The 144,179-nt window shown below is 38.8% G+C and overlaps 3 protein-coding genes across 5 annotated transcripts; 2 read left to right on the forward strand and 1 right to left on the reverse strand.

The window, feature by feature from the left end:
- Positions 1-15,611: 15,611 nt before the first annotated feature.
- On the forward strand, positions 15,612-32,452 carry TMEM33 (transmembrane protein 33). 2 transcript variants are annotated; one of them, XM_031048897.2, is made up of 8 exons: positions 15,612-15,761; positions 15,910-15,974; positions 17,086-17,180; positions 17,611-17,798; positions 18,736-18,803; positions 19,571-19,704; positions 21,477-21,560; positions 23,050-32,452. In XM_031048897.2, exons 2-8 carry the CDS (start codon positions 15,918-15,920, stop codon positions 23,177-23,179), a joined length of 756 nt encoding a protein of 251 aa, XP_030904757.1. In that variant the 5' UTR covers positions 15,612-15,761; positions 15,910-15,917; the 3' UTR covers positions 23,180-32,452. The 2 variants fall into 2 exon arrangements, with proteins under 2 accessions (XP_030904757.1, XP_005149164.1); XM_005149107.3 differs by having other exon boundaries at positions 15,618-15,787; positions 23,050-23,258.
- Positions 32,453-35,190: 2,738 nt separating this feature from the next.
- Positions 35,191-77,361, forward strand: SLC30A9 (solute carrier family 30 member 9). Of its 2 annotated transcripts, XM_034064550.1 has the most exons (18): positions 35,191-35,419; positions 37,269-37,445; positions 40,689-40,751; positions 44,568-44,667; positions 46,013-46,105; positions 46,487-46,569; positions 47,985-48,043; positions 48,823-48,890; positions 53,161-53,263; positions 57,496-57,551; positions 58,842-58,977; positions 59,367-59,406; positions 59,837-59,908; positions 60,384-60,491; positions 61,764-61,929; positions 67,326-67,455; positions 70,029-70,142; positions 70,957-77,361. In XM_034064550.1, the coding sequence occupies exons 1-18, from the start codon at positions 35,323-35,325 to the stop codon at positions 70,999-71,001; spliced, it is 1,710 nt and encodes a 569-aa protein (XP_033920441.1). In that variant the 5' UTR covers positions 35,191-35,322; the 3' UTR covers positions 71,002-77,361. The 2 variants fall into 2 exon arrangements, 1 of the variants encoding a protein (XP_033920441.1); XR_004549841.1 differs by lacking the exons at positions 70,029-70,142; positions 70,957-77,361 and adding an exon at positions 62,799-62,928 and having other exon boundaries at positions 67,326-67,456.
- Positions 77,362-86,247: 8,886 nt separating this feature from the next.
- On the reverse strand, positions 86,248-115,362 carry BEND4 (BEN domain containing 4). The gene is made up of 5 exons (XM_034064934.1): positions 114,996-115,362; positions 104,568-105,134; positions 93,856-93,947; positions 89,639-89,879; positions 86,248-86,465 (listed from the first exon to the last, which is right to left on the reverse strand). The coding sequence occupies exons 1-5, from the start codon at positions 115,360-115,362 to the stop codon at positions 86,248-86,250; spliced, it is 1,485 nt and encodes a 494-aa protein (XP_033920825.1).
- Between the last annotated feature and the right edge of the window lie 28,817 nt (positions 115,363-144,179).

A 144,179-nucleotide genomic window follows, 5' to 3' on the forward strand; every position in this document is an offset into this window, starting at 1 on the left:
TAAATACTCACTAGTTAAGCCTACTGAGGAGGCATGAGCGTCCATTTTTGCAGGTTGCTGTTTCTTGATGAAGACTTTACTGAGCATCATGTAACTTCTCAATGTCACCACTCAGGCTCTCCTTGACGCCTATAGTGCTCAGTTTCTCTAAGAGCACACTTTGTGCTGCTCCTACAGCCTTAGTTTTCAGCGGGGAAGACCCTCAGTTTTTCTGTTCTGAGGCTACAGACTGCACTCAATGACTCCTGCAGTAAAGTTGCATTTGGCTGAAATCTAGGTTACATAGATGGATGGTGGAATGCTGTATGGTGACACCCGAGCAAGCTGTAAATGAACATATTTTGCTTTGGCAAGTTAGTCTTCTCAGAGAGCTTTACAACATCTGATTTGAATTACCTTTTTTACAGCTGTCTTTTATGGCACTGTACTAAGTGCAGACATACTTTTGGGTGTGAGAGCAATCCTCAAGACCCTTCTCTGATCCACAAACACCACGGTTTACAGGAAGGGAGAAACACTACAGCAGCTTCCCCTCTATGTGACCCAGAACATATGTTGCACTCCACAAAATCTGCTGAAGTACCTAAAACATACAGATAACTGCATTTTCTCCAGGCATATAAATCTGTTTATCAGCATTTCACGACCTCTTCTCTGCTGGTGTGTACCTCCCAGCTGACCACAGCTAGTACTTGCAAATTAGGTATCTATCTCCCCACCTTATTTTCCCAAGAAGCAGGGTCTGGTGGTGGAGTGCAGAGCACTCCTGCTTCACACCTCCACCATATTGCATTGCAGACTTTTACCTGCAGGGTCCTTTCCCTAATTTAATCTCAGCCTGTTTTCAGGGACTCCTTCAGGAGCTGTTGAAAAACTGATAATCTAGTCACTGGTACCCTGTAGCACCCTTCTGTGCAGAGGTTGACGATACTTAATAGACTGTATATTCCCCAGTTTGCAGGCTAATACTCACTTAACCATCCAGGAAACAAAAAAAACCTGTTGTACCCAATCATTATCAATATGCCAACAATAAATGAAAATGTTGAATCATGCATACTTTTAATTGAAATACAGGCCTCTCCTACCCTCGCCTCTCACAGTATCTATCCCAGCCACATTCAGTAGTATGTTACAGACAGACATCTCAAAGGAAACTATGGAAATATTTGGAAAATAAGACTAAAATATCCCACTTTTCTTTCAACATTTCCTGTTACAGTAAGTTTCCCTTGCTAGAACAGACTACAAACATATTGAGCTTAACAACTTTCTCTAAGGACCTTAAATCTTGGTATACAATGCAGAAGATTTTTTATTGCAAACAAACAACTGAAATGGCCCATTAGGACAGTTAGCCCAGAACCCTGCCTTGCCAGGTTCATTGCTTACAGTCAGGACCAGCAGTATAATGCAATTACATGGCTGTGTACTGTGCAGCATTTTAGGAAAATATATCTGATCACATGTCTGTTTTTCTCTGGTAAAAAGAGCTTGTGGACAGCTTGATGGCAGGATATGGCTGGTCTTTGTGTGCGGCGATAGCCAGATTAATGGTAAGGATTAAAGACTGTAATTGCCTGTGATTTTATTTGGTTTTGAGTAACATTTTGAATTTTTTTTTTTTTTTCTATCTAAGTGGCCTGTATTTACCCATACCTATTCAATTGTTGTAGTGCTTGTTGGCAGGGTTTTGGCACATTCCCAGGAATGGACATCATTTTTTGGGAAAATACGTACCTGTCACTGTTACCAATAAATAGCCCTGGCAGAGTATACAGGCAGGGGTTGTATATTTTATACATACACCCAGAGAAGACCCTGGCCCATTTAATTTACTTATGTTGACAGTCGTTTTCTCATACAGTCTTTTATAAACACCAGAAAGGAGTAATTTCTTCTTATCCTGATTGTCTCATTTTGAGTCCCTTTTGAAGGGTTATTAGGTAAAAGCCTTGGACCAAAGAATTACCTACCATGCAGTCAAACATCCAGGAGAAACTAATTTCATTCTGATAGAATCAGAGTTTAGAGTATGAATAAGGTTTCATTTGGTTATAGCTTTTGTAAAAAGAAAAAATAATGTTGCAGCAGAAAAAGATTTAATTAGTACAGTAATTATTAGGATATCAAGCAATGTTGATCTTACGCAGAAAATTTCTCTTATGCTGGGAAATTTCTTTCAAAACCAACAGGAGCTGTGTAGAGTTGATAGAGTTGATTTCCCCAGTTAAAATGTCCCCTTGATAAAGCCACTCTGAGCCGAGTGCACGACATGGCCATGAAGAAAAAGGGCCAGAATACAGGGTTTATATTATCACTACAGCTTCTTAGTTTCAGTAATGGGCAAGAGCCATGTTTGCCCAGGATTAGTCAGAAGGTGCCTGTGTATTAGTCTCATTGATAACTCACAGGCTAGGTAGTCTATACTGCTAAATCAGAATGGATTAAGCAGTATGGCTAAGTCCAAATGACCAAACAACTTATGTCCATACTGCTTTCTGACTCCTTTACAGATTCACTTTGGAGAAAGTTAATGGAGCAACCTAAAGCAAAAGCAAGGAACAAAGGAGGAGTGTGGAACAACTACCACAGCTGCTTAATTAATTTTCTGAATCTGTTGTGTTAAACAGTTTAAATGCTACCTCAATTTATGATGCAATGAAAAATGATAGTATAAAATTATCACATGAATCTGTACCATTCATATTTATATTTTCTATCCTGGTTCAAGGTGCACATAATATCTTCAACATAACCTTACTTAGGGACTTCTGGATGAGTATGTGGGATAGACTGCAGAGAGTGGCCAGGAGTCTGTGACTTCCCTAAATAGGCAAGTAAAGGAATTTTGCAGATAGGTCTTTGAATTAAAACTCTCATGGCACTTTGTTAGGATGTGTTTCAGCAGCCTCATTAACAGCTGTGATACTATGGCACAGGAGTGCTGTCATATATGCTGATCTAATGACATCAGTAGCACAAAAGGAGAGAAACTGAGCTTCCTCATCCATGGGTTCTTGCTGTACTTTAGAATGTAACTCAAACCCAAACCAAGAAAAATACTTGTCTTTTGTAGTTGCTTTTACTTTTAGACTGATAAACACACTGAACTGTGTGGTGATTTTGTTACCTAGACAAATATCTACAAGGGACAAGTATGAAACCACTAAACTGATTTTCACTTATGATTTTAAAACAAGATTTCACAGTCAGTCTCTGGAGGGAAGATCTAACCAAAGATCAATCCCAAGTCACTTGACGATTTGGTATTAACCTTAGGAGGTTTATTCTTCATAAAATAAAGCTCTATTTTGATACCAGATGTTAATGCCTTTATGCAAGCTGATCTCAGCTGATAGCGTTACTGAAAAAGCTTTTAGCAGCTGGTAGAAATTGAAGCACTATCTCTATTTGTGTATAACTAATAAATACAGTAGACATTGTTTAAAGTATTTGTCAAATGAGATGGCTTGATACTCAGTACTCACATAGGAAAGAAAAACTATTCACACTGATCTCCAGAGCAGAATAAAATGAGATGACTAGTGACAGAACAAGCTAGGTTCATGAAAACAATCTTCGAATATTATGGGTTGAATATAAAGAACACACAGAACAGATAAAATCCAAAATGCGACACTGTATTTCTATTCACTGGGTATCAATGTGCCCCTTTTATTGGTCGTTCAGAATCCAAGGAAGTCGTGATTAGATGGCATGAGTGTTCCATTTGCAAAATAATAGATAAATAGCATGAAAGTCCTCTTAAGAGTTTAAGAAGAAATCCCCCCGCACTATTTATGGTTCCTAGTAAACTTCACTGTTATTTGAGAAATACCATTCCTTTAAGATATCATGCAATTCTACATTTGCAAATGCCAGAAATACTTGGATGCCAACACCACTGAAAAACTCCTTCAATATATTAAATACTTGTCCTAACTACCCTTCTTGTCAAATATTATTCACTATTCATTTCCAGTGACCTTTTTGCAGTGTTAGATCAGTTTATACTTTAAACAAGAAGAATCATAGTGCGAGGTTCTCCAATGAAATTTTATGAGATATCATACAAGAAATTATGAACAGAACTTACCACTACTGTTTTGTGATTATCATAATTCTGTACTTTACTGCTTTTGTTTATCACTACCTTGAAAGGCCTCAAATGGGGCTTTTGAGACTTTGCTGAATGCTGCATTTCCTCCGATTAAAAGAAGTCTTTTTGTCCCCCTTTTCTTCCTGGGCTTTTGCAGTCTGAGGCCCTGGCTGACATGAGCGGGGTCATATCAACCCAGTTAAGCACACTTGTAAGTGTTTACTGAAAAAAAATACAGATGTAGTGTCCTGTTTAGTTTTCAAGAACAATGAGTAGACACAATCCAGTTCCTGAGCAATTAGAAATATGTGTTAACATGAACAAACTTACTTGAAAGGCATGGTAGGAAGTTACTATTCCAGTACACATGGAATACACATTAGATTTTAATGCTCTAACTCTTCATTAAATCTAACCCCAAGAAAACTGCAGAAACACTAAATTTGCCCGACCTTCTTCACCCATTTACTATGTAAATGGTCTTACTAACTCCAGAATTCCAAGATGTGTTTCAGACAGAAGTTTACTAGTGACTTGGTCTGTTATTGAGGTTATGCTCCCCAGTTTGTTTATTCACTGGGGTTTAGTGGGAGGAAAACTTGAACTGCATCTGATATGATGTCCTTATCACAACAGAAGCAATCATGAGGTTTTCCAGCACTGACAGGGACATAATGAAAACTGATCTGTCTTCTGACCTTGCTGTCTCTTGTAGAGCAAGATATCTTCAGAAGAGATGAGAAACCACAGCTCATTCTTTTGGCATAACATATTATATTTGATCACAAACCATGCCTTTCCCTTTAGCTACTATTTGGTACTCCATTCTCATTTTTATCTTTCTGCAGCATTACATCTGTTCTCTGGGCCGCACACTGGTACACAGCATATCATCCCATTAAAAGGATATAAAATATATTTGTGTCCTCATGATGGGCATGTATTTGACCAAGTAAAAAGGACAAAAAGCTGTTAATTCTCTTATGCTATATTTTTTTTCCATGTATTAAATGCCTGTTTTAAAATATAGTTGATTTGAAGGCAAAAATACTTAAGGAATAGAAATGCAGTAATTTGACGATGTAGTCATAAATCTAATATGAATCAGAAGTTCTAATCGAATCAGAAGACAGATCTATATGAAAATATTCTTGAGGAAGCAGGTTTTACATGGGACTGTAGTTAATTGGTCAGTCAGACCTGTTACTGTTTATCATGTTGCTATAAAGTTCTGACAGTATCCTTATCTTGGCCATAGACAACACCGGGAAGTTTGTTCCATGTTAACTGGGTGAATAATTGGTGCCCTGACCACACCTTTTTGCAGATTTCAAGAGCCCAGGCTCCATGACTTGCTCTCTTCAAATTCCAGGCTTCTGGCTTAGCTATATTCCCCATGGTACTGTAGAAAGGCTGATCTTGGGATCACAGCTGATGAACAAAGTTCTGGCTTGCTTGGCTTGGGTGGTGCCCAAAGTAGATCCAAAAAGGAGAACAAAGACTGGGACATTACCTTTGAAAAGGTTCAATGGAGTTGGAGACACTGGTGTTTGGAAATTCAGATGACTGCCAAGATTTTACCTTGTGCTTGGAGACAGCACTGACAGACTTTTCTTCTGCCTGATGAGTTGTATTGTAAACACTTCCAAGAGGCTTTAGCTTCCAGCTCCAAAGTGGGGGCAAGATTTCAGGGAAATTTTACCCATTTGACTATGGCATCTCATTTTAGTTGCAGAACCTCAGAGAGACTTTTTTCCAGACATCTCACAAAATAGCTTTCCTGCAGAAATTGCAGAGTACGGTTTTGCTTTGGGATTATTAAAAAAAAAAGCACACAAGAATTTATTTTCCATCTGTTTGAATAAAAACTCATGATGGAGAAACATGTTTTTCTCTAAAAAATTGATAATTATTTGGAATTTTAATGTATCAGCACTATCACCATTTTTTTCAGATAAAAATTAAAACAGCCATGGATTCAAGGGATGCAGTAAACACTAAGTACTGAAAACTTCTTTGTTTTGTGGATAGGCTCACAGCGTCCTTGAAACAAAACAATCATGTCTGATGCTGTTTCATGCCTCCCAATAAATGGATAAACTTAATTGAAACTCTTTAATGATGATTCAAAGAGAGTTTCTCTTTAAGATCCCATGAGGAACCATCAGTGTTGTCAAGCTGCATAAACTTACTAAACTGCATTTTAAGAATATTTAGATGTTTTCATTCCACTGTTCTCACTGAAAGGCTGTTGCAGATTCTGACTGCCTGGCTGAGAGCCTGCTCCTTTTTTCTACTCTAAATACACGAATAGCATTTATCAACTTCAGCTTAACTAATTGCATGCCTGTTGTGTTGTTACCTAACAAATACAGAACATTTTTTATCTTCTCTCAAAATCAGCTATTCCCCTGAAGAATACAGCTCTTCATACTTCTGCCTCAGTTCCTTATTCTCAAACTTTTGTTGCCAGAACTGTATAGTGTGTTCTAGATGAGGTTTCATTTGTGCCACATACAATCACAATAATATTCCTCTATTTCTTCTTATAGCCCAGAGGATCACGTTTATCCCTCACATTACCTATCATTCTGACAGCCCTCCTATTCATGCTTTGGCAGTCTCGTAACTTCAGCTCCACCTAGGTTGATGCCAGATGTTGCTTCTTTGCATTAGCAGTTTTCTTGAGACCAAATGGTTCTGATTTTTCATTTAGTACTACCGAATTTGATCTTGTTTCTATTTCTCAAGCCCTTAAAGCCATTCAGATTTATACTGCATGATAAAGCAATCTATTTGTCTTGAAGATGCCTCTGATCTTTGCAACACTGCAGATAACCCTATCTCCATACTAATACCTATGCCATAATGCAGTCATGAGCGCGATGAACAAGAACAGTTTTGCAATTTATCTTTAAGGAACTATGTTAGTAAGTACCCATCAGTCTTTCCCTTTCAATCTTTGCCATCTTTGCCAGAGCCAGTATCTTACTTACCTTTATCACCCTTCTTCTCCATTTCCAATAGCAGTGCCATGTAGCACCATGCCATTTGCTTAACTGATGAGATAGCTAAAATCAACTACATTTCCTTTTTATAGAAAACCAACTCAGTTTGATACGTTTCATAAACAGGTACTGACTTATACCTGATTTAAAAATTAATAATTTTATTTTGAATTGAATGTTACATAAAGAAATATAATCTATTTATTTCTCCAGCATGTATCAGTTCAGATCTATGTGGCAGTGGTGGCAACAGTAGCAACCTCCCTGTCTTCTCCAGCAGCCTACACTTCCTAAAATTGAGATTATTTCCCTCCTGCCATTTTTAAGAGACTAGGGATGGAATTAGAGACATCCTGCTATAGCATATATTATTTTTATTTTCTTATTTCACCTTCAGTTAAATTCATCTGTGCAGATAACCTCATTAACCATTTACTTAATTTATTGATGGATATTCTTGGAAAATATGAAAAGCTTAGACAAATATCTTCTGTTTACTCTTTTTTTTTTTTTTAAACCATATCAACTTGCAATTGCTCAGTCCAGGGTTATTTTCAAGAAATGGTTATCATACAATATTTTTCTTATTTCCAAACCCAAGATTGATGTAGCAGCTCAGCTGGTTGATGCAGTATTGATGAGGAAGTGAGCTATAACACTTTGGAATAGCTGCACTGTATGGTTACAAATAACCTGAATTCTCTCATCTGTATCTTAGAAAGAAACATTTTTCACAATGATGAAATTTCTGAGAACATTTATTCAGTTATTAACTTCACTGTTACTCATCACTTTAATTTCTATGAATCTTAAAAGCCTTATCCTTCAGTACCCAATAACAACCACGCCTTCTATTCCATCATGTATTTGTTATCCTGAAAATGGTGGATGTCACACCTATCACTAGTTGTTCCAGTTTCTTCCTTTTAGCTGCTTAAGACCCTCACTTTTCACAGAATCATACAGATAACAATTGGAAGGGATCTCAGGGGCCAGGTGGTCCAGCCTCTCCCTTGAAGCATGACCACAGCTGAGACTTGAAATCCTCCAAGGATGCCAATTATACTACCTCTGAACAATATACTGCCGTATGGAAATTATTCACTCATTTCTTATTGTCCATCTTCCATTTCTCAAGCACATTTGTGCCTCTAAGCCCACTACCTGCTACACTGTTCTTCTTACACTTCAACTTTCTCCCAGTTGATGTTCTTTTATCTATTTTAATATCTCATTTTTTTCTCGTTTTTTTTTTCCTACTTGTGCTAAAATTAGTGTGCAGATTACACCCTTCCTTTTTAATTTTTCCTGTTTTAGTTTTTATCCACCCTGCCAGTCTTAAAGCTAGAATGCTGCTTAAAATCCCTAACGTGAATGACTCTCAGTGGCCAAATATCGTCGTACCTTTCCTACCTCACTCAACCCAATTATACCTGCTGAGGACATCTTCTCATAGCTTCTGCCTCCCCAGTGTGCTACTAGAGGAATTATACTGAGCACTGGCTGTGTTCCCTTTTCTGTAAGTGTCTTTCCTAGGATATCAATCACCCACAAAGTCACTGAATTTTGTTGTATTAGGTGAACTTTCAGAAGTTTTTTCTGGCTTCTGCCAGAACTACTTTAAATTTTGCACCTGCACATTGGTTTTTTATGCAGACAAATGATTCTGAAGGAATCACATGAAAGTTTGTCAGACTTTTTAATATCTGAAGGCTTTTAATAAATATCTTCTCCCTACTGTCATCCATGAAGATTAAAACAAAGGTGCCAGGCAAGAACTTTTCATACTGGTCTTGAACAAACTATAATGTAAAGTAATTTTATTTATGACAAAGATTTTTTTTAAATCTCTGTTTTATCTTTTGATTAACAAAATTAAATCAAGGACATTTGCTTACTTTTCAAAAGTGTGTAACTCATAAAAATTTCTGTCATCCAGAATAAACAATACAACTCGCCAAAAGTCACTTTAAACCTCAGTGAAGAAGTGAAGACAGTTTTCTACAGACATGCCCTGAATTCCCTATGCTTCTCTTCCCATGCCATTGACTGATACACCATTTACCATTATACTTCAGAAGCTGTCATCCATGTCAATAATCCTGCTCTCATTTAACTCTTCATTTTACTTGTGACCAACTCTAGATTGCTTACAATTTCCTTTCCATAATGTCAGATATTTCCTTTGAACCGTAACTCCCCTGTATTTTACCTTCCTAATAAAGTAATTACTAGTGGCTATATATAAGCAACCAAAGACTGTCAAAGAAGAAATGTAAGATAGCTCTTTTCTGCAAAAGTCATAACATGGAAGGCTGAATTCAATAAGAAGTTATGAGCCTCAAAGAATACACTTCCATTACCAGTCATTGTGGTCAATATATAAATCAGAAGCATTACGACTGAGTGAGAAACTTATCCTTGACTTATCAGTAGACTATCTGACTAATTGGTATCCTTGAGGATTTTTATATCTCAGTAAGAACATTTTCTAAGATATGGACAGCTTGGTTTCATTCAATTTCACGCCACTTCAGCACATGATTAGATCAGATTTAAATGGATGGACTTTACCTATGACTGTTAGGAAGGACAAATCTAATTAACCTGATTGTCTTTCCATGTATTCTTTATCTTTTCTAAGTTCTAAGCTTTTATTGATTATCAGTGGCCACAAAACCCAGTTGGATAAAATATGCATATACTTTTTTTGGCAATGATTATAAACCTAGATTAATCTAATTAAATTATTCAGAATAAAATAAAAAATAGAGGGATTAATTACCTAACTGGAACCCTTGGAATATTTCCCTCCTATTTTTGGATTTGGATATGATGTGAATGAATAAACACTAAGTAAAAATAACTCAAAAAAACCCCAATAAAGTGTCTACAGAAGACATGTCAGTATACTGTGTTTAAACAACTTAATATCAAATGTCAAAAGTTAAAAATATTTCCACATATCCCTATCATGTAGTCATCTATTCAGTTTTCTGTGACTGAACTTCTGTACGAGAACACACAAAGAATACAGAAAGTTACTGATTTCAGAGTTTATCTGTACTACAAAGCACTTTTGAAAATTCAGCACCTGAGGTATGTGGTAAAAGATCAAGAATAATACATGTAATGTAATAAATGAGACCACTGGAACCTACCATGGTTAGGAAGACCTACTGGTTTGTGTAAATACTGCCCAAAATCAAAGCTTCTCTGTGAAGCCTCCCCTAATTTTAATAAGGATTTCTATATATACCTGTAAAATATTTACTGTCTTGGTACTCTTGCAATGATCTTAAGAGTGCAGATGATACTGACAGACATGAACAAACATTTAAAGATGCTTGTGGCTGAAACTAGAGGCAGCTTCAGAGGTGCAGAGAACAAAATATGCACTGCCCACACTTTGCTGTAGTTGTGAGAAAAGTTTTGTATATGAATGAGGTGGAATTCCCCACATTGTGCCTGTTAATCTTACATCAGAGGAAGCCTTTGGCCTGTGTCACCCTCCAATAAAAGCAGAAAATTTCTTGGTGGTTCATTTTCATTCAGCCTGCAATCCTAATTTTTTATCTGCAAACAGCTGTTATGCTGAATGAGTGGCAGAAATGTAACCCTGTTCATGAATAATTCTGCTGAAAAAGACAGGACCAGAAATTGTAAAGTTACTAATCTTCAGTTATTAGCACAGTACCATGTCAAGTGTTACCCTTGCCAAACTGTGGTTTTTGCTCAGTTCATGTGTAACACAGTGTTTCAGAAAGGGAATGCTTCTTTGCACACTTCTATATGTACATACAGCTAACATTCTCTGCATCACACACTGAACTTCTCCTTGGGAAAGCTCACAGCTTTGGGATTTTGCCCCTTGTCCTCTTTTTATAACCTCACTGTAGCCTGTGATTATAAGAGAAAAGGAGTCTTTTACCAACAAGCTCAGCAGAGTGTTCGGTATTGATCCATATGCTGCCAGGTACTTCTTCAAGCTTGCAAGAGGATGCTTATCAATCTTTCTTGCTGCAGTATTTCTAATAAGGCAGTACAGGTAGTCGAACGTTCACATCTATAATTCACCAAGTTCCTCCATTTGTTGATATAGTCTCTAGCTCCAGAATTCTAAAATCTTCCTAACCTTTCTTGCATTTATTAAAAGAACACTTGTCCATATTTCTTTCCATTCTTGAGTTTCCAAAATTTTTAATGCCCTCAGTGGCTTGGACATTGCAAATAAAATACATTGGTAAAGCTGCTCTCTGATCCAAACACATGCCAAGCCTTGTGCCATACCACCAATCTTTAAAAAGATATGTATAAATTTATCATAGTTCTTTTTATCATCTTAAGCTTACACTTGTGGCTTCTGTGTCTTAATAACACAGAGATATAACAAAACGCTGAAAGTTATGAAAATGCTGACACAAAAAACAACTGGAAGGAATTTTGCACATTTTCTTAAAGGTTGGAGTTTCTTTTTTTCACTGGTTTGGCAGGCATTCAGTGATTAAAAAGGGTAATCCTTCCAGGAAGGGTGAGTAAATGGAAACTCCAGCTATGAGGGCAAAGAAAGAAGACCATGTTTGATATTGCTACACACCATCGAGCAAAAATCACACACAAAAAAATCTGGTAGAGAGAGACAGAAGACTTGTTTCTTTTCCTGAAAAATGTAATGGGCATTGACCCGATGTCCTTTATTGTTTCCTGAGATTTGGACAGCCAGCTTGAGATAACCACAAACAAGAACCAAATTGTTCATTACTACTTTGCATAAAAACTTATTTTAGCTTGCATTATACACTACTGATACAAATAATGGAGCTAGTTTGGCTCTGAGGAACTGCAATACTATCGACCTTGGAGGAATGTTCTCTTTTTTATTTGAAATAAATGAAAACTGTATAAAGATGTTAGCAACAGTATCTTCTTTTAAATCAAGAAAGACAAAATAGATAAATCATTATCTAAACCTCAAGTGCTCCATGCTGCAAGGTGGTGAACACCATCTAAACAATATTACATCAGCTTCTGTTAAAATGATTGAGAAGAGAGGCCACCGGACACTACAAAAGATTTCATGTTTCTCATGGTGATGCTATTAAAAAGACAAAAAAAAGTTCAAATTTAAAACAAACTATAATGCAAAATACTGGTTCTATAAAATATTATGGCTGTCAAGATTTGTTTATTAATAAGTGCTGTTTATAAAATATTTCCATAGTGTCTGTAATGATGTTCTCAGTAATTAGTCTGAAACACCATAAAAGCCTCCTTCTTCAGATAGTAAGTCTGGCTTCAAATTACATATGAAGTTTTGCATATTATTTAATCTGAAAACACATATTGAATAAGAAGGAAAGCAGCAATGGGGACTCTGGAGTTGTGGATTCCATTTCCAGCCCAGCTATGCTACTGCTTGTGTGCCTACAATCAAATTACTAACCTTTCTTATCCAAAACCTTCTTTGAACATCTAACTAATAGTGACGTGAGCATTAGTAAACTTGCATTGTGTCTGGAGAATCTCAGAGCTAAAAAAATTGAAAACATTGCCTATTTCATTTCATATATTTCTAAAATATGTGATTTTTTTTACAGACATACTAAAGTGTTTTATATTTGGCTTCTTCTGGGTTTTTTTTTCCTCCTAAAACTTCAAAGCTGGTTGTACTAGTACTAGTGAAAGTAGGTGTATATATTTGGGCCCAAAAGGTCAAAATATATCCCTTTGCATTCATCATTTTTTAAATTAAGAGAGAACTGATCCCAATATTGTTACTGACAATAATTCTTTGATAGGCTTATTGAATTTCCGGGGGGGGGGGGGTGAAATAAAGAGATGTGTTAGTTACAATTTCAGATATGTTTGTGCTGATCTTGTTGGACTGCCAAAAAGGAGAAATGGGACTACATTGCTAATGAGGTACATAAGTCCTCAGCAATTACACTGATATTCTTCTAAACATCTGAACTATTAGTCATCTATGAATGCAAACTGGTGCTTTGATGGTCCAGAAGAATCTCCTTACAACTGTTGGAAACCAAATCATTAATAACACAGGAATCAATTTCTGCTCCTCCTCTCTGCGCAATCAGCAATATTACAGCAGAGGAGAACTGGGAAAGGGAGAAGCTAATAGCTGACACTTGATTGCTTAAGATATGATTTAACGTCTTCTCTAAAGTTAAAGTGAACAGTAGCGTGGTCTGAACTGCTCAACAGAAGAGACTGTATCCAACAAGAACTGACAACAGATGCAGAACAAAGGTGAAGGGAAAAGTCTGGAAAGGAAAACTTGATATAAACCAAAGGGAACTTTTTGGCTGCAAAGGGCCAAGTATGATGTTCTGTATTAACTTTTCTAAAGTAAGCACCTTTTAAACCATTAACTTTTTGGGGATAAACAGTGGTTTAGCATTCTATTGAAATGAAATGAAGGGAAATATGTGAAAGACAATTTTGCTAAAAGGAAATACAAACTTAAGTGTTACGACTGACAGATAGCAAACCAGACTCTAGAAATCAATGCATTGCATGTGTATGCATTCAGTCCTTCCTTAATTACAAATGTTAAGAAATGAATAAGCATTCCTGATAAAGACATAGATTTGCCAACTTAGGTCCATTTAAAAAATACATAATCTTGAAGATTGATCAATTTTTTTTTGCCTGTGGCATTCCAGTTTGGCAGTCTCAAACATCTGGTTTTTAATGTGTATTTACACATTTCAGTTGCATCTAGATAAATCTTGTGAACATATTAATATTTTATTTTTGTAATAAAATAATCTGATAATGGTTAAACTTAATTTACAAAGAAAATCATATATATATGTATATGCAAAGCCTTCATTTTTGTTTAGCATAAATGTTTTGTCAGTTTTTTTATTGCACATTTGATAACACGCAGCAGACACAGAGTCCCAATTCTGTGGAGCTTTTTACTTGAGTCTCCTCAACCTGTAGAAAAAATGGTCCCAAAACAGCAGGTAGTTCTTACACCTACTTCACAGCCACTTCAGTGAGAGATGAGTGGCTGAGAAAAAAATTGGAAAATCAGTTTCTGCATCTTCAATTTCAAAAGCGTTAACTCGCTGAAAGGCTTAGTTTAGGTGTAATTGTTATGCTATTACAATCCCTTTCAGCTGACTCTTCTTTTGCTCCCTCCCCATCAACATACTTCATTACCCATTCACTCTCCCGATGTCTTCCCGACTTTCTTCCCACCAATCTTCACGTTTAATCACCATAAGCCATAAACCAGAAATTAGGGTGATTGTGGATGTTGATCTTTGGTCACAAAACTATGTCGTTTTTGCTGCTACAGAGTAGTTGAAGTTATCTGGGAATTATTAGGAACTGGAGCAGATGGCTTGCTATCCTGGAACCCTTGCTGCCAGAAGGGGGAACCTGCTGCACGTCCTTGAGAGAAACCCCAGCATACAAACCACATGAGGCTACAGGAGCTGAAAAGTCTAAGGTCCCAGTCTTGAGGCCACAGTCTGTTTTCTTTGACTTCGATACCACTTCAGCCAAGTTATACTAGATTTACAGACTTCCAGCTCAGAATGGAAACATGCTCACATAGCTATCTGGCACAGGTAATTAAAACAAACAAAAAAATCACTGTTAAGGATCATAAAGGGCTGTATACTAGAAGGGCTTTAAACTAGATGAAGGTAGATTTAAATTACTACTGGGAAGAAGTTCTTTGCTGTGAGGGTGGTGAGGCACTGGAATAGGTTGCCCACAGAAGTTGTGCATGCCCCATTCCTAGCAGTGTTCAAGGCCAGGCTGGACAGAGCCTTGGGCAACATGGTCTAGTGTGAGGTGTCCCTGCCCATGGCAGGGGTTGGAATTAGATGAGCTTTAAGTTCCCTTCCAACCCAAACCATTATATAATTATAAAATTGAATTATTATATTAATTAACATTTTCCCAGACCTTGTAAATAGCCTATGCTACATGTTGCAGAGTGAGCAGGAAGCTTCTGCTTCATACTATCCAGCTCGGACATCAGACAATGTTGCTGATGTATCTGTACTTGATTAAAGCTCCCTGGCTTTAGTTTTAATGATTATTTCCCAACGATTTCAGAAACTTATGTCAAAGCTGCTACATGCTAATGTAGTACTATTTGCAGTATGCATGTCTGGGTACACAGAGCTTGTTTTCCCCTTCATGTCATAGAGGACCCAGTGCCGAAGCGACCCCACGAGCAGCGATCTCAAAGCACAGCACCGCAGGAAGAGCCGGGTCAGGCCGCCGCCTCCTCCTCATTCTCCTCATTCTCCTCATTCTCCTCATTCTCCTCCTTCTCCTCCTTCTCCTCCTTCTCCTCCTCCTCCTTCTCCTCCTCCTCCTTCTCCTCCTCCTCCTTCTCCTCCTCCTCCTTCTCCTCCTTCTTCTCCTCATTCTCCTCATTCTCCTCCTTCTCCTCCTTCTCCTCCTTCTCCTCCTTCTCCTCCTCCTCCTCCGGTAGAGACCCCGCCCCGGTAGACGCACTCCCGGTCCCCTACGGGACCAATCCCGCGCCACCTCTCACCCAGGCCGCGGGCCGTCGGCAGGTGCTGTCGGGAACGTCTCGCCCCCGGGCCTACATTGCCCAGCAGGCCTCGCTGCTTGCTGGAAGTTGCGCCTTGTGGTATCCGGTGAGCGTTCGTTGGTGGCACTGGTGGTGGGTTGCGGGCTACCGGGCCGGGAGTTTGAGGGGTGGGGGTGTCTGCTGTGGTCGTCTCAGTCCCAGCTCTAGCTCTTGCTCTGGCTCTTGCTCTAGCTGAGGCGCTTCTCTCCACGCAGGTGCGGCCATGGCGGACTCCACGCAGAATGGACGCATGCCGGGCGGGGCCGGTGGCGGAGCTGTGGTAAGGAGCCCCGGACAGGGTTTTGGGGGAGAGGTGACGGAGTAGGCCGCGGTGCCGGCCCGACTCTTGCGGGGGGCGTGATGGCCCTGGGCCGGCCACGGCGCTTCTCCAGCAGCGCGGGCAACCCTTGTGGTGCCAGGAGGGTCCTGTGTCGATCGCAGTATTCCCTGGACGAGCAGTGGGACAGCTTTTCCACTTGTGGAGAGCATGATGTTGCTGCGCCGCCGTTCTTGAAAACGTCTCTATCAAAACTAATTCCGTGTAGCTGTAGTGTGCAAGCAAGGCAGGAGATAATGATATGAAGGTGGTTGCAGATTACTTAGGGTAATTTCTGGTCATTTTAATTTTAATTTTCAATTCCTGATCCTGCCTTAGGAATGTAGAGGAGAAGAGCAGTCTTCAAAAGCAGGTTCAAATTCGGAAAAAGCCCCTTGAGCTATTTATGGTGAAGGGAAGCTGATGCTTTGACTCTTGGGCTCCGAGTAGCCAAAAGCATGCTGTATTTCATTAGGGCCTTTCTGGTATGGAGACTGTATCAGGAGTGGAGAGGGTTGTCGTTAAGGAGAGCTCAACAACAGGAGGGATGCTGGGTTACTGTTAAAAACTTTCTGCTTTTTGGAGGCCAAGAATATGTAGGCCAAAATGATGTTGTATTCCTTATGACATACAACTGTGCCTGACCCATTCATTTTTTGTTTCAGTAAGATTTGTGGAGATTTAATTATAGGTGTGTGTAGTGTATTTAAAAGGAACCTTGAAGCAATAGTTGCAAAAGTTGGTGAGGTCTAAAGACCTTGCATGATAGCATTTTTTTAAGCTGTCAGTCTAGTGAGGGTGGTTTGCGTAGAAGAACTTTTTCCACGAAAGATTTTACCACTATATTTGCTTGTAGTGTATAAAGGAGCTTTGTGGTTCTGAGGAAGACTACCTATTGTTGTTCATGTTAGCAACATCGTATGAGTGAAGTATCAGAGAATACTTCAAGCTATGATTTGCTTCTATTCAAAGTTGGAGACAGACTTTCAGTTTATTGCAGATGGGAAGAACGTTCAGTGTATGCAAATATTAGGATATCAACTTATGTGTGGTTGTCTTTTTTCTTTTAACGTAGCAATTTCTGATGGCTAACAAGTTGGATACAGCAATGTGGATTTCCCGCTTGTTCACAGTTTACTGCTCAGCTTTATTTGTCCTGCCTCTTCTAGGGTATGTATTGTAATGTTATAAAATTGCATTAATAATTTATGAAGTAACTGCACCTCCTTTTCATAGAGTTATTTTTAATGTAATGGTAAATTTCTATTGTTCAGCTTACTTGGATACTTTTTGTCAGAATTTATATTGGTTTAAACCACTTTTAGATGCATTTGGAAAATGTGTTGATCAGCAGTAAAGTAGTGAGTGGCAAATGGATGTTTTCATGTCTAATGATGAAGTAATATATTGAATTGTTTTACCTGTGGCAATTACAGTAAGTCAGTGTTATAAGTTTTTGAGTTGTATTTTCGTAACAGTGCTTATATACTATAATAGAAATATTTCAGGTATTACACAATTGTGATGCAATTCTCAAGAGTGGAAGACTTCTGAGCTGGGGCTTGGTTTATATGGTAACATCTCCTCTGATGATTTGCAGGTTGCACGAAGCAGCAAGCTTTTATCAGCGTGCCTTGCTGGCAAATGCTCTCACTAGTGCCCTCCGACTACACCAAAGGCTACCCCACTTTCAGCTTAGTAGGGCGTTTCTGGCCCAGGCTTTGCTGGAGGACAGCTGCCACTACCTGTTGTACTCTCTTATCTTTGTGAATTCCTACCCTGTTACAAGTATCCTTTACTTGTGTCGTCCTGGTCATGTCTTTAAACATCTTAAACTTGATTCTCTTAATTACTTGTGCCATGATTTGAAAAACTAGTTTGAACTAGAATGTGTTTGCTATTCATAGAACATACTCTATGTAAAATAGGAGAGTCTTATGTTAATTGATCCATATTCAGGTTAATCACCTCTAACTAGTGCAATGCAGTCTTTGGTTACTTAGATTTTTTTCTTTTTTTTTTTTTTCCTGAGACTTCAGTTTGGTGGATTTTATGACCAGCCTCAAGTTGTACTTTGAGAAGTTGACAACTTTATAATTTATTACCAGTACAGGGTTTATATATGATTCCTCAGTGTAAGTAGAACATGCATTATGTAGAGAGGAATTACTCAGCAGTAGTTTTTTTTCAGATAAGTTATTAAACAGAGTCTGCAAAAAGGATTCTGTGGCTTGTCAAAGGTCATATGCAAGAACTGGTTTTTCTTTGTGCCACTCTTAAAAATGTCCTACTTTTAATGTCTCTGGCAGAGGAATGTCTTTGTTCTTGCTCTCTAAAATCTGGATGTCTGGCAACTGCATTTTCTTTGGTAAAGAAATGCATTTCTTTATAATATTATGACAACTTGTATTTGATAGATTTTAAGTAATAACCTCAGTTGTGTCTTTCATGCAGAAAGAATGCATTTCAGTAGAAATGTGCTTGTGTACATTGTACTTTTGCATACACGTGCATTTTGAAGTAATAAAGTGTAGCTAAGAGGTGTAAGAAGCAAAGGGAAGAGTTATAAATAATAGGTATTAGACACATGCATGTCTTAACACAGTATAGGTCATTCCAGCCAACCTGTTGTGAAGGGCCATCAAGCTACGGCTTGTGTGTTAGCATAGTGTGACAGAAATTAAGTACTTGTGCAGTCTATAATTTTCTTTATCGCTTGCTTCAGTGAGTATTTTTCCAGTTCTGCTGTTCTCTTTGCTTCATGCTGCTACATATACAAAGAAGGTTCTTGATGTAAGTATGTTATCATGTATGATACAATTCATACTGCTTATATTCTTGGGGTTTATAAGTGGGTTTGAGTTGCAGCTATAGTTTCCTTTAGCTACACTAGGGGAGTTAGAAACTGTAGTATGGAATCTCAGCACAGAGAATTTGAGAAATCTTTTCTGTTGCCATTTCTTCCCCCTACTTCTGTTATGACTCACTGATATGTTGACACTATTTTTTTCAAATGCTGTTCTTTGAAGAAAACAAAAGCAGTTTAACAGTAAAGTTGAAACTTTAGACATGTCTTTTTAAGCTAAAATATAGCCTGTGAAATTTAATGTTCTATTTCAGTAGTAAAATAACGAACTGCAGGGTGAGGATAGCAAGCAAAGTAATTGCCAGTTGGCTCTGCTGCTGAATGAACTGCTTTGTGCAGATAATGTAACTCCCAGCTTCTCATGTTCCTAACTAGGCTATCTTGCTACCATAGGTACTTCCTCCTGGTGGGCAGAGCAAGGCTCTTGGCCTTCTCTATGCAGTTAAATCTGAAATGGGTGGGTGAGGGAATTGCAACACCTCATGTTTTTAATTGAACTCTAAATAATTATGGGGTTCCAAGTTTACCATAGTTTTCTTTGGGATACTAATCTCAATACCTTTAAAGGATCTAGTCTTAAAAACTGCTGAAATGAGTTGTAAATTATAGTTGTTAGTATTTTGATTTCTTTGTGCTAGAGAATATAGGTGTAACTTGTGTGTTTTCTGGCATTATTGTTTTTTTTTCTTTAAAGGCACGAAGTTCAAACAGCCTGCCCTCTCTGAGAAATATTTTGGAGAAACTGAATGCTAATCAACAGAATATTCTGAAATTCATTGCTTGCAATGAAATTTTCCTGATGCCAGCTACAGTTTTTATGCTGTTCAGGTAAGAATTACCATAAATATTTTCAGGATTAGAAACTTTCTGCATGTGATTACTTTTTGAAATTGATTTTTGTGTGGGTCACAGATCTCCATTTGTATGGTTCTGGCTGACCAAAGCTTGAATTTAATTTGTTTGATTCCTAGACTTTTCAAGTTGGTGCGTCATGAAATCAGTGTTCGCTCTGATATAACTTGGCACCAAAAAAAAACATTTCCTTTCATAGCCTGGCTGACAATGTTGGGTCGAATCAAAGTTTTTCAGGCCTGTAACTTGTGTTCTTCTGCATTGTTTGATAAGTTTAATTTTGGTCAGTGTAATGGAATATTAAGATCTTCAAGTGGTCTTAATTTTTACTGTCAGATTCTAGAAATTTAAGTTGCACGGTATTTAATTCTGCTAAAAGTGTGCAAGCAGGGGTAGGTTATGTCCTTTCCTGTATTACTTCTGACCAGTGACCCTTGTTTCTGTTTTTGATTCCATTTGGTTTTACCTGCTCTGCAGCCTGTTGAATTCATTTTGGGGATCTTGAGTGTATGTGTGTTGGAATCCTTCTGAAGTCATATAGGCATAACGATGTGTCTTTTAATATTTGGAAGGGGAGTATGCTTCTTGGAAGTTGATAGGATGCATAATTTGTCTTTATCTTTTGATAAGTCTGCTGAACATTTCAATGCTTCAGCCTGGAAGTACTCCCATTTCATTTAAGGTCACTTAACTGATACACTTTGTATCCAGTATCTGAAACTTTCAAGTGCTTTAAGCTTCTCTTCAGGAGCACATTTTTTATTCCCTCCCTCCCTCCCTCTCTGGAGAATTTAGTATGTGAAGTATTGCTACTTGATAGGTCATTTAGTAGATACTGAAGCTTATAAAAGATCATATACCAAATTTTAAGATCATAAGATGGTTAAATGCAGCTATTGTGAGAATTTGTCCTTTAAACTGGTTTAACATAGTAAATTGCTTGTAGATACTCTACAGGTGCAGTATTTCCTGTTTCCTCCCTCCTGTAGCTACCTTCTGTTACTTTTATTTTTTTTCCCCCTGGGTAAAGATACTGTTCATACTTGAAGGAGCTCTAGTTACTTGAACTGTCATGTTCAACTTCAGAGCTTTTTATACTGTATTATGTAAAGAAACTTCAGTCATTAAAATTAAACTCATGGTTCTTCTGTGCTTTCCTGTGTATGATCTGTATGCTACAATTTTACAGCACTGTCACATGAAACAGCAGCTTTGTGAAATACCAAAACCTAATTTCAGTGTAGCTAAAGTAGTTGGATATCAGCTTGGCATTAATGTCTCAGTACATCTGTAATAGTCTCCTGACTGTTCTGAGATGTTCTGCAAAAGATACTACAAATATGGTTCAGATATTCAAAGTGCTATGAATAGAGCTGAAAAAAGTTGCTGTAACTGGACTATTTATGTCCACCAGTTTCTGTACTTGACCAGCAAGCTTTTCTTAATACTGAACAGGCATTCACCACACTTCTGTAATCCTTTGCCCACTGCTAGAAATGAAACATATAAAAAACTTCTTAAATGTAAAATCCATACAAGAACAGCACCTTTTTAACTGCTTAATTGAGCAGTTTTGTTCTGTGATGTTTCTGCCTTTGTAAGTATATAGTTATATGCTTTTTCTTGTCAGTTACATGTAACCTGAACCAATGTGACTCAATCTAGCTAAAGCCCTGTTTTGTTTGTTGTTGCATTTTGGGTTTTTTTGTTTGTTTTGGTCAGTATTAAGCTCTACTTCTGTATTTCAGTGGGCAAGGGAGTCTGCTTCAGCCATTCATTTACTACAGATTTCTTACATTACGCTACTCTTCTCGGCGAAATCCATACTGTCGGTAAGCACTAAACTGATTTTGGAAGTTCATGTTTAACTGCATAGTGTTTAGACATTCAAAATTTTTTAATTCTAAAATGAATGCATAATTCATAATACTAAGTCTCTATAATTACAGTGTGGAATACACTTGGATGCTGGTTCAAGGTTACATTTATTTTGTGTAACTGAACATTTCTGAAAGGTACCACCGTCCTTGAATGGGAGCTCACAGAACATGCTTGCGTAATTAAAACTATGCTTTGGAGAATAAAATCTTTCCGTTGTTCTGCAGCTATTTACCAGAAAGATATCCTTATTTTTAGATGGCAGACCTATCTAAGGGTTAATCTATACATTGACAGAAGCTTAAGAACTTGCGTTACATTGACAGGAAAAAAAACCAAAACAAACTGCGGATGATCTTAAACAGGTTCATTACCTCCTTTAGGTAATGAACATAATTCATTAGTAACCTTAATTGTAAAGTATGAGTCAGGTTAACTGTGATTGAAATAGAACCTTATTGATTTTGTTTAAAAGTTGGTCAAGCCAATACTATTGCTTTGAGCTCTGAAACCATATATATTTCTATGAGAATTTACTCAAGTTAGTGCTTTCTTGCAATCTTTCTTATTACAAGTGTTGCATAGCATAAAATTTTGTGATCATAGTTTCTGGTCTGATCACTATTCTGTTAGAAAATGGTTTGCTACAGTAACTGATAAAGTGTTTTTTGCTGCCATGGCATGCAAAGACAGGTCTGAGAATCATAAACTTCATCACCTCATATTCCCTACTGTTTTGTAAGAAATTATTTGTTCCATCTTGGTTCATGTATTCTTTTTAACAACAACAAAAAATTCTATAAAGGTGCTTTATTACTTTGGTATCTAAAAATAATTTAAGTTGTACAATAATAGAACTAGCTTTCAATAGAGCTACTTTACCGAAGATTCTGCTGGCATTTATGTAGTTTTAAGGGGAACTGGTGTTGTGGGTTGTGTATCTCATGTCTGTCTTCTAATGCTTTTAGAGAGCGGAGTTCTTGCATTCTGGCAACAAGCAACACAAACACACAATCACCTCCCAACTCTTTACACTCTTTTTGATAAAGCATTACCCTTTTTTTTAATAATATGAGGGGGGTGGTGTGCTTTGTTTGGGGGGGTGGGTTGTTTGTTTTTTGTTTGTTTGTTTGGTTTTTTGTTTCTTTTTGTTTGTTTGTTTGTTGGTTTAGGTTTTTCCTTGAAGGTAGAACTTTTCTGTTTCTTTGTATCTGTCCTCAGCTGGAAGTCAGTGAACTAAAGTTAATTAAAATGTTAATGTTTAAGGGACAGTAATTTTGAAGCTCTTGCAAGATACAGTAACACTTGAGTTGATCTGAAGAACTTGCTAACGAGAGTGCGTGTTGGGCTTGAGAAAAGAGGTGAATTAAAGAAAGATTTAGATGATACTTACTTCTGATAAATTCTGTAGGATTTTAAAACTCTTTAAATCTGATTTTTCAGGACTCTCTTCACCGAGCTGAGGATTGTTGTTGAACACTTAATAATGAAGCCCTCATGCCCTGTTTTTGTAAGAAGACTGTGCCTCAGCAGCATTTCCTTTATAAGCAGATTGGCACCAACTGTTGCATAGCCAAATTTCAGACACTTATGTCTTGTGAACATTATGAGCAGCTAGCACTTCTGCTGATGATTAAAAATTCCTGGTTTTACACTGATCTCACTCCAAGCTGTATAAAAATGTGTATATGCTTTTCTGGAGGTAATGAAATTTAGCATATCAAAAGCAAGTCGTGGAAACTTTAAATTACTGTGCTGTATTGCTAATTGGTGAAAAAAGTAGCTGCATCCTATCTAAAACATGCCCAGTCATACAGAGTTATTTTTCTTAGGACTCGACAGTTGTTTGAGGCTGATTAAATCTTTAAGGTCTGTACATAGTAGGTTTATGTTAGTTGGAATTATAGCTGCTATAGGATGTCTCCAGTAGATAGCAGTTGGTATACATAACTATGCAGTACATTTTGGACAGTATTCTTCCGCTTCCTAAATTTATCTGTAGAACCATTTCATCTAAATGATTATAGTCAGTGTAAAATTATGACCCACTTTGAATTTAACAAAAGGGATTAAAATCTATGAAGCTGACATAGTTAACACCTTTTCTGAAGGAGAGGTTATTTTTATTAATACTACTTAACAAGAACTTTTCCAAGTTTCTACCTTGTGGCATAGTCTTACATTATGTTGTTGGAAGAAGTTTCAAGACTGATCACAGAAAACTGCAGTCATCTTGTCATAACAAAATGTGTTACCAAGCCAAATTGCTGACCTGTAGGCTTTTCAGACAAAGATGCAATGCTTAAACTTTTAGCCACCTCTTAGATGTACTAATCAATGTAAACGAAGTAACTTTTGAAGAATCACTGTAGATTTGTTCTTGTGTCTACACAAATGTGAGACTGCAATAATTCAAGCATGTCAGCTTTTTAGAAAACTAATCTGTAGCTAGCTCTATATAAATGGTTATTCCAGTTTCTGAGACTCTCATTGTGATGGGAAATTTACATAAAGGATTGCACCTGTTTAGGCAGCTTCTGAAACAAATGAGTGTAGTATTTCTTGGCATAAATCCATCCAATGACTGATCTGAAGCCAGTGTCATGACTACAAATGTGAATATTAACTTGAGTGCTGATTATGCATTCACCCAGCAGCTGAAAGGTAGGTAGTGGGAGGAAAAAAAAAATAAAAAAAAAAAATCTGTCTGACCACAACTTCTTTCCATAAATTCAGGATAAAGCATTTGCCGACTCTTGTGTAGTTAATGTTAGTATTCTAATTGCATAAAATTGAATGGGTTTCATTGGCCTTTTTTAAACTTCTATAGCACTGTACTTAAATACACTTCCTTGTTCAGAGAAGTTTTATGTAGAACAGTTTTGAAAACAGACTTGAAGCGAAGTATTTTTTGTGTAACTATTGAATTATCTTGTTTTTGATGTGGTTATTATTCAGACTTTCCAGTTATATTAGTTTGTTAGATCGGAGCCATGTATTTATAGACTTCTTTGGTTTTTGCTCAACCTCTTGGTGCTGACAAACCAATTGGTAATTAATTGAATGTGATATTCTTTGACTACTTGTCTTGCTCTGAACATGATTAGCTATTTGTAGAACACTTGCACACTGCAGAAGCAACTGCATGCAGTAATGCTCTACGGCTGCTAAAGACTTGCAATGAGATTCACTATATCTATATCCTGTAATTTGAGGATTTTATAAAACCTAAAATTTCTACTGCAATAAAAGGAGTGTTAAATGTAATTTGTCAAGCTCTTCAAGCTTATTTTCTCTCTAACAGAATATACTGATGCTTGAACCTGGAAGTTGAGCAGAATACTGTCCTGTGTATATGTGTGCATGTTCTTATATTCCCACTGCTGCTTCTGTATTGGAACACAACGTCTTGTGCATTTTAAAATTATTTTATAGGGAATTTTGCCTTTGAAAGTGCAAAGATTTACGACCCTTTCCTTCAAAATTTAACCTGTGAATAAGCACAACAACAATGGTGTCTAATCAGAGCAGAAATCTAGACCTACTTAGTACTGTTTCAGTTCTTTAGCACTTTCTAGACCTTCTTTGTGTTCCATGGTAGACTTTTTTGAGTGGTGATGTCAGACTGTTCAGCTTTTTGCACCACTATGATTTAAAAATTAATCATCTAAATTGGTCCTCTCTACTGGGAGTGGAAGGCAAATAAATAACTTTTTTAATGAAAGCAAAACATGTTATTTCTGAGCAAATTTTTGTCGTCTAAGACTGGTGTTAAGGGTGCAGTCAACTGTTTCTTTAATTGTATGCTGCTATTAAATAAGAGGAGTCTAAATTGTATCTGATATATTGCAACTATAACTGAAGGATGCTAAGTCTGAGATCCAGCTCAAGGAGGATTAAAAGGAATATGTGAATGAGATTTCAGTAAGTAGAGAGTTGGAAGACAGTGCCATGAAGTGAAACTTGCATGTGGATACTGAATTTCTTTTTAACTCTATTAAGTCTTAAAAATGGGTCAAGTAGAGAAAGTGGGATTTGATTTGGCTACTAGTGTATTTTTGGCTTTGCATGGAGTAGCTTGACAAATAAGGTCTGGATTTTACTTGTGGCCTCGTAAAACTTAACTCTCTCATGTGCCACAAAAACATGGAACAAAGGGATGAGAGTAATTTCCAAGCAAAATAAATAGGGCAACTGACCTGCACTCTTCATCAACTTTGATTTTTACTGCAGCCTTTAGGCTGCCTAAGTGATAACACCAAGTTTTATCAGTGCTGGTAAAAACATTTTGTCCTTGTGCCTGCTTCCTTATCACAGTTTGACTGTTTCTGTACTAACAAATTAAACACCTGAAATTCTGTTTGTGTCCTGATAACTTGAGACTTTTCTGGGGAAAGGAACTGTATGTATGTTCAGGCTGCTGTACTCTCAACACCTAGCTGTGATGCAGAGGCTGTAACAGAAGTCTGTGGTAGTAGAGATACTTTGCAACTGATCAGAAAATGCCTCCCAACCCCAAATGTGAAGCAGAAGAGTTTTCGTTGTACTAAAAGATTACCTACCTAATGTGGCAACTGTTTCCACTGGTATAAATCATGGTGGTCATTGTTTTTCGTCTAAGCTTTCATTGGTTAAAGTGCTTTTGCAGAGATCCTGTGGGTAGACCTATTCCTTGCTGCGCACGAGCTTGCTATAGGAGTGACGCTTCAGTGTAAGATTTGTCTGTTCTCCCCTGCAGATAAATAAAGGACCTACTCAGTCTGTTGGAGCAGCTAATGCCAGTTGGGATTTCTTACAGAGCAATTTGCTAATACACCCATCCTTTATTGTCTTTTGTTTAATTTTATACTTCTGTTGTCATTTTTGTGCTGTCAGTTTTACGTTTTCCTCCCTTTGATGGGTGTTCAAAGGGGAGCACTGTCCACTAATGTTTTAATTTGCGTGTTTTAAGGATTTTTAATATAGTCATGAGCCACTATTTCTTCCAACAGTTTCTGAGCTGCTAACTATATATGTGATAGTACTGTCCAAACAAATAATGCAGCTGTTTATTTTGTACAGTCTGCATTGAACCTTTTTGTTGTTAGGCGCCTGTATTGCAACATTTGTTGTACAAACCCCTTGTTAACTAAGGAAGTACAGTTCTTGCCTGTTTTACAGGCTGGAACTGAGACATGGAAGGGAAGAGCATAGCTGGAGGTGCTGCAAGAGCTCTGGCAGAGCAGGAAATCAAAAGGAGTTGGACAAGCATATGGGGGAGCTGCGATTTGTTTTTACATCATGTAGGACTTCCTGGTTCTGTTTCCAAAAATTGCTCCTTAAATAGTTTCATAAAGTACCGTACCTTATAGTGCTAAGATTAATGGTAGCAAAGACCAAGCTAGAACAGCATGTTCTGTTAAAGCTGTGTCAAAATTTGATTTCCATGTGCAAAAGTAGGTATGGTCCCTGGTGTCGTCATCTTCCTGGTGAGAACACCATAAAGCAAGATCGCAAGCCCTTACGTGCTTGATGTTAGTAGGTTACGCTGATCTGTGGTAATTGTCTATAACTTTTAACTGCTGAGGTGCAAGTATTGGTGGTTAAACTATATATACTGAAATTGGTTAGTGTATCTTTGTACTGTAACTTCTATTGTGCTATGTTTTTTCTTAAAATCACAGGAAGAGTCAGGCCTTGCTAGTTTATATTGCCTTTTAAGGATAGAAACTTAAGCAATCCATTATTTCAAAAATTAATTATCAATATGATAATGATTATAATATGATTCTATTATTCTAATATGAGTAATATAATTGAATTTAAATGTGGATTCAAAAATATTTTTTTCATAAAATGTTAGCATTACTTATTTTCTGCAGAAGCTAGCTCTGTAATAATAGCAGATACTGTGCAGGTAAGGAAGTTTCATTGTTTGGTTCTGTGCCATCCAGATGGTACAAACTTTTAAAATAAATTGAAAAATTCATCTTTTACTCGTATTTAAGGTCTGAGGCACAAAATGCTAATGCAAGGGCTCAGAGGGGAAATATAGTTCTCCTACATATTTGAGAAAATGTGAAGCCCTTTCAGGAAAATCTAATAAACATAATAATCACAGGCTGCTGACACTAAGGAAAAAGCACCTCATTCGCTCTTTCTTTTATGTAGCAATTTAGTGGTCCCTACTGATTTTTAAATTGGATCACTGCAGTAAATTATCCATACCAGTACCTGTGAAAGAAAGCACTGGGATCCATATTTGTTTAGTGCTGTGCTTAAATCAGCAAGAATGATAAATTTGATGCTATGAAATTGGGAATATCAAGGGCTTTTCTCAGTGAATGAGCGAGTATCTCCATTTGTAATTTACTGTGACCCTTTTTCACTGTATGTGCTTTGTATGTCAAATATTTATTTTGAAACAAATTAAATTGTTTTCTGTATTGATACACCTATGGTTTTGTTGATGTTCTTGCAATCAAATTACATATTTTTTTTCTGGATTTAAAATATTACCAGTGTTGTGTTGCAAAACAGCACTTGTTTAAGTTTTAATCTTTGCGTTTGAGTTACTGACCAACAGCTTTCCATGCTAAATGTTCTAGGTGTGTGTTGTGGCTTTTGTTTTGGTTTGTTTTGTGCGTTTAAGAATAGTACAAGATGCAGTAAGCTGCTGTGTCTTGTCATTTGCTTTTTTCTTGAGGAATAGGAAGATTAAGCTGTATATCAAACAGGAAAAAAAAAGCTGTCTTTAAATTACTGGAACTGTTCTGCTTGGAAACACAAAGTCCTTTGAGAAAAGTTACCTACGTGCTCAGTTTACTGGCATATTTTCAGTGCAGGTGTTGATAGAGGAAAGTTGACTGTATACCTGTGTTTTGGCAGGAGTCCTGTCCCTTTAATTTTAAAATAGGTTACTTTGTGACTGATTACATCCCACTACCTGAGTGCCACTGCTCAACCTAAAATGAGTCATAGTGCTTGATCATTTGGAATTTCTATTAGTATAATAATGATTTGTTTTGCAAATAGTAAGCAAAATTGTGAAGCAGTGTTGTTAGCAATGTTACCCTGTGTTACCCTCTTCTTGTGGGTTAGGCTTAGCTCATTTGTGACAGAATGTTAAATGGCTGACTTCTATTCAACCCCAGTACTAACCACATGGGCTTTATTCTACACAGCTGGCTACCACCGTACAGCTGTGGCTTTGTAGAGGCAGTAGTATGGATTATATTCTGAGGAACCATGACAGACTTTGCTCTTAAGTTAACTTGAGTTCATCTCTCTTTATCCTTGTTTCCATGTGGCTGACTGTGGTACCTTGTTTATGAGGGAATTGAAGTGTTGCAGCAGTCCAGACTACTGCCTGGGGTGAGGAAACTGGTTTCCTGAGATCAAGTGCAGATCACAGTATTCTCGTTTGCTGTGTGTGTTCCTACAAATGTTCACTTGTGCACCTCTGCCAATGTGAAGAGCAAGAATTTGTTGGATGAAGATAGTGCATCAACTGGTTAAGGCATGTCACAGGAAAATTAACCTGAAAATCAGAAACTGTAAAGGTGCAGGTCTCGATTTTCTGTAAGGGTCATAGCAATGTCAACTGCAGTTTTCACAAAGTAGAAATGTAGTATAAAGAGAAGGAAGAATGAGGAGAAAGACAGAATGCAGAAGAGGGTCAGCTCAGATGCAAAGAGATCTGAAAATCCTACAGGGTGCTGTGTTGCTTTCACAAACCCCAATTTCCCATTCATGGTTTTATACCATCAGGACCCTCTGGATAGTACTTCAGTTTTCCAACTTTAAATTATTTCTAACTTAGCCTCTATTAACATTACTACTGGAATAGTGTGTTCAGATGCTACCTCATTGTACAAGAGTGAACAGACTGATCTTGGTTTACTTAAAATGGAAAACCGCTGCAGTAGAATTATGTGTTCTTATCCATTATGTTTGAAGCTCCTGTAGCAGAAAAGTAGAAAAAGAAACACTTACTATGGTCTATATTGCTAATGGGCTTCTTGGCTTCTTTTTAGTACTATTTTTTAAGCATTTATCTTTCCATATTGCTTTACTATAGTTCTGTATTGGAAATCTAGGAGAAGATGTAGTATGTGCTGCTATATGGTGGTTTGTCTTGATGTATGTTTGCTTCTGTAGGTAAAGACACATTGAATGTGATCATTTTAGCATTTTTTTGATTTAATTTTTTTTTAATTTACAAAATCTGACCGAACTGTTTTGTGATAACATATTTGCCTGTTACAATTCCTTTCAACATACTTCCTGCTATAGTAACTTCAGTTAGGTTCTGACTAAAGCACAACAAAAAACATTGTGAATCATTTCAGTTATAAAGTTTAAATTAAAGGCCTTTATTATAAAAATTTTTGTAATGGTAGATGTAAATCTGAAGTTGACTTTCTGAATTCTCATCAGCATGTGTTTGTTGAGCATCCAATGGTTCTATTCACATTTTTAATTCTCTCAAACTTTCTTATTACTCTGGGGCAGAGGTAAGCAAGACATATGCATGATATGTGCTGTGGATCAATGGTGTGTATGTATACTTACAGCAGCAGGTAAATGACTAAGAACAGATTATATTTTGAGGAGTTTTTGTCATTTGGATATGTTAATACACCTTTTTCTTTATAATTAAAAAAGCCTTTTCCTGCCTCTGCCAGCCTTTTTTCTTTGCAGAGTGTTACATATGTGGAAGGAAAATAGTTTTTAAAATAGATTCTTGTACTGCAGAGGTGCTTCTAATATCCTGCCTTTATACACTTCCAAAGTATGAGGCAAGCTTAGCTTATTTCCATTCTTAAAAATCAAGCTGCTTTTAGGCTGGTCCGTGCTTTGTTTGTGTAAAAGGTTGTAGAACAGGTGGAGTAGCTGGAGACTGGATGATGCGGGAAGCTTCCTGCAGTCCTGTGTGCTGATGCATGCCTGTATATTACTCAAGGGAGTAAGAACAGTTGTTTCAATATATTATGTATTATGTACCTAGTATTAAGAATTTTAAGCTAGATTTCTGTTTCAGGAGGAAGAAAACTGCTGCTAACCTTAAATTCTTTCTCCTTACTCAAAGGCTAAAAATTATATTTGACAATATGATTTGCCATTTGAAATGGAATTTTTGTTACATGTGTTAGTTTTATTCCAAACCACTGACCTCTAGTGGCTGGTTTGCAACTATGAAGCAAAACATTTGCAATTTAGTCTGCTCCTCCTGTGTCTATTTGCTACAGGAGAGTATTTTTCAGAAGAATAATGTGGTTCCATGGTTTATTGTAGTTTGGCTTCACAAGTACCTATCTGCCTTATGCATTAGAAAGGAGATAAAAGAAAACCAGATTTATAGTTAAGGTTTCTTTAAAGAAGTAACTACTCACAAGCCCAAATGTTTGTTGTAATTGTTGGGAAGATAAAAAATCCTATGGTCTGCGAGACCATCCCAATAATAAAGGTCTTAAAACATATATTGTCAAATCCTTGTAGTATTAGCAGAATCCTGATGCCTTTTTGCTCAGGATGTTGCAGCTTTACAATTGTAGTCTTTCTTACATGTGTGGGTGTGGGGTTATTGGTCCAGGAACAGTAATATTTTCATCTTTTGCCTGCATAACCATGAAATGCATATTTCTGGATATATGTTGTATAAATCTTTCCCTTTTCCCCAATTTGACTGTAGCTACATATGTCCCAGTATAACTCACATTGATTTTTATTGTGATACTTTATCCCATCTTTCTTCTATCCTCACAGCCTTTCCCTTCTTTATCTGTCCTCTTTCTGTTGTCTGCTCTTGTGAAACCCTTTCTTCTGGAATTACCTCTTCCCTCTGCTTTATTGTACTCCCACTTCAACTGATTCTGCAGTACTGATCTCAGCTCTGCCTCCCAGAAGATACCGTATGAGTCACCAGATTCCCAGGGAAAAGGATGTGGTTGCCAGTCTGCCACAAGAGGACTGTGAGCTGCTGCAGCAGCAGGTCATTAGCTGCTGGGCTGCTGCTAGCTGCTGGGCTGCTGCTGGGGTCAAAAGGGCTGGCCGAGCACTGCTGCACACAGTTCCAGAAACTGAAGATGACTTTGCTGGTTTTAGGGTGAACGAACTGCATGTTAATAATTGAAAACGCATATCCACGTGCTGGAAAGAAAGGTATTTGCTTCTAGTTTATGTTTATCTCTAACCCAGTGACCAGGATAGAACTTAACAGACCAACGTGACTCGGTGTTACATGGACTTCTGAAGATTCAACCTTTTGTGCTTCGGAAGAGTCATTCCCCTCATGTACCTGCTTGCCACAAAATACTTTCTCTTTTTCTGTTTAAATATTTTACCTGAAAAGTGTAAAGGCTGTTTGGGATTACTGGACACTTTATATGTATTCATACTTTTTTTTTAAACTATCAGTATGAATTTTCTTGCTGTCAACAATATATCTGTAGAATCATAAAAGATACAAAATCAGAATGGTCTTTCCCTTCTAAAAAACTTGCTATGCTGTATGAAAGATATAAGGCTGGATATTATGGGATTCTCAGAGTAACTTAAATTATATTAAGTCATTACCTCAGGTCTTGCTGCTCATCTGGGGACATTGCAAGTCTCTGCTGTATGAATTTGAAATCTTTTAATGAATTTCAGATTATAAAATATTGAAATTAGCTTCACATTGTTTTTTTGTACAAGGAACACTATAATCCTTCACTGTATATTAGCCTTTACGTATCACAGATTTCTTGCAAGGCAAAGAATTTGATCATGATGTACTGTTGTAGCTCATGTAATCCAGTCAGTTGCTTGTTTCTTTTAAAAAAACAGGAAAGAGGAATAAAGTCTCCAAAGTTCTGTGTTTCAATCCAGCCTGACTTTCTTGATCTATAAGTAGTTCTAAGCAAACTTTCCAAGTGTCTCTGTAAAGCAGGTTCTAAATCTTAAAAGGCTGTACCCACACAGTCCCTGTTTTTCCTGAAGACCTGGTAAAGCAACTGAATCTTCTAAGGTTTTACTGGCAACATAATGTGCTTTTGCATTGGTTTAAGGTTCTCGAGTTTTTGCAAAAGGCTGCCTGAGAAAATTACCCTGATATAGTAGACAGCCTCCCTTTTCTTGTGAGCAATATATCTAGATTTTCATGCTATATATATGAGCAACCTCTGTCCCCAGCCAGAGGTACAGATAGCACAGAAGTCACTGTATAAGCATAGTGTATATAAATATATTTTTAATTGGCTAAGAGCTTAGCAACTTGATCGTGAATGAGATTTTTTTTGGTATTTTTTTTCTTTAAACTGGCTTGATTTTGTGAAATATGGCCTTAAAATAGCTATTAAGTAACAATTATTCACAATAAAACCTTAGGGTGCAACTTCCAACTATATTAAATGAAAATGTTGTCATTCAGTGAGCACCATGATCTCCCCTATTCACTATGGCTACATACAGCACTCTTTACCATAGGCAAAAAGTTGTTTAATATAGTTTGGATATACTGAAATACGTAAACAGGTCTCTCATTTAGTGCATTTCTCCATTCACTGCTAGTGACTGATAACTTATGGTTGTGATGCTCCATAAGTAAGGTTTTGAGAATTTTGTCTTAAGATGCTGCAGCTACATGCCACAAGGTGTGGTAATCCACTGTCAATTACTTCACATACCTGGCTTTCCTACACTGAATAGGTTGTTACTGATGCTCTTGTGATTGTTTCTTTGTCTTTCCCAAGTTTCAGAGTTTATCAATAGAAAGGTTTATGCAGAGCCCTTGGTCATGTAGATCCTGGCTTATCACCACGATGGTAGTATTTATTAAATCTGTTTACGTTATTCCAGTTTTATTATTTTACTTCCTGTTTCAGATTTACAGCAACAAAACCAGACAAGGCAAATTCAGTACTCACCTGCATAAAAGAATATGAAATAGTTTAGTAAATGCATCTGGTTTTGGGTAGGAAATTATAAACCTACATATTTTTAGAAGTAATGCAACAGTTAGCATCTCTTCTAGCTTATAGCAGAGGTTCTTCAGGAATTACAAATGTTTCAAGAAATTATATATTCTTTCAAACCTCTCTATTTAGGGGAAAAGAAAGGAAACTCCATTAACTTCATGTTTCTTTTTACTGTTAGGCTCTTGGCAAAATAACAAGCAGTCTGCAAACCATGCATCAGCTGCACGCTAGACCCCAACTAAAATTGGTGAATTGACCTCACATTTGCCACTTTACAACTTGCAGTGAATTTAGCATTTAACTCCCTTGCTGTACATCTGGTACTAATGACACAACATCTGCTGCAATATTCCCAATTCACCTGATATGTCTGCAATTACACTAGTGGGAAGATGGGTGTTAATTATTTTATGCAAGTATTTTACTACAATCTGCCTCCACCAGGCTTCTAGGAAAACTCCTATTGTCAATGCTAATCGCTAGCTGGCTGGTAAAGAAGTTATGTGCCAGCAAGCCTTGTTCAAAATCTAATTTGGTACATTAAAGACAGTTACTGTAATAATTCTCCTCAATGATCAAATGCTTTGTGGACCATCAGGTGCATTATCCACATTCCCTGCCAAGCAAACTTCTGGTGAGCTCCCCTGTTCCTCCCAGTGTGCAGATGAAGACAAGGAAGACAGAGACATTTTGTCAGTCATGTAAACTAGTATCAAAGGTATTCTGGAAAAGGTTTTTTATAACAAAGGTCTGTAATCTGCTCCCAATGGGACTAATTATATGTATGGTCCTGAGTCAGACTGGGGGTGAGAAAGGCCAGGGTGAGTACCAGCAGAGATCACAACCCTCTGACTGCAGGATCATGCACACGGCACTTGGTCGCTGGAGAAAGAAGTTTTCTGTATTGTATCTTGTGTCATGGTTTAAGCCCAGCTGGTAACTCAGAACCATGCGGTCGCTTGCTCTCTTTCTCCTTTCCCCTCCACCCGCCTCCCGGAGAGATGGGGAGGAGAATCGAAAGAATGTAACTCCCACGTGTTGAGATAAAGAGCAGTCCAGTAACTAAGGTATAACACAAACCACTGCTGCTACCACCACTAATAATAATGATAAAGGATGTAACAACGGGAGAGAAACCCAGACATCCGGTTTTATCAGCACTGACCCGGGAAGCACGTTTTAGGGTGTGGGAGCGCATTTTCACATGAAAATCTTGCAAACAGATTTGGCATACGAGTCTTACTGTTATTACTACCTGTGCTAACAGATGTAGCACACACACATTATGTGCTCGTTACGAGCAGCAACTGAGCGGTTCCCGACCAGGAGGCGCTCTAGATATGCACCTCAGATGCAGACCCGCTGCAGGCGAGGCGGGGACGCCTCGGGCCGAGCCGATTTTAACCTCCAGCTCGATACCGCCTGGTCTGGGGCCGGACCTGGGGTCAGACGGGTACCGCCCCACACCACCGCGAGCACGACGCTGAACTAAGGTGAACTGAACCGAAGCGACGGCTCCGCACATGCGCAGCGCGAAGGGCGGGTGAGTCAGCGGCGGCTAGTGGCCGTCGTGCCCGCCTGGCGGCCCGAGGTCCCTTCGCACATCCGGGTGCTCTAGGACCGCCCACCGCCGGCCTCCCGGCTACCGTCGCTGCTCGGGGCCAGCGGGGGCTCCGCCGCAGCCGCGCCGGGCCCCTCCGATGCGAATCGCCGCCCGCTCGCCGGCCGCTGGCATACGGCGGCGGCGAGCGGTCGGGCTCCGCGCGCGGTCCCCGCCATGATGCCAGCCCTGGCCGCACAGCGGCGGGGCTGCCACGGCCTCTACCGCCTGTACCTGCGCTGCCGGGCGGCGCCGCTCCCCCGCGCCTGCCACGGTGAGTCCCTCAGGGCCCGGCCCGCTGCTCTGCGCCGGCGGGCTGCCGGGACACTCCCCGGGGCGAGCAGGGCCGGCGGACCCCCGCCTTCCCCGAAGAAGTCTCGTAGAAGGCTGTAGTCAAGTTGGGTGCTGGTGCGGGGAACAGCGAGTGCCCGGGCTTGTAGGCGGCTGGTGGCAGCCGGTTTCGGGCGCCGGCAGGGCCGCAAGGGATTTCTGCGGGCATCTCCGGCCCAGGAGCCGTCGGGAGCGAAGCCCGCGTGGTGGGTATCGATGTTTAAAAGGGCGCTGTCCAGGTCGTAGCTGCCTCGGTAGGCGAGGCGTGTCCTGACGAGCGTAACACCTTATCGCGGGTGTTTTTAAGGCCTCTGTAGGCCGCCTGCCTTATCGGTTCCCGTCTGGAGTAAAACCGATACGTCAAGTCCGAGTTGGGGCTGAAGTCTGCGGTAATTGTGTAAAATCAAGCCTAGTGTTACAGGGTTTGTGTTGGTCTGAGGAATGAGCTCAGGCTTTTTCTTTAGGCCGCAGGTCCCATGGAGTTTAGATTCCGACCTGTTTTGGCCCTCTCCGTGTAATCACCTATGGTTAAATTACAACAGTACCCGTTTTCTTTAATGATTCCTTGTGTGTCTGTGGGTTAGTAGGAAGAACGTCCTCTAAACATGCTGATTTAAGTTTCCCTTTTTCAATTGGTCTGGTATCACCAAAGCTTAGGAAACAACACTGCTCATCTCAGGCCATGTATTTGTTGTAGCGTTGCGTAAAGCGACAGTAAGTTCACTGAGCTGCATTGATTCTTTTGGGCTTTTGTCACATCAGCAGCATCTAATAATCAGAGTTTATCTGCCCTTTTTTTTTTTTTTTTAGTGACATTGTTTTTCTGTAAGGTTCACATTAGTCTATTCACACGTGCGGATGCTGCAGTACCAGAGGATTAAAATGAAATAAAAACTGTTGAGACTTTGATGGAATACAGTTTTATAAAACATTTATAAAATATTACCATTTTGTGAGAGGTGCATTGTTCATACATGATTAGTCATACTTTGCATGACTAGAGTTACTAGCACTGCTTACTTTTTTTTTTTACTCTCTTTTTTTAACGAGTGCTTTCCAGAGCAGCCAGTTTGCCTGTTGCATTTCTTGTTGGAGCAGTCATTTGCTCTCTCAGTAGAACTAATTGTGCTGCCTAAAAGAAACTTGTTGCTAATACAGGTTGGCCTGTACTACATACAGTTCTCCTTCCGGCTAGTCTTTTGAAATCAAAGATTGCCTTCCCAGGGTGATTTCTCAGTAGGGATTTTCATGTTTATCTTGTAATATGTCTGTTGCAACTGTTGGAAAACTTTAAATTCTTCTACATAAATGTTTTATACAGTGCTGTGTGCCTTTCTACATAATTTCTGTACCAAGTTGCTCTTAATGTGTAATGCACACTGTTCAGTTTTTCTTAATTGATAAACTGTGGTTACAGAGTGTCCACAGGGTGAAATGAAATGGCAACACTGGCTGATAGTTCTGAAGTGCTCTGTATCTGCTTTTTCATCAATATTTGTTTTTTAAAAAACTTGAGGCAGTAGGACTAGAATTTACCAAGCCTTACCAAATAGCTTTGTATCTTTTAAAGAGCCGCTAATGCTAGAATGAAGTTTTAAAGTGGGTGCTTGAAGGGAGGCAGTGAAAGCATGCTGTCTGCTCCTGTTTGGTAATTCCTAAACGTGGGTAAAAAAAGCACAAATTTTAAAAGCTAAATTCCTGTAACTTAGGCTATTATAGCTGTACTGCCTTCCCTTCTTTTCCCTTCCAAAATGGTTGCCTCAAATACCTTTATTTTTTCCTCCTCCTGTTAGGATGGAAAGCTCCAGTGAAAAGTGGGGGTCTGTCTTGTTTTCTACCATGCCATCGTCTGCCTGTGCAGTTGATGAGTCAAGTGAGAGTTTATACCTCCAGTGGTCAAAAAAAAGATCTTGGATCAGAAGATACAAAAGGGTCAATCCCTGAAGAAAACCTGCATAAAGCTGGAACAGGTAGTACTAAATAAAGAGTATTTCTATAAATGTAAAAAGCTTTAGGTGTTTAATGATTAATTTTTTTTCCCCGATTGTGTGATGTTAGGGTTGCAGAATTCTTGGTATTTTTTGCTCATGGGCACTGTATATAAATTTCAAATGCATAAGCAGGGAGGAATGCTGAAATTTATGTCTTTGTTAGTCTGGTATTTAAAGGATTTAAGTTTACAGTAATCGGATTTAAAAGTGGTGATGATAAAGCGTGGATATCAGAAGGGATTAGGTAATCTAAGAGATATGAAATGGGATGTATTGCTTACCTTTCAAGACTTTGTTTACTTACTTTAATTCTGTTCGTAGTATTTCAGGTTTGTTGGGTGAAATTTACTAGTGATAAAGATTGAATGAGTGAGAATACCAAGCACTATGACTTCACATCAGGCTATAGATGGCTTGTAAAGAAGACTGAGCTGTTTCATTTGCTGCAGCTTTCTAATCTGATGGTTGTCAGAACTGCAGGATTCATGTTTAAAGTGATACCATGAGCATAACCTGACCCTCCTTCCTGTTCAGTTTGATTCTCAATCTTGTACTGGTTAGGTGCTTGTGAAATTCAGATCTGTCCTGTCCTTGCTCCATCATAGCATCTTTTTTTTTTTTTTGCTTATTAAGTGGGAGACTGTGCACGCTTGGGAGACTGCTGTTTCCCATAGAGATACGAATGCTTTTTGAAAAGAAAGTTCTCTTTGTGCTTTTATCTAAAACTAGGTGATCTACTAAGGAAAATTTCCTTTCTTTATTATCAGGTTAGTAGCTATTCATTCTTTCTTTAGTAACTTGTACATTCCTGAGGCTTGCAGCAGTCTTGTAAATTCCTGAGGCTTGCAGCAGTCTTTAAAAACTAGTAACTTGACTCAGCTAAAAGTATTAATTTTCGTATGTTTGGGTAATGTAAGTGGCTCTTATATATTGTTCTAAGTGTAACAATTTGACACTATTTCTTAAGTCTGTGATTGGATTTTAGAAGAGGATAATATGTTTATGTTTCTTGGAAAGTCTTGAGCTGAAGGTGGTTGCTAGAGGGTGAGATTCTTGCAGAAGAATGCCTGCCTGAATACAGTGAAAGATTGTAGAGGTAGTTATAGTGGCTGGTATATTCTGGGTTCCTAATGTGACGTTACCAGTGTTAAAAATCAGACGTGAAAATAGACTAACACTATTGCTGTTATCAGAAGGGATGTTCCCACCATCTTCCACCCCTGTCTGATTAGTCCCTCTTTTGTACTGGCATTAATGACATTTAGGCCTGTTTTGTGAAAAATTGGTTTCTTGTTTTGCAGAGCTAGGGTATAGGTAGGATCAGTAACCCGATTCTGTTCATTGTCTCTAAAATGCCTGGGGAGGTGCAGCCCTTTAGTAGCAGCACAGCCCTCAGCTGTATAAACCTCTAGTGTAACTGTGCCACATGGGCACTGTGAGGCTTGGTTTTTGTTGAGAATGGCGGCTGACATATGCAAGTGTATATGAAACTGCAGCCTAGAGATATTGCGCACAGTCGCTCTGAAGTTTATTCTGGAATGCATATTGCTATCTGCATGCTTCATATAAGGGGTGTTTTCTGGGGTCTAGGCAATAGAACGCTTTAATGTTTTTTAATGGCATTACAGACATATAAGTACTGTTTATTTTCAAAACGCATGATATTTTGATAAAATTCTGAAAAGGTAATACACTATTTGTAAAGATTGCCATACTTTTCCAGTAATTTAAACATTTAGCAAATAATGGATCTCTTTTGCATCTCCATTCCTTTATCAGTATACTTTGGAAATGCTTTTCCTGTTAATGTGATATTTAGAATATTAATGTAGTCATCTTGAAAGTTCCATGAACCTCTGCTTGTCTGAAAAATAGTAATTGCCAATTGAAGTAAATCTTATAACCCAATCTTCTGTTAAATAGTGGCAGTGATATTTCTTTTAGTGACGTAAATGGTTGCACGCAATTTTAGAAAAGAAGCTACTACTCAGTTTTTGTTAAGCAACTTAGCTGAAGTGTTTTATCATGAATACTGATAGATCAGCTGCCTGAGGTAAGAAAGCAACAGCAAAGGGTTTTTTGCTTTTGTTTTCAAGTTAATAACTGGTGGGGTGATTGTATTAGGAATGATACTTATATATGGTCCAGCCTTATTTGTTGTGTAATAAAATCAGTTTAATGAATTTATGTTATTTTTCAAAGAAAGTATACTATCATTAGCCTTGCTAATGGGTGATAGGGCGATAAGTAATTGCCTCATGGAAAGATAGTTACGTAGTCCAAGCTTCAAGAAGATCTGACCTCTCAGTAATTTGAGTAGCATGTTAAGCTAGGATCATCTCATTAATTAACACAAACGTGCTTAAGAATTCTGGTGGTGTTTTTTTTTTTTTTTTGGGTATCACTTTCAGTTATGTAAGTTTTAATTTCATTAATAACTGTGGATGTGTAGCAAACCCGCAGTGTTAGGGCAGAGAAGAGTGGTTCGATGTGTTAGAATCATAAGGTTTTTGTTCTGAAAGCTATGTCAAGATGTATCAGACAAGGATGCAGTATTTGTATTGTCAAGTAGAACTTTGATTTCTAAGTAGAAATCTCACTGATATTAATGGAATTTATTATTTTCCAAATGTTAAGTTTCACTTTACTGTAAATTATATTTCACTGGCTTTTTATTGAGTTATATCCTCAAATTTCAAAACTAGTAGAATACTTTGTCCAGTTTGTGACGCAGGAGTTGGGGGTTTTAATTTAAAAATTGTGTATTTTAAGGAGCAAGCTTTTCTAAGGGAAAAAGTTTCAGTTGCTTAAAACTGAATTGCAGCTTGGAAGCTTTGTGAGACTCCAGTAATCGACTGCCATAAACTATATCGAATTAATTATATCTACTGGTCTAAAACTCTGCATGAAACTTGTCCCAAACTAAAAGTATACTGTTAAAATGCTTTTCATAATTTCAGGATACTTTCTGAAGTATTGGTGCAACTTGTTGCCCTTCTGCAAGCTGCTGGGAATTTATTGATCAATGCCTTGTTTTGTTATTTATTTTTTTTACTATTGCTGTGTTTTTATGTTGAGAGTTTTAAATGTTGGAAATCTAGCAAAAATGTTTTTTAGTTGTCAGGGTGGAAAGTAATATTAAGAGACATTGCTATTTTATGTCAACTAAATTCTTTACTAAAATGTAGCACTTCCATGCTTACAGTGAGCTTTATTTTACAGGACAAGATAAGACCAATGCAGGCCAGAAGCAGTCTGTCCTTAAAGAGCCAATCCAAGTAAAAGGTAAAGAAGTACTTTTTGTATTGAAACTTAGCTGCTGTCTGTGAGTAGTTAAAAGGGTGTAAGGAAACCATGGTTCCTCTTCAATTGTGTAACAAGTTTATGTGAATAACATTTTAAGACACACTTGTATGTCAACTTTGTTTTGTACCCAGTTTGAAATTGACTGCCTGAAAAATCAAATACAGCAGTATTCCTTCTAATTACTCACTGTTCTGTGCAGTTTTTAATTGTTTTATTAGAGCTGATAAGTTTGTCAGGAAAAGACTTATTTGTTTTGTTATCTGTTATCACAGTCTCTCCTCCTTTCGTGTTTTTAGGCATGTCCATTCACCATCGCAGACCTAACGTGGCTAAGCTGAATACTTGATCTTCTTCTGTTCCTTCTTATTGCTAAGTTAATCTAATCAGTGTTGCTTCTAAATATATTTTGACCACATGAACTGTCTAATCTGAGTCCTGTAATGTTCCCATTTATGTCTGTAGTAATGTAGTGAGTTGGCCTGGCTGGATGCCTGGTGCCCACCGAATCTGCTCTATCACTCCCGTTCTTCAACTACGCACAGGAGAGATAATCTAATGAAAAAGGCCTGTGGGTCAAGATCAGGACAGCAATTACTGCCACAGTCAAAACAGACTTGACTTGGGGAAAATTAGTTTTATTTATAACCAATCAAATCAGAGTAGGGTAATGAGAAACAAACAAATAAATCTTAAAACACCTTCCCTTCTTCCTGGACTTAAATTTGAACCCAGTTTTCTCTACCTCCTCCCATTGTTGGGGAACAGTAGTTGTCAGTTCTCTTGTGCTCCTTCCTCCTCAGGGGAGGACTTCTCACACTCTTCTGCTCCAGTGTTGGGAACAGGTAAAGGCATGTCTCTCATGGCAGATAGTTCTCCATGAGCTTCTCCAACGTGGGCCCTTCTCATAGGATGCCATTCTTCACAAACTTCTTCAGTGCAAGTCCCTTCCGTGGGGTGCAGTCCTTCAGCAGCAGACTGCTTCAGCATGGGTCCCATGGGGGATCACGAGTGCAGTAGCAAACCTGCTCCAGCATGGACTCCTCTCTGTACAGGGCCACAGGTCCTGCCAGGAGCCTGTTCCAGTGCAGGATTCCCATGGGGTCACAGCCTCCTGTGGGCATTTCCCTGCTCTGGCATGGGGTCCTCCATGGGCTGCAGGTGTACTTCTGCTCCACCATGGACATTCATGGGCTGCAGGGGCACCATGACTCACCATGGTCTGTACCACAGGCTGCCTGGAATACCTCCTCCCTTCTTTCTGCACTGACCTTTGGTGACTGCAGAGCTGTTCCTCTCACACATTCTCACTCCTTTCTTTGGCTGAGGTTGCTCCTGAGCAGTAACCTTTTCCCCATTTTAAATAAATACATTATCCCAGAGGTGCTGCCACTGTGGCTGATGGGCTCAGCTTTGGCCAGTGGGGGGTCTCAGAGCTGGCTGACATTGGCTCTGTTTGACATGAGGGAAGCTTCTAGCAGCATCTCACAGAAACCACCACTGTAGCCCTTCTGCTACCAAAACCTTGCCGTGTAAACCCCATACAAGTAAATACATACTTTTGTCTTTAGTTACATTATTTAAAAAAGGAAGTAGATAAAATTTAAGTGCTTAACTTGCTTTTACGATTTCATGTTCTTAATTTGTCATAAGCTGATTTCACTCTATCTTCACTCTGATAGTTTCTATGATGTTATTGTGAGTACTATGCTATTAAAAACTCCTGTGCTTTTGATCACTTCTGGCCTCCTATGTATGGAAAGAACTTTATCAAAATAGAAATTGCCATTAATCTTTAAACTCTGTCTAAAAAAAAAAAATCTCTGGAGTGAAGGTGACTCAGCAGGCCATAAACTCTATGAAAATGACTTCATGTCTTTTCCCGAGGTTTAAAGAAACATGAAGTTGTAATACTTGTTGGTAACAGGGTGAGATCAGGATCTCTGGATGTATGTTTTCTGCAAGCTTTTGTCTACATCCTTTATGTCAGATTCTTCGGGTCTGTTGTCACTTGGTGTATGACTGCAGGGGGAGCATACAAGGTAGACAGGAGAAATTAGAGAGGCTGAGAAATAATTGCAAAAAGAGATCTGTCTCTCAGTGGAAAGAGTTTTGCCTTTAGATTATAGGCAAGCAAGAATGTTAAGGATTTTGATAGTGTTTAGAAAGTGGAATTCTAGTCTTCAGATGCTACTGCAACGTAGAAAATTACTGATACAAGTGTTACTAAGACAATAACATTTTAAAAAAATCACTGATCTTAAAAATTTTTGCAATTTAAAGTGTTTTATTTACATAATTTTTTATTTGGCTTTGTCTTGGAAATATAAAATTGATTTTTTTTCCCCCTCCATATTTATTGCCTATTTTATACAGCTAATTGAACTAGGGGTAGGTTTGTTGAGATTTTCTGCAATGTACAATTGGTTATAGTATTTTCTTTTAGTGAAATATATCTGTGTGTCTGAAAGATGGATTAGTAAGTGTTTGATAAATCCATGACTCATTTTTTACCAAGATGCTTTTTACTATGCTTTGGATATATGTGGGGAAAAGATTGGAAGCATTCTTGTTTAAAAATATTTGCCTTGTTCTAACCTTAGTAAATGGTGGACTGTTTTTTGGAGAATTTTTTTTATTATTTTTTATTTGTCACCTTTGCTCAGGAGCATTGTGGGATGAATGTGAGTGCTCAAGTACTTAAAAAATTGTGTAAGATCAAACTGGATGACAGAAATCTGATTATTATGATAAATATCTGTATTGTTAGTGCATTGCTGAGTGTCAAGCAATGTATTTTGCCTTCAGGATTTCAAAACTCAGAAATAATACAGTGTAGAACTTTGGGAAGTAGTAGCTTTCTGCAAGTATCCTGTGACTTAAGGAGTAGCTCTGGACTAACTTCAGAAATCCTATCATCAATCTTGTGACGCACAGGAAATTTATGTGTGCTCATAAGTCTTTGCGCCTGCAGAATTTGAGCTTTTTGTTTTCAGTTGTATTTTTTAATGTTATATCCTTCAGCAACTGTTGACATTTTTTCCAGTAAATATAATGTTTGTAATGGAAAACAGCATATAGTGACTTACATTTGAAAGTAAGTTGAAGTTTGTATGCATACAGAAGCAGGAAATAATGGTATAAATTTAAAATTCCATTTATCCTTTTTCTGAATATTTTTCCTTGTGCATGAAAATCGGATGTGGTGAGAGTACATCTGCTAGACACAAAGCATTATAAATTAATATTTTTAATTGCTGTTAATGCCTAATATTAGGTATGCTAATTTTGAAAATAATAGTTGAGAAAAATGACTTATGCAGTCTTAGTTCTCTGTAAGCTCCACAAAAGCTCTTATTCTCTGTAAGCTCTTACCTGTAGAAGGTGGAATTGCTTAAATATTAGAAAAAATCCAACTGGATCTCTGTGTGGCTGTTTCATTTGCTAAAGCAAGTGTTTCTGAATTGCCATATTTGAATGCTGTCCTAGTAGCCAAACACCATCTCTGACATGAAAGTTGCAGAAGCAGCTGACAGTGGCAGTTCAGTGGATTTTTGAGAACCCTGAACTACGATTAAGCTGTACCATTTTTGGAGGTAGATCATTCTACTGTATGCATTTCCACAATGAAGAATGTTCCTTTCTCTTCACTGTAAGTTTTTGATCTTGCTGATAAGCATTGTTTTCAGGTCTGTACTTAGATATTGTGATATGACACTAGGTTGAACTCTGAATTTTGAAATATCTGCTGTAGTCTCCATGAGTGACTTAACTTGCTTATCTGTTTCTGTTTTTAAGTGAAAGCAGTCCTCAAAAAAAGAGAGTATGGACCAAAATACACAAAGAATAACTTCATCACTGGAGTAAGAGCAATAAATGAGTTTTGTCTTAAATCCAGGTATGATGGGGCTGAGTTGAGATTTAAATTGTAAATATTTATTTGTTCATATGTGCTTCAAATATAATTATAGTTTTAGGGTGATTTTTGTATAGCAACTTTCTAAATGCTGTTGTGGTTTATTTAGTCATAAGTGGTTGAGGTTACTTCTTGTTTACTTAGTGTAGGAACTTTTACTTAGTTTGCATGTTTACATAGCTGCTGTTTAAAGGAATTTATTTGTACTTCTATGACCATAAATCTACTTGGGGGGTGTCTTGGGGTGAGCAGCTAGTTATAAGGGGGAATGGCAAATAATTCTTCAGGATTTTGGGGTCATGATGGTTTGATGTGAACATCTGTGAAAGATGAGTGAAAGCTTCATAATGTGAGTTCTGTTCTTGGAATAAAATATAAACTGATTAATTGCAATTATAACTATTATTACTTGATTCATATTTACTGCCTTTTATTGTGTGCTGTGCCTGCCAGCAGCTCTTACTAAGTATTGCTGTAGTTGAGGTGTCTGTTGGATTTTATGCATGTTATGTGTGTGCCCCATATTAAATCTAAGGGCTTAGCAGCTTTGTTTATAACTTCTTATGCTGTCACTGTTGCTCCCTAGTTTTTCATATAGTATATGTCACCAGACTTGTCTTTGCTGAGAATCCAGTGGCAAATTATTCTTAGTCCTCAGCCTTATTTTTATCATAACTGCCTTGTTGTGCAGAGAAATACCTAGCTCAAGTTTTGCTGGATTGACTGAAAGGGGTAGAGGGGGAAATGAAAACAGGACTAGATAATTGATTGGGTTAAAAATGAAATGTTCTGTTGTATTAAAAAAAAAAATTGAAAAAAAAGTCCCGATGCTTCTCAATGTAGATGCTCTGATATGTATCTGTTTCCCCAAGTAGCTTTGTTATCTCCAACCTTTTGCAGCTTGTGCTGGGTGTGTAGGTTTTGAGGTTACATTTTTTAACTTTTCATGTCATTTCACTTCTGATTTCCATTTCAAGATGTTAAACCATGAATCCTCTTGTTTGACACTGGTACACATTATCAGTTACATGCAGATTCATTGGATGTCATAGTATCCAACGTTCTATTACTTTCTTTCATGTATAGTATTTTGTAGTTTGAGGACATGATTTGAGCTTTTGAGTGTGGAGGAAAACACAGTTGTTTTTAATAGTATCCTGGAGATCGGTTGCTTCATGTTGTGTATCTGTTCTGTTTGGCTGAAGTAAACAACTTCAGATTTTTGCTCTGCAGAGTAATAATATCAAAATTGAGGAAGATACCCAAACATAAAAGTAGAATAATATGAACTTTTTCTTGCACTGAACTGCTTGTCCACTTTCCTTAGTGATTTAGACCAGCTGAGGAAAATTAAACGGCGAAGCCCCCATGATGACACTGAGACTTTCACTGTGTACCTGAGATCGGATGTAGAGGCAAAGTAAGAACATTTGTATGAAAAAAATGTTTGCATCATTAAAAATGAATTATATGAGAGAGGACCCCTCCCCACCTTGTCTTAGAAGTCAGGTTTACAATGTGAAAGTGCAATAATGTTTTCCATTTTCTATCTGAACACTTTTTATATCCTTATTATTGTAATAATTATGTGGGTATATACAGTTGGAGTGTCTGTTTCATGTGTCTAAAGATGAAGTGCTTGTCCTCAGCCCCTTCTTGCCCCTTATTGAGTAGTCTGCATGGCTTCTTATGAGAAAGAATGATGTGATGATCTGCTTTTAGGAAAGGCATTTGTAATGTAGCCAAACCAAAAGGAAGTTGCATAATAGAACCACTGCTAAGTTACTTTTACTCTGTGCAGGTCTCTTGAAGTTTGGGGTAGTCCAGAGGCTCTTGCTAGAGAAAGAAAACGACGTAAAGAGGCAGAGATCAAATACAGAGAAAGTGAGTACAGAGTGTTCAAATAACTTAAAACAGCAAAGTATGATTTTTTTAATTCTTTTTGTTTAGAAATCATCTCACTGAGAACATGCAAATGTGGACTTAGCAATTGCTGATATGATTTTATAGCATAATGTAGAGTAACACATTAGCATCTATGCAGAAATAGTCTGTTAGTATTTTGCAATTTGCTTGTCATACACCAAGAAATGCATTCATTTGATATCTATGGTCATACTTTGTCTTTTTGGGAGGGGCTTTCAATTTTTAGCTAGTATTACCAGACACTTTGACACACTTTGTCACAGATCTGAAATCACTGAATGAGTCATCACACCGAAGTGTTTGGAGCCACATGTACTTTATGTGAACGTATGACCCCCTTATTAAAGGGGGATCCCGGGGGTTGAGTGAACAGTTATGGTAGTTTGTAACTAGTGACCACTTCTGTGATTTTTTTAGGTTAAAATATTCAAAGTTTTTTGATTTTTTTTTTTGAGAATTTTGAAAAAGGCTTAAAACCCAGGCCAAATCTTTTTACTGTACTGTTACTCATTTATGTTTCTTCTGAAAAGAATTCAGCTTACCTTTGTGCTTCAGAAGGTGAGGGAAACACCCCCACATCATTGCTTAAAATAATTGTCATCCTTGTTGGTATTATCAGTAACAGGTACAGTCAAATCAGTAGTTTGTAATGGATTTTGATTTATCTAGCCAGTTAAAATCACAGAAGAGGCAAAATTGCTTCAAGGTACTTACGTAAATTATGCACCTTAAAATTAGAGGTCTTGTAAATTATTATTATTAATTTTTTTTAAACAGTTTTGCCATTTGAACACCCTTGTAAAAAGGCTAGAGCTGCAGACACTTGTTAAGACACCTGTGTTTGTATCAAGAGTGCAGCTTGTACTCTACTGGCTGTTTTAGGCTGTTTAAATTATTCTGTATAATGTATTTTGGATAACTTTGTAGGGAAGAATCTAGCACTACAGCTTCTAGATACTGTAGTATACTAATGTTTATTTTCAAGTTACATCATTAGTGGATGCAGAAATACTGATGTTAATACACTTGGTTTGAAACATCCTTTTCCTTCTCCTTCATGGTTAAAGGGTGAGAAGGGGGCACTAGAAGATCTGGATGTGGTAGATGTGATGCAGCGTATTTGGAGTTTTCTGCCTCTGTGTATCATCCTTTCTTAGTAGAAACGGGAACAATGTATAGGATAATGGATTGTATTTGGCATTTTGCATGTGTATATAACAATAAGTTTCTGATTAACAACGCCAGGAGAGGAGTTTATCACAAAGAAAGATAGACCATGTAGCCCTTTCTAGGAGGAGATACCTGCAGCATAAACAAATTCCTGAAAATACTGGCTCCTAGTATGTATTTGTGGTGGTAATTTTGTATTGCAGAACTATTTCGAAACCAAAGGCTGTTGTGGGAATACAAGGAGTTCTTTGGCAATACTAAGGTAAGAGATGTTTTAAAGATTTTTTTTTTTTTTTTTTGTCTGGAAAAGTTCTAGGAGCTGTACTATGACACCTTTAGAAGAAAACAGTTGTGAAATGGTTGCATAAGCTTAACTAGCTGAATATTATTGGAACATTTATTTGCACTATAAGATCTGCCTCTGGTTGTAGTGCAGTGGTGAATGTTATGATGCCAGTTCAAATGAGTTCCTATTGTGGCAGTGTAATCCACTTAATTTCATTTAAATGTAATGTTATTGTGGCTGGTAAGGTGTTTTGTTTAGTCAGTCGTCTTCTTATTCACCATTACAGCTGCAATTTTATTTCATTTATAGCCTATAAACATGTATAGTAAATATATTGTTATTTTAAAGAATCAAAGTATGCTTCTTAATGAAAAAACCCCAAAACATTAGCACTTTGCTCTTTACCCTACTGACCCTTCCTCTGTTTAAGCAGACCCATTCCCTAGATCCTGGTGTTCTTCTATGGTAGAATGATGTCTTAATCTTTTTGCTGTGCAGCTGGCTCCTGTCCTTATGTTTGCAGTGGCCCCTTCTGGAGGCTTTGTTGGTGGTTCATTTTTTTTGCAGCCATCCGTTTGTAGAAATGTGTAAGGCTCAAATGCAGTTTGGGTGAGCATTCAGGCTTCAAGGCCTGTAGCTTCACTCTCGCAAAGCAGGGCAATGCAAAGTTTTTATTAAATAATCTGTATGGTAGGACCTTCATGAAGTCAAGATTTGGTTATTTTATTTTAATAATCTCTTATTTCTTTATTTAGCCACGCTCCAGTGCAGCAGCTATGTTTTTCAAGGGACCAGGGAAGGTGGTAATGGTAGCTATTTGCATGTAAGTTAAAAAAGTTTTGTTTAACCAAGGGAAAATGATTTATTTTTATTACCCTGGAAATGAGAACAGTCTGTGTATTCAAGCTAAAGATACCTGTGTCTCTGTAACTGATGTTAATAGATTTGTTTATTCGTTGTTGGTGGGACAGAGTTTAGGTAAATACATTCACTAATATATAGAGATCAGTGTTGAAATATATCTGTGATCAGAGAAGAGCAAATGTTTTGATCAGACTAAACAATTTCTTAAAGCAAAAACTAAAATTTTGAAGGATATGGAGAGGCAGGCATTTAAATTTATCATTTTTTCTTGCTTCCCCTTCATGAGAGGAGCTTCATATGTTTTAAATAATCTTGCATATAGCCAACAGAAAAGAATTAACTTCTGCTGTTATTCAGGGATATTTTAGGAGGTTTTTGCCTTTCACATGTGTTATAAGTTTGAATGAAACAAAACTAACTATACCAGTTTAAAACAAACAAACACAGCTATTACCTGGCATGAAATACACAGAAATGTCATCATTTCTGTTGGGAGAAAGCAACATTTTGAGCAGGAAACAGGTCTGAGTTTACCTACAAAACTATATGCTTTTTGCTGAGGAAAGGGGGAGAGCGTCAAACCATGTTTGACTGAAAACTGCCATCTTTAATGTTTGGCTAATAATTATTCAGGGATTTCTAAGTAAAAATGTGTAAGAACTGCTAGTATGGGTGTTTATAATGAAAAAGAAAAGTAAATGGGGAGGGGCCCAAATGGTCACTTTTACCTCCTTCACTTTCTTGCAGTCATCTAGAGAAAACAGAGCTTTCCTCCTGCTTTGTAAACAGGGCATTGCTATAAACATTGCACTTCATAAGTACCTTTTAAATGATTAGGTAATTTTATAGGTGAATGCATGGCTGCTAGGCCAGCAGAAGCTTGTAGAGCCTATTGTATTGCTCATTCATCTCGATGTGGAACTTTTTAGAAGTGGCACTCAAATACCTGATGGCTTTTCAGAGATATTAGTCAAGACTGCTATCATTGCTTCCTTGTTTGTGGCCCTGATCTTGAAACCGGCATGATTTTTAGTGGCTTCTGGTTTGGGGTCAAGAAAGGCCAATCTGTCTTAACTTCTCAGTTGTGATAATTTGGTAGGCTTCTCACAAACTTCAGGCTTCCATAGTGAGGATAAAATGTGGTTCAGTCAAAGGCAGAGTTCTGGCTAGCTTCAAAGGCAGACTAGCTGCATTGGCACCCTCTGTGTTGTTAATAGAATTGCTGTGCAAGGAAAAACTTTGAAGCTATGGTAGGGAAACACAGGAAGGTAATGCTTTTAAGAAAAAAGAAATCATACCTTTTTAGCAAAACAACCTTCGGAGTCTGGCATTGTTGCAGTGATTTCATTGTCATGCTAATGATTTACCTTTTAGACAATACAAAGTTTGCATGGCATGTAAGATTTATTAAAAATTACAAGTGGTCCAGGGTGTTAGTAATGTTACTGCTTCTCTAGAAATTGATGTGATGAAATGTGTTTAGTTCTCAAATGAAATGTTGGGCCTAAATAGACTATTTTTCCCTATAGATTCATAATGGTTCTAAATATTTATTATTTCCAGTTTGATTATTTTGACTTTTTTTTAAAGTAAATAAGACCAGGTCCTTCTAGACCATTGCTTATATGGTAAAATAGAGTATGAAAAGTGGGCAGTACCATCACAGTACAATTTCCTATATGTATTTTTCAATTCCTCATAATTCCTCATAATAAACATCTTGGGTTTTTGTTGTAGTTATCCTTGAAAACAAATTTGGAATGATAAATTTATAAGAAGTGCCCTTTAATTTTTTCAAGTTAACAATTCAGTCAGCATGGATTTGAGTTTGTTTTAACTGTAATTTAAATTAAGTTAGGAACTTTGTTTTGAGTAATAGATGCTGATCTACTTTTGCACTTGCGGTAGTGTTTTGTTTTTTTTTTCTTTTTAATTTTGTCCAGAGAAAGGCTTATTCTCTTCATGTATCAGTACATTTTAAAGTTACCAATTAAATTTAGACTTTACATTAAAATTGACAGGGCATCTGACAACAAGGAGGATGTGTGTCTGTTTCAACACTTCTTCCTCCTTTTCCCCAGTTTTCTTGGTGAATGTTTGCCTCCTCTGTGGACTTTGGAATACTGTTACAAACAGTTGTGTTGAATGAAATTGCTTATTTTCTAGGTGCAGAAGAGAGGCTTATTAGGAAATGCTGTATAGTAGTAGGTTTAGTAAGTACAATAATAGAATTGTACCTAGTGAAACATGGTGGGCATTATTATTATTTCTTGGCATGATGTCCAAAACATTTCAATAAATCTTTTTCAGACTTCACCTGTCCTTGGTTTAAGTTCTGTTAAGATTCATACTCTTTCAGGTCCCTGTGGATAAAAGTGAGATAGCTAAATCAGTCAGTCTGGTTCATTTCAGTAAAATAGAGAATATGCTTTCTGATTTGGTGGTCACTGATGTTAAAGGTAACTTCATATCTGTCTTCTCAGAATCTGCTGGTTTCTTCTGCTGTTAGTAGTTATATCTTCAATAGAATTTAGGCTTTCATAGGGATTTGTAATTTCAAATGCAGTGGTGAATTTGTTTTTTAAAGCAGAACATATTTTACTTGCAGTGCTTAGTTTTTTCTCTTCCTCCAAAATGACTTTCATCTTATTATCTTACATTGATGCAAACATCTAGTCAGAAAGGAAACACTGAATAGCCTTGATGGCTCTACGGATTCATGGCTTTTGTAATCATAGAATCATAGAATAGTTAGGGTTGGAAAGGACCTTAAGATCATCTACTTCCAACCCCCCTGCTGGGCAGGGACACCTCACACTAAACCACGTCACCCAAGGCTCTTCCCAACCTGGCTTTGAACACTGCCAGGGATGGAGCATTCACAACTTCCTTGGGCAACCCATTCCAGTACCCTCACCACCCTTACAGTAAAGAACTTCTTCCTTATATCCATTCTAAACTTTCCCTGTTTAAGTTTTAACCCATTACCCCTTGTCCTATCACTGCTAATAATTTCCTGCATAGCACTCTTTCTGTCCTTTGTCTCCCAACTTCTTGGACATCATTAGTAGATTGGGCCTGACATTTGGAAATCTTAGTATTAGTGCATTTTCTACTTTCCACCTATAAATTATGGTGATGATTAACCATCTCATGAGGCAATGAGAATAGCTTAAAAATTGTCAAGCACATTCAGGTCCTTGTATTGAAGCAGTTATAGAAAACAGTGCTAAAGTAAAATGTATTTTCACAGAAATTCTTTGAGGATGACCTTGGAAATGAATCTGATTTAATCAACTATATAATTTGGTGTATGGCAAGAGGCTGGACTTGTGCTTCCTGTAACTTAAATATATTCTTTTTGGCATCTGGTTGTTCAAGAATGCAACTGTAATATGTTGTTAATATTTATTTATAACACTTAATTTCATTCGAATACTTTAAAAAATTGCCAATAAGATAGACTGAAATATATTTAAATAAAAGAAGAATTTTAATAGTCCTCTAGTCTAATTTTCTTTGCAATATGATTGTAACAATTACCCTACTGATTCTGATAATGAATATTTGAAGTGAGAATGTAAACTTGGATTTTAGTGGTGATAGCTATCTTTCTCTGTACAGCATAACACGATGCTTACTCCAGGGAGCCTGTAACCTAAGAAGGCTTGACAGGTCACAGTGGACATCTTAATAGAAAAGTTCCATAGATAATTTTTACAGTATAATCTGATGAGAGCCTTGCCTTCCTGTCTGTTGTCTTATGTTTGTATCCTACTGGGAATTGCGCATGCTGAGATTAAAGTTGGGAACCTTGAACTCCAGTATTAGGAGGGGGTGTATAGGAGGCAAAGGACTGAAAAGAAATGAAAGAAAGAACTTTTTGAAAGAGAAAAGGAAATCATTAAGACTTTTATTTTCCCACTGGTAGGCCATTAGTTCTCAGCAGTGAATATGATAGTAGTTTTCATGAAGTGTAACTGCTTAGAAGTTACTGATTTTGGAAAAATAAAAAATCTTTGCATATGAAGTTTAGCTGAAAGGGTATTTTAACAGTAACCATACAGAAAATCTGTGTGCCTTATCTGCCTGTATAGATCTGTAATGATTAAACTGATACTTGGTTTCGCCACTTGCTGGCAGTTAGTGCATGATTGTAGAGCACTTGTGGTTTTGAGGAAAATATTTATTCTGTTGTTCTTTAGCTTATTTCTTCTCTTTGTTTTCAGAAATGGGCTGAATTTTTTCTTTAAGCTACTTGCTTGGGTTTACACGGGTTCTGCAAGTATGTTTTCAGAAGCCATACATTCTTTAGCAGACACATGCAACCAGGTGAGTATTTTTCCTATTCTGTTTAAGTTAGCACTTATAATAATTTTTCAGGAATAAAGGTAGATACTTACAGTAGTTGTATTACACTTGAAAGCAATAATTTAATCTACTAGTGCTCCTTAGTTTCCTATACTGTCTAAATAGGAAACATCAGAGAAACTGAAACACTATTTTATTTAGGAGGACTAGAATGCATAGCACAATACACTTTTCTTTATAAAGTTTGCTCATAGATTATAGAATCATAGAATCGTTAGGGTTGGAAAGGACCTTAAGATCATCTAGTTCCAACCCCCCTGCCATGGGCAGAGACACCTCACACTAAACCATATCACCCAAGGCTTCGTCCAACCTGGCCTTGAACACTGCCAGCAATGGAGCATTCACAACCTCCCTGGGCAACCCATTCCAGTACCCTCACAGTAAAGAATTTCTTCCTTATATTCAGTCTAAGCCTCCCCTGTTTAAGTTTGAACCCCTTACCCCTTGTCCTGTCACTACAGTCCCTAATGAACAGTCCCATCCCCAGCATCCTTATAGGCCCTCTTCAGATACTGGAAGGCTGCTATGAGGTCTCCACACAGCCTTCTCTTCTCCAGGCTGAACAGCCTCAACTTTCTCAGCCTGTCTTCATACGAGAGGTGCTCCAGTCCCCTGATCATCCTCGTAGCCCTCCTCTGGACTTGTTCCAACAGTTCCATGTCCTTTTTGTATTGAGGACACCAGAACTGCACACAATACTCCAAGTGAGGTCTGACGAGAGCAGAGTAGAGGGGCAGGATCACCTCCTTTGACCTGCTGGTCACGCTCCTTTTGATGCAGCCCAGGATACGGTTGGCTTTCTGGGCTGTAAGTGCACACTGAAGCTGGCTCATGTTCATTTTCTCATTGACCAACACCCCCAAGTCCTTCTCTGCAGGGCTTCTCTGAATCTCTTCTCTTCCCAACCTGTAGCTGTGCCTGGGATTGCTCCGACCCAGGTGTAGGACCTTGCACTTGTCATGGTTAAACTTCATGAGGTTGACATCAGCCCACCTCACAAGTGTGTCAAGGTCCCTCTGGATGGCATTCCTTCCCTCCAGTGTATCAACAGAACCACACAGCTTAGTGTCATCGGCAAACTTGCTGAGGGCACGCTCAATCCCACTGTCCATATTACCGACAAAGATATTAAACAAGACTGGTCCCAACACCGATCCCTGAGGGACACCACTCGTTACTGGTCTCCAGCTGGACATTGAACCATTGACCACAACTCTGCATGTGGCCATCCAGCCAGTTCTTTATCCACTGATAAAGATAACACTGACATTGTTGATAAGCCTAGAATTTCCAAGTGTATTAGTCAGAACTTTAAAAATGACTTTCAGGTTTTGCTGTGGTGTGTATTTATAGTGTTCTTGCTGTTCAATATCCATGATTATGTACTGTTTTGTATGGTTTGCATGCTTCCTAGAATTAATAGTAGTATATTCTAGGAGGGAAAAAAGCTAGTACTTTTTGTGTTTTATTATTGAGTGATTTCTGGTTTCAGTAATTGAGATTACAAAGCCTGTCCAGAATCTGAGAAGCTCTCTGTGCATGCAGTGGGAGAAAGATGCAGTTTTTTCTATATGCTTGTAGTATACACATACATTTTTGTAGCTTCCCAGAGACACAAAACAATGTTCTTGCTATAAACAGTTTGTATCAAACTGTAGGCAGATGAAGCCATATTTTGTCAGAAATTCATATTACTTTAGAAAATTTGCTAAGCTCAGAGCTCATTCTGTTGTTTCCCAATCTGAGTACAAAGCTATTGTTACTCAGTTGCAGATTTACTAGCCAAAACTGGTGGTTTCGGAAGGTTTATTTAGCTACATTTTATTCCTCTTTTTAATTTGATGCCAGTGATCCGATGGGGGGTTTATAAGCTAACAGTAAAATAACTGACCTAGTCTAGTAGCCTTAAATGCAGAAGAAAACTAGAAAGAGTCACTGGTAATGATCAAGTTTGGAATAGTATTTCTGTTAATATAATACTGTTTATAATACATCTGCATTATTTCAAACCACCTGCCCCAGTTACTTCTGTTCTTTAGTAAAATACTGGTTTTGCATTGTTCCGTACTTCAGTTGCAATTTATTTTCCCTGTAACTGTCAGGATTTGGAAGTGCACCAGAAAAGAGTAAATGGGTTATAGTATTAGTCAAATACATAAACATTAGCAAATAAGTCCCAGGACAGGCTTAATTTTGTTACAGGGGTATGTGTAATGTGACCAGTCTTATCTTTAGGACATGGTGTCAGAACAAAAATCTTGGTAATTTGGGTTGCATGCTTCTTCTGCTCTGCCTTGTTCCTCCTGGACAACAGCAATGTATCTGTCAGTTATCTTGAAGTACTGTTGAGTGCCTGTCCAGATGATAATAAAAGAAGTAAAAGGGTGTGTTTTAAGTTGTATTAATGTAAGAATGAGACATGTCAATGTAGATTCTGAAGTTTTTTCAGAAATTAGTTAAAATTTGAGAGGAGTTGTAGTAAGCAGAAATATACTGAGCTACTTCAAGTAAGTAGGTAGCTAATTTAAGTAAGTAGGACTGGAAAGTAAGATGAAGTACATAGTATGCTTCTTTCTTATTTTGATTCAATGTTAACTTGAAATACTTTTCCTTTCACTTTACGGTAATAGAATGACAGGCTTTGTTGCTTAGTCATCTTGTGGTAGAATAATGATGAGAATTTGAGCATCTCTCTTTCTGTTTGTAGGCTGCCTTAGCAGCCTCTCACAGCACAAGTAGCCATGTACTTGGCACATTTATGTTGACAGGTGATGTGGCACACTCTGAGCTGGGCACATAATTTAGTATGCAGAGACAAAATTAATGTTGTGTCTTTCACTATTTTCTTTAGTATGCTTGAGGCATTCATTATGAGATGAAGTTTTCCCTTCTTCCACTGTTGAAGGAATTCTTGTTGCTGTTTTTGATACCAGTAAGGCTTTGGAAACAAAATAAGTACCTCAAGATGAGTGGTTGAAACCCTCCTGCAGCTCAGGCAAGAGAAATCCTTTGGATAGCTTTTGACTCATATAAAATGCAACAGTGCTCCTCCACATTTCAGGAATGTATGAAATCTTAGAGCAGACTTAATATCCTAAAATGCATTTTAACATAATTTTGGCTACCTTTTTGCTTTGGTTGTACCTAGTATGTTTCTGTGTCCAGAAAGACTGAGTTGAGGTCTTGCATTTTGATTCCTATTTTTCAATAAATGTTTTCACACAACCTTTCAGCTCTTCCAGTTCTGAAGTGAAGACAGGGGCACTACTAACTTAGCTGGTAATACTTAAAAGAAAATTAATGGGGAGACAGCCTTCAGGTGTGTGATTTTCAGTTGGCCGTGCCAGTTTATAGGTGAACCAAGTTTGATAGTGGTATTATCTACCACTTTGTATGTAGACGAGCTATTCTGTTTTTTTAACTGGGAAAGTTAATACTTTGTAGTGGTTTTGGGAAAAAACACAGGAGAAAACTTGCTGCCTCAAAGCAGTTTGCTGCTGTGAATACCGAAGTGTCTAAATTTTAATACTGGTTATTATGCTTCAGTAATTCAGACTCCTAAAATAAAGCACGTGCTTTGCAAAATTGAGATCGAGATTTATAACTTACTGCATCAAGTTTAACACATGCCTAAATAAATATATCCCAAATGGGCCATTTAGATATCAAGGGGTTTTTATTTCTTCCTTCAAAATATTTTTCTTCAGTTTTGAGTATTTCTCTACTGATAGAAGCTGCAGTATAAAATTATTGCTTTAAATGTAGTGTGCCTTCACCACGGTCTCTGTATAATTTCTCTTCAAGAGGGATTTATTTAAATAGCTTTGTTCCCTGAACAACTTCCTTCCTTCACATTGAAGTAAAACAACAACACTTCTGATTTCACATAATGTTCACTTTCAGTTGCAATTCTAGAATTATAATTAATAGTAATTATATATATATATATACACTATGCATATAGTTCTATATATATTATGTATATATAGGAATAATTTTTTTGGGGGGGTGATAGATGTAGATGACAGATTTTGAGGATTGTATTTCAGTTCTTGTACAGTATCAGTAACAAAGTATGTGTGCAGATCGGCAAATTGCGTCTGCCTTTGTCATTCAAGTTCTGTTGATACAGAGTGTTTCTGAATGTTATCTTATTTTAACAAAGTTTTGCTTCCTTTCATCCTGAATAGGCATTGCTAGCTTTGGGCATCAGTCAGTCTGCAAGGACGCCTGACCCTAGTCATCCGTAAGCTTTTTGAGTAAATAATGATTTTGTAATTTTATATAGGGGTGATCTCAGTTCTTGTTTGTGCAGCAGCTTGTTCTTAATCTCTTGTTTCATATAATTTCTGAAATGCATTGTTTGTGATTTTGAAAGAGAGAAAACTGCAGTTTCTTTCAAGCTGCAGAAGTTACAGCTTCAGTGGCTTGATACAAGCTATACTTTTTTTTGTGATATGCTTTTTGATGTGTATTATTTTAATTGACATTATGTCTTTACATTATTTTGGGCTCTTCTACCTCTTCCAATGGATAGTTTTACTTTGTTTTTAAATGATGTTCCTGTGAATAAGTTTCTTTTTAAAAGTAAAAAATACTTATTTAAAACCAGGCTCTTTTCTGCAAGGCAGCTACTTGTATCATAGAGATGTCTTTGACTCAAACTGCTATTTGTTTTTATCTAAGTAATAGGGATACTATTGGTATGCTCTTACAGCTTCATGAAAGTCAGAAGCTATATGCTCTGTGATATTTTCTTGGTGTTGACCTGCTTTACACTTCACATTATTGGGCAGGTCATTCATATTGTAAGCACTAGTTGAAAATACATCTCATTTACAGAATTGTTTTTTTCTTTCTTAAACTTCATTAAGAGCATCAGGTAATTTGAAAAATCTTTTAATCTTAAATTTGGCTAAATATTTGTTTTATCTCCTTCCCCCGTTTCACTTTTGCCTTTCTTTCTAAATATAGTCTTTGTACTATTGTTTTTTAGATGTTGCTAAGGAAATACACTATTTGTAGTAGCAGTCAATAGTAAAAAAACAAAGGTACACTTTCAATGTTGCTTCAGTTGCTCTTAAAAGCTGAAAATGCTGAATGTCTGCAGTTAGTTGAACTACTAAAAGATGTCACAAATTAGCATTATAAAATAGGTAGACTGGCTGCCTATAAGGCTGAAGTTTTCATTTAGAAGTAACATTTCCATAAAATGTTAAAGTATGTTTGTTTTTTTTTTCTGTTAGTAAAATCCTCAATATCTATGTAAAAATCAATATAGTTGCTTAAATAGCTTATTTAAAAAAGAATTAGAAAAATATCTACGCTTAATGTTGTTGTGTGTACTAGCTATTTTTTCCAGATGTCATCTTTTTCCTTGGATTAAGTTGAATTTAACAGCTTTATCTTAAATAGATAACCTTAGTCATATGATGATAATTTAAGACATGTAAAACTTGATGGAGAAAACATGTAGATGTGCTTGCAGATATATAAAATCTTATTTTCCTAAATCACTTTCTTTGTTTTCATCTAGGTATGGTTTCACAAACATGCGCTATATTGCCTCCCTGATTAGCGGAGTGGGCATTTTCATGATGGGTGCAGGATTGTCTTGGTATCATGGGATCATAGGTTTACTCAACCCTCACCCTATAGAATCTCTTCTCTGGGTAAGCTAATGTTTGATATTGCATCTAATGCTGGTGACTTAATAGAAAGTAATGGCACAGTCTGAAATTCACTTCCTGAGCCTGTTTGAATCCCAATACAATTAGCTCAAACCATCCTTAATGAGAATGTGTTTTAAGAAAAAATTCATGATAAACTATAGCTGATCTTATTTAAACTTTGTGTTTTCCCTTCACACATCCCAAGAGGTCTTTCTTTCCTATTTTGCAATATATTGCATAATTCAGCTATTGGCTGCCTTGGGTTTAGGGAGAGCTACACAGCACAGTGGGTAATGAGGTTCTGAAATGCTGTGTTTGGATAGCTAGTGGTGAAGGGATCTGTACAAATACACGTATAACATAATAATTGAGACTTTTTTTTCATACAGGCATACTGCATTTTAGCAGGGTCATTGGTGTCTGAAGGAGGTATGCAATTTCAAGAATTATTTCTGTTTAATTATTCATAATCTCTAAGAATACAATGTAATTGCTGTGATAATGGGTCTTTGCTTTCATAGTAAAGTTTTGAGCTCTGCTGCAAATACTTGTGTTATAAGCAAAGAAAAGGTGGTAAAACTTTTATTATCTCTGCATAATAAGAAGCTGAATAACATAATTTGAAAAGTGTATGTGTAATGTCTTTGAGGTATTAAACTATCAGTGAATGTAACAGTTCCAATTTGTATGGGAGACATGCATGTAGAGAAGAAGGTAATTCCTTTTTTTTTAGTAATTTAAAGTATCACTAATCAGAGCTTTTTTTGATCTCTTGCTATTTATAAAGAAAAGTTAATCTTTTCAAAACGCAAGCCTTTGCCTCTGACCATTTTGAGCAACTACTTTGATGTTGTTTCAGCTACCCTTCTTGTTGCTATAAATGAAATTCGCAGGAGTGCTCGAGCCAAGGGTCTGTCATTTTATCAATATGGTATGTGTCATTATAGCAGTAAGGTATGCTGTTATTTAAAACAGAATCTATTTACCACTATTTGCATAATGATAGAAGCAATTTTCACTGTATTCCTTCTCCCTTTCCCCTTGCTTTATTGATCTCTATTCTAGTAACAAATACATTTTACAAATTGGGTGAAAACTTGTTGGTTAACACTACTTAAATACGTTTACTAAACTACTTGCATTTTTCAGGATAAATACCCCTTTTAAGTTTTTCAGACATTATGGAGAAGCTTCATTTATTGGCGCAGGGCTTTTCCTGTGCATTTATGAATGCCTTCAGAAGTGTATGCCTATGCAGAAATTCAGTTTACACCTATATACTTAAGGAAATTTTTCTTCTAAGTTGCTGATATTAGCATAGTTTAAGCACTGTGCATAATGTATTAAAGGTAAGCATTTCAAAGCAATGTGTGGTTGTTTTTTTCTTTTTTTTTTTGTATATGCAGTTGTACAGAGTCATGATCCTAGTACAAATGTGGTGTTACTGGAGGATGCTGCAGCAGTTCTGAGTGTGGCCATAGCTGCTACCTGTATGGGTCTGACTTCTTTAACAGGTAAAATTGTGCCTCAGGCTGAGGCAATCAGGATGTGAATTTACCCCTGTGGATGGTATGAACACAGAGCATTTAGTTTATATTGGTCGACTTAAATGCATCTGTACTCTCTTTTTGATGCTTGTATTGCGTAAGCTTCTGGAGATTTAGACTCTTCTCTGGTCAGATTTCTAGTAGTTTGAGTTGGAAAATATTTAAGATTAAAGTTTGGCTTTTTTTTTTTTAAATGTGTCAAAAGGGTTAAGCTTGAAAGAGTACATGTAGATGGGTCTGACTTCCTTTTGAGCCACTTTGCATACAAATGAAGGTATTTTTTTTACCAAAGGTATGTTTATTGTAATCAGTTATGTATATCACTGTGATGTGGTGGGATTACATATATGAGTTTCCTTATTCAGTGATGTGCATGTGTATGTGGGAAGGATTTAAGGAAGCAGTTCCTTCCTCCTGTTTGTTACATAGTAGTGTTGGTGTTATCTCCAGATTACAATAGCTACTCCTAAACAGCGTAGCAAACCTATGTCATGCAGGTGGGATGATCTGTGTGGCAACTGATTCAAAGTATGTCTTTGCCTGCACAGTTAAGATTTATAAAGAGGGAAGTTTGTTTATTTGTCCTAAGTATCGGCTTTTAAATTTTTTAAAAAAATATGTAATTTTCTTTGTGGCTTCTAAGGAATTAATTGCAAGTTTCACTTTTTTATATAGAAGCCAGTTTTTTTATTCCATTTCTAGTTTCTTTGATAAACTTAAAAAACCCCATTCTACATTACTGTTTCTATAAGTATGAATATGAAAACTTATGTAAGTACAGTATTCCAGAAATGGTTAATACGTGCAAGTTTTTGAGTTCCTGGTAAAAAACTACAAACTTTTATGCTACTACCTGAATTTAGGTGTATATGATTTTATATTAATGCATGGTAAATTTACACACAGAAGCCTGAGTAGTTTACAATAGTTTACTCTGTTTATTAGTCCTTCAGGAGACAGGAGTGGCTAAGGGACAGGAGGGACTTGAGACTTCATTTTAAAGTAACTTTTTTTTTTTCCAGCTTCATTTTATTCCTCAGTAGGAAGGAATTGCCAGTGCACTAGAAACAAACAAGTGAACAAAAACACACTACAAAATCTAAAACAAATCCCACCAAAACACAAAACCAACCAATCAAAAAAAATCTCAAACTATGTACTCTCTTTCATGTGAAATTTGAATTATCTGCTATGTTTTAGAAATGCTTTGTGAAATTAATTTTACATTATATTGTTTAGGAAACCCTTATTATGACAGTGTGGGGTCTCTAGGTGTTGGAACCTTGTTAGGAAGTGTGTCAGCATTTCTCATCTACACTAACACTGAAGCCCTGCTAGGACGATCCATTCAACCTGAACGACTGCAGCGACTTACTGAGTTACTGGAAAGTGATGCTGTAGTAAGGTAAGAGTCTTTACAGCTGCTTCAATATTAAGAACAACAAAAAGCAAGAGAATCACATTGGAAAAAGTATTTCAAGCACTTTAAATGAATCTGGTGATACTGATTATTTTAGATTCTTCTGTACTGAGATTTTAGATTCTTAATTATTACTAACTTATATTTCTGTGAAATTTCTGTCTAAAAATTTCATTAAGTAAATACTCATGCTCCTCAGATGTTTCACAGCTGAAATAAAGTTGCAAAAAATGTCCTAATAGGTACATAAGTACAGGAGCTGACAGTGACTTAATGAGAAAGCCATCACAAACTTGAAACTGTATTCAAATGATGAAATGCAGGCAGATAAATTATACTGTACTGTTGTTTTTATAGTTTATGAGCACTTAAATCTTTAAATTCTGTTACTGTTAATATTCAGTATCTGGTATTCTGTAGCACTTGGCAGTGGAGTACTGCAGTAGCATTACACTGTAATAGATTCTCTATGTTAGATGCTTACAGAATTAACTCAATGTTAATTTCTCTTCTTTGGAAATCCAGAGTTTGTAGTGCAATAAACTTATAGCTTATTGTAATTCTGAAATCTTGTTTAAATGCTTTCTAGGGAGCTATTTTAGCTTTAATCCTATTACCCTTGATTTAGAAGCAAATGCCTTTTTGTTTTCTTCTTAATCATTATTCAAAAATATATTTCTGTGTAAATCAGCTGGAATATTTTAGTGGTATTTTTTTTAATTCAGAGTCATTACTGAGCTCTGGAGAAAAAAATCCAAGCCCATTAGTTAACACAAGAATACTTGAACAAAACTTAAGTGCTGCATCATCTCGGTTGCAAGCAACAGGTGTGAATGACATGTCTTTCGTTCCAGAAGCTAAACAAGATTCTTATTTTGGAATAGAATTGTGTTAGAATTTTCACATGTCAGTAACTAAACTCTGTGGTGGCCCTGGATTAGTCTGAATGGTGGAGCATGTGTCAACAGTGCTGTGTTAGAGTAGGTGAGTTAACATGGTTTTTTCTGTACACGACTTCTGTAGTTCTTTTTTCCAAAGTGCACAGTTGGTTTTTGCTTGTCTCCAGCTGAAATCATGAAATTGCTTCTATCCAAGCACCAGTTTATATTATATTCCATTTTATAGATGGCTATAGCTTCTCAAGAGAGCAATCTTAGGTTATCTCCTTCTTGCTGTAGACTTTTTTTTTTAAACAAGAAGTAACTTAATTTTTAAAAGGAACACAGAATAAAAGAAGTGAAGACTTGGTAAGAAACTGTATTTCTCTGAAGGTTAGAATCTGAAATGTGTAGGCACTTACGATGCTGTTTGCAGGACCTTCTCTATGCACTTTGTCTTGAGTGATCTCTTTCTTAGTTCTATTACATTATCTGCTTTGATTCCTTTTAGCACACACTTTATCTTTGACTATGTTCTTCTTGTAACAAGACTAATACTTTGAGCTTGGTTAACTTACATCTACTAAGAAGACAACTGGTCTTGATATCGGAATTCTCTGAGATGTTAAAGTGTATTACCCTGGCTTGTAATGAGGAATAATATGGTTGAAAATTTCCTTGGGTTTTGGGTTTTTTTTTCCTCCTTATTCCAGTCTTTGGTTCAATAGTTTATTTTTGGTTTGTTTTCAGCTTTTTCTTGTAGATTGCTTGTAGTTTTTCATCTAACACAGCTTTGGGCTTGTAAGAGTTTCAGCATTTTCTTGAACATTAAAATTTTACTTAAATGGAGGTATGTACTGGTCTGTCCTATTCTTAAAATATTCCTGCCGATACCATGTGCAAAAGAAAAAGAGTACTGGCCCGCTTTTAAAGCTGTAACTAGTATTTGCTCTTTTTATTTCAGTGTTTCAGGGTTTTCAGCTATTGCACTGTATATGAGTTCTTACTGCAATGCTTTTTTGCAGTTGCTGCTTCCCAAGACAGGTCTTCCTTGTTCATGCATGGAGGGTTTGCAGTCTTTATTTTTAGGTGTGCTTTCCAAACATGAAGGGGATATATTAGGGAATCATTCTGTATTCATCAGAAGATATTTAGTTCCAAATTGATCAAAGGATACAGAGGCTCTGATTTCCACCCATTCCTGTCCCCATCAGCACCACCACCAGTTAACAGGCAATCTACTGCTGGAATACTGTCATGTTCCACTGCTAATTGCAAAGTATTTAATAGGCAATATTAACTGGTGTTGATTTAGGTAGTTGTTTGAAAATATCTACATTCCCTAAAACCATAGTGACTGGAATTAATGCTCATAATGTATAGTTTTTCCCCCACCCTTTTCACTGTTTTCCCTTGGGTTATGAGATGAAGTTGTCTTTAATTACTTGAGTTGCCTCATTTATGGTTCTTAAATTTTAGCACAGTGTTTTTAATCAACACTTTTAAAAAAAACCTCTTATAATTATCGGAGGATGAAAAATGTACTTGCCTTCACAGTTATTTTTGGTTCTTTTTACTCTTGAATAAGAGTTACAGAGCCTGCTGAATTATTAGAATTTTTTTCCTTTCAAATATGCAGTATGCTTCTGGGTCACTAATAGGGAAATGCTTTGTTGTACTAATACATTGTTTTTCCTTTTTGGTCAAGGAAACAATGATTATTGCATATTTCTGTCTATTTTATATCATCAGTAATAACTTTACCATTTCCATCTAGTAGCAGGCTTGTTTCCAGGTTAATCTTTAGTTTTGCTATACTTACAAACCAACTTTTTTTCCTTTTTTTTTTTTTTGACCACATGTCTTTTATGCTTCTCCTGTAATTTTGCTGGATTTTGTAATTTCTTCTTTAGGCTTATGGCTATGTATTTCCCGTTTCATTTTGCTTGGTAGTTTCTACTTTTAGGCCTTATTTACTTTGTCATCCAGAATGGGCTTTTAGTTAGTGTTTTCAGCTGGAAAATTACTTGATTTTGGTTTTTGTTGTACAAGCATTCCATTCTCACTGAAACCTTTGTTACCTGAATCTTTCCTCCATTCAGCCTAACTGAAGTGTAGGAGATGAGGCTTTTGAAATAAAATACATGATGTGGTACAGACTGTCCTGACTCTGTTCTTATGCAATGTAATGGTAGATGTCTAGGCGTAAACTATTCTTGGTGACAGTTTAACTTTTACTTCATTGTAACAGCTATTGGGTAACTGTGCTACTGTTGTGCTGGAAAATCTGTCATTCTGGTTTGGAGGGAAAAAAAAGAATTACAACTGATGGCTCAAACCCAGTAACTTGGTGTTCTCTGACAAATTTTTCTTTCATTTGAAACTTTCACTTTTTCCTAGTTGGAATTGATAGTGTCTGGTAGCCATCCAGAAGCTTCCACAAGCAAGCTTTGTAGCACATGCATTTGTGTTCTTGAATTATTTGTGGTTTTTTTCTCTCCTCCTGACTCACTGTCTTGTCTTTCTTGGATGGATTATAAGCAGTAAGGTAGACTTTTTTTTCACATTTACAGAATATGCATCATTCCACTGAATTCTATTAGGTTGCTGCTTAATGAGAGTCTTGTATATCTTGTTGCTTAGCTCTGATAGGCACTTGATGTATCTTCCAACATTTTTTGCATCCCATGGATTCACATTCTCTTCATATAGCCCTCATTGAAGCACATCTGCTATCTTAAATATCCTCCTGTGTGAGGAGGTAGTTTGATTCCAGTTAGGTTATTCCAGTTAATACTGTTTTGATTTGGAAGCTTTCCACAGGAATAGCCGTGTAAATTTGATTGGAGATGGAAATTCTTTATTGTTGTCAGTAAGCTGTAGCAGTTCTTTTAATCTGCTTAAATATTTGCTAAGATGTATTTTTTTTTGTGTGTGTGGCTCTATATTTAGGTCATGTTCTATATTTTTTTTTAATGTGCTTACCCCTCCTCCAGCTTCAGTATTGCCAGAAATAATCCATAAATGTTTCCTCTGACTGTTCATCTGAAATTTCTGCCTCCTGTTCTTTGTCAGCTGTTCATTCTAGCAGGCTACTTCCAAAATCTGTGCATTCTGCTTTCTTCCTGCACTGCCTGTGAACTTAGTTCTGATTTCTAAATACTAAGATGAGTCAGGAAGAGTAAATTTGTTCAAGACAAAGGACATACTAAATTCAAAAAGATGCTGTGAAATTGCACAACTTAGTAAAGTGAATGGGGGGGGGAAGCTTAGTACTTCCCATTAAGTGAACTTTATTGCTGATTCTAAATTTTTTGTTAAAATTTTAAAAATTGCAATGATTGTATTTTTCTGCTAATAAACCCAAAGTCTTTGGGATATTTTATAGTTGACCCAAGATACTTATTTTGCATTGGAAATGGCAGAAGGAAGAATTAAAAAAAGTAGAAACTTCTTTGTGATTTATATCCCATGTTTTAGTGTCCACTTTTTTACTGGCCTTGATGGAAAAAGGTGGAAACTTATTCTGCAGTGGCAATTTTAAATTCTCTGTGGCTTTAAAGATAAACTTAAGTTTGTGTTAATCTAATTAGAAAAAGAAAAAAAGTATTTTATGGTTTTTTATTTTATTTTTATTCCAGTGTTAAAATTCATCATCATAATCTGGGTCCTGAGTTTTCATCATGTTTTACTGTCACTGAAAAATAGAGCATGCTTTGTTTGTTACCTATATTCATACCTCATAGAGTTTATCTAACAAACTGGAACAAAACTGGGCTGTAGAGAAACAGAAGTTTTCAAGGGACCAAAACATAAACATGCTGCAACATCCATGTTCTATATATTAGGAACCTTTAAATAATTATACATTTTCAGCCTTTACTAACAGCTGTGTTGTAATTAGTCATGATCAATAATTCAGTATGATCAAAAGTGATTTCCAAACACAATATCCATACCTTATATCAAACGTAACTTTGCATAGAAAATTCTCAAAAAGGCCATGCCTTCACAAATTGTAGCTGTCCAGGAAAAAGTGCTTCCATAACTGCAGCGTGTGCTTTCAGTAGTTGACAGTATTGTCCCTTACCTCAAAAGTGAGGGTACTTGAGGACTGTTAAATTAGTATATGCACAAAACTTACTGTGCAGTAGTCAGTAAGTTGAATAGGAAAGGTATTGCTTTCTGTTGTGGGATTTTTTTATAACAGCATTAGTCTAGTTCTAAATCTGTGATGCTTTTTTGTGGTATATTTTTTATTGTAGTGAGCCATTTATACATGTGTTGGTATAGCAGGAATCTGTGAAAGTTGTATAACCAGTTTAAGTATAAATCAGTATTTAATATAAATGGGTGGTGGCAAAATGAGGATATGTTAGTCAAAGGCAGTGGCCTTTTAAAATTACAGAATCGTACTGTGACAGTGTTGTTAACATCAGAAGTCAAACTACCTCATTGTTTGTTTTATGTTGTTCTACATTTTCTTTACAATTTGTGTTTCAGAGCAATTCATGATGTTAAAGCCACAGACCTGGGAATGAGCAAAGTGAGATTCAAAGCAGAAGTAGACTTTGATGGACGAGTTGTTACTCGTTCTTACCTGGAAAAACAAGACATTGAACAGCTGCTACAAGTATGTTTTAAAAAATCTTTCTGTAACTTGTAGTCCTTGATACTTATTTTCTAATTTCAAGTATGTCTAAACCCTAGATTTGCAAGTAGGTGAGAGATATTCCACTACTTCTTTTTGAAGGATTGCAGGTGATTTTACTTTGTGTTAGTGTGCTAGATATCTCTGCTTGGAATCATATTATGTACTTCTGAAATAGAGCCATTTGTGGACTGAATAGGGCCTGGATTTGAAGAGGACAGATATTTTTGTCCAAAATAAGGATGTATTTATTCCAATAAGTTCTTACTTAATTACAAGATCTCTAGTTAAAACTGGAAGCCTGTCACCTGAGAATAAACATCTGTTTTGGCAGAGCCATTTGACTTGGGTGCTGAGGATTCAGTGTTAAGGCTTCCAGATCCTGCAAGCCAGACAAGACTTGAATATGGATTGCTTGCATCACATCACTTAGCATTTTGACAATGTTTAACGATTAACACTGTCTTCAGTGTCTGTCTCTGATTTTAGTGTTGTTCAGAGTAGCTTTTCTTAATTCTTCTCTTCAATATGGAAATGAAAAACTGTTCTCAGCTGGATTCTGCATGGCAAAGCTATGAAATATGAAATAAAGAATAATTTATCTAAATTACAAGATCTCTAAGTGAGTGAAATGTTTTGCTTGCTTACGCATTTTCACCAGTAACATGCTTACATACATTTGCTTGCATACCTACAAGATTTTTTTCTTTGCTACCCTTTCAAAATGAAAAGCAGATGTCTGCATTTTATGCCTGTCCATTAGATACGACTTAGAAGTTATCTGAGTTTACATTTAAATTACTGCAACTTTTTTAAACCATTAGTCAGTGTCTGAGTTCTTAAAATGTACTGTAGTTATAGGACAAGGGGTAATGGGTTCAAACTTAAGCAGCAGAGGTTTAGATTGGATATAAGGAAGAAATTCTTTACTGTTAGGGTGGTGAGGTGCTGGAATGGGTTGCCCAAGGAGGTTGTGAAGGCTCCATCCCTGGCAGTGTTCAAGGCCAGATTGGATGAAGTCTTGGGTGATACGGTTTAGTGTGAGATGTCCCTGCCCATGGCAGGGGGGTTGGAACTAGATGATCTTAAGGTCCTTTCCAACTCTAACTATTCTATGATTCTACTGCTCTTTAATGTCAAAAGAAGAATGTATATATATTATATATATAGTGCAGTAAGTGATCTGTTCATGTGTTGGATTTCAGTTTAATACATTTTGAGAGCAAGAGTGCTGTCAGCTTTGTACAGCTGAGGCACTGCAGGTTTGCTTGGTTTTATATTGCCAAACCTCAGATTCTTTGCTACTGTAGCTGGGTAGTACTACTTTTCAAAGGCTTTATTAGCTCTTGTTCTTTACCTGCTGTTCCCTTTGGCACTTACATACAATGGTTACTAGTACTGTTGGGAAAGTTCTTCCTGGTTGTTTCTAAGTTGACAACTGTTTCTTACAGAGGTCATTGTAGTTTCATGTAGTAACCTTGTGTCAGTTATAAAATCATTGTTGAAGGTAGCTGTTTTCAGCAGGATTTTGCCCCTACCTGAAGGGTAGACATAGTGCTTGCCTTTTGATCTATAGTTTTTCAAATAACTAGCTCATTCAACTAGCATTGCTGCCAACATTACTCTTTCTGAAGTTGTGAAATCATTGAAATGCTAGCATTCAAATTACTCTCATTTCTTTTTCTTGTTAGACTTGCTGTGATTTTAGTAACAGTGCATTGGAGATGGAGTATCTTTTAAGCTCACTCAGTTACATTATTCCTCTTCAGTTTTAGAGTAATAGGGAAGGTGAAAGAAACTGATGTTGTGTTGTCGTTATAGACACAAAAAGAGTTAGTTATTTAATAGTTACTTTACCCATTAGCAATAACCTATTTGTCCTAAACATACAGCAGTTTTATTGCCTAAACTGAGATGCTACAAGTCAAATGGCTTCTGGCCAGCATCGTGTGAGACCTCTGAGGAAAGCTCATGACAGTGCTGCAATACCTGCTTTAGTGCTTATGATGTCTGTGGTTTTTTGGAGGGAGGAGCATAGCATCCCGTCTTCCGTAACCTCGTTCTTTCAGTCACATATAGTATGGGTCTCCTGAGGAGGAATTTTGTAGGAATTTGCATGGATTTTCAGATGAATTGGTAATGTGATAGCCAGAGTAAGTAGTGTAATAAAATAGCAAGAATGTATGAAAACGAGGAAAGAATACACAGGGGTACCCTGGTCTGCCTTGATGTGAATAAGTCATACCTCAAACTTCTAGAAAAATAATGAAATTCTCAGACTTATTTGGAAAATAAAGGAGGAAATCTGTTAAACATAGACAATTCTATATCAAGTACAGGTGTAATGGTAAGCCAGCTATTTTCATTGAATAGATACTCCTGTGTCTTTGAGACATAAGAACAGATGATGCTTTAAAAGGAAATTGCAGAAGATGAAGTGTTTGGGGTTCTCTTTGTATGTGTCATCCTCCTTCATGCAAAAATATGTCAGAAGCCTCTGTAGTGTTATTCCTTTCTTTCCCTCATCTCAATCTTTAAATATGATTTCTTCCTAGGAAATTCAGCAAGTGAAAAATCTTGAAGAATTGGAAGCCTTCATGCTTAAGCATGGTGAAAATATCATTGACACACTGGGAGCTGAAGTAGACAGACTTGAGAAGGACCTGAAGGTGAAATTTAGCTGCTTATTAGGGAGTGATTGTTCTGTGACTATATTTTAAACAGTATCATTGCATTGACTTTTGGGATTTTGTTTGTAAGTATGTGAGGGAAGAGGTTGATAATCCTAATGCCGATTCTCTTGCTATAGTATCATTAACTAAGTTCTGACCAGCAGTAAACCCTTACTTTGCCATTGATCCATTTGTTACATATTTTGTTCAGTTTTGTACCACTGTAGAACAGTATTTTTGTGATATAAGACTTGGTTGTGTCTTTGTTACTGTATTTGCAGAATACCAGGTTATTTAAATGCTGTTAAATTTTGCTTTGGTTATAAGGAAGCAAATTTCAGTTTTATTTTTTAATTTTTTTTATCTGTTACTTAGCATTCTGTCAAGTATATCAGTGTGTGATGAGGGCTTTATTGAACAGTTTTGGCTCCTTTTGAAGCAATTTAAAATTTTCTTAAAGTGAGATCATATATATCTTTATGTGGACGGCTTTATATGAAATCTAACTGCCTTTTTTAAAGTCAGGAGAGCTGATTCATACTTTATAAAGTGTGAGCACTAATTTATCTGTGATGTTGAACAGTATTTGTCACATGAAAAGCTGGCTTAACCTTCAGAAAATTGCTTTATAGTATGGGCAACATTTGTTGAAGCTGTTCTTCATTTTAAGATAGTCCATATGACGCCAGAAAAGGGAATTCGTTAACCAGTTGCCAGCGTCATACCAAGAATACATTATTTATATCTAAATGCAAAAATGTGTTCTAATATTCTCTATTTACTTCTTTTTTAAAAATTAATTTTATTTCAGCAACGAAATCCTGATGTTCGTCACGTGGATTTGGAGATACTGTAGGCATGGCAGAAGAAATCTTCAAGTTGCTAGCTACCATTTTGGAAAGAAGTCTTGTGAAGGCCTGAAAAGCTTCTGAAATTGTGGTGACCTCAGCGCCATACCTCGCTTACTTTTGCTGTAGGCTTCCTGGACTGTTAGCACTGCTTCTGTTTCTGGAAGAGCATTAGACTCGCAGACAAAAATTTCCATGGCAAAATCAATTTAAAAAAGCGCTATTTGACTTAAATTCCACGGGAGAGTCTGTCAGAATACATTTACTGCAACTCAGAACTTACGACTTGAGGTTTAGTTAGGCAAATATAGCTGCCTGAAGATACACAATACACTTTGTTTTTCCATTTGCGTCCCTTTGCAGTCAGTTTGCACTTCTTTAGTTTCTTTCAAGATACCGCAGAAGGTTCTTGGGAGATATTAAGATTAGCTAGGAAGAGTTTGTTCCAGTGGAACCTGCCAACCTTAAACTAATTGTAATATTTCAACTGTGTGATTGTTTCACAGTTTTTCTTTTCTATGAGATAAATCCTTTCAAACAGGCACTGGCCTTTTCTCAAGTACCATGACCTGTAAACCTGCTTTTTTCCCACTCTTGTGATTAGTAACTGCACTTCACAAAAATAAGATTTTTCTTCTCAGTGGAGTCAGCTGTATGTGGTTATCCAGAGTATGTGAAGTTGAAGAAACTAGAGATTTTGGTGAACTTCCTCTGTTTAAATTTTGTTATTTTTCTCCCCCTACTTTGACACTTGTTCTCTTATTTGTAAGTATCTTCAGATGTGATCTGGGAGATATATACATGGTAGTGCTTATTAAATGTTACCTGGCGTTTTTTGCTTTCCTTAGAGGCTGTATTGCCAGATATGGTCTTTGATAGAAGGTGTGAGAGATGTAATTGGAAGTTACAGTAGTAAAACATGTATTAGAATTATTTATAATTAAACAAATGAATACATTGTATTTTTAATTTATTTACCTCCAGACTTAATCTGAATTCTAAATTGATTACTTTGTGTTGGTTTTTTTTTTTTTAGGTTTTTAAGAATTGGCCTTGCTTTTTTCGGAAAGTAAAGTAAATCTATCAGTAGTTCTCAGTAATCCTGAGATAAATGCTTAGACTTTATAACTTTGAAATGTGCAATTTTAGTATTATATATATGAGCCTCAAGGCTTTCTGCAGTAGGCACCCAAGTTGTACCAGATTCTTTGATTTGAGCCCTAGTCCTTATTAATAAGGGCATGAGTACTTAGCATGCAAATTGAAATGTAAGTGAAGTTACTACATATAAATAGCTCTGAAGAAAATCCTTTATGCACTTTAACATATTTCAGTAAAATGAGAATTACTTATGGGTAAGAGGTGTTAATAAGAACCTACCTCCTCGTGACTCAGTTGCTAAGTAATGACTGACTTGCTGAAAGCAGAAATGTTGGTATGATACACAAGTCTTCAAAAATCAGTTAAGTTTCAATTATAAGCATTGCAGCATGTAATAATTGTGAAGACCAATACATCTAGATTTGGCTAAAAGCTTTTGAAAAATGTTTTTTAGGGCTTTTTTTTTGTTTTTTTTGGGTTTTTTTTTTATACTAAGTTTCACCAGTGAACTGTGAGAATTTAAAATAGCGTACCTTTTGACAACTGCAAAACATTCCAGAGTTTAGTTACAGATGGGAGTTCACATACAGTAATTGTGGGTCTCTTTAGTACCCTTGTCCATAAATCCCTATTCACCAGTGGCTTCTGTATAGCTTATTAGCTATATTACTATGGGTAATCCAGAAGAATCGTAAAATCGTAGAATAGTTAGGGTTGGAAAGGACCATAAGATCATCTAGTTCCAACCCCAGGACACCTCACTTTATCTGGTTTTCTCTATTGTAAAACTACTTAGTATATTTCAACCTGATGATTGGAAATGCAGTTTAAAGGAAATTTGGAAGTGTGCTATACCAAGTAAATAAGACATCCTTAGCACATTATAAATCATCTACCTTTCTCCTCACCTTTCCACATAAACTTCATCTCATTATGCGCTCTGCTGATGTTAGTCTTATTCATGAAGACCACTGGAATCTCTTTCCTTGTTCCTGGAGTACTTATATAGATTTTGAATTTGAATAAACAATTTAAGATTTCTGGAATAATGGGTTTATTAAAAACTGGGAAAATGCTCTTACTGAGGCGTTAGTGGAGACAGCGAATGTGATCCAAGTGGTTTGTATGCTGGAGTTACTGATGAATGAGCATTGTTAGTGTGCACTTTGCAGGGCAGAAATTTCACTGAAAGGTTAGTAAATGTTACCCCATACTGAAGTGTTCCCATATCTTGTTTAAGAGAAGGCATGAGTTTATATTCTTACATGGCACCTGCCCCAGAAGCCCATAAAAATGTTTTCTTGTTCATCAGAGATGTAATTTATATGAATTCTAATCTTAATTTCCTTATCTGAGTCAGAAGTACACCCATCCACATACCATTTGTATTCCAAATAATATCCAGGTCCTTGTCTCTCAGTTATGTTCCTGATTATAACATAACAATATGTTAAATTTAAGAAGCCAGAGCTTGAATGTTTTTGGGTACTTAACAGTTGGATAGTTTGAGGACCCAGTTCCATATCTTAAAAATGACCTGGCTAGTGATGTACCACAAAAATCTAAGCATTCTGGTTTTGGCAGTACCTCTTAAGTTTACATGTCTTGCAGTTGGGTGAAAATATTGTTTCATTGTACCTGTCAGTTTGGAAAGGAGAAGGAATTCTAGGCTGTTAGATTTTTAATACATAGATTGTTTTTAACAGTTTTGACATTTTTACTGCTTTTTTTTATCATTTATTTTTCTTTATGGTCTAACACTTGAAGCGATATGGGTCCAGTACTTACTTCACTTTTGTTTTAGTGTTTTTGGGAAAACTGTTTAACTACTACACTTACATGATAGAATCCTCAGAATTAAAGAAAACTTACGAAGTGTGGAGGAGTGTGGAGAGATTTTTTTCTTTGTCACAAATACAAGTACATAATACTTGTTTTTTGTTTTAAGGAAGTGAGGAATTAGCTAACAGAGTTATGGTCTAGAGTTTTTTAAATTAAGTTGTGGCCTTTTAAAATAATCTGTTTTGTAGACTGTCCTTGAATGTTCTGTTTTTTTCAGATTATGTTCAAAGTACAGCTGCCCTCTGCTTTGTTGAAAGGTTGCTCACTTATTGCAGAATGTTTCTTAAGTCCATAAAACTTTCAATGTTTGAAAAAATTGTCTCAATGTTCCAGTATACTGAGTGATCTTAATGCATTTTAAGTCAGAGTTGCCCAGACACTAACAATATGCATTTTCCTGTAGAATTTGTTTTTGTAGAAAAGATAAAATTGTGATTTTTCTTCCCCAAGAATCAATTTCAAGTCTAAATTGTCTCCTTTTTATACTGTGGAAGTAAGTTTTTGAGTGATCCTCCTCTACCTCCCTTTCTAAAGCATTTATGAAGCGTACTGTAGTAGTAAGTATTTTGGTGGAATACTGTATTACAAAGACTCTTTGCTGTGTGTTCTGGTTGAGAAGTAGCAGGGACTCAGGGAACAGGAGAACATATTTTTTAAGGACAAGTTGCATTCTTTATCCTCTGTGACTCATACTCAAGCTGTAGAGTTTATAGCCTCTGCTTTTTCCTTTCATTGAATTCCAACGTAGGTTTTATTATTTTTTTATTGGAGGTGGAAGCCATTATGAGCACCTCATGTTTTTAAAAGCAAGGCTAGATGCTGCTTTGGTCTCTGTACTTCATCAATGAACAAGTACAGTTGGCAATAATGATTGCTGTTCTGTTTTGAAAGCTACAAACCATGTAAGCCAAAACTACCAAAGTTTTCTGATTCTGGCAGGTGCAGTTTTTTTCAGCTATATCTGGAGACTCGGTTTTTGTTGAGAGATTTTTACTGGCTCCTCTGTTACAGGGCAGTATGGAGAAGAGTTTTGGGTATGTTTTGTCTAGGTAATACACTGAAATTCTATGTTCTCCTTATCATTTCAGCTGATTTTTCTGTAACAAAGGAAAAATTATGCATTATGGAAGTACATCTGCTAATGAGTGCATCAAATACAGGCTTCCTGCAAAGAGTTTCTAGGCTTTTGTGTATTTTAAAGCATGACTATTTTTGAAAGTTCTTAATTAAGTAATCCTTTTTCTAAAGTTGATGTAGATGTGTTTCCTACAAAAGAATTCACAGAAGCATAATGTTTAATATTTAAAAGGAGAGTATTTTGGTTTATGTTCTTCAGGCATTTTGGCTTGGTGCAGTAGAATAATTGTCTAACTCCTGTACAAAACGTGAACTTCTGTGCATGCCTAAAGGCTTACATTGCAGAAATGAGTATAAAATGACAATGTGTTTTGTTTTTTTTTTTTCTCCAGCTTAAGCATTGTGCTGCTTCTGTTATTATTGTTAACTCTGAATAGAGAGTACAACTGACATCTCTTTTGCAGTTTACGTCCTTAATGTAAATGAGAAATCAAGGTGTACCAAAAAGTTTTTATGATTTGTAGAGGGGTTGCATAGCTTAAATAAGTAATTTTTCTGTTTCTGCTTAGTGAGACACAAATAATTAAGATCAAAGTAGACTACATCTTTATTACATATAAAAAGAAATAGGAATCCAGGCTTTAAAGCACAATAGTCAGATTTTGAAATGCAAGTCGTTTGAGAAAGATAAAATGTGCCAGAAGCTCTAAGTGGTTGTATGGACTATAGAAACTGCAGTCAATCAGTCTTTGCTGAAACAAAAGAAAAGAAACTATCACAAAGTGTATGGTAAAAAGAATACATACAAGGAAGGAACAAAACTATGGTGCTGAGCACTTGGGAACAGCAAGAGATGAATACAATCTAAAAAATGTGGCCATCAATAAGAAATGATTGGAGAACAGTAAAAAACCAGTAAGAAATTATATTTGATTAGTACACATAAAACCATGTGGTACAACACTGTCTTTTAGTGATACTCTGTTGGGTGATGCCTCCCTCCCAACCCCAGCAAAACTTTATTTATTTTTTTTTTCTTTCTTCTCTGTGTCTCTGTTTAGCTGTTTTCTCATACAGTATTTGGTCTTGCAGGTATAAGCCCATTTGTCCTCTTAAAACTTACTTATTGCTCAAGGTGATAGTGTAATCTGAGTCTGGAGCTTTGATGGGGTGTGTATTTGGTGAGTGGAGTGTGAGTAATTTAATTTATGAAGACGAGAGGAAGAGTGAATTCAAGAGAATATTAATTGATTTTTTTTCAGCCAAAAAATGATTGGAACACCATACTATGTTGCAGGTCAGAAAAAAAGGTGCAGTGATTTAAGGTCTGTGGAATTCTTGCATTGGTTAATACGTTAGTCCATATTTTTCAAGCTGCTTAAATATCTGTGGATAAGCAAGTTTTCTAGTTAAAGTATCACATTCTGAAAGGGAGTTAAAGATGACATTCAGAATGTAATGTGAATTACAGTTTACACACTTTTTAAATACCACAGACAGATACAGTAACAGATTATAGTAGGTAGGCAGAAAATTGTTGTTCTCGCCTATATTATATGAACCTTTTGAGGACAATTTCCTTTTTCTGTGTAAGTCAAAGCCACCAATTAGCATAAAAGGCTTGTTTTTTGTTGTTTTTTTTTGGTTTTGTTTTGTTTTCTTAGGTACAACACCAACACAAAGCCTGGTCAAATTTTTATATTGCCAGCATTCATAGTGCTGTTACAGGGAGAAAGTATCTGTTAAAATAGTAGAATATAGCCCCACACTCAAGGATACATTTGATTTTTGTAATGTAAATTTAGAGTGTATTTAAAATTCTCCAGGTTGTGATTGATCAGCTGCTTCAAATCTGAAGACAGAAGGAAAAAAAAAGCTATGTTGTGTAAATGTTGTAATATAAAGGGTTTTTTGTAAGTTTCTCTTAAAATTAAAGGTGCTGAAGAACTACGTGAGAAGAAGAGTTTGAAAAATGCCAAAAGCATTTGGAAAGTATTTTGGCAATTGCCAAAATTGCATAAAATCTGAAAGTCAACAGTGAAGATTATCACTGGTGGTAGAACTTTCAAAGGGCAATCTGAAATTTGAAACGTGTTTTTCCACACAGCCTTTTAATCAAATGTCACCCACCCACCCCCCAGTCCCCCATGCATTTTGGTGTATTGGCTTCTTCATTCTGTGTCTTGGTTCATATCAGTATGAGGAAGTAATTTTGATTTGTGAGGTGTAGACATTTAAATATTTCCCCCGCATATGTTCTTTATTTTGTAATTATGCTTGAATTTGGTACTTCCTGTAAAATGTCTGGAAGTTGTAATTACTCAGTAAAATGCTACATAGCTGTTAAAGGTTGTGTTCTGTTAATTTAAGCAATTTTTTATATATATATATTGTAAAGGTAAGCAATAACGCTGGCTTTAGGCAGGTGATTTGCCATTTCTGAATTCACAATGCATATAATGGTATTTTATAGATGCAAAACAAAGGTTATATCCATCTATTTGTAGCAATTACTCAATTTGCCTTTGGAATGTTGATCTTATACTGTTAAATAGCATACAGTTGGTCTATATAGCCAAGCTATATGTATTAATACTCTGAACTTCACTGGCAGCTATGCCTTGTCTTGGTCACCTCACCCCACCCCACAGAGTGCAATTCGTTCCCCAGTACAGGGTAAGCTCTTTTTGCCTAGCTCAGAAGCCCTACTGGCACTGTCACCAGTTTGGACTGCTGGTCCTGATCCAGAGTTAAGGGTGATGTGAAGAAGGGTAGTAAGACAGGTGCTTTGCATGTCTATGCATAGTCTAGTGTGTGGAGAGTTTCTTGAAGAGGTTGGGTTTGTGTATTATGCTCACATAGTAGCTGTAGTTGACAATCCCAGCAATGCTGTCCAAGCCTCTTAAGGAAAAGCTAGGCATCATTCACTTGAAATTAGTCAGCTTAGAAAGGATTTAAAATACTGCCTTTTTATCACTAATGCTGATGAAAACTGGTGAATTACCTGGCTACAAAAAGAACTAATTGGACTAAAAAAGTAAGTCTGTATGTGGTTGGAAAGAAGAGGCAAAAATGCAAGAAGCCTGGGCAATAAAGTGGAGAAACTTGAAAAATCTGATTTTTTTTTTTTTGTCTGTATAGAAACAGATTATCAGAAATAAGGTGGTCAAGCTACATATTTCAGGATAGATTTTTGGATATGCAGCATATGTCTTGATTGCTAAAGATGTTTCTTTTCACAGTTAGAAGACTCCCTTTCTCAAGGAGTTTTCTTGCAGGGACACTGGACAGTAGTGTGTGGTGCTTGGATTGCAGAAGGCTGCATGTCACAAACTCATCTTCTGTGTTCAGCAACGTTGTTCTGGGCGGTGGTATTGTTGCCAACAGCTAGTTAGTTATTTAAAATGAACCACATGGCACAAAATCTGCCTGAGCAGGGAGGTGACAGACCTCGGGGCCTTGTCTGTTTGAGGTCAAGTCCAACTAATGGACTGCCTTTGGGACTGTGAGTAACCAGGCAGATGGTCTCAGTCACTCTGAAAGAGGGTGAGAGTTCTGGTTTTTGCATAATGTAACCTGGAATCTTAAAATCCTTCCTTTACTTGCTGTTTATGGCATTTGTTGAAGGGCAATTGTTTTAAATGGTTGAAGTGGGACCTTGCAGTCAGGTGGGTGGAGGTGATCTTGACATTTCTGATCCAGACTCAGTTTTGTTTCATTCCTAATGTAATGGGAGACTTCATTAGAAGATCATGGAAAGTAAACCTTCCTTTACTCTTTGAATTAAACTTCCTGAAAACTTTGTAAAGGGACATAATTTCTGCCATCACAGAAGCTGTGCCAACTCAGCCTCTCGTAAATTAGCTGTATTGTTTTACTCAAATGCTGTAATGATGCTTTCTTTTTTTCCTGATTTAGACTCCTCCTGGTCTGTCAGCACCATTTCTGGTGCTGAACTGGTGCTTTGTAGGATCTCTGCTATGCCCTCATTCCTACAAGATGAGGTGGCTTAAATGTTATTCAGTGTAAACTGATGTTCAGTGTTTTAGGGATTTTGTTAAAAATTTACAGCTTTCCCCCACCACCTGCCCCCAGAAATACTGATTGAATAGCAGTTTACCATTGATAAACCAGGCCTCTCTGGATGCACAGAGCATTAAGTCTGGGGTTGAAATGTGTTTTTTCCATAACAAGCTTCAGTAATGAAGAAAATCCATCTTGCATTTGATGTCCATACAAATACATTCATTTGTGAACTTGTGTCTGCGTATTCCAGTGGTATGAAGGTATCTTTGGTTGTAGATTTGTAGCTCACTGATTGTGTTTCTCATGAAAGAGAACAGATATGCTGGCAAAAATAAAAATTAAATACTGTGGATGAAGGTTGTAGTAAATTTGGACGATTTGGAAACTGATGGAAGGAAGATTATTTAAGTGAGGCTGCGGCTTTGAAAAGACCAAACTTGTGGTGGTCTGTGCTTTGCCCTGTTTTCATTTGGCTGCCATCAGGGACAGCATGGAGAGATTTGACGGACCCATGATTGTGCCGTGTGTGGCTGCTCTCATGACCTCAGCCACTCACGCTGCCTGACAGTAGAAGGTAGGGAAGATGGAGCAATGAAACAGTTGATTTCACAAGTATAATAAGGCACCTTATAAGGGGATGCCTGAGCTACATCATCCTGTGTTACAGTGCAAGCTAAAGTAGTTAACAGAAATGGAAGGGATATTTGCTCTTCACAGTAGGGGGCAGTGCCAAGTTTTATGACAAAGTTTATTGCTTTGATATCCTCAGTCTTTGAAGTACATAAACAATTTTCAATTGACTTCAATATAAATATATAATTACACCCACTCTGCTCCCCCTCCTCCCCAGTATTCTCTGCCTTCGCTTGCTAGGGATGCATAATTTTGACCTTTTGCTGTGCTAAATTAAAGGTATGTCAGTGCTGATCCTTTCCAAAGGCTGGTAAGGATCCTTCCTAAGCAAGAAGGGCTGAACTCAGATTAATTCCTCAGTGGGAGAATACTTTTGGTAGCTCTCAGTTTCTCCTGACAGTCCATTTTCTAGCCCTGCTCTACCTGGAAAAATGATGAAAATGGTGTATTCCCAGAAGAATTAAAGTGAGCAGAGAACAGTGAAAATAGTATATCTCCCTCTTACATGGTCTTCTTTCACCTCTAGCATTAGACTTAGGTTGAGGAACTGGCAAGACACCCCAAGTCTCGTCTTGGAGATGAGTTTCTCATGGGAGAAGTGGTTTTGCAGCCTTTAATTTCCTTCAGAAGGTATTGGTCTATTAAATACAAGAGAGAAAAACAGGAGAGGGATGAGAGAGGAGGGGGCACATTTATGGTGATGTTTTGTTTCTTTATGTTAAATTAAGATTTGGTCCCATGGTGATAGACTATGAAGGCAGAAACATGGTGTTTGCTTTGGTAATTGTTGAATTTGAATGAAGTAATGTTCCTCTTGCAAGGTATAGTCGTGCAGAATTTCCATGATATGCCTACTTATGTCCCCAAACACGTATGCCTGTTGCTGAAGTGAAGCTCCTGAGGCTGTTCACCTTTCCTAATTCTCTGAAACATATGAGAGCATTCTTTCTTTCTTTTGCCATTACAAGAAAGCCAAACTTTCTTAGAACCTAATTGTCCCCAGCTTCTCTATAAACAACTCAGATCTGTTGCTTCCACTGAAAGTTTACGTTTTGATAAAAGTAAATACTCATCATAGGGAACCTGACAAAGGACATGACTGCTTTTAGCTAGGCCTATGCGAAGCTTGTGGACACTGACCCATTCTGCTCCTTCCACTTTATGCCTTGTGCTAATTAGCTTGGTTCTGACCTTCAATATATAGCTTTGGTCTCCAGGTAGTTCAAAACCCAAGGCTCTTGTATGTTCACGTCCTTTTGTAAGAAGGCTTTTTAGTTTTTCACTCATGTTACTACAAGGCATTTTTGAAAGTTGTAATTAGTCTTTTTCTGCTGTACTACTGACCCTGTTCCTAAATGGGAACTAAATTTAATATTAACTTTTATAATGGGAAACTACTTTGAGTCATTAGCAAATCTGTTTCTTTCCATTTTCCTACGAAGACTGCCTTAGTTGTGGCAATTATATCTGCCAGATGAGAGTTTAAAGTAGTTTTAAGGCAAAAAGGTTTTTTAGCTTTTTCCGAACACTGTTATGTAGTTCATGTCAGAACTTTTGGTACAGATAATTAATCTGCTGGTGTGCTTTTTTGTTTTTACTCAATGCCATACATCTGTGCTACAAGCTGCTTTTATATGTCAGATGTCAAAGACCTTTTGGAGGAGGGGTTTTGTATTCACAGGGCAAGACCAAATATAGAGAGCTGCCAGAGATTCCAAGGGACTCCATGCTGCAGTAGGAAGGATTTATCCCTGGAGAGCTGTTCATGTATGAACTTGCTAGGAAATAAGGCAGAGCCTTTGATTTAACTAGTCTCCACTCAAATCACATCAGTGGTATTGGTTTGCTGTGTGAGTAACTAAGATTAATATGACTGTCACCTGGAGGTGTATTCATGCATTCCTCCTGCTGGAGCAACTGGGGACCATTTGTAGTCACCCATGGTACAAATAACCATGAGTATCAGGTAAGGAAATACGGGTTCTCTTTTCCTGTTGTTTTTGAGATATTATCTATGTGCACATTTACAAACCAAAGCTAAACTTTGCAAGTCAGGACTCATGTTCTTGGCCATGCTCATACCTGCCTCTTTTCCCTGCTGGTTTCCTGCATGTACTGCCTCATCACCCTGTCCATTTCCCCATAACCCATCCCTATCCACTTCTGCCTCTGGATCTACCCTCTGACATTTCAAGTCTTTGCCCAAGAGTCTGGGTATTCAGAGCTTTTTAAAGATAATTACATTTATTTTCAGAGAGATTAACATGGTATTTTTTTTCCCACATTTCTCGAAATCACCTGAAGTTATTTTGGTGAGGTTTTCACTAATAAGGATGTTCATAAATAAAGGTTTTTATAAAATAAAGATTTTCACTAATGAGGATTTTGACAAAAAATACAGTAGGCTAAGGCTCTGGATCTAGACAATACCAGCCCAACCGCAGGTAGTTTTGCAATGTGACAGGCATCTGAAAGCATTATTATATAATGGGAATATTTGGCAACTGTTCCTCATGGGTGACACAAGTCTGCAGTCGGGTCTGTCTTGTTTCACAGCCCAGCAGAAGGGGTTTGTGTGGTGAACGTTTGTCACCATATTTCCTCTAGAAATTGTTTGGAATTGGGATTTTCTAAAGCATTTAAGAGAACATGAGCCATTCGGCTATCACTGAATTTTGAATTAAAATGGGATTTAAACTTCACTGCTTGAAAATCCAGGTTTTAAGACTGCAGATGGGTACTGCCTTTGAGCAGTTTTTCTATCTAACCAGCACACAAACACATATGGTTATATTTTGAGGTGAAAATGATTTCTATTATATTCATACTTGAATCCTCCATAATCTTTAACTGTGCTTCATACCAAACATTTCATGCAAAAGAAAACCCTCTAGCCTTTTTACATAAACCTAAAACTTTTAATATGTATTTATAGTGAGAACCAGTTGTGACAGCTGTCATGCTGACACAGTGATGCCTACAAAGAGAGAGAGAGAGAGAGAGACTGGTTAACCAGAGACTAACTTTTATTGTGCATTTTTATGCAACAGAACAAATGGAACTGGAGGTATGTAGTAATAAAACCAATATTCAAATTAGAATTAACACCTGAAATAGTAAATTTTAGGTAACAAATGTCTTCATAATTAAAAAATATTGACTGTTTAAAAAATCTCTAAGATTTTATATTCTTTAAAAGAAATGTGTATTGCCACATAGAAAACAATTCACACATTCTATAGAAATTGTCACAAAAACCTTACTAATCTATATTACACTATGCACTTTTTTTTTTTGTACAATATCTGGTAAAGGTCTATCCCTAACCAGTACTTACTCTACACAGTACAATCATCATTAGAAAGTATTCATAGAATTAACTACACCATAACAATAAAAATATCAGGATTAATGGTTTTTTAATCACAGTTTCTCCACAAATATTTGTCATAGAAAATATAGCAAAGGCATGTTGGCACAGATGGGCGTGCAGTACTGCTACACAAAGTTAGAGAGAAGGCAGATACATAAATGACAGTAAGATTAAAGAGTATGGAAGAATAAGACAAGAATCTATTCTCCTGGGACTTTCTGGAGTGACATGACAGATAGCAGTTTCCTTCTGTCACAAGCCTGCTGCCTACATCCAGAGCTGGGAAGGGATATGCTGACTTTCAAAGCACACTGCTTAAATATGGGCATCTTGCTGTGCAAGGGCTTATCTGCTATCTATTATTTCAGGTCCCATACTATTATACCTAACCTCTTGCAGATATTTAGACACTTCAATGTCTATGAATTTATAATGCTTCATGAACAAGTTAATTGGAATAAGCTGTTGTGAAAGGTTTGTGTTTCATTTTTGTTTAAATGAAATGGATGGGTTGAGAGTCAAGTGGCCATGATGGCAATTAAAACCAAAGACAAACAACTAAGGAAAGTTGTTGTACTCTGTTATTTTAAGCTCAGACGTTAACAAAAAGATGAGCTGGTGTCTGTTAATGCCTGTCTGTGACTACAATTCATGTCACTGGCCAGTGCACACGAGCAACTAAGGGCAAAATTTTGTCTGAAAAGAAAGGTCCAAATCTGCAAAGCCATCCCTAGTGCCAAAGTGGCTTTCAAGATGAAACTATACATTTGGTTATTTTGCACAGCATGAAAGTAGAGGATTGTGAGAGGTTCCAGGATGGTTCCAGCTACACGTTTTACACTAAAAATAAAGGTAGGCTTACTAGTTATGTCAGCATATCTTTAGGTTATTGAGAGAGGTCTGTCCAGCCCAGTAATTCTGTGACTGTTAAAAATGAAGCATCTGTATTTTTAATCCCATATGATTAAACATTTAAAAGGAAACCATCACAATGTTTACAAAAATACAGCATGATACATATCGCTGTGGACAAATTTACAGTAGAATGTTGACTCACACGTTCTGACATGTTTTACCAAGTAGTTCTGGCAAGTGTCACCACATTAAACATAGACCAGCAAGACTTACACCATCGGAGCAATGTAACATCTTCTATTATAGTTCTTTTAAAAAAAGTGTAAGTTCAACACTGAAAAGCTACTATAGGATATCTGTACTGTGACATTTCTGTACACTGAGTTTCTCCTCCAGGGGCCACCATGTACTGTTGACTGCTCAAAGAAAGTCACCTCCTGCCTGTAGTGAGGGATGCTGTCTCAAACCCCTTGGCCTGCTGAAGTCCAGTATGACTAAACTGCTCATCCACTTCTAGAAAATAAATGAGTTATTCTGGGGCAGGCACGTGCCTTTCGACGCCCTTATCAAAAAACGCCTAAAATAAAATGAATTGAGAGGTATTGGACATTTAAGGGCCTAAAGCATATCCTGGTTTATGGTGGAGCCTGTGTCCCAAGATGCTCTGTGGGCAATCTGTGAGAGACCTGGCACAACTGCAGGCAAAGAGGAGGCAGGGGTCAGGAAGAAACTACTATGTGGGTGAGCTGACCTTTAAGAGACTACCTGTGTCCTCCATCCACGGTCAGGTTGGAACTAGAGGAGACCTGCACCCCAAAGGGCCCTTCCTGGTCTTTGAGGAAGGGACTAGCACCCCTGCACTGCCCAGCACATGGGGAGAAAAGCAGGAAGGAGGGGATAAGGGTAAAAGCAGCAATCAGTAGCTTCTCTCATGGCTTGCACAAGGCAGCTTGGAAAGCTGGGGAGCATGAGATATGTGTTCAGGAGAGTCACTGCTGATGAGGTAGCACTAAGGACGGTCAAAAGCAAAGTGAACTTTCTTTCCAAAAAGAAGTTCCCTGTACCTGCCACTGGAGAAATGTTGCCTTAGGGAGGGCTGGTTCAGGCCAGGAAGCATGCCAGTGCTGGCCTGAGACCGGACAAGGGTAAGGAGATGGAAAACATGAAAAGGAAAGGGTTTTATTTCTTTGGCATTGCATATTTCTCGAGTGCGTCAATTTAGAGGAGCAGAGGACTCCTAAGCCTTTAAAATTTAAATTTTTCAGTGGACTGATTTCTGCTTTGTTTTAAAGTCAGTATCTGCTTCCAACATTGTGCACCACTGTGAATTCTGCTCTAGCATGGCTCTTTTTGTAACAGCTTGCTTAATCTGGACCCTGTGTTTTCTTACAACAGGAGTTTAAGCTAGGCTGAACTTACCCAACCCTTCCCTGAATGCACTGTTGAGCATCCGACTCTTAAGACCAGCATATTGCCTCATCTATTCCAAGGAAAGGATATAAAACACAAATGAAAGCAAAACCAAGAAAAGGCAATTTAAAGTCTCTGAAGCTACATAATATGTCTGCAGAATAGGAACAGACAAAGCAAAACCTGTCTTCTGAAATGGCAATTTGGTTTTAGCAATCTTATTTTAATGAAAACTGTCATGATCAACCCTAATCCCCTGGAAATCTAGATATACATAGTGTCTACCCGATATGCAAAGCAATTTTTATCTATTAGAAGTGCCTGTTATTGTTCTGGGTCTTTGAAAGATTCTGCTGTTGAAGAACACTGCTGTTTTACCTGGGAAGCTTAATTTCCTGGCAGAGTTGGCTAAAAGAAGTCCCTGAATTTTCCATCTTGTGCAGTATTTTAAGGTAACATTTATAATTATGTTATTTTCTGTTAGGAAATGGGAGACCATTTTTTTTTATTACAAGAGTGCAGACTTATTCTTACATCTCCTACTCAGGGAAAGCAAACTGTATCCAGCTGTTCTGGCTCCAGACCTGGGCCTGTTATCAGTAGGCAGATGACAGAGTAACAGCTGTTTCTTTTGACATCTTTATAGTTTTTAAATGACCTTTCCTCTAGGACTAGATGAAATGAACTGTAATTTCCTTTTGAGGGTGCTATAAAGGATTTGGAAAGAACAGGCACTGAGAAGTCCCATAGAGCTGGTCTTGGAACTTGATTTCTTTCTACTAACTGGGACACGTTAGGATGGAGAAGCTGAAATGTATGTGGTATGTGTTCAAACATGCTTTGGACTCTTAAATGACAGCAGGATAAGTATGTTTAACAAATAGTCTCTCCTAAATCAAGTGGTTGCTGCTGTTGTAGGAGATTCTTCTCACTGCCATCAATCACCAGATCCATCTTGCATACCTCTATTGAAGACTTCGTCCTGTGATGCTGGATGGTCAGTCCCTTCATAATATGAGTTTCCATTGTGAAGGAAAGTCCCCACCGCACGCCCCTGACGAGCATGTCCCACTGCATCACTGAATACCTTGTTTATTTGCTCTTCGGATGGCATCCACCAGTCCGGGTTGGAAGTACAGTGCATCCTAATGAACTCTGCAGGAAAACATGCAAGGATAAAAACCAACTTGTCTTTGCAGCACCCATTATTGGCCAGGTGTTGAAAGCTCATGGGAGATAAGAAAGGGGACATTACTGCTCTACTTAAGTAGAAGCAAAGCCTTATGGGGGATGCCATGATAATGCCACTTGGATCTATGTTATTTGTGTACAAGTGTGTTTCTCCACATGCAGTATGTGCTGTTATATCTGAGCTAATTATGAGACCCATGGGACCTGGAGATTAAATCCCTTCTTGCAGGAATAAAAAGAACTAATTTGAAGTGACAGCTATGATTCAGTGTATGCAATACATGTGAAAGCTAATATGAACTGGAATGTGTTCCCTTTGAAACTTGTGTATTTGTACCTGAAGGTGATTACTCTGGTGGATCTGTATGAGCTCCCTCTGCTGGCTGCTTCAACACCTGCAGGCTGCAGTAGCCCACAGCCTGCTTCAAAATTTCAATACTGTTATTTCATTTGGTATTTCTGTTTGGAATGTCTTTCATTTCAAGTCCTCCTCTTTCCATCTTCCTGAATCTGACACCTATTTTTCAGAGAATAAATTGGCCTTAGAAATAGCTAAATGAGATGAAAGGGCTAATTTGGGGAGCCTTGCAATAGTTTTCAATGCAGGAGAAAATGAATTGTACTGCATGTAATTTGGCTGTTTAAGTCGCTGCTGCTTCCACATACAGCTATTTGTATGTGATGATTATATTTTTCATAATTTATTTTTCAGATTCTTTGACATGTGATACGCTAAACTTGCAGAAGGCGCCTTACCAATTCTGGAGCTGTAACTGCTGGGCTTAGCTCAAATAGGTGTATTTGGACTCTGAAACATCCAAATACAATTTGAAATGTGAGGGCGCCTTATTAGATGTATTAGATACACTGTACCTCATATGGAAACCGAGCTTCTTATTTATTCTGTAACACAGTTATTCCCTCATGTGGTATTGTGTGTCCCAGGATATTTTTAAATTCTATTTTCTTCTGTGGACAAGCCAACAGCACAGTAAGTGGCATAAGGTAACTTCATTACTGTCACCACATCTTGAGACCAGGGAATGCTGTGCTTTCACATGAGTTCCTGTGCCTGCAAGGTATCTCATCTGTTGGACAATTAGGATATGATTTTTTGCATAACTCCTCCAGCAGTGTGTCTGCAAATGATAGCTATCTCAGTTTTAAATTCATTTCCCTGGAAATCCACATAGGCAATAGTAATTCCTACCTAGTTACGTTCACATGGGGCTCCACAGACTGGTGTTTTTCTCAGGGAAATGAATACTACATAAAGGAGTAATGCTATAATTTAAGCATGCCAGGCTGTTGTAAAGCTGATTCCAGACATCAGTCAGTTTTGGGAATATATTAAAACTGTTTATACACGTTTAAACTACCCTGAGTGCTGAGAGGGAAGCAGTTTGTACTGCATAAGGCATAATTGGACATGCTGAGAATTACAAGTCAAACACTTGTTACCTTGGCTTGCAAATGGGTAGGAGCCACTAGCCAACTCTTGGCACCAGAGAAAGTTGTTTTCCCACCAATGCATGAAAGCCCAAAGAGAGAGAGCTGTCTACTCTGCTTTCTTAACTCGTCCTTAGATACTGAAAGTTCTGGCTTTCTCTTCAAGTGTCTGCAAAGTAAGGGAACTGACGTGTAAGTAATGCACATCCTGTACATCTAATACCCCAGAAAGGAGTGGCCATAAGCAAAAGTCCATCTACAGGTGGATTTACTGTTAGTCTTGGTGGGAGTCAGGGGGAAGAGTGAGCTAAAAAAGGATATTAACTCTGGTTCTGTATAAATTCTTAGGTGGAATTTACAGTCATTTAGTAAAAGGCCAATGACCTTGTATTTAGCATTAATTTTCTAAGAGAACCTCTCAGACCCTGAATCTTGTTTCCACACCTCTGTGCATTATGGTGTGCACTGGAGTTGCCCTTGTATTAAGCTCTGATAAAATATAAGGTCTGTTAGAGTATCATGTAAGTTAACAGGTTCCTTTGTAGTAAAAAAAGAGCCTCTTTGACTACTTTGGCTGTATGTAAAATCTGAGTTCATTACCTGGTTACATCAATGTACCCCAACTACAAGTCTTATCAACTTTGCCTTGTTGGAGTCTTCTACCCTAAACAGGAAGAGGCTCTGTCTGATGTATATAACCACTCCAGCTGGATGACTAAAGACGTTTTTATCATTGGCTGACCAAAATCGAGCTTTTTACACTGCAATGATTAGTAAAACATTCTTGAAGTCAGCTCAATCAAAATTTCATGTATGTGCTCACAAAATATTAAATAAAGAAATGTTAAGCATATGCATTTATAAAATGCAGATACTGATACTACGTTTTAAACTGTTCTTTAAAAAGGCCTATTTTGTATGTTTTGTTATAAAGCCCAGTTCCAGGCCTTTTGAACAATTTTAAAGACCACAGTGTGAACTGCCACAACAGGATTCTTCTCAGTCTGAACCCTTTCTCTATATTGTCCAACATCCTCACTCTTGGACATCGTGATATGCTTGTAAAGCTCCTCTTCCTTTTCAGGCTATACATGTGACAAAGTCGTTCCCTAACTTTTCCAGTCAACTTTGCATCTGTACTTCAAAAAAGACGTTAAATCCTTGACAAAGGATTTGTTTACACTCTGTGTAATTAACCTGTAGACATTCTTGGTTCTATAAAATGTTCAAAGCTATTCTGAAACTCAGTTAGCTTTCAACTCCAGTGATGCACTGTGGCCTATGTTTACAGTGCATTAGCCTATCAATATTCATTTGGTCCATTTTGCTGTATATCTCTGTTAAAGAATGTCCTGTTGGTTTACTATAAAAGAGTGTAATCAGGATTGTATGATTTTTCTTCTTTGCTGTTTCAAGTGTATCAGTATCATGTGCCCTTATATTTGTTCCCTCTCTCAAATAAGCAGCCCAATTTTTTTCCACTAAAAAAAGCCCAACACATATATAATACATACATACATATATGTATGTATGTATAAAAAAAAAGTGGAGGGTTTCTGGCTGCTTGTCACCTGTCTGTGAAACCCCTTCTAGTTCTGCAGCTGTCAGCCCAATGCTTCTACTCAGCCAGAGCCAATGTGGTGAAATGAGATCACATATGGTGGACACTGAGCGAAAAGATGCAGTACCTCTGAGACATGTTACTTTTACTGGATCCAGAGGACGTCTTTCAGGACCTGTCTCTCCTGACTGCACTGACCTTTTCCTTTTTCCAAGGCCGCATGAGTACTTAAGCTCATCGGTTGTGAAAACAAATCTGATGAGATAGCGAAGGAGCCGTCGTCCATCTTTCTTGGAAGAATTTACAGCCTCATCCCACTGTTTACTAGTGATGTAGACAGGGTAGTTGTTCAGCAACTGCTTGCTCCCCTGAAAAAGTGAAATATTTCCGTTGCTTATTTTACAAGGCAAATAAGATGTCAGTTGCAATAAAAAATATGCTTTGATACTGACAGTAAAACACATCCTGAAGTGAACACGTAATTGCTGTTACTGAGATGAGTACTTTTAAAATTACATTTCCATTTTCTGGAACTCAAATTTGGTGAGACACAAGGAATACACTTTGAGAGGTAGCTACTGGTAATTTCCACTTTAACAAGCAGGTTAAAAAGAGTTAAGAATCAGTGACTGGATATCTATTTAAGTACAAACTTTCTTCTTAATCTGTTAAAATGCATAAAAAGGGTCTTTGAAGAGAGTGATCAAATAGATCACTTCATCGCAGCTGACAGTTTACTTCAGAGGTGACTCTTTTAGTCTATTTTTATAATAAATTTATTACTTCTGTAGAACACACCTGAAACTTGACAGCAGTTATGTTACTGTGAAAAATGTAAAGAAAATAAATAAAGGAACTATGAAAACTAAATGCTTCATTATTATTAATGAATGCTGTATTAACTCAAATTACAGCTTTACAGAAATGCCACTGTGTCAGCTGGAAAGAAATTTTGCTTTTAACCTTCATAATTTGTGTGCTTCAATATTCCAAAATTAAATTAATGCTGTAGGACTAATTATGGGGATTCCTGTAATCCACACACATTTATAAACCCTCTTTAGTCAATTGTGCTTAAATTGTATTTAATTCTTCTTGCCCATAAATGCAGTTTTAGTATTACCTAATTAACATATGATGGTATTGTTAATATACTTGAAATAACTGAGGTAGACAAAAAAAACACAACCACATCCTCTTGGAGACTCATTCACTTTTACAGCTCCACCTCTTTATTAGAACACATAAATCTGGAAGCCCAATTAGTAAAATCTTCTTACAGCCCTCATCTTAGACAGGAGCTCACAGTGAACTAGAGAAACATGGATCTGATCTTCAGCAGAGGCAATCAGCCACATGCTGTACTTGTGGGCCACTGCTACAAAGTTCTCCTTGCTACTAGATCTTTGATATCTGAAAACTATTTTAAGGACTACTCTTGCCTCCTTTCATATATTTATTATAGCATCCTGGGAGACAGCTTCAGAGCATCTTTGAAGTTTTTCCTCAGGTATTTGCTTTTAACTTTTTTGCTAAATATAAATTTGCTAAGTATATGGAATAAATATATGGAAGGCTGAATTTAGTGAGGACTGTGATGTCATCAGAGAATCTGTAAGATTTAGGGTACCATGACCTGCTGGGGCTTAGTGTCACTGGGAGCTGAGCCTATGTGACTGCTACTTGTTCAGCTCAGTGCAAACTGCTGGCAGAGATGGCTACAATCAAATCCAAAACTCTGCAAAGGAAGCCAAAATATAAAGCAAGAGATGGGCTTTGTCTGTCAGAGGTGCCCTTCCCCACCCCCAAAACATCTCAACTCTCCATCCCCCTTATAGTTTGTAAATCCAAGTTTGTCATCCCTAAGAGAAAGACCCTTCAACTATAGTCTAATGCTGTTATCATTTGAGACTTTCTCTTTTCATTTCACTTGACTCTTCCCACTACTGTAAAAGGGCTAGGGTCAAGTCCTTCCCTCCATTCATTATACATGAAGCTGCTTTAATTTCTGCCAGGTACACACACCCATGAGAAGCCAGTAATACATCTGAGGAGCACTGCCATGTAAAGACCGCTACCCACCATTCAGCCCAGCTCCTCATCTTCCCTCAACATGGTGAAAGGGCTGGGGAAGGAAGATGAGGAGGGGGACAGTGTGGAAAGCTCTTTGGGGGTCTTATATGCTTACACTGAAGAAACTGTGACCACACCATCTCAGGGAGAGCCAACACTAGTATTTCCTTGGCTTGTTCCACCACAGAACCACCTGCTTCCCAAGTTGCTACTTATTTTTTCAGCAACTTCTCAGCAACTCTTTTATATACAGCAAATTATTTTCCTATCTTAGAGTTCTGAAACCTATTTATTTTTTTAAAAAACACTGTAATGAAGCAAGGACCTTTTTTATTGATACCAGCACAAGTACAAGCTACAGGTAGCTCAGTAGGTACTGCCTTGCTTTTAAGCCCTGGCAGGCAGAAGCAAGGCAATGCAAGCATAAGGCAATGGCACAGTGTAAGGTTCCAGGCTTGCTCATGTGTGTTAGGGTTGGATGCTCGTATGTGGCTTTGCTAAGTAGCAAGCTATCCTAAAAGCTGCCTCTGTGTTTAAATGTATTGCACTGATGGAAATAGGATGCAGAAAGGCCCAACATCTAAATTTCATGAGAGCTCACATTACTATTAACTGAGGAGAAGGTAATAAATTCTGCATAATCTCCTCAGCCCCAATTTTATTATACTTCTCTCTTATTCCCCCTGAAACTTAGAATATTTTTCCTCATTCTTCTCCAAAGGCATGATATAGTGTTATGCTATTCTGTTAAAAGATTACTGGGTTCCTGCTACAGATACTCTTTCATTACTTCCTCTGAAAGTAAAGCACTTCTGGGCAAAGATTCTTGGTAAATATATGATGCAATTTGGTGTGTCCAGCAGTCATTAAACTAAAACAAACAGAAAACCTTCCAGAAATGAAATAAGCAGACCCTGAAGGAAGAACCAAAGTACAAATGCGTTCATGCTTGTATTTGTATACGATTAAGCTTATGAATAAAAGATTCGCATCAATGTGTTTAATTGAATAAAAAATTCTGTCACATCACAAGAAACTATTCCATGTGGGATGTTAGAGAACAGCCTCAGTTTTTGCAGTGATTGAAAATTTTACTTATGCAAAAGAGCATTAAATAAAGGAAAATGAATCCTTGAAATACATTTGAGTGATAACAGCTAATGATGTATATGTATAGGTATAGGTATGTGTATGTATAAATTCGCATAGGATAAAACTGAATGGAGGAGCAAAGTGATGCATACCCCGAACTGCTGCAAAGTATCTTCAGTACAGTAAGCTGGACTATGTGAGGCTTGCATAGATATCATTTATGTACATAGGGAGGTCAGACTAGACCTAAGTGTTCCCTCTTCTGATACTGTCTGCGTGAATAATGGGTAGTGACATGTATACTCTACATATACAAACCCATGCATAGCAAGAGCCTCAAATGTAGTCTAAACTAGAAAAGTCTCAACAAAACCTCTTAATCTGAGGCATTTTTACAAGCCTGGATAGAAACACAGTGCAGCAAAATTAATGTGACCTACACAAGAGCTGACAGATACATCTACCTGCTAGAGAAGAGGGGGAATTATATTTCCTCCTTTTTGACTGCAGCTCTTTTAAACAGGTCATAATTACAAAAATCCCCAAACTCCATATCAAGTATAAAATCGTCAACACTCAACATATAGTTTGGGTTGCTTTCTGAAAAGCAAGAACACTCCAAAGATTTGCTAATGTCTGTATTTGGCTCTGTCTGCAAAATGAAGGAAACATAGCATTAACCATCTTAGAGCTGCCTCAGAGGTATACTAACTGTATACGCATGCATATCTGTGTCCATACACACGACGTATTGATACCCACCATGCATGGGCTCAAGCCCCCATGCACTGGCAATGCATGTGCAGCCACCACAGTTTTCACAGCAGTTTCACTGCCACCCAGCTGCAATTTTCACCAGGCTAGCACCAGCCTAAATTCTACCCACAAAAGTGAGTTTCTGAAGAAAGGCAAGAGAAAAATTACCCAAAGCAAGGCAAGTGCAGCTGGTGTCAATGGAGGAAGTTATGTGTTGTCAGTGAAGTCATCCTAGATTATGCTAGTGATGAGTCTCCTCCATTTGGGGATTACTGTACCTAAGAATGACAGTTTAATAATAGATTTTACATATTTTTACTACCAAAAAATATATTCTTTCAGCACCTACTGATTTATTTGCCTATGTGTTTTCAATGAATTGTCAAACATAAAAAGATGAAGCTTGTCTTCACTGTATACTACCTCAGTTGGATGGTCTGTTGGCTGTGGTACCATAAGTTGGTTGTGATGCTGAAGTACAGTCTTCAAGTAATCTAAAACAGTCTGGCAGGGCACTGCATGAAAAAAAAATCGCAATTATTGTATAGTAGCTCTCATGCACAAAATAGAACAAAAATATTAAATCAAACAGTATTCTTCAGGATCTGTTTTTCACATCTGTGAGATTTCTGATAGGAAATACTGTTCATTTGGATTTGTGCAGACATTTCATTCAACAAATATATGATGGATGTTGTATTTCCTATGTTGAAATCTCCAACATTGCTTTTATTCTCTGCCCGCTAGTTGTCAAAGATTTTTTTTCCTATTTTGAAATTATAATTATTACAAATACAAATTAGGTCAGCAGTAATGATAATAAGAAAAAAATCTGTAAGTACTGTAAACAGCCCAACCATACAAAGGAGAAACCATTTCTTGGACCTAAATCATGCACTGATTAACATGTAAATACACTCAAGTGTTTTTGAAACTACAGTCTCATTAACTATACTGAACAGATTTAATGATTCATATACTTTAATTTCTCTTCCCTCCCTCCTCCCAAATATATTATAAAAGTAGGTGTTAGGCAAATTGCTTTATTTCTCTTTCCCTCATCCTCCCTCCTTTCTATTCCCATCACTCTCATCCATTTCAGTAGTGGTACCAACATCCTATTCCCTTCTGTTGAGGTGATAGGTTAATTATGGATGATTCAATTACGGGTCTCTCTTAAGCAGATGCTGCTACATCCCTGATTAACTCTGGAGTATTTCTGAGATACAGTGCTTCTCCTCTGAGTCTGAAACACCATAGGAGAATTAAACAGATATTAACCCAACATTAAAGCTGACTTGTTCAAGACTAAATTAAGCATCATTTTTAAGGTACCTTATCACTCTCACATTTCGTATGGGTTGTTTTTGCAAAATATTCAGTGATAATCATAGCTTCAGCTAAAAAAACAGAAAAAATATTCCACACTGTCTCCACAGTTTTCTATTTTTTTAATATTATTTCTTGGCATTCAGCCTTTACACCTGGAAAAATGCAGTGTTTTGGGCTTTGTCATAAGCTGGCAATCTGAAAACAAGCACTGAAATCACTGAGAATGTCTCAAGGTAGGATTTACCGGTATTTTGCACTCCTTCCTGGGCATTCACACTGTGCAGCAACTATCCCCTCTCCAGGCAAACAGGGTGCAAAACACCTTTACTCTGTGCAAAACGAACTCTTTAAGCTAAGTGGTGTTACATCTAGCAGTCTGCATACAGAGGTCACGCAACGTGCCTGATGTGAATAATAAATTCCTTTGCCCTTTCACTTAGTGCTGACTTTTCCATGAAGACATCAGTGTATTTGCTCCTGTTTCACTTGATAAATCACACTTTGCTGTAGGAGGTTATGTGTTAGGCGAAAGTTAGCATTTCAAGTGACCTGCACCTGTTTATTTCTCCAGTGACTTCAATCCTTATTGCCAGACCAGAGCTGCTACACAGTGACACTGACATACTAGGAGGAGAGCATTTTTTTTTGTAGGAAAAAAAAAACCTTGACACACTTGTGAGGTGGGCTGATGCCAACCTCATGAAGTTTAACCATGACAAGTGCAAGGTCCTACACCTGGGTCAGAGCAATCCCAGGCACAGCTACAGGTTGGGCAGAAAGGAAATTCAGTGCAGCCCTGCAGAGAAGGACTTGGGGGTGTTGGTCAATGAGAAAATGAACATGAGCCAGCAGTGTGCACTCACAGCCCAGAAAGCCAACTGTATCCTGGGCTGCATCAAAAGAAGCGTGACCAGCAGGTCAAAGGAGGTGATCCTGCCTCTCTACTCTGCTCTTGTGAAACCTCACTTGGAGTATTGTGTGCAATTCTGGTGTCCTCAACACAAAAAGAACATGGAACTGTTAGAACAAGTCCAGAGGAGGGCTACGAGGATGATCAGGGGACTGGAGCACCTCCCATATGAAGACAGGCTGAGAAAGTTGGGGCTGTTCAGCCTGGAGAAGAGAAGGCTGCGTGGAGACCTCATAGCAGCCTTCTAGTATCTGAAGGGGGCCTACAGGGATGGTGGTGAGGGACTATTCATTAGGGACTGTAGTGATAGGACAAGGGGTAACGGGTTGAAACTTAAACAGCAGAGGTTTAGACTGGATATAAGGAAGAAATTCTTTACTGTTAGGGTGGTGAGGTACTGGAATGGGCTGCCCAGGGAGGTTGTGAACACTCCATCACTGGTGGTGTTCAAGACCAGGTTGGATGAAGCCTTGGGTGATATGGTTTAGTGTGAGGTGTCCCTGCCCATGGCAGGGGGGTTGTAACTAGATGATCTTAAGGTCCTTTCCAACCCTAACTATTCTATGATTCTATGATTATTAAGTGTCATCAGATGGTTTTGGAAAATGTTTCAATTCTGGAAAAGTTAGAAGAGCATTAACAGCCCCACCAGCATGTTCTGTGGCCTTCCTATAATGAGAGCTGCGTATTTAGCATACAGCAGCAATCAAAAAAATTCAATACAAGTTTTTATGTGGAATAAAGGAGAAAAATAACCATACCTGTGGTTACCTGACATTTTTGTGCACTGGATATTTTTAAGAAGGTGTGGCAAAAAAAGGGATTTGTCTTTTTCTCTAGAGAGTTAACAAGATCATAACCATGACAGCTGAAACTCTGCATACTTATTCACATATCCACTATCACCAGCATCACCAACAGGGATCTGTGCCTATAGTAACCAACAGGAAAGATGCTAATGTCAAAATAACACTTGCTTTTCATAATTTGGTAGAAAAGCCTACAGGGAGGCAGTAATTCTTCTGCCCATTAAGAAAGAGCCTTAGCGGGGGGGGAATGCTGGTCTTGCTAAGATGTTAAGCAGGACAGATGTAAGATGTTCCAGGTCTTTGCTGTTCACTGATCCAAGTTTTAAGACTCGGTACTCTAGGAATGTGTATGTTGTAACAAGTGCTTCTTTGGCATAGCTTGCACAGCCCTCTCTGTGTAGTATCCTAATTCCTAACAAATAGTTGAACAGTGCAGTGGCCACCGACTGTACTACTGACAATAGCCAGGCTGTGGTCTCTCAGTCTGACCTGACACATAGCACAGCGACTCCCCAGGTTAAATTCTCTTTGCACCAGACATCACCAATGGGTAAACCCACTCTGTTTTACAACCTGGGCTGCAATCGACATCTGTTTATAATTTCTGAAACAGGCTGGCAATTCTGGCACTATCAAGCCACTCAGTTGTTCCGACACTGGGAGTTGCAGCAGACAGCTGAGGTTGTACTCCCACCTGAAGCCACCGTTGAATGTGTGCTAAAACCCGGAGTTACAGTGGAAAATACTTCTAGGTGCTTACCATCATCATCACATTGGTGTGACTGCATCATTTTGCTCTTCACAAGAACAGAAATACTCAATAAGCAGTTCCAAATTTTTGTCAAATCCTATTATTTCCACAATACTGTTACTAGGACACAGTAATTCCGTTCATCTGCCAAGGAAAGAACACCTGCTTGACAGAGTGCTCCAGATTTAATTTTCCAATGATCCTAACCTCTGCTTTTTACTTCAACAACTTCCCTTCTATTCCACTTGTTACGTTTGTACCTGTTCCTTTGCTTTCCCTCAGAGTTGGTTGATTTTGTAACCACTATGAAGCTTTTTCTCCTAGGTAGTCTTTGGGGGCCTTCAACAACATGCTTTTGATATTTCCCAATTATATCCACTCTTTCTTTTCCTGTTTTTTAAAATCTTTGGCTCCAATAGCTGTCTCCAACTTTTTATGAAGAATCAAGAACATCTCTATTATTGGTTTGGACTGTGGTTTTACTCATTATAGATGCTACTGGGCCACAGTCACTTGTATTGGTATCTGTCAAAATAAAGGTTCTCATTTATCCTCCCCAAAATGTGGTCTCCAGTGTAACACACTCCAGCCTGTTTATATTGCCAAAGCACAGCACTATGAAGAGATACCTGGGCTTGCTGTAAGTAAGGTCTATCTCCAATGTAAATAAGGTATATCTCCAACCTCTCCCATGGTGTTAGGCAGCACTAGTGAGAAGGGGTGGCTTACCTCCAGCTTGGCTGTGCGTCTCCCCACAGTGGCCTGAGCCCCATAAGCAGACAGTAAGAAAGCTGGTTATTCTGTTCATTAATAAGCTTTTGTGTTCTGCAGCCAACACTGGCTAGTATTCCTGCTGGTGCTTTACACAGAACATGAATCCCTTAGCACTCAAGACCATTTACTTCTGAATAGCCAGTGAGAACTGGGAAGGGTGTACATCTACATCCACTCTGCTCAGACTGGCAGCTGTTAGTTAAGACTGGCTCAGCATTGTAATATCTCCTCCTTGCCTTGACCTTGAGCAATGCTTCACTCTGGGTTCATTGCAGGGCATTTCTAAATTGATGCTTGACTGTGAAAAAGATGTAACAAATGATAGGGAACCTGCTGACGACTACATGGCAGTGTGAATTTCTTATAACATTAATGGAGATGCCTTCTCTGTCTGAGATTTGGACAAGTGTGCAGTATAACACGGCTTGGATTATTTTAGCTCATACACTCATTTATTTCAATAGTCAGCTGAAAGCTAGTGGAAGCTGCATGGACGGGCTGTGAAGACAAGTTGTTGGGGTGCAGTGAGCTGGAAAAAGAGTGAGAGATAAAGAGAGATGTGGATTAGTAAAGAGGATTTGCAGGGTACTCAAGACCCTACAAATTTGAATGTTTGTAACTGGATGGTAATAAAACTAGCATTCATTTGTAGTGAAATCAGTCAGCAGAAATCAGAAGAATCAACATTACACACAGAAGGATGGGTTAAAGATTGGCTAAACTGACTTATGCGCCTGCCAAAAACAAGAGAGAAAAAATAACAGCAAATATCCTGATACTTTTAAAATCCCTCTGTTGTGTTTTCCAGGTGGAGTGGAAAACCACTGAACTTCTGTTAAACTGCATCTGAAAAGCCATTGTATTTGATTTTCTTTTGCAAAAATACTTATTCCAGAAAAGAGGAAAGAATGTGCCCCTTCTGTAAGCCCCTGGGGTGTACACCTCTGCCTAAACAACAGAAGAGATAAAACAAGGTAGATCTGAATCTCTCATTTAAATGATGCTCCCACATTCTCCCGTGGCTCTTTTTTTTTGTCTGTACTCTCTCATTTTCCTTCTGCTTAAAAGAAGGTACCTCTTCTTGTCCTCCCTTTCAGCTGTGATGTCTTCAGGACAGGGACCTCTCCTGTGAACCTCTCTAGTCAGTAGAAACTGCTGATAACTAACAGGGAAACCAAGGAGCCCCTGGTGAACGGGAATAGGACTTTGTGTCACTAAAAAGACAAATGCCAACCTGAAAAACACAAACCGAAGTTGAGACCAAGGAATTCAGCCCCACTAGGCTGAACTGCAGCTCCCCACGAAACCCCCAACAGCTCTTGCTCCTCACAGTAGGCTAGAAAACTTGACCCCAGAAATTCTCATGGGTTTTTACCCAGAAGTGTAGAGAAAACAGATTAATAAAGTCCTGGTCTGCTGCAGTTACATGTTTCAGTGAGTTTTTGTACTCAGGCTGGTTTAGCAAACTAAGCTGGCACCCCTAAGCTGCAAATAAAGCAATGCTACAAATTCAAAAGGGTTCTCGTGCCAAACACTGGGTGACCATGCCTGAGGCTTTCTCTTCCTGAAGTAATTTCAAGCTTTGAAGCTGAACAGCAGAACAAGGCCAGAGATCAGACCACAGCATCCAGAACATCAAGGGAAACCAAGGAAGTGGTTAAATGTATCAAGGGAACAAAAAGAAAAGGACATGAAAAAGTGTTCATCATAACCCTTGATGGATGTTTTATCTACGCTGTGGCTGTGGTAGGCTCTTTGGAAACACGATGCTCTAAAAGTATAAAGGAGACAGGATTTGTAGGGAAAAGTAGTATCTTTTATTAGATCAGCTGATATAGTCAGGAAAGAGATTCAAGCCTTGGGCACACAAAATCTCTTGGAAAACTTGGAAACTTGTCTGACTTTTTCAGTTACACTGATATTAACTCGACCTACAAATCCCACTTTGCTTTGGCTACCTCCAAGCTGCCACAAATGCCATCTATCAGTGACCACTTCTCTACATTTGAGGGGGTTTTCCACCCTCATCCTTCTGCTGTTTGCTGGAGTATTTCTTGCTGCCAGGCTAGCAAGGTCAGAATAATTACTGTATTTATCACACTCCGTTTCACCTTATTTATAACTTTTCGCTACTTTCAGGGTGGTTTGTCCCAAATCATGCAGCAAAGCTAGGAGGCACCAAGAGGCAAATCTTCACTCATGACTCTGGCCTTTGCTTTAACCACCTGGAAATATTTTCTCCCTTTTTGGCCAGAAAACTGTGAGAAAATCATGTTGACAATAGCAAAGGAGAACTGCTTTATTTCTTTATATATTAGACAGTCTAAATCCAGGTATTACCTGCAGTTTCACAAATAGGTCTTTAATTTTACTATTGGGAAAGTATCACAGATCCAGTAATTTTATACATAGGAAAGAGATGCTTTTCTCCTAGTACAGATGGATTACTTTGCTCTGTTCTTGATAGTCTCAAAACCTCAAAGAGCCACTGATAAGTTTGCCAAACTCCTGCCAGGAATTATCTAATCTTTAATTATTTTATGAAAATGTTTCTCCTCTTTTCAGTTGAACTGAAATCTAAAAATGTTTAATTTTTGCCTAAAACAAATAATAAAAAATAGGGGAAACTGCGCAAATTGCAAAAAAAAACGCATTGCTCCAAAGCCAAAGCACTGAAATATGAATGTTTCTTCATTTATTCCATAGCTGAAACAATTAAGATTTCACATAAATTTAAGTGGTTTTTTTTCAGACAAATTGACTGGGTATTTTTTGAGAAAAAAACCCAACCAACCAACCAAAACATGCAGGATTTCATCCATATAATAGTTTTTCTCCAGTGATCTGCCAAAGAGTGATGCTATGCTATAGGCAAAAAGATCCTAACGACTGGAGGGCTTCTACAGCAACAGGGCAGAGTTCTGAAAACTGAAAAATCTTACGTTCTGTGTCCAAAAGCTAGAGGATCACGTCTTCTGTAATATTAGTGAAAAAAAAAGCCATTGCCTTTACATCTGCTGAGAAAACACTCTTCTTCCCTGTCATCTCTTTGTGAGCCATGCAAATGGTGCTTCACAGAGAGCTAGAGGCAGAGATGTACAGTGGCAACTATTTTTAGATCGCAAACTCTCAGGGATTTTAAAAGGGCTTTTGCATATGGAAAGTAAAAAAAAAAAGAAATGCAAAGTATTTCAGGAAGAGGATAAAATGATTCATAGGCGGTTACAGAGCAGAAGAGAGGGGTTGGGGCTTTTATCTTCTGTTGACAGGGCTGCTGGTGAGAACCTCAGTGCCTGCAGGGAGGGCAGGCTGCACGCCTCCTTGCCAGCCTCACTGAGCAGCTCCAGCCCAGCTCCCTCAAGGAGGAGAAGGAAAACCACTATGTCAAAAAAATGCACTCTTTTAGCAGCTTGATGGGACAGCACGGCAGCCTCCAGGCTCATCTAGCTGCCTCCACAGTTGGCTCTTCATTGCACCAATCACTGAGACCCTCTGCAGAGGTTTCAGGACATCAGACATGCAATGTCCTGATGGGCAAAACTAAAATGCTCAGAGTGAGCAATGTGCCTGCTCATAAACAAAGTTGGGTGTTTCAAGTCACAGGAAAATTTCTGAGTGGCTTTTTGCGTAGCAGAAGCTCACTGAGCAAAATCATCACTGGAGACAAAAATAATTAGATACTGCCTTTAGCTGATTTTTGATTAACCTTGCTCAGTGTGGCTGTGGGACGGCCTGTCAACCTCAGACCTCTGTCCTGCCATGTGGCAAAACCTGAAGGTCCCTTCTGTGGCTCTTCATGCTTCCTCAAACACATGGGTCACTTCAGACATACCTGTATACGTCACCCAGACAGTAGCAGATGCATCTGATGACGATTTTATGTTGACTGATGAAGTTGCATGTCCTTGCACATTTATTTTATGTTGTCTGCTTCCTTTGATGCACTGTTAACAGGGTGTTTCATTACTCCTGGGGGGTTCATCTCTCTTTCAAAGGGAAATGAAGGGTAACTGTGATGACCCTGGTAAATACTAGCTGTTTAACTCAGCATTAATCCTAGCAAAATACAGGTAATTGCAAGGGGATTCAACTGACTTAGAACTAAAGAATATGAATAAAATTAATGCCAGTCAAAATGACCCTGTGGAAAGTGCATCTTGTCAGACTAACCTGACTGTCATTCTTTGATGAGATTATAGGTTTGCTTGAAAAAGTTGGTCTGAACAGATTTAATATATCTAGACTCCTGAAGGGCATTTAACTTGCTACCATGAGTTATCTGATTGCAAAAGCAGCAACATGTAACATCAGTAGACTATAGCATACATGGATTAAGAACCTGCTACTGACATCTGAAATATTTGTCACTGGGGAAACCATCATGACTAGATGTGTTTCTAGCAAGGCTCGACGGGGAGTGGCAGCAGCCTCAATACTGTTCTGCACTTCTAACCAAGATCACGATATTGATTTAAAACCTATAAAAAGAATCTGGATGATACAGAAATTGGTGCACTAGCAAACACTGGGCAAACAGGGCAGCCAAAGCAAGCTGGATCACTTCATACATGAACACAGCCAAACACACAGTATGTATGACTAGGAAGAAACATGCACAGAAGGAGAAGCTCAGCAGCACAACCAATGGCCAAAGGACCAGGGCAACCATGGGGGAGAACAAAGAAACTATTCACCTTTGCTCAGGCAGATAGGCACATATTGCATGTATTCCAGGGCACAGTTTTTAAAGAAATGAGCACCAGGGGAGAAAAGAACTGCAAAGAAGGACTGAATTCACTTGAGGAGTTTTAAACAGCTGTTTGCTTAGTTCATCTAAGATGGAAATTAAGTCAGCTTTCAATCTGTAAACACCTTCAACCAGAAAAAGTACCAACAGCACTTTATTGAGTTGAGCAAAGCATGAAAGTCAATGGCTAGAAGCTGATTTCACATGGTCAGGCAGAAAATAAGGCACACATTTTCACCAGTGAAATTAACCATTGGAATCAATAACTGACAAGGTACAGAGTTGGAGACTCTGTTCATCAGAGTCTCCAACTCCAGACTGGAGGACTTCTGAGATACTACTTAAATCAATTTTAAGTTATGCTTTAGCCAAAGCCAAAAAGATTTTTGGGTTCAATACAGGTGATTAAATGAAAGCTGTAGGACTGATGATAGACTCTAATGATAATTTTTGATTTATACACCTGAAGCTAGGACTCAACAGGAGTTAAATTCACACGATTTCCTTTGTCACACTGTTTCCACATAATGTAAAAAACACTACTGAATCCAGTGAGAGAGCACAAATTATGGTGACTCCAGAGTTTGGGAAGGGTGGAGAAAGTATTATAGATTTTGGGTTTTCTCTGAACAACGTTGCTTGTGGGATTTGCTAGCACCCTTAGGGACCAACGCCCAAAAGAAAACCACAGTGTAATACAAGTAATGCATAATACATCACTGACAGCTGGGGAGAAGAATTATGAGTACTGCTGCCTTCGTTTTGCTCAGATTTTGCAACTGCACCTACATATTGGGGAAGTAGTTAGTTACTGCCTTCTTCCTTTCTGCATAGATAGCAGCTTTCAAGTATTTTCTCTCTTGTAGCCCATGCTATATTATCTGTCCTTTTCTGCAACTTAGGGATTAGTGCCATTAACTTTGCATGGATCTACCCTTAGCGCCTCAAATTTCAGCTATCAACAGTGCAGGTTCCTAGTGGCTACACATGTCAGAAGTGTATTGTATACTTATCTTCCTTACTAAATTTAAACGTCCTTTTAGTATTATTTGAGGTGTATTTTTGTCTGTACTTAAAAGTTTAGAGGTTATGGGACCAAGAGGTACTTTATTTATCTCCAGTATCACTCTTCAAGTATCTCAGCCCACCTTAACAGTGAGAAGTTTAAAGGCACAAGAGAAGTTTGACAGGGTTTCTATCAGACAGGGATTTTCTGCCTGCTTTCTCTCTCCCAGCAGCTGCTATGTATTGCTGAACTGGAGAAGTTGTTGCAAAAACTTTTCTAAGGTTTATTCAAAGGTGAATGGGAGGAGATGGAACTTGCGCTTCCCACTGAGCTAACAGCAATTTAAAAGATACTGTTCAAGGTAAAAGTCAAATCTACTTAAAAGTATGGATGTAACTTTGAACAGTTTCTTTAAGCAAACAAATAAGAAGCCCCAAAAGGGAATTGGGATTATAAAATGGAATGTCACTGAAAGAACAACATAGATAATTAGGTACAAACACATATGTTTGAAATTACTATGACCTGAAGTTTGGGATCTGAGATTACAAGTACATCCCATTTACAAAACAGCTCACTAGCCTAGGACTAAAGATTCATATGGATGAGTACTAGCAGGTCATTTTCCAGTGGACACACCTGTAGGAATTTTGGCTGGAGACAAATTCCTGTGTTGGATTACTATGACTGCATCCTTAAAAAATAACCAGAACTTAAAAAAAAACAAACCAAAACTATAAAAATCCCTATAACCCAAAGTAATTTTATCACTGGTTGACAATATTATATGGCAGGGGATTATTTACCTGGAATGCTCTCCAATTTTCTACGAAGTTCCTCATTTTCTTGTTGCAATGAAATTACCTCCTGCTCTAGCTCTTGACACCGAGGGCAGTAACCTTCTTCCTCTTCCTCCTCTTCCTCCTCTGGAAGTGTAGAAGATGATGGGTGACCATGAGATTCAGATGTTGCTGGAGATGTCCATCCACCTAAAGTGTGTACTGGAGAGGTTGAAAGTGGATCCACATCTGCCAAATGGCTAAAATCATTTACTGACGAGGTGTTCTGAGAAGTGAAGCTTCCAGAAAGCAAGTAGTTCTGAAGGGAATCAGTAAAAACTCTCAGAAAGGCTGAGGTTTGTTGTTTCTTTTGCATATACTGCATCTCTATGTCTAAAATGTCTGACGTCTGACTATGGACCATTTTCCCAAGCTGACATTGCTCTTGTCTTTCACTATAATTTGGGTTTTCCTGCTTTATACAAGAAATCATGGACTGAGAGTGACTGTTGTCCAGTAGTTTTCCACCACAATTTAAGAGACTTAAAACCCGGCTGCATTGTTGGGCAAAGGCATCCAGAATCATTCGACTCTCTGCAACAAAAGAAAAGATGAATCACAGAAATCTAACGCAAAAGGTTATGTCAGGCAGTAGCAGCTAGATGAATGTACACAACTGTTTACAGTAGCATGCATTTTATTTCTGAACATATTAAAATTATGGCTTCTGCTTTAATACTTCTGCAACACTGTGATTTAAAACAATCCTGACTTTGCTTCTATTTTGAGAGTGCCCTTGTGCCCTTGCTGTTAATCAGAAATGTATTGTGATGATAGTCACTGCTTACTGCCATCTTCTTTCAAAGGGATTAAGACAGGAAAATGGGGAAGAAAATACAATTTCCATGCAATTTTCTACAATTAAAAGTTTATGTAAGTACTTGAAGCCTATCTCAAGCTCCTGGCAGGCACTTTCCTGCACGTTTGCAGGACTTTGCACTACATTTTTCTCCTATCCCCTGCTCCTCTCCAACAAGGCTTCCAAGCTTTGTTTCTGTTCCATCTCATCTTTGCTGCACTTGCTTGACATTGGGACACTTCACATGACTTGCCCCCAGTTCTATAGTTTCCTTCTGTTGCTTTTGCTTTAGTTTCTAGATATTTCCAAGAACAGCTCAAGAGCAATAAACACACCTTCTTCCCTCTTCTTCCACTGAAGAACGACATCAAACGTACAATGAAGCTCTTCTGGACAGGAGAGGATTTTTTTCTGCCCTGCTGACCTCCTGCAAGTTTGTGGGCAGGCCAGTATCACATACTGGAAAGCAGTGCAGAGTTCTTCAAGCTGCTCTGGACACAATCAGGAAACTCTGTACAGGGCTGTGCAGCAGTTCCCAAAGGCAGGAGCACAGCTGTGCAAGCAGGATAAGAATGCCACACTGCACCTTGTCAGCCCTGCCACTAATGACAGAAGGTGTCATGTCTCAGGGAGCAATAGAAGCTACAACCTAAACCTGCACAGTTCACTTCTGCACTATGTATATAGCTCAAGCTGCTGTAACAGTTCTTGGACACAGATGGTAAATTACCAAGACATTTCTGATATGACCTGTTAGGTTCCCCAGTAAAAATAATACTTAAAAAAATTATTTTGGCTTATTCACAGCTGAGCTCCTTTAGGTATCTGCAAAGATGCAACTAACATTTTGCATGAGATTTAAAAGAAAAAATCAGAAGCCTGGTAGGTTTAAGCACTGCCAAATTTGGAGAGCTCTTCTCAGGCAGGCTTGACTTTTAGAAAGTGACAAACGCATTTATTTTTCAAAAGGCAACCTGCAACAGATGCATGAGACTAAGCACCCCAGACCTTGATTTATCCTGACTTCATCACCAGAAGTGAAAACATAGCCTCATCACACTGATAATACATAAAGAACAGAAATGTTCAGTAACCAGGCCTTTCAGAGGTGGCACTTCTCACGGCACTTCTCCATGATCCAGAAGATATACCTTCTGGTGGAAAATCTACTTCACGCTGAGGTTAGTACATCTGGCCTGAAGAACATTTAAAACAACACTACTTTGCATTTTTACCATCCTCCAGATCTCTGCAGAGGGGAAGGCTGAAACAGCATACAAATGCTTTCAGTCTTGAACACAGCCTGAGAAGACCTCCCCAGTACAAAACCCAAGGATGTGATCTCCCAAGGACTTCACCATAAGAATAATGACGGTGAAATGGACAGAGTAAGCACAGGCATAGTGCTGGGCTACAAGGCTGCCCAGGGCCAAGCAAAGAGAGCCCACCTGCATGTGAAAGATTGGGGTGCCCCTAAGACCACTTAAAGCATCCTCACTATCTGCCTCCTGCACTGACAAGTCCTACCACACTCTTGTAGATAGGCTCAGACGAACCAGGGCAGATTTCATCAACGTATCTTTGATTCAAAACATTAACCAATGCCCTATTTCCACACTACAAACTCAAAATGGCAGAAATGTGGAGATACTGCTTCCCCCTTTGCAAGGGGGTGCTGGTGAGGTGTCAGCTGCTCTGTATCCTCTGTACCTGCTGTCCCTCCTTCCCTTTTACTGCATTAACCTAAGGCCAGCTTAGGTAGAGGTCTTTAACCATTATGACACAAGGACAAAACAAAACAGCACAATGGAGATAATATAAATTAAAACTATGGTTAACATTGCAGCTTTCTAGCTGGAACCTACTGATAAACCAAATGAAAATCAAGGAACTCGAGCATCACTAACAACCTCAAGTTGGGCTTTTTATGCCTTATTTCTTTACCCCCACATTTCCCCTTTAAAACTGTTACATATTGATATTGATTGGAACTTTGCAATCCTACTACAGAGCAGGTCTTTCATCCATTTTAATCCTATAATCTGATTCCAGACCTGAAGTCGTATTTATTGTTTGTATTTTAATCATTATGGTCCCTGCTGACAAACCAGTTACTCATTCCTTACATACCCTTGTTGCAAGAGGACAAAATATGAATGAAACAACTGAAAAGGGATTAGACTGGTGTAAGAGATGCTATTCTAATATTACAGTTTCTCCTAAAATTCTGCAAAATGACATTGCAAATACCAGTTTTGAAGAACACTATAATACACACTAACATCAACCAAGATAAAATTAATTATTAGTTTTGTTGTAAAATTCAATGCATTAGGCAGTGAGTGAATGCATATTCACTGAGATAATGGCTTAAAATGTAACTGAAATTTTATACAGAAATGACAGTATTGATTTAATCCTCAGTTCAGTATCAGATCTACTACAAAGACACAACAACAGCAATTACTGTTTTTCTCTTCACTTTATCCCATATTCAAAGACATAAAAATGAAAGTCATGACAAGGCAGAGCTATTTTGAAATGCCACCATAAAGATTCACAAATGCTTTTTTTGTAGGTACCACTGGGCAGCAATAGTGAAGGATGCTCTCAGCACACATTTTGCAAACATGTGGCTCTGTGCTGAAGCAAGAACCACTTTGAAGTGACTTTGACAGCACTAACAGTCCCTGTACCCACAGTCCGAACAACCCGAAATGAGAATAACAACTACAGTTATTTCTTGTGATAGATCAAAAATAGAAACAAATGCTGCCCGTTTAGCATATATCGTAGAAATTGGGACTGCAGCTTTTACAGACTGTCTGTAATTAGAAATGCAAGCACTGTACAATGCCTAATTACTAAGAAATGACAAAAAGTTGGCTTTATGTGATTACTACTGAATAATCACTGATATATGATTCTTAATTGATTTAATGTAATGTATTTTGTAGGAAAGGATGATTCCATTTAAATGACTGCATGCTGTGGTTTAAGCCCAGTTGGTAACTAAGAACCATGCAGCCATTCACTCAGGTGCCCTTTTCCCTCTCTCCCTCTCCCAGAGGGATGGGGAGGAGAATTGAAAGAATGTAACTCCCACAGGCTGAGGTAAGAACAGTCCAGTAACTAAGGTACAACACAAACCACTGCTGCTATCACCAATAATAATAATGGTAAGGGAAATAACAAGGGAAGAGAATATAAAACTAAAAGAGGAAAAGGAAATAAAAACAATAAACACAAGTGATACACAATACAACTGCTCACCACCTGCCGACTGATACCCAGACCGATCTGAGTAACTCCCCACAGTTTCTATACCGGGCATGATGTGCTGTGGTATGGAATACCCCCCTGGCTAGCCTGGGTCAGGTATCCTGTCTCTGCTTCTTCCTGGCTTCCCATTCCCCTCCTCACTGGCAGAGCATGAACCTGAAAGGTCCTTGATGGGAGTAAACATTACTTAGTAACAACTAAAGACAGATCTGTTATCAGCCTTGGTTCTCGGGCTAAAGCTGAAAATGCAGCACTGCACCAGCCACTAAGAAGGAGGAAAATAGCTGTTATAGCTGAACTCAGGACACTGCACCAGACTTGAACAGTGTAAACTGTATATTAAAGTCTTATTGTGATATCCATTCTCCTTATTACAATGTTCAGCATGCATGCAATTCTAATGCCTTAGACTCTACAGCCTTTAGTCTGACAGAACTACCAACTTTGACCAGACTTTTGCCTGAAAGTAGACTTTCCTGATCAGGCCTATCACGTGCTAACAGTGCAGGATTAAATTGGTAAAAGTGCAAGTATTTCTACCTAGATTATTTAAGAATGCAAGCAACCTGAAGGTACTATCATATGGCAGATCAGGCACCAACTCCCAGATATAGCATGTCTTTATGTTTTTTTCTCATTGATGCTGAACTGTGGGGCTTCTTAGCTATCCAACTGCCAGACTAAACCCAGGGTTTTACTAAGAGCAAACTTCTGAAACTCAAACTGACGACCTACACTGATGTATCAGAAAAGATGTCTGGGAAGACTGGCAGGTGTAACATCAGCACTTCCTACACCTGAGGATCTTTTCAATACTTAGACCAGACAGTTTTATTAATAGCACATTGTGTTGGGTTTCAATGCCTCTGGATTCAGGTCATGGCTTTTCCATAGTTCCCACTGAAATCTTGGGCAGCTGGTTTAAAAAGCCATCTTTATAACTATAAAGTGGGTCTCAATACCATACATTCTCCTCTGCAGGAAATGCATTCATTAGTATGCAACTTTCAGCAAGATTCCAAAGTCCAGGACCTTAGCAATTTCAACCATTTCACCCTCCACTTTGCACTATTTCAGTCCTCTCACCTGATGATTGGTATTTCTTGATTTGTTCAATTATTACCGTATTATTATTAATTTACATCCTGAGCAGCAGCTCTGTACCCCTCAAATGGCTTTGTCCATGCACAGACTTTGTCATTACTTTTTTAGATACGAACGCTGCAGTAAATGTCTACACTTAGGTCACAAAATTGAGAGCATTTAGAATCATAGAAGAGTTAGGATTGGAAAGGACCTTAAGATCATCAAGTTCCAATCCCCCTGCCATGGGCAGGGACACCTCACACTAAACTATGCTACTCAAGGCTTCATCTAACCTGGCCTTCAAAACCGCAGGGATAAAGCATTCGTAATTTCCCCGCGCAACCCATTCCAGTGCCTCAGCACCCTCACAGTAAAAAATTTCTTCCTTATATCGAATCTAAACTTCCCCTGTTGAAATTTTAATCCATTACCCCTTGTCCTATCAAAGATGTTGAACAAGACTGGTCCAAAAACCAATCCATGAGGGACACCACTCGTTATTGGTCTCCAGCTGGACATTGAGCCACTGACCACAACCCTTTATATTAGGCCATTCAGCTAGTTCTTTATCCACCAAGTGGTTCACCTATCAAATTGATGTATCTCCAATTTAGAGACAAGGATGTCATGTGGGACAGCATTGAACACTTTGCACAAGTCCAGGTAGATAACATCAACTGCTCCACCCCTGCCCATCAGGTCTGTAGCCCCATCATAGAATTGGTCAGGCAGGATTTCCCCCTAGTGAAGCCATGCTGGCTGTCACCAAGCACCTTGTTGTTTTTCATGTGCCTTAGCATGCCTTCCAGGAGAATCTGCTCCAAGACTTTGCCAGGCACAGAGGTGAGACTGACTGGTCTGTAATTCCCTGGGTCATCCATTTTCCCCTTCTTGAAAATGGGGGTTATATTTCCCTTTTTCCAGTCGTCGGGAACTTTACCTGATTGCCATGATTTTTCAGATATGATGGCCAGTGGCTTTGCAACTTCATTCGCCAGCTCCTTCCGGACCTGTGGATGGATTTCATCAGGTCCCGTGGACTTGTGCACATTCGAGTTCTTAAGATGGTCTCAAACCAGATCCTCTCCTACAGTGGGCCTAAGGTCTTCACTCTCACAGTCATTTGACACCTCATATGACTAAGTGATGCTTTCTTACGCATTTTGCACGAAGATCACAGACAGTCCAGTGGATGAAGGTAAGTGTTTAGCCATTTCAGTACTGATCTGATAGATCTGCTTTCAGATGAGGATTCCCAGCTTCTTTGTTAAAGCCAAATTAATGATCTTCACCTCCTCTGTTCACTTAAAAAACTTTCTGGTGTCCAGGCATAACAGAGCTTTATTAATTGGTTGTGTTAAAGATGCCAGGTTGCTGGCACTGGAACAACACGTCAAAGACAGCTCTGCTCTTCCTTCCCCCCTTTCAATGAAAGCCCACATGAAATTTTAAGGCACACTGAAAGGTCTACATTATGCTTTCCTAAGGAAGAGGAATTTCTTTGGCTAACTATAATAATGTAATATACATGCTACCAAAGATACACATTGTTTTCATACCTGGAAAATAATCTGAATAAACTAACAAAGAAAAAACATTTTACTGAAGAAAACGGATATCTGTTGGTGCTTTGAATGTACCTGTGTGGTTTATGCTGCTGCAGCAGTGGTCATATTCACTAGAAGACAGAGAAGGCTCATGTTGCAGTACAGCTCCACATTTCTTACTGTAAGATGGCATTTCTCATGCAGAATCTTTCCCTAAAAGGTGTGATCTTGAGCTAAATTTTTCCTCACCACGGCACAGGATTGAGAACACCTACTTTTCCTCCTTCCCCTAACCCCTCTTCCTGCAACTCTTCTGGATGCTAGAGGCCAGGGTGGTCATTTAGAGAGGGACTGAAGAAGAAACCATTCATCCTTGGCAAGACCTCTAACCACTAAGAAAACTTTCAAAAATACGGAAGCATCCTTACTTGTGGGTGTGCTGGAGGTGTGCACTCTCAAAAGCAAACATGATATTTTGAATCTGAAGGGGCCTGAAGATTAAGAATCAACTGCATTATGAGTTGAAATTGCTAGTTATTGTGGCTTAAGCCCAGCTGGTAACTCAGCATCACAGAGCTTCTCACTCACTCCCTGTCTTCTTCCCCTCTGCTCCTGGTGGGATGGGGAGAAGAATCTGGGCCTTCTGGGTATCTTCCTCAGTTTATATACTGCGCATGACGTGCTGTGGTGTGGAATACCCCTTTGGCTAGACTGGGTCAGGTGTCCTGCCTCTGCTACCTCCCAACTTCCCGTGCCTCTCCTCACTGGCAGAGCATGAGAGACTTAAAAGTCCTTGAACGGGGTAAGCCTTGCTGAGCAACAATTAAAACATCAGTGTGTTATCAGTGTTGCTCTCAGACTAAAGCCAAAACACAGCACTGCACCAGCTACTAAGAAAGGGGAAAACAACTGTTACAGCTGAACCCAGGATTTTTTACTAGCCAGCAGGCAGCTTGTTCACTGTTGCCTGCACAAGAGCTATCAACAAAAGCAGGGAATTTGTGAAAACAAACTTACGAAACAGGTGTCTCTATAAAACTGTGATGCACAGCCCTCCACCCCTTCATTCAAGTAAGCATTTGCCAAGCACTACGGGTAACCCAAGTGGGAAAACTCTGCAAGTCACGGATGGTGACTCCTTGCCTTGTGGAGAACAACTCTGGACCTGCAGCTGGATACCTGTTAAAATGGAAGGATCCTTCCTTTCCTACAACACCCACTTATAAGGAGATGAACCTCTGGCTAAGAGGTGTTCTGGAAAGGGCCCAGCCCACCCCTTGCAGCTGTAGGGAACCCAGAAGCCAGGTGGCCAGAGACCTTGTGGATGCTGGGCAAAGAACAAGAGCAACCCTGCATGCAGAACACACAAATGCTCCCACTCCCTAGGGCAAAACCACAGCTCTGCTTCCCCAGCAGCAGCCAGAGCTATTAAATTGGTTCACACATTTGGCAAGAGGATGTCAAGGCTCTGGATGACTGGAAGGGAGTACTTTACACACACAGCCCCGAAGTTACAAGTAGCTCACCCTCAAGCTTCCAGCTCAGCTTACCACTGCCAGAGCTCCTCCAACACAAGGCACTTGGTGTTTCCCCATCACCAAGCAGGAAGGATAGGTTCATAGCTCAGCAAAGTTTCTGCACCCCAGGGATTACAATTCCCAGGAGGTCTAAACCTCACCTCTTGCTTTATCAGCCCCATGTGACAACTTGTAGAAAATCCCACTTCTGCACACTGCAGCAAGTTTTTGGTTTGTTTTCTCCTAATCTGCTGTGCTTGGTACTCAGTCTTAGCTGAGAAGGATTATGCTGGGACCCATACAGGAACCCAAAGTAATGCCTGGATGCACAGGTGATGGGACAGGGACTTCACAGAGCTTCACTGCACAAACAGTAGTTCTTTAACTATCTTTTTGTTTTGTTTTGAGCACAGGACTGAATCAATGACAAGCTTTGAAGCCTGCTCTAGCACCTGGCTGGTACAATCTACAGAAGCAGAAGAAAGCCCAAACTTCTGCTCTTCAAAGCCCAGAGGGCTTTACTGTGAATATAGCCTCGTATATCATCTACCAGGCAGCTGAATGTTTTCCATGGCGTAATCCACTTCTGTAAAGAAACGGAGGTGTCACAGTTATCAGCAGCATTTTGACTGTGGGCCACAAAACCCACTAAACTACCACCATTTTGGCATTTCAAATTAGAAGTATTTTCAAGAAAAGAAGAAAAGACTATGTTCTGCCACAGATCATGGGACTATGCATCAGAGCTATGAATTTTCAGGCTGATCTATTCAAGTATTAAACTTTTTGGTGAAGTACTTCAATTATTTGTAACAAGACATGATAAATTCATCCAGTACATGGCTGCTTCTGAGTGAAAACAGGCATTAAAACATAGCCATATATCCTATTAACTAGCATATCTCCCTGTTTAGTAAGGAAATGTCATCACATTTATTACAAAGGCAAACAGCAACATACCAAAACAGGATCCAATTTTTCTAAATAAATAAATCATTGATGTGTCAAAAATTAACAGATGAGTTAATATACCCGATGTTATCAAAACCAGATGGTGCTTCATAATATTCATCCTGTTCAGTCAAACCCTGAATATATTCTGGACCATCAGTATATAAAATAGGATGCTGCTATTTGTGATGGCAAACAAAAGCAATCATGCCTGCCAAGCACATACTATAACAGGCAGCATTTCAGCTCTGCTAGACAGAAAGTAATTAGAATGCTTTTAATGTCCAAAAGAATGATGCTGATAGGCTGCCACAGATGTGTAGATTTATGAATATTTATATGGTGGTTTATAGCTGACACTTTTATCAGTTGAAGAAGATAAAATATCTGCCTGACTCAAAAGCTTGACAGTCAGGTTAATAAAATCTCATTAAAGAGAATGACCTATGCAATTATATAGGATTTATTGTAATTCATTTTTGATTGTACTCTGCTTAAAGATGCAATTTCCCATTTCCTGATGCCAAATTTAGGTTGCACATCAAAATCTACGTGGTTTTTAACTCCAAGCCATCACCAGAAAGATATGCGTTCAGCATCTCGGTATCTTACACCTTTAAAGCAAAAAAATAATAAAATAACCCCAACCCCTGCTCCTCGCTGCATCTTACGAAAACGGTGCAGGCAAGCAGCCTGCCTATTTTCTTCCTGTTAAAATCATCACCTCTTTAACATCAGCCTTCACCGCCAGCAGCTCCCTCCGGCAGCCAGCAGCCCCCCACCCCCCGGCCGTCGCCGCTGTGGAGCGGAGGGCCCGGCACGGACTCCCCCGCCCGTTCCCGCAGGTGCGAACCGGCCGCCGGACGCTTGCCCTGCCGAGTCTCGAACGGCCCCGACGGTGTCGGGGGGCCGCGATGCCCTCCCCGTCCCGCGGCCGATGCTGGCCCCGGCAGCGGCCCCACCCGCCCCAGTGAACTTTAGCGATGCCCCACCGACGGACGGACACAGCCGCTCGCCCCGTTCCCCCCACCCCCGGCCCCGGGCCGCCGGCGCCGCCAGCCCCCATGGGGAGGACCCCAAGACCGCCGCCAGCCCCCTAGCAGAGGGGTGTGGGTGTGTGCGTGTTGTGGAGAGCCCGCAGCCCTCATCCCGCTCCCGCCTGCTGCAAAGTGCCCCGCGAAGTTGCGCGGCAGAAGAGAGGAGTTGCGGGTACCTGCGCTCAGCTCCGCGCCGCCGCCCCCCGCCGCCGCCGGGCAGGGGCCGTAGCGGCCCGAAGAGCTCGGGGCCGGAGGCGGCGGCTGGCGGGGGTGTCCCTGGGCAGCGCCGAGGGCAGCAGCGGGGCGGGCGGGCCCGTTAGGGAAGGGGCCGTGCGGCGCGTAGGGCAGCGACTCGGCGGCGTGAGGGAAGGGCTGCCCCACTCCGCGCCCGCGGGGCACCTCCACCATGGTGGGTCTCTCGTAGCGCTTGGCCAGCGCCGCCCGCTTCCCAGGGAAGGTCTTCAGGACGCTGTAGGGGCCCCGCTGCTTGTAGATTTTGGGGGTGCTGGGCCCCTCCTCCGCCGGCTGCATCTCCTCCTCCATCCTCAGCCGTCTGCCCCTAGCCCAGCACGACACGGCCCCGCTCGGGGGCTGCGTCTGCCGCCGCCGCGGCTCGTCTCTGTGGCACGGCGGAGCCCCGGCGCGGCGGGGCGCCGGCCTGATTGACAGGCTGCCGCGCCAATGCCTGGAGGGAGACGGGCGGCGACCGGCAAGTGTTTAGGGTAATCTCTGCTAATGGCAGCGGGGCGGGGAGGCGGGCCCTGGCGGGGCCGCTGATGCCTCCAGCTCCCCCCGCGGGGCAGGTGAGCCGACGGACAGCACCGGCGGGGGCGGCCGTCCGTGGAGCCTTCCCGTGCCCTCCCCGCTCCGCCGGGCCAAGCCCAGCGGTGCCGAAGGGTACCGGCCCGGCCCGCGGAGAGCGGAGCCGCGCACAAACTTTGTAGCCCCTGTGCGGGTGCCCCGCCGCTGTCTGTCCCCTCCTGTCTCCGCACGCAGCCAGCCGCGGGGCCGCCTCCCCGCCTATTAGGGATGAAATAAATAATGCCATTTGGGAGTCCAGAACCTGTCAGAGTTGATCAGGACACAGAGGACATTTTCTTTCTCATTATGCAAAAGCATTTCATGGCGAAATAAAAGAGGTTTCGCTGTAACTCATGCATGTCAGATTTCCAGGAATCCGGGAGATTAATCACATTTAACATTATTTGCAACGCCTCCTGCCCACACACCCCGCCCGCTTTTTGCAAACTGTTTAAATGAGGCGGACACGTGGGGCAAAGGCTCGTCCCTCTCTTCTCGTCCCCCCCTCGGCTCCCCTCTCCTTCCTGCCTAGACCCTTGCAGGGACAGTTGAGAAATAATGAAACGCTGGTGAAAGACAGGAGCAGAATGAGATGCCATCGAGAGACGTTTCTGAGAAATGGTGGAGATCTGGGTGAGATGGGAGACAGCTGAAACTGAATGATACGCTGAAGAAAAATAAATGATAACAAACCGCTCGCTCCCTCTCCCCATTCTTTTCTGCAAGGCAATTTTATATTTTGCATTAACATTTCCCTTTTCTGTCCCACTTTTCTCCTGCTTCTGCTGCTATAATTTATCAGGATTACAATAAATCCTCTGGCTTGTGGAAGTAAAATTACAGAACACCTTAGTTATATTTAAGCAGTGGTGGTGGGAAATCATTCCTCTGTCATCATGTGGAGTTTCAGCCACTTATTGTGGTCATCACTGTCCCATTTCAGCTTTATGTATTTAGTCGGAAATGGAAAGCCTCACTTCTCTCTACTGATGTAATTAACTCCTGTGGTCTTCGGCCCCTCTCCTCCAGAAAAGTCCAGCTAACTTCTGCAAACTGGGCATTCCTTTCATGCAGGACATACAAGGAGCTGTGCTGTTTCTGATTTTGATTTTTTTGACAAGTAGAATAAATCGAATATTTGTAGCAGCCAGAAGCCTCTAAGTAAAGGCTGGTGTAATAGAAATCATTATTTTATTTAAGCAAAATCAATCATAAATCTTTGTGTTTTCTGACTCTTTGATTGCCTGTGCTTTAAAAAGATACTGTACTGTAATGCAAAAGATAGACTGGAAATAAGTGTGAGAGAAACTCTGCTCCCACTCAGAAACAAAATGAGTCCTCCACCTTGTCTCATCTCACTGGCCTCTATCACAGCTGTGACCATCAGCTACCAGAAGTCAGTACAGTATTAAAATTGTATGAAGTTAATATTAGGCTTCTAGTAGTTAGATTCAAATAAATGGCCAAAAATTACCTGCTCAGATCAACTAGATTCCTAGGAGCTCACTACTCTCTCACTACCCATCTGCTCCTGGTGGAGGAAAGAATCCTTGGACAAAAGGAAAAAACTGCAGTTGACAGGTTATGTCCTCCAAGATGCCTTCTTTATCTGGGCTCTCTGCCACTCGTCAGGTAGATATTGGATCTCTATGGACATGAGGAGACAAGTGGGTTTGAGGTTAATAGGATCCAAAGCCACTGAAATGTGACAGGGACATCAGCCATGAGGCAAATGGAATTCATACTTTATGCACTTAATTTATGTCTGCTGAGGTTTTTGACAGTGTTCACCACTGGACCACCAAAATGACCCTTCAGTTGTTTTTAGGAAGGCTTGGTTTTAACTCTGCTCTGATCTTAGTGGTTCTTCTGGGTATGTAAATCTAACAAATGTGCTGATCTGCCCCCCTGCCCCTTCCTTCTATGACTTTTCCCTCGAGTTTCAGATGAGGAACTCTGCCATGGCCAAAGGCTGTGTTGTGCCTAACCTGAGGGGGTCCTGCTGCTCAGTTCTGTGGAGTAAAAGTGGTCCCACACCTTCCTTTGGCTTTGTAGGATGCCCCTTTTTAAGGGAACACTGATTTACTCCTAAGCCCTGTACAGGCATGCAGTTGCTCTTGCAGAAGGACTAACATGGCTTTGCAGTTGGGGAGCATGTCCCTAGACTGGCAAAGAGACGATCTGGGTGAAGTGATATCCTCAGAGTATGGGGAGATCATGCTGCACCTGCTACGAGCACTTGTGGGAGGTTCGCTTCCATGGCCGTCCCTTTTGGCACATCCTATTGCACCTGAGTGGCCTTGTGAGTAACAGCATGTAGTCATGAGATTATTGTTAACCAAACATCTCTATCTCTCCCAAATAGGAATTACAGTCCTATTTTGGTTGTCCACTGGATTAAAACAGTTAATACATAGCATATAGCTCTTGCCTTGATCAAGTGGGAAAAAATAAAAAGCCTTAGCTGATACCAGCAGCTCATTTCAAAAAAGCCAAACACCTTAATTTTCCATTGACTGTGCCACCACTTGGGATTTGACCCTGAAGCAAAGGCTGTGTCTTTCCCTACCTGTTTACTGATGCAAATTTCCACAGTTCTACTGGTGCTAAGGGCTGGATATCTGCAACAGGATTATTTCAGAGCACTCAGAGTGGGAAAAAGGATGGGAAGCAACTGACCCTTGGAAAAAAAAAAGAATCAAAACAAAGATAAAGGGCACAATGAAAAATAAGAAACCCAACATTGCTGCAGTGTATACTCCTCTGCTCCTAGAAATCATCGCAAAGAGAATATTTGTCAGTATATAGAAAAATACCCAATCTAGACACAGGCTATCAATCACTGAACATGCCTTTGTTGAAGGTACCATGAGGTACTCAAAGAATAAAAGTGTGATTCATCTCTATCTTCTGAGCAGGGGCTAAATCTTGCTCCACTTATTCATGGGAACAGTGCTCCTGTGATAACTAAAGCATGCAGGATTTGGCCATGAACTGCCAATATTGCTCTGCACATTTGGAGTGCATGATGAGAGCTAAGATTGGCAACTCTCCTCTGTAATCTAAACCACTCTGCAAGCAGGCTAGCCATAATTTGCTGCCCTAAACATTTAACCCCAGCTAGTTAATTTAAGCTTAGCTCAGTTGCTCATGTTTATGGATACAGAAACAAAAGGGAAAGCATCAAAAGGAAAAGATGACTGTGGAATTCAATATTTCAGCAGCTGTTGATAGGTAAATGTTATTGAAGTGTGGCATTCAAATCCAAAGGCCTGCATTTATGATAATGAGCCTAACAAGGAAATGAGATTGACACAGCAATTCTCTGTTTTTGTTGTCCCCTGAGGTTAGAGATTATGCAGTGCATGGTGCTGTTTTTAGCCTTTTTGGTGATTCCAACTGTGAGAGACAATGCTGTGCATATTTGTCAAGGTTGCACTTTAATCAGGTGACTCAGGAGCTTTTTGAGGGAGAACATGAACTGCTGGTCTCACTTAAACCTTAATCCACATCCTATGTCAGAGATCCATCAGCTAAGCGAGGCGGCTTTTAGCCCTTGCTTTTTCCTTATGCTTACTCAGTGCTCTGTGAAAATGCTTTGAAATAATTGAAATGTATCTATCATGGTTACATTGTATTTTGAGAATTACTGGAATGTTTCTCAGTGACATTAATTGGTTTTAAAATATTTTTGTCTTTCTAATTAGTGTGAGATTGATGAGCAGTGGAAAGGGCATTTATACACAGGCAGACACATATTTCCAAGCTACATTTGTGTCTTAATAAAATGGTAGCTAACCAGATTCTTGTGCTGAGTAAACACTGGCAAATAAAAAGGAAAACATCCTATAATTTTAGGAGGAAATATCCCGTGTTTTAAATGTGATAACACTGTGTAAAAAAAAAAACAGAACAACAGAACCAGTCTCCCTGAGGGCTGGAAAATGGATAAATGAATTATTTAAATATAGTTAAAGGACACACGGAAAAAAAGTAATGGCTTGATATCCAATGTAGGGAAAATTATTAATATTTTAAGGAATCGATTGTGGACACATGGAAAAGCTCATTTTAATTAAAAATAGCTTACATAAAGCAGTTTTAAGAAGGGAGAAATAGTTTAAGGTACTTGTTGCTGAGAATTCTTTAGAAATACATCATGGATAAACCAGATGACATAACATGATCCCAACTTTCAGTGGCCGTAAAAAAGCCTCACTGTCTGTGTTGGAGTGATACGGAATAGCTTCACCTTCCTGGAGCATTAGCTCTTGCTCTAGCCTTTGCCCAAGCTTGGAGCTCCCATCTTGGCCAGCACCAAGTAGCACGGAATTGCTCTATAATGTGTAGTTTGAACCATCTAGTTCTTGTCTTGCAGCACGTGGCTTTTTTGAGAGCAGCACCTGAAAGGTCTGCTGGCAATGTGCTGAAAGGGAGAGCTGCTCCTCCACAGGTTGGGATCCAGCTGCTCTACCAAACCTATGTGACTCTCACCAGTCCTGCTAGCTCCTTCTGCCCTTCCGATACTCTAACCTCTGTTATCCAGGCTTGCAAAAAGGTGGTCCTCACAGGGCAAAAGTCACACTGACCTGGAACTCAATTAGAATAGAAAATGTTGGTTTCCCCAAGTAGACCTGTTATTGATATTTTGCATTGAAGTGTTACATCCAGGCCCTGCACCTGCCCAGCTTGGTGGCTATTCAGAAATACTATCAAATTTTGTCAGCAAGCTGTGCACATCAGTTGTAGTGAAAACACAGATGGCATGGACAGGGGAAATCAGATAGAAGCAGAATCTTCCTTAAACTCGTCTAGACAGGGAACCTGACTGTGGTTCAAACACAAGATAAACATGATCAGCCATGCAGTGTTTACCAAGCAGAGTCTCAACTAGGCTTAATTTGATGAGAAACACAAGCCTGACAGATGCCTGGAGATACCACCAGTGCTGTAAGCATGGGAATGACACCTGATTCTTTCTCGAAGGTAGGCTTCACCCCAGATTGGATGCCTTTCCCATCTTTAAAGAGGTCCTGTTATGACTTGAAGGGTGTAAAATCTTCCCTGTGTTTGCCTTCACTGTTCCATTCTCAGGCAGTCCCTAAACCTTACATGAAATCATGACAACTTAACAACTCACATTAAAATGCAGAGTTCAACCACTTCACAGAGAGAGAATGAAGGACTTCTATATTAAATAGTGTTGTAGAAGTAACACTGGCAATTTTGTGGGAAACCCTCAAAAGCTGTCCTCAAGGGTAAAATCATTACTGACGGTCGAGAAAAAGGAAAGCAATGGGCAAACCCTGGAGTTCCGTGAGACCTTGATTGCACAGTGGCTGGTGCAACACAAAATGGCTTAGTCAGGAAAGGTGCTAAAATCTTTGGAACACAGGCTAAACCGAATACCACATTGAAAGAAATGGAGGGAAGACAACAGTATGTATGGGCAACATTGCGTGAAAGCAGGGCCAGGAGACTACTTTGAGAAATTCTGTCACCCTGCAATTCTTTCGTGCCTGGGAACATGTCCATCACAAGCTGCATCTGCTTAGAAAAAGAAATAAATAAGTGAAACCTTGTTTGCTCAATGGGAAATTCACAGGCAGTGTGTTTGCAGAAGCTAAAATTCACCTGGTTTCCTCAATTTATAATTGAGGAAATCTTGTATCATCTACAATTCTTGAAAATATCTATTGGTTTTGGTGCTGATTCTGCCACCCTTAAAGTATAGGAGATCAAAATTTAGGTAATTTACATTATTTTAATCTGGACTAACATTTAAAAATGTACAAAAATCTTCTTCCCAGCTGGTAGGAAAGTGGCTCTTCAAGGAAAATAGTATTTCTTGATCTCCCTCCACAGGTTTCACTTATATGGGATTTTTGCCTCTGTAATTCTCTAACCCCTTTTGTTTTTTAATACTATGGTTATAGTAATTTTCTTTAGGTTAGATAATTTTTTTTCTGATCAGCTCTATTACTGATGGAGAAAACCATGCTTTCTAAAGAAAGGGCATTAGCTTCCCTAATTGTTGTTTTCAGACCATATATATATGTACATGAAAGCCAGAGACTGTGGCTCCTGGAAAACCCATGTACCAAGTACAGCTGTTTAGGTTTGAAAGAAAATACGTTGCCCAGGTACATCTGGCCAAAGCATGGGCACGGATATAGCCTTTCTTCATTTACATTGTCTTGCAGGCACACACACAATCAGAAAACTGGAAAACTAAATATTAAAATCTGACACTAGCACAGTTACGATTTTACATGTTCACTTACAGAGGCATCTGATTAAAAATGCAAATGAAGCTGACTTCGCTGAGCTACTGACCTGAGATCAAGCTTTCTGAAGACAGTCTATTTCACTTTACTCAGAAGAAAGAAAAAATGAGTCGGGAGTTTTTATTCACCTGGATGAAACAAAAATTGTATAAGAACCATTTATAAATATGTATGAATAAATAGTTAATTATATATATGCTGAACGGTTTAACTGTTGTTCAGCAAATACATAATTTGTTAATTTTGCCTGCTTCCACTGAATAATTTATTCATCAGATCAGCTCTTTTAATATTCACTAGATGATCGGCTGATCAAATCCTGTTAGCTGAATATGTTATTTGATTTTTTTTTGCCCTTTTCAAAAATCACTTTGTCTATTGGAAGAACATTGCTGTGATTTATTAGTGGTATGTTCCAGCCAGTCCATGGTGACATTCTTCAGGAGTAAGCTCTGAAGACAGTAGATTTCCTGCTCCTGTCATACGATATTAACCTTTTATAATCCTGGCACATATTAGCTGTCTTTGACCCAATGGGAAATAAAACACCATGTCAACAGCACCCTTTTGTGTCACACATTCATGACAACACATGTATGATGTATCTTATTTTTCATTTGATGATTGAATATTGAATTATTTAGATCAGCTACATCAATCAATCCTATATTCTGATTCATCCAAGTGTCTTCCCTGCAGTTTGTTCAGTAATATGTCTCTGCAAAGGATTTCTGTGGCTTCAGAGATACCCTGACATAACAGTGTGAAACAAGATGGAGAAAGAACAGTGTCTAATCCTTTACAAGTCATCCTTGAAGCTGATCATCATATAGCCCTTTGTAGCTAAAAAGGAACTTCTTACACTTATCACTTGAAAGAGAGATTCTTAGCTTTCGATTGTATTGTCTTCATACCCAGGGAAGTTTGCAGAGATCAGGAAGTAAACCAATAGTATCATTATGTTTGGAAAATTATTTTATATTTTTATAGTATTCTTTTACATTTTCATAATTTTTAAAGCTTCTGAAGACAAACTTTTCCTGTTAAGTTACTGAAGCCTAACTATTTGACTAAGGCTAGCTTTGTAGGAAGGATGGTATAAAAGCAGCACCAATTCAATTAAAAAAAATAAAATTCTCAAGCTAATTGTCTGTAACACTGCCTTATAAGACCTTTAGTATATAGGGAATAAACAACAGGACAGTGACAATACAAAAACATTGAGAGCACCACTCTGAAATGATCTGTGTAACTTTGTGCCAGTGCCAGTCAAGACTAGTGCTGACATCTAGTACTCAGTTGTGTGCCACAATCTGTATGCTACAGCCTAATGTATTCCATATTTCAATATGCATGCATATGTAATAGGCTATATAATATTCCATACAAAAATTGCATTAAGAAAATGTTAAAGTTGCCTAGTTCGGCATTTAAAAGTCAGGAAATAAAATTAAGGTTGTACATGCAACATTAACTCTGTTCCCTAGTGCATTTGCCTATGATACAGTCTAATTACATGATCAAATATTATTTTTCAGATTATACAGTATAATAACTACTTTTTTTTTTAATCTTGCAAAATGTGAGGTGAATTAGGCAGGACCCAGCTAGATTTCTATAAACATAAGAAAAAAGAGTCCAAATAAATGTGGACTTGTAATTTTGGAGAGGGGATTATAACCCCTTTGGAAAGGGGTTATAATAAGGGGTGTGGATGGGAAAATCATGGGTGGTGTGGAAAAGATATATGAAGAATGGTGATTTAATATTCCTTCCACTGTAAAAGCTGGGAGACATTAACTCAACTAGCAAGTTTAAAACAAGTTTAGTTTACATGGCACACACATTAAGTCACCATCATAGACTGCTGAGGAAGTCCATAATATAATGCATCCAAAACACATCAGGGGAATGTATAGAGGATAGAGCCATTGCTGACTATTACATGTGAATTTCAGGTGTATGCCAAGAAGCTACTAAATTATTGGTGGCTAGGAGTTGAGAGTTCACCTGGGAAGGGCTCATTTAATTTCGTTTCTATTCTTTCTCCAAACAAGCACTGCTATGGTTTCAAAAGAATAGCAGTTAATAGCAGTTACCAGTGTTTCTCTACAAAGTAATGCTGCTGCTGCTAGCAGTAATACCCTGTATTTGGGATCCCTGCCACAGGGAAAGGAGAGGTGAGTGTGACCCGTGGTCTTGTGAAGATGTAGCCCCGGTTTACCAGCTGAGAAGCCCGTCCTCTGCACTGCTCCTTACTGGAGATGTTTCTGTGCACATAAATAACCCGGTGATGTCAACCAAAAAACTTCACAGGACTGTCCCTGTAAGACTCCATTCCTGCTGACTGCTTCACTGTCCAGCAGGATCTTACCTTAAATCTGTAGATGGGGGTGTATTAAACATTGAGTGAGGACAACTTTGCATTTCCCTGCAGTTTGAGACATGCATACCCATGCCTCAGTGGCTTTTCTTCGTGACTCAGGTGTTGGCTATGAGACTGTTGCAGTCCACTGATGGCTGGTATGGGGTGCCCTGAGCAGGCCAGGCAGGGATATTGAGCATCCCTGAAAGCTCTGGACCAAAAGTGCTCAAAAGGGCATGGGAGTTGAGACACTCTCCAGGTACAGGCTTTGTTCCCACATGGAGTTAGAAATATAAGTGGGGCTGTTTTCCTCTGACACAGGAGTGTATCTCAGAAAAAAAGCAGGTGGAGATGATAGCCATGTGATAGACCATATTAACAATAAATTCCATTTACCTTGCATATATTATCTGCCTGCTTCACCTGCACCGTGACTGCTAATTCATTCCTACCAAGAGTCTTTTCCTAATGAGGTTCTTTAAACAATTGTTGCTAAAGCCTCACTGAGTTGTTAGAGAAATGGTCCTTTCTTTCCTCAAAATGCAGAACAGTCCTTCCTGCACTTCCTGACAGGCCTGAAATGACAGTGTTTTTCCACTGGCAGTTTTAAGGTCTGTTATTTCACCCTTTGTTGGGTCAAGTCAGTATTTTGTATGGTTAAAGATCAAGAAACATTAATTCAGGGAGTTAGATTTTGAAGATGTCTTGACAGATAGCAAGGTACTATGTATCATTAATACTAAATAATCTACAATTAGAAGATTATGCATATACAAAGGTTATTTTGAGGAATTTAATGATATTTTAGAAAGTATATGAGTAATGTTTTTTACTTCTTCTGAAGTCTGAGTTTCTTCATGCCTTTGTAGAAAAAGCGGTATAAAACCAGCATCAATTTTAATTTTAAAAGACCTGAATTTTTAATTTTGCAAAATGTCTGTACCCATCTGTAATACTGATCTGTCTGTAATATCTCAAGATTACATCTGGGTGAGGTGCCAAATAAAAAAGCCAGTTTATCTTTATTGAGGAAGAAGCTAATTGTCTGTATGTGGGGAAAACCAAGCTTGATGTAAGCTACAGTGGCTGATCAATAGGATTTTCAAGCAGGAAGTAAATGTGAGAGGAATTAGTCTTGTGGTTTATACACAAATTTAAAGTGCTGACTGTATGCAGCTGTCCCATTACTTACCTGTATGGTAAAAAAAGAGGTTGTTAATAATGTTAGGGGCTTAATTCTCTTGTTCTACCATTTAGGTGGGGTGTAAACACAAACATTGTAGAAACATTTTGCACTGAAGGAAATTACTGCACAGCACCCGCTGCACTGAGGAATGTAATTCTGCATCCTATTGCACATCTTTCATGTGGAGGTCATTAACAACCCCCTTTTGTCTCTCTTTTTTATTGTCAACAATTTTTCTTTCTGTTCCCAAACTTGAAACTAATCGTTCCAGTAATGGGTAGACAAGAGACCACCAGTCTTTTTATCTCTGTGAGAGACACAGCTACCAGAAGCTACTGTCCTTGGAGGGCTTAGCAGCCTTGGTCTGCTCACAGTCCTGCCATGGGGACCTGTATGAGTTCCCTGTGGACTCTTCCAATCCTGTGCAATAGAGTTTCCTTCCAAAATTAGGGACCCTGGAGTTGTTTAATACTCAGCTCTGCTGTCTGATATTCCCACCTACTACCCTGAAGGCTGGACAGGGTTGGAAGCAGCTCTGTCTCTCAAGACGTGTATGTAGAAGAAGTGCCTATCTCCAGTTGTGCCTGGCCATGTGCAGGATTTGGCATCTTCCTTGCAGGTGACAAAATCACTGGAACACAACACAAAGCTATCTGGGCTAGAATAGTTACTGCAATGGTGATGTCCAAGAGTGGAGCAGTTATAAAAGCAGCTTCTGAAGTAACCCCTAATAGCTGTATGACTTTCCAGCACACTTTGAAATGTCTGCAAGCTTGAACCAGCAGTATGATGGGACACAGCAGTTTCTTTTGGCGTTGCTGGTGAAAAACAGGGTACAGGCAATATAATCAGACCTTGGTCATACCCAGACACAGATAGAAGAACACTGTAGCTCTGTTTTGACCCTTCTTTTTGTAGAACTTGCAGCTTTTTGGGATGGCAAATCCATTTTTAGATTAGCTACACATAAGAAAATGAAAAAACATCCAACACACACAGGTTTCACCCATGGCTGTCTGTGTTTGAGGTGGCTGGTGGTCTTTGCAGGTGGAATTGTGCTTTGCATTGGCCATGCATGAGTACTGTTTGTGCACTTTCATGTGCGGTTAGTTGCTTTTCTAGCAATTTAGTCCTAACTTGGTACAAGTTAAATTTCCTATTTAGACCAAACGAATCCTTATTCCAGATTGTCAAGCAACAAGTTGAACCTACACATATTTACATTCCTCTTGTTCCATCTCTTCCTTTTCTTCTTACACTTACTTACTCTCCTGTTTGTTTTTGTTTTGTGACACTGCATTTTACTGGCTTACCCCTCCGAGCAAACAGTCTGGGGTAGCAAAATTCATGAGGGAAGGCAGCATCAAAGATTTTGGATTCTGACTCTGTCCTTCAACAAATGGCACTGACTATTTTAGGATTCATCTAAGCTCTCTCTCTGGTCCACCACCAGAGTTTTTTGTGTTTGTAGCCTGTCACAGGCAGAATAAGGAAAGAACATAGTCCCTTGATGCAGCTGTGCAGTTCACAGTCTGGGCCTGCAAGTTGGTCTGAACACAAAATCCTGGAAAAGAAGCAATTTTAAAATACCTGAGACCTCACAGTCTTGCACCTGCAAGAGAAAGCAACCAGAGACTGCTTCTTCTGCATATCAGGGGAAAAAAAAAAAAGATACTTAAAGAGGCAGGGACTTATGGATTCATTTGTTCAGACTGATAGAAGCCATTAAATGTTTGCAAAGCAGTTTTTCTCTGTAACATTACACTTAATGGGAACAAATTAGCTGAAAGATACGATTGCAAGGATGGTAACAGCAGGATTCTGTATGAGCTTTAGGATTACAGTGTTTTTTCTGCTCCTCCATAAAGGAAAGAGCTCTTAATGTACAACTTCTGTGGCATTGTAAACGAATAAAAGATGACATAATTATTTTCCCTTAAAATTGACTTAAGTTAGATGATGCACAGACACAGATGAGATAGATATAACTCTAAACTATTGCATTCTTCAGGGCTGGCACTTTTCCTATAGACTAGACATTTTTGTCCAACAGGATGAACCTGGATATAACAAATTAACAGAAGTTACATGGCCCAAATTCTGTGTTAAATGGGTCAAATGTTAGTACTGCCTGTGCGAAAATAAAAAGAAGATATGGAGAGAGCAGTCATTAGTAAGACAGTCATACAAAGACCCAGGTGAAGCTGTTTACAGACTCTGATGGCAACAATAGGATTGTGGGGCAGTTGTCCAGACTGACACTCAGTAAAGCATAAAGACTTCATGTGAGAAGACTAACATCTCAAACCCCAAGTGTTAAAGCTATCCCCACCAGAACATGCACCGACATCCAGCCACACACTAATGCAAAGGAAATGGCTCTGATGCTTTGTCCTTCAATGCTGCATTTCTAAATTTTCTGTATTAAATAAATTCCTGCTATTCCTAGCATCAGACCTCAACCCTATTGCAACAAAGAAACTGCAGAGTTTAATTTCAAACCCACTATATTGTCTTGTGTAGTCAGTATATGTTGTGGTCTTATATAGTACTTATCTTTCCCAAAAACTAAGGTTTAGAGGTTTGCCCAAGGCCTCATAACAAAGCTGGCAGCATGGAATATGATTTAGGATCTGTCACCTACCACATGGCCCTTACTTTCTCATCCTGTGCTGATTCTTGTTCATGCTAAGTTAGTCACAGCTCCAGCAACAGAAATAGGAGGAGTTGTTTATTATCCTCAGTGTAGTAATGATACCTCAGGCCACAGTGTCAAGTAATTGAAACAACAGGGGTCTTAGAGATGCTTAAAAGCAGAGATCTTAAAATATACAGACACTGATGTAGACAAATGGAATGTGTAACTAATAAATTACCAGCTATCTGCAGTAAAATATTACAGGCCAAATTCAGCCATTCCAGAGATTTCCATAGCACCCTTGCTCCTCAAGCATCAAGCTGAGGCTAAAATAACAGTAGCAGTAGTAGTAGTAATAGTAGTAGTAATAATAATAATAACAATTATTATTATTATTATAGTGTTATTAACACATACATTCGCTGATAGGGATTTCCACTTATAAATGCCAGGCAGGTGGAGAGTAAATTTAACACCAAGGTGCGGCAACAATCACATCCAGTTAAGGACCAAGTGCTATGTGGTACTGAATATCTATGGCCTAAAGCTGATGAGGAGTTAATCAAGTAAATAGCAATCTTTATAAATATTGTTGACTTACTGCATCTTGTTATGCTGGCCTGAAAATATGTCATAATGAGTACAGATTTAGAAATTAAAAAAAACACGGTGATTTCTCCACAGCTGTATTTGCCCTAAACAGATGACATGGAGCCCTTTATTATAAGCTCTGAGGAAGGAAGGATACAGTCTTCAAAGTAAGTCTTATGCCATCAGACCCAGTGATGTGTATTTCTCTGTGTTCTTTATTAAATGAGATCGCATTTGGTATTTTTCATTTGCCTTTATGATCTATTAATAACTTTACCTACCCGTCACTCTGTATTTTCTGAATCATTTTATCCAGTGCTTTTGCTTTTAAGATGATTCTAGAATTTATAGTACAATTCAATGTACTGTACGCATTTTGGGCATATATTTTATGCAGCTGAGATATATCATACTTAACAGAAAGTTTTGCAAAACCATAGGCTCACATTGTAATGAGATACAGAGAGATTAAGGCTATTTTAGTACTTTGGCTACTGAATGGCAGATGAAGGGCAATATGATTAAATGCAAGATAAAACTGTGAGCTGAGTGATAAAATAGACAAGTATATGAAAGATGCTTCTGTCAGAGGTTTTTCTTATTTGTCATGTAAATACTGCTTGAATATACTATTACTGGAACTAAAGTTTGTAATTTTGCAGCTAGTAATTCTCCATTAGAGATACTGTTTCACTTATCACTATGGGTTTGTCTTTGGAAGGCTAGGAAATAAGACAAAGTAAAATAACAGTAATCTCCCTTAACCCATCCTAACCTGGCTGTACTGTTTATTTCTAGTAACATGCACAGTTTGCTGGGGCTGAGATCTAGCAAGGTACCTTAAGTACTGCCAGCATAGCTCTGCAATGCATAAATTGGCAGCTGGCTCCAACAAAGTGGTCAAAACAAACAAAGAAACAAAAAATCAGATTGCCACGCTCTCTGCATCTTCAGTGGGGAGTGATACGTTCATCTGGTATGTGGTTAATATGCAGAGCAAGGAAGCACCAAGAGTTAGCGAGCAGGGTATGCTGAACAGCAGGATCTACTCAAACATCATTGTGGATTGTTTCTGCCGTTAGAATATGGAAGAGTGGAGATGAAATGGTTGTGGCACTCGAGCAACCTTAGCTGACCTTTTTCAGGACCCAAGGTAATATCTGCTTTGGAAAGGTCCCAGCTTGCTCAGCCCTGGCTTGAGGATCCTGGTGCTGTACTGAGGAGTTTGGTGTGCTTTGGTTCTCCCAGCTTCAGTCCACTGGCCCTGAGTTGCTGAGGGAATTACCCTGAGTTTGAGGCTGGCAGTATGTAAAGAGTGGCAAAGTTAACAGCTGGAGTTACCTCTGTTATAGCAACATTTGCAGCTGTGAAGGAAGGCAGTGCTTACCATAAGCTACTTGAGCAGACTGTAGTCTCTGCACAAGTTGCAAAAAGTAGTGGACAAAGATTTTGAACAATGAATACAGTTTGTTCTCAAGCTATTTATGAACAGGAAAAAAAAAACCCTTAAAAAAACCTCAGTGATGGGTTACGCTTTCATATTAATGGATATCTGAAGGAGCTGGGATGCATGATTCATTCAATCAAGCTGCAGAGATAATCAAAAGGTGGTGAGAAATACTTCCAAATTTGTCATTCTTCAAATATCCCAAACTCCCAGTGAATTCCATACAGAAGAATTAAGATGAGTTTTCCAACCTTGCAGGTCTGCTGTCTCCCTGGTACTTTCTGCACAGCAGAACTGAGACTAAATAATTTCACAGAGCTCATATGGGAGCTGCACAATTGCCCCTTTCTGTATGACATTTGTTACATGCATTTCTAGTCCCTGGGCTGGATCTAAGCTGTCTGCATATAACCTGCTGCCTGTCCCCTGCCACAGTCTTTCCACAAGGCTGTCCCTGTCACCCAGGGATGGAGACCTGCTGTGCAGCCCTGGATGTCTTGGTAATGAGCTGTCTGGCAGCTCTTGCTGAAGTTCTAGGGTCCCTCATGGGTATATGACACCCAGGAGTAAAATGGAATTATCACTATAAAAAAGTCTGATCTTTTCATGTCTATAATTTGTTCCTGTGTTTGTGTGTTATTGCATTGCATTAAGCTCCCTCTAAAAATAAAAAGCTCCAATTCATAATCAGAGAGAGAGAGAGAGAGAATAATGCTGGGAATCCCAGATTACTGAAAAGGAGAGGGAAACAAACCAACACAAAATTGCTGCCTGAGATGATTAAAGGCACTTCAAAATTTTATAGGGAACAGCCTGCAAAATTGCTACAGAAAATGGTGGGAGATAAGGCAGACAAGAAGTTGGTTATCAGAGATAGGGAGAAGTTTGGGACCTTCTTTGGAAAAAAAGAAAGTAACTATGAAATATCCTCTCTGGTCTCCAAATAAAAAGTTGCCAAGAGCAAATACAACCAAGGAACATATAGCTGATCAGTGTCCCATGCTTCATTCAATCAGGCAATCAAGATAATTAGAAAGTATGGGAAAGATTGATTAATGGCCAAGGCAGACATTGAGTTGACCTTTTATTTTATTACTACAGCAGTACATTTAAATAGTCTTCACTTAGTCAGGTTTAAAATAGAAAAACGAGCTGTTATAGATATAGTAAATGTGTAACTAAGAATGCATGATAAAACACCCCTATTCTGTAGCTTGCTTCCCACCTTTAATCTCCACACCATCTCATTTGAAAATGAGTTGGTTTAGTTTCTTGAATCCATGCTCCAGCAGCAGTACTAGTTACTATGTTAGAGGCATGAATTTATTTAATGGTAGTAAAGTAGATATACTTTCAAATGGTTTTAGAATGAAAATAGGAAGATACAGAAGTCAGCATTACTTTGTGAATTGGTATCAATAGTGTTATTAGGACCAGGGCAGTTGAAACAGACTCCTCACACTGGAAGTCCCAGTTTCAGTGTTAAATGAAGAGCTTGTCCAGGGCTTTCTTGGTGGTACCTTCTGCTAGGAGAGCATGAAATGTCCATAGTTGGGTAACCCGGCCTGCTCCTTCTTCATGTCAGAGTTTTTGGCTTGGGACCCACAGCTGGGGTCAATGGAGCTGCCACAACACAGTGGTGGCAGTGGCAGAGCAGAGACCAGACAGAAATCTCAAGGGGCAAGAAACTTTACTAAGGCATCTTTAGCAGTATTAAACAGTCGGTTGCTGAGAAGGGAGAGGTATCAAGCAGGCTAGAGGGCAGGAACCATCTGCTGTAGGAATTGCATGAGTGCATAGCAGGAAGGGACATTGTGCGGGAGAGACTTGGAAAGATTTGCAGTTCCCCTAACAAGAGATCCAGAGCCAAAACATGTGGCTGGGAATGCTCAGCTGAGAGGGGCTGACCATATAACATGAAACACAAGTCATAGGGACTGGCTGACTTGTGCTGCTGGGCTGATGGTACATAGCTGGCCACCTAAGCAGCAGACTTCAGGTCACAGCAGCACTGCCCTGGTTGTGCAGGGAAGCCAGGGCTCAAGGTGTGTCCTGAGTATATCCCCTTTGCAGAAGGGTTTCATTTAACATTTTATACAAAACATCCCTCACTCCAGTGAGAAATGCAGCTATCTGGGCTCTCTAAGGTGACCCTGACAGCAAATGTAAATGAGAGGCAGACAGAGAGTGGGAATGAATGATGCTGGATTTTGCCTGGAGGCAACCAAGGGCAGCAGTGTTGTCTGATTTTGCACAAAGGCAGCGCACTGTGTATCCTGCTGTCAAGAAGGGCTGGAGCAAGCAGCGTGGGTTTGAGCACCGCCGAGTTTGCTGTGGAGGGCTGTTTCCCACTGAGGCTCAGTGATACTTATAAGAGTCACGGGGTTTTCTCAGCTGCTGAAATGAAGAATGGGGTGTAGTGCTCAAGGCTGGTTGCTGAACAGTGCTCCTCCTCACAGGCAGGTCTGCAGAGAGAAGGGAAGGAAGTTAATTAGTAAAACTGGAAGGCATTCAGGAAAAAAGTATGTATTTGGAAAAAAGTCCACACCAGCCTCTGTGGCATAATGCAGGGGCAATCAATGGATTTCTAAGAGAGTGTTTTTGCAGAAGTTTACAAAATCTGCAGAGAAATTATAACATTAAGCAATGTTTACAACTACAGAATGGTGTTTGATGCAAAAAATGTTGGGTTGTACATTTGCAGTAGTCAATCCCCCCGCACCCTGCAACTTGAGTGTTAGCCTTTTAATTTTGTAGTTGAAAGCAATTGACAGTGTATGAAAAGTTTTCTTGTGTGAGTTATCTCTATTAAGCAGAGATAATCTTGATCACTAGCATTGGTTCAGACATTCAGCTCATGTAAATCAGCAGAACTCCTCTGGTGTCAATAAAACAACCTTGATTTACATTAGCAGGAGATCTGAGTGGCATATTGCTTTGAAAAATTGAGGTGTACATTCATTCATTGTTTCAAAGGTAGAGGTTTGATCTGCTCCTCTGAGATACAGCCTTGCTGTGCCAAGCAGCTCTACTGAGGTCCCTGCAGACTCAGGAGGACCAAGTCTTGCTTACAGCATGTACTTTGCAGGATCAGCTCCTCACTGAATAGAAGGAAGTCCAGCACTTCCTTAGGAATGCCTCCTTACCCTAGCCCATCAAAAATGCAATTAATTGGTTCTGGGATACCCTCCAATGCAAATGGCCAGATCCAAAGCCCTCTATTTTGTTGGCTTCAAAAGGCACCAGCTCAGTCTCAAGGGTGTCAGTTTTGAGACTGGTGCTGGTGCTTTATATGCATCTAGGTCACATTTCATCTGTGACCAAACACGTGAGCTGTGATCCTGTGCTGATCTCGAAATGGGTGTAAGGCCACGTGGAGCCTTTTTTAACCCCACTGCTCCACTTTCAGAGAGTGGAGTGGGGCTACTCCAGTGCACGGAGGTGCTGATGCCTGTCTGCATTTGCTGGGCTGGACACAGGCTTTATTGTCCTGTTCCTATAGCACTGGTAGGTAGGTAAGGCTACAGAGCTGGCCTTAGTGAGAGTGTTGCTCTAATTCAAATAAATATTTGGAAAAAAAAGGAAAATACTAATGAGGAAACATGTACATCATAACACAAAAATGTAGCTGCATTTTAAATAAGAAGGCAACAAACATATGTTGTGGAGACTGCAGAAGGTGCCATGGTGTAAGAAAAAGGGTTGGTTTGGTGTTTATGCTGCATTAAACACCACTGAACTGGTGATTCAATGTGGTGAGATGCAAAGTACTTCTGCCTAATGCTGAGCATTTTTCACTCAGATTGACTTCACTGGAGGAAACTGAGGGAGTTCCATACCTTGGAAGGTGACTGTGAGCTCTGACATTTGAATCATATTAATAAAATAGTTTCCCTTGTTGGGGTATGCATTTCCCTTCCCCCTAAGTTTCAAATAATGCTACTACTTAAAGTAGGAACAAACATTTTACTTATGGCTAGAATGCATTTATTGGTAATTTTCACATAAATCAACTTATATGAAAATGTATTCATAATCCAAGCCTTCTCTATAGTGATAAAATGTTTCTGCTTCTGTGGTAGAAAATAGCTTATTATGCAAACAGCATTGCTAGTGTTACATTATGCATGGGAGTCACCTGGAGAACATCACAAAAGCTTCAACCAAAAGGAAAAAAAGGAGGGTAGAAAATCGGGTGTTCCATTTACCGCACCACTTGCCTATTATAATTAGCTGTAAATGAGCTGATATCTGTACTTTGAAATGTATTTCATATATGCCTTGGTAACACTATACAAATAAGAAAAGCAGAACAGAATGGGAGAATATGAAACTCACCAAGGAATGGCCTTGCGAAATGTCACCCCAATTAAAAAGCAAAAGCCAGTTGCCATTTTAAAACTGGTTAGCTGTATTTACTTTGAGAATACCTTGGTTATATTCATTTACTACTTGATTTAATTCAGAATTCTGCATGTTCCTGCTGGACTGTCACTATTATGAATGACATTATTGAGAAGTTTGATTAAATAAGATCTGCTCAGGCTTAAAAACATATTGCCTCAGATTGTTTTGAAATAACAAAAACCGAATTAGTCCCAGTACAATCATCTGAGGCCCAATGTCTCCTGTGACCTTTCTTATTGAGGGATAAAATGGTGGTTTGAAAGAAAAGTGGGTGGATGACTGCAAGAAGGGTAAGTCCTCTGGACACAGTGGATTCTCACAGTTGTTCTTGTGGCACATCTTTTGGGAAGTTCTGGAGAGATACCACATGTCAGAGCAGCTCTTACCCAGAGTGGATTTACACTTGGAGTTGTTTAAGATGGGGTCCCTGTGATTTTGCAGTCTGAGGACTGATATTTAGGTAACTCCGAGTCTTTCACAAAACAGTTTTGGAATTTATATGACTCCCCACACTAGCACTGTGTGCCACTGTCTTTATGCCTACAATATTGTTACATCTCTTAAACTTTCATGGAAGGAATTCTTTAAGCTGCGGTCTTGCAAAAGCCAGATGTTCCCATTGTCTTCTGTATATCAGCTTGTAAACAGTGAGCTCTTGACTTCTCTGATATTCTTGGCTGTGTGTATAATCTAACTGAATAAGTAGTATTTCCCTGGATCACTTGTTTCTGTAAACATCTGGCTAAGCTGGAGCAATCTCTTTTATGATATATTAATTCAATCAGCATTTGTGGAAAATGCAGGACAAATATAATCAGGGTTTTACTGCCCTTCACCATCTTTTAATCTTGCCAGTCAGCCAAGAGATGAAGTTAGCCCAGAGGAAAACAAGATGACACTGAAGTGAGAAAGGGAGATGCTGTGAACCAAAATTGGTGCTTGGTGTCGCTGCTCTAGGGCTGGCTGTCAGCTCCTATGCATAACCTGGCAAGGGTATGGGACTTCCTTCAGCAGGTCTGTGACTATCAATCAGATTGCCCAGTCTGAGGCTGTCTGAAACCTTGTGCAAGCCTCTTGATGAATCAACAGTTTTCAATAGTGGTGTTCCCCAAATAGACATTGGGGCTTGGACTGGATCTGGCCAGGATGGACTATAACTACAAATTCCTGCTTTTTCTAGCCCAGCCCAAATTTGCTGTGTCTTTTCATGTCTCTGACAAAAAGTTATACAATGCATTATATTGCGTTCTCCCCGAATCCTGAGCACTGAAGGGGCCTGTCTGAGCTCACTGTCACTAGGCATTTGCTGGCCCAGGGAAGTATGCTCTGACTTTGGAAGAGGGTGGCTGGAATTGCCTCACTTTGCCTGGCTCTGTTGGGCTCCAGGGTTTAAAAAGTTAGTTCTGCCTTATGAGTTCTCATGTCAGCATCAGCTGCTTTGCTTAAGCAAGAAGCTCTGTGGGTCTCAAGCTGCAGGGAATTTTCAGCATGCACCAGCTCAGATCAGCTGTTATGCAGCAGTGATATCTGCTGCTGATAGGTAAACTCAGGTACTGAATGAAATGGGTGTCTTAGGCTTTTTATCCCTGCATGGCTACTGAATGACACAAGGCAGGAAGAGGAGAAGCAGCTAAGGAAAGTGTCCTAAGAAAGGGGCTGGAAGCTGAACATGACATGTTGAAACTCCCTGAAAATGTGCCAGACAACTGAGGATGGCTTAAATCTCACTTCACCATCCACAAGACATGGATGCTGGCAAACAAAAAGATAATCAGAAGGCAATTTTGTTTCTGGCAACACTTTGATCTGAGGCAGCTTATGTGCTTAATGGTTTTCATTTAACTCTCTTTCGGAGACATCACTGAGAAGTGATGAAAAACATCACAGGAGAAAAACATTACGTGCATATACTCTATATGAAAAATACCTACTATATATACATACATATATACATGAAGAATATGGGTATATATCTATATATCTAAATCTATATCTATACCTGTATCTATATATCTAAATCTATATCTATACCTATATCTATATATCTATATCTATATTTATATCTATATTTATGTCTATCTAGAAATCCAAGACTCGAAAAAGAGAAACATATTCTGTGACTCATATAAGGCCAACAAGCCAATTCTAGGGTCCAAAATCTTCAGTAAGACACAAGATCATGACAACAAAATACTCCCAGGAGTGACTGTTTGAGAAATCATAATTAATCTGTGGCAAAGAAAATAACATTTATGAAAGGTGGTAACTGAAGGTGCATTTTTTCTACATGAGGCAACACTGTGGCTGATAAGGGCAATCCAGAATATTAGATATTTTTCCTGATAGATAGGAAAAAAGAGATATTTTTGCTAACAAAAATAGCATATAGAGATGCACTGAAAACCAGTGTAAGCAAAGGTAATGCCTGATATTTGGGAAGATATGCAAAATTGAAATGGATTATGTTACTTTGCAAGGGTGCATATGCTAGCAGAGTGTGCATAGCATGGACAAGAAGATGACAACAGCATCAATAGCTCAGAGCAGTTCCTTCTTTGAACAATGGACACTGCTGCAGAAGTGGAATATTAGCTTGAAATCAAATGGAACATTCATGAATTTTAAGTTGGACACAGGTAGACAAGCTGGTGTGGGGCCAGAAACACAGATATAATCATGGAGATAACAGTCACAGGCAGTAGGAAATGAGTTGGAGATGCTGGGTCTTTCAGTGAGAAGCTTATCTCTACCATGGACATGTGTGAACTAAATGCATAAGCAAATAACAAATTAAGAAAAAAGGACTCCCAGATGTGTCAAAGGTGGGGGTATCCATTTTTAGATTAAAAACATGTAATTAAAAAAAAAGTGGTTATTAGAGTGAAAAACCCTAAACTTACTTATTTTATGAGAATTTGAGGGGATCTTCCAGAAGGCAGGCAAGAAAGCTAGACTACCTCAGACTAAATCTGAATAAACCTATTTATCTCCCATTGTATCCCTCCAAGACAGGTTCTTTCTCATCTTAAAATAGAAGGCTAAAGCACAGCTAGTGAAGTCATTCCTATTGAATCACAGAGTAAGTGAAGCATTCCTCCGGAGTGGATAAAATTTCTGTGCATTGCATGGGAAAAGAGAACCTGTGGTTACCTATTGATATATTATCTAAAGATGTGAAAACTAAAGTTTGCTTGCCAGAAGATGACACCTTTGGAAGCACGGACATTGCCAAATATACTCTCTGTGTGATGTGCTACTGCTGGCCAGGAAGCTCCCTTACTGAAAAAGTGTTTGCTCACCCCTCATCAGGTCTTCTCTAGGAATACCCGACTGCACTTGAGCATTATATGTGCCCCCAGGACCAAATTAGGCTCCTGTGGAAATTTCAGCAACACCCCCAGTGTCCTGCACCCAGTTTTTCCTTTGTCTTGGTTAAGAAATTTGTCTCCACTTTAACAGTTGTTTTGTCCTATCTTGTTTGTGACTCTACCTATGTTACAGTACTCATGAGTTGATTTTTCTTTTTTCTCTTTCTGGCTATTACTTAATGAATAGCCTAAAGAAAAGATATTTAATGATGGCATCCTTTTAATCTCTGCTACTCTTTAAGCCTTGGGAAACCGTGAATGCTCCTGGTTCATTCTGGGGTCTGTGTTACAGACCTCTCCCAACTCCATGGTGCCCTTTTCTTCTTTGTCACAGGACAGTGTGGCTCTCCAAAGGTTATAGAGGAGTCTTAACTCAGCAGGTGATTCCTTTTATTCTTTCATGAGTTCACTCCTGCTGATGGCCGGTGGGCTGGACTAGTTCACAGTGATAAATCTGCAGAAAAGTGATTGAGGAATATTAACTGAAAACTCACTCTGTCCCCAAAGCAGCATCACGAGTGCCCTATCTGGCTTTAGAAATGAAACAACAGACCTATGTGAAAACAGGAGCAAGTCTCAGCAGCACATGTGCAGATTGCAACAATGAACAGACAATTACAGAATGCTGAAGATCCTGCTGCTCTCTGAGTCAAGCATAAGAAATATGAGCCTTTTTTGGTACACAAATAGGGATGACCATCCTGATGTCCCTCATTTTAGGGGAGTTGGACTAGATGACCTTTAAAGGCCGTTCCAACCCACACTATTCTATTACCTCATGGAAATGTGTCATGTCTTGATATTACACCAACCCTGCAAACTTTGTCTTCACTTTCTCAGAAAGTTTTATCTCATACCCTAAAAAAATGAAAAGTCCATTAACATTCAATGTACTCAGCTGAGTTTAATTAGAAATGAACAAAAGTAAGTTTGAGGCATACCAGAAGGGCAGAGACAGTTTAGTGGAATGATCCTTCCTCTTGCTGAAGTTGGGGCATTATCAGTAATTGCTTGTTCCTTGAGAGAGGCAATAGCTGGGCTGGAAAAGGTAAAGTCACTGCATTCCTGCACCTTTCAATGAGATGAAAACAGCTGGAAAATTTGATTGCTTGGTCACTTCCCAAGTAACAAGTGATAGAAGAAGAAGTAAAGGCCTTAGGCTGTGCCATGGGATGTTTATGTTGGGTATCAGGAAAAATTCACAGAAAGGGTGACCAGACATTGGAACAGGCTACCCAGGGAAGTGGTGGAATCACTGTCCCCGGAGGTATTCAAAGACCATGTAGATGAGGCCTTCAGTTAGATTTACTGGTGGACTTGGCAGTCCTGGAGTAACGGTTGGACTTGATGATCTTAAAGGTCTTTTCCAACCTAGGTAATTCTATGATTCTAGGAAAAAAGATGGTAGAAAAAAGATGGTATAAAAGAAAGGGTCTGGTACTAATGTGACATCTGGTGATGTAAAAGATAGCCAGGCAGCAAGAGGTGGCTTCCAGTACTGGAGGCTTCCAACAAGAGCCTCCTGAGGGACTATTTGAGATTTTAGGGTGATGCTGGCAGTCGGAGTGTAATCTTAAACTGTAGGTTTAAACTAACAATAGTGTGTGTGGCTTTAAACTAACATAGTAAAATGCAGCAAACTGTTCTAACTTGCTAACACAGAGAGAAAGGAATGTTTAGCTGACAGGGAAAAGAACATTGCAGGACTGATAACAACTAAGGAGACAGTAAATAAAACCAAGGATGCTAGCCTTCAAGATAACAGTGGCACTCATTGTGGAGAGGGACTGGCATAGAACAGAAGCAAGGACATACCAACTGCTAACTCAGCACTAGGACCTTGCAAGCATGTACAAGCACTGTGAACATTCAGTAAATACAGTGAGGAAGACTATCGACGACCACCAAAGACCCCCACTTAGCAAGAAAGCACACGTGTAATTAGAATGCAAATATTATAATTAGTTTCTGGTTAATTTCATGAACATGTAAACAATTTCCTGGAAATCTGTAAATATTAATGGATATGGTAAAGAAATATATATATATATAGCTGCTGCCGGCACGTAATGGGTGTACTCACCTTTGTGAAACTCTTTGTGTGCTCTCCCAGTGCTGCAATAAAGAATATCTGCTTTCTATAACTCCAAACTGAGTCTTAGAGAGTTTCTCCAACTGACTTTTATGGTAATGAGAGAGGAGCAGGAATTACTGTGCAGAGGTGGAGGAGGGTGGAAAGAAGCCTGTGGGACCATGAGATGAGGTGTCCTTTCAGGCGTCTAGATAAGAAAGGACAGGTTTCTTCAGACACAAGGCTGGGCTGATAGGGTAATAGCTTGCTATAGTCGAACAGCAGAGTGGGATTATTATGGCTTTGGATAAGAGCTATTAACTATTGTTAAGGTGATTGATCACTTTTATCATTTTGTTATGGAAGGAGTTTCACAATCAGAGCTAATCATGGGGCATTACGATGCCCCTGTCTGCTTAAATGCTGAAATCCAGAGATAGATTGTGAGATGATTACAAAAATTGCAAGACTGTCATTTCCATATTGAACATGGATTGGGCAAAAATCATAACAACACATGTATTGCTGAGACACCCCATGGAGGGGAAAACACCAGTGAAGTTTGCTTTCAGCCTCTGGAGAGGGAAATAAAAAAGTTTGCTAACTGCTCTGTTTAGCTTTTCCAGCACACAAAGTTTCTACAGCTTTAAGACTGCTCTGCTGTGCAACTCTTATGTTATATGTCTGTCTGGGTTTTCTAGTATTGTCTTCTGCTACTGCCTGCAAGATTCGCTGAGGTTTCATCACAGAGAGCTCCCTGACAGGTTTCCCTGTAAATGTGTTTAAAAATGTACCTGACACAAAGAAGAATGGAGAGTCAGATTAAGAAACAGTTTTGAACTCAATGTTATAGGGCCAAAAAGATGTCTCCAGAGCAGCAAGATGCTTTCCAAGAGCATAAACTTCTATCTTACTCTCTCACATAGTGTTTAATGAAACTTTCATCTGAGAAGTAGAGACTCTGCTTGATGGGAAAAGAAAAATCCGTATGATTAAAAATTATTCAGGTTCTGAGAAAAGCAGTAGGATCAAGGCACATAAGTTGTAGGTGAATCCAGGTCTGATCAGATGCAGAAGAACTGGACCACTCTCCAGTTAGTTACACATGGCTGATCCTACATTAAGATTTGAGATGCCCAGGATATAACAAAGTAATTCACATCTATACCTTTATGTTCTCACTAGTGGTGAATGAGAGCAAAGTGAACAGCTCTTACCCACACACTCAGCATCATGAAAGTGCATGAAGGAAGCAGCTCTTTCTGTGCTTTTTCAAGGCTCATCATCTCTTCCTGTGTACACCTACAAAAATATTGAATGTCCACCATAAACAATGTCATGTTCAGCTCCTACTGGAAGATGCATGTTCAGCTTGACCTTGCAGAAATTGTGCATATAATAGTAAACAAGATAGAAATAAAAGGCAAGAGACTGCATCAGGACTGGACAGAATGGGAAAATACCAATGGCACTGGCCTGGCAAGTTGAGCTTTGATGCAACTGTACAAATAATAAATGGTACAATAATTGTGCAACTAAGCAGCATATTATTATGCACAATATTAATAACATGCCAAAACAGCAGTGCATGTGTGCACTGTGTTAACCAGTACACTGGTTAACACCAGTACAATCTCTTGAAATGCTGTTTCTCTGCAATGAATGACTACTGCAAGTAAAAAGAGATATCTCCTACTGCAACTAGCCTGTGTCAGATACCTCCTGCAAAGAAACCCTTCCCTGTCACTGCCTTGCTTGTTTGGAGCATGTCCTGTTTCACATCTTTCCTGGTATTTTTGCATTTTTTACTAGCAATAGGAAATATTTTGGCCCTAAAGCTCAATATTTGCAGAATCTCATTTTGTGCATAACAGACCCAGTTCTTTGAAAATACTACCTTCATAATCTATCAACCAGAACATTAGCAAAAATGTGAGATTTGTGGGGTCTTTCTGGACTGGTGGGTTTCAGCAAGTCCATGTACGTGAAGTGTCCAAAAGACACTTATGTAGGTGTTCCTTGTTATCCTTCGACATGTGTGACCACTGACCAGAATTTAACCTGTCAATTCATCGGTCATAACCCATTTATCTATCACTGATGCAAAAGAAGTCCTGTTCATAGACATTATAACAGTGGGTAGAATTATACGTAAGATGAATTGGTAGATGTTTTATATGACTAAACATACATGACTTGGGAGGAGATGATTTTACAGGGAATGGAGAGTCAGTGTCAGCTGTTGTGCCTGGATTTCGGACTGTTTCCTGAACAGAGGAGAAAGCCAACTCGAAAGTCTTTGAATGTGCATGCTAGCTAGATTAGATTTGTACTGATAGCTTTTGTTTCCGTTCCTATCTCTCTTGCCTAGTTTAATATGCATGGCTATATATGGAGAAAATGTGTCTCTGTGCTAGCATAGCAAAGATAACCTTGAAGAGTATAAATGAATGTACGTATTGATGGAGCAATTTGTGTTTTTATTGATTTCTTTCTGTGTATCGCTGAATTCCTAGTATGTAGAATAGGCTGTAACTATTTTTTTATGAAGAATGCTACAGAATATATTTTCCCACACCAATTCTTAAGAGACATATACAATTTATGCATGAAAATATGAAAGAAAGCATACGGCATATATTGATTATTATTATTTATTTCTATAAGTAGGATTTAGGGCTCCAGGTAGAGATGCAAGACTTGAGATCAAAAAAGGGTGGCGTATTTTGTGTGTAGGAAGGTAGAGCTGCCAAGATAAAATACCAAGATTTTAAGCCTAAAATACATAGCCTTTGCTAATGTGGATAAAGTTGAAGGTGAAAGGGTGACGCAGTGATGTGTTCCCGAGAAGAAAGGATGTTGCAGAGCAGTGGTTAACACTGTCAAATGCAAATAGGTGACTAAAAAGGAAAGGCTGGGCTGGCTCTTCTCTGTACTGGGGAACTGGCTTTTGCTGTAGATATTTTTCTAAGCAGGTAAAGTGAGGGAAGGTGTCACTGGCATATATGAGCTAATGATGTTGATCAGGTCCAGAGGCAGGTACTACTCCAGGCCCTGATCCTGCATGTGTTTCTGGACTTGACATCCTTTGGTTTCTTTGACACCAGTTATCTTCTACATGCACACAGGGGCCTGTACAGTAGGGATCTAGTTTGAATTGGTGATACAGTGATCAGTAGCATCAAACTGAAGACTGTGGATAATTGTTTGGGTAGCTTAGTTGGATTTTCTTCTGCTCCTCTGAGTTTTGCAATGCTTCTGCCTATTCCACATTGCATCTGCTCTGAGCAGAGAAATAATGCAGAGAAATGTGTTGTATGCTGGCTCTGGTGCAGCCTTGCTGGTCTTTGAGAGCAGGTACTGCAGACCTTCCAAGTGCTGTTTAAGGCAGCTCCACCCTAAATTTGAACCACACCTACCTTCAGCTCAAGGAGTAGACACTGCCCTTTTCTTTTCTGGTTGCTGATGAACAAGGAGAGGAGTGGTGTGTCCATTCTGCTGCATGGAAATCAGTGACCGCTATCAGAGACACCACTCTGGATAGAAGGCACCTTCATTTGGCTCAGCAGTTGCTTTCTGACCATGCTCAGAAGTTGATGCTGAAGAAAGCACATTAAAAGCAGCGCACATGTAACATGAGACTTCTCTTCAGTTACTGAAGGAGTTTCTAAGCCAGAGATTGCCTCTGAACCCATGTTTAACAGGTGGCAGTGGTACCATCCTCTGTGAATGTGTCTAGTCTCTTCTGAGCTCATTTATGCTTTTGGCATTTGTAACATCTTCTGGTATTAAACACTACAATTTAATTATACTTTATGCAAGAAACTGTAAATGAACATATATGTCAATTAATAAGGTTTTTTAAAATGGAGAATGAACATTATGAAGCTGATCACACAGATCCAGTGTGTGAGGCAGAGCACTGAAATGGGAGAGTGAGCAATACCAAAGGCCTGAGCAGCTAAAGGCTGGGACTGACAAAATGGAATAGTAGTACTTTACCAGACCTTGCAAGATTTACCAGCTTTCAAGAAATAGAAAAATTGTGTGAAAACATGAGAATGTCAGAACCACTACTTGCATAATGTACATTATCAGTGAAGTTGCGGATCATCATGCTGGTAACTGTATATGATGAATACCTGTAAATGAAGATTGTTTTAACATATTTAATTTCTATTTACCTTCTTACCAAGGCT

The sequence above is a fragment of the Melopsittacus undulatus genome, chromosome 7 (assembly GCF_012275295.1).
Source record: "Melopsittacus undulatus isolate bMelUnd1 chromosome 7, bMelUnd1.mat.Z, whole genome shotgun sequence".
NCBI lineage: Eukaryota > Metazoa > Chordata > Aves > Psittaciformes > Psittaculidae > Melopsittacus > Melopsittacus undulatus.

Excerpts from the sequence above, each read along its gene's own strand:
- TMEM33 (XM_031048897.2), top strand. The coding sequence starts at position 15,918 with ATGGCGGACTCCACGCAGAATGGACGCATGCCGGGCGGGGCCGGTGGC. Across the intron at positions 15,975-17,085 it reads GGGCCGGTGGCGGAGCTGTG|CAATTTCTGATGGCTAACAA; the intron begins GTAAGGAGCCCC and ends CTTTTAACGTAG. Across the intron at positions 19,705-21,476 it reads ACAGTTTTTATGCTGTTCAG|TGGGCAAGGGAGTCTGCTTC; the intron begins GTAAGAATTACC and ends TCTGTATTTCAG.
- SLC30A9 (XM_034064550.1), top strand. The coding sequence starts at position 35,323 with ATGATGCCAGCCCTGGCCGCACAGCGGCGGGGCTGCCACGGCCTCTAC. Across the intron at positions 46,106-46,486 it reads AGATCGGATGTAGAGGCAAA|GTCTCTTGAAGTTTGGGGTA; the intron begins GTAAGAACATTT and ends TACTCTGTGCAG. Across the intron at positions 59,909-60,383 it reads TCTGTCATTTTATCAATATG|TTGTACAGAGTCATGATCCT; the intron begins GTATGTGTCATT and ends TTGTATATGCAG.
- BEND4 (XM_034064934.1), bottom strand. The coding sequence starts at position 115,362 with ATGGAGGAGGAGATGCAGCCGGCGGAGGAGGGGCCCAGCACCCCCAAA. Across the intron at positions 105,135-114,995 it reads CGGCGCGGAGCTGAGCGCAG|AGAGTCGAATGATTCTGGAT; the intron begins GTACCCGCAACT and ends CTTTTGTTGCAG. Across the intron at positions 86,466-89,638 it reads AAAAGTAACATGTCTCAGAG|AGTTCATTAGGATGCACTGT; the intron begins GTACTGCATCTT and ends GTTTTCCTGCAG.